The sequence below is a fragment of the Anastrepha ludens genome, chromosome 6 (assembly GCF_028408465.1).
Source record: "Anastrepha ludens isolate Willacy chromosome 6, idAnaLude1.1, whole genome shotgun sequence".
NCBI classification, from domain to species: Eukaryota; Metazoa; Arthropoda; class Insecta; order Diptera; family Tephritidae; genus Anastrepha; species Anastrepha ludens.
The window spans coordinates 95032973-95177151 of NC_071502.1; the positions used below are offsets into that span (position 1 = coordinate 95032973).

General features: G+C 35.7%; 2 protein-coding genes, 9 non-coding genes and 1 pseudogene across 11 annotated transcripts; 6 read left to right on the top strand and 6 right to left on the bottom strand.

The window, feature by feature from the left end:
- The first annotated feature begins 8947 nt into the window (after positions 1-8947).
- Positions 8948-9020, top strand: Trnav-uac (transfer RNA valine (anticodon UAC)). The gene has a single exon. It is a non-coding gene; the product is annotated as a tRNA-Val (tRNA).
- A 4351-nt stretch (positions 9021-13371) lies between these two features.
- Trnav-uac (transfer RNA valine (anticodon UAC)) lies at positions 13372-13444 on the top strand. Its single transcript has one exon. It is a non-coding gene; the product is annotated as a tRNA-Val (tRNA).
- Positions 13445-13697: 253 nt separating this feature from the next.
- On the bottom strand, positions 13698-13770 carry Trnav-uac (transfer RNA valine (anticodon UAC)). Its single transcript has one exon. It is a non-coding gene; the product is annotated as a tRNA-Val (tRNA).
- Positions 13771-14025: 255 nt separating this feature from the next.
- Trnal-uag (transfer RNA leucine (anticodon UAG)) lies at positions 14026-14105 on the top strand. The gene has a single exon. It is a non-coding gene; the product is annotated as a tRNA-Leu (tRNA).
- A 979-nt stretch (positions 14106-15084) lies between these two features.
- LOC128868989 (small nucleolar RNA U3) lies at positions 15085-15298 on the top strand. Its single transcript, XR_008455195.1, has one exon. It is a non-coding gene; the product is annotated as a small nucleolar RNA U3 (small nucleolar RNA).
- Positions 15299-21550: 6252 nt separating this feature from the next.
- Positions 21551-21764, bottom strand: LOC128868987 (small nucleolar RNA U3). The gene has a single exon (XR_008455193.1). It is a non-coding gene; the product is annotated as a small nucleolar RNA U3 (small nucleolar RNA).
- A 1931-nt stretch (positions 21765-23695) lies between these two features.
- On the bottom strand, positions 23696-23865 carry LOC128868973 (U2 spliceosomal RNA; annotated as a pseudogene).
- An 8237-nt stretch (positions 23866-32102) lies between these two features.
- Positions 32103-32184, bottom strand: Trnal-aag (transfer RNA leucine (anticodon AAG)). Its single transcript has one exon. It is a non-coding gene; the product is annotated as a tRNA-Leu (tRNA).
- A 5064-nt stretch (positions 32185-37248) lies between these two features.
- Positions 37249-37328, bottom strand: Trnal-uag (transfer RNA leucine (anticodon UAG)). The gene has a single exon. It is a non-coding gene; the product is annotated as a tRNA-Leu (tRNA).
- A 14352-nt stretch (positions 37329-51680) lies between these two features.
- LOC128867181 (skin secretory protein xP2-like) lies at positions 51681-68076 on the top strand. The gene is made up of 2 exons (XM_054108277.1): positions 51681-51932; positions 67359-68076. The coding sequence occupies exons 1-2, from the start codon at positions 51681-51683 to the stop codon at positions 68028-68030; spliced, it is 924 nt and encodes a 307-aa protein (XP_053964252.1). The 3' UTR covers positions 68031-68076.
- On the bottom strand, positions 53402-53483 carry Trnal-aag (transfer RNA leucine (anticodon AAG)). The gene has a single exon. It is a non-coding gene; the product is annotated as a tRNA-Leu (tRNA).
- A 45901-nt stretch (positions 68077-113977) lies between the features above and the next one.
- Positions 113978-132178, top strand: LOC128866848 (uncharacterized). The gene is made up of 4 exons (XM_054107861.1): positions 113978-114061; positions 115336-115814; positions 122019-122516; positions 131658-132178. Exons 1-4 carry the CDS (start codon positions 114059-114061, stop codon positions 132115-132117), a joined length of 1440 nt encoding a protein of 479 aa, XP_053963836.1. The 5' UTR covers positions 113978-114058; the 3' UTR covers positions 132118-132178.
- Positions 132179-144179: the final 12001 nt, after the last annotated feature.

Genomic DNA, 144179 nt, shown 5'->3' on the forward strand with positions numbered 1-144179 from the left:
CGAAAGACCAAACTGACACTCTACAAAACGCTCATCATGCCCGTCCTGCTTTATGGCGTAGAAGCATGGACGATATCAACAGCAGATGAGAAAGTTTTGGGAGCCTTCCAAAGAAAAACTCTACGTTAGATCTTTGGCCTGCTCTGCGTTGGTGAGGAGTACCGCGTACGGTGGAACAGCGAGCTGCTTGAGCTATGTTATATAGGAACATGTTAAGCGTGTAATAATGCAGCGGCTATGCTGGCTTGGCCATGTCGCCCGTATGAATGAAGACGCAGGCGAATCTACGATATGGTGACCCAAAGAGGAAGGAATAAGTGCTGCAGGACCTTTCAGCACTCAAGATATCCAACTGGCACCAGCGAGCGCAGGACAGAAACAGCTGGTGCGCTACTTTTGATTAGGTTAAAACCGACAAGCGACAAAAAACATCTTTGCTACACTTTTATCCTTTTACCATCAACAGAGACAAATGTGTTTTAATCATCTCCTGACTTTCAGATAAACTTCAGTCCCTCCCAAGCTTACCCTACTTGCACAAAAAATGTCTCAGATTGGACCGTCATTCACCATCTCACCAATCCGTGCCATCTCACCAATCCAAATTTGCTATGCTGACGCTCCATGAGATGTGAACTCTTTAATACCTTGTTAGTCTTTTGAATAGCTTTTTGGGATCGCAGAGGACCAAAATTTAGCAAATAATTGTTTTTGAATATTGTAATTGATTCAAAAATTGTATTATTTCAGAGCCTAAGTTTGTATAAATACCACAGCATAGATAAAAAGTGCCAGACCGGAAAATGAATAACGGTTCTCAGACTAATCAAAATAAAGTAGAAACCAAGAAGCAATGAACAGGTGGAGGGGCAAATCTGCATGTGTCTGCAGCGACAGCAAAGCTCATGGCTATAGACAGCCCTCCAACCACTTCAAAAGTAGTTGAGTCTTGTAAACCCAGGCTAAACTATATCGGTAGACATAACTTCCTGATGCTAACATGGGTGGCGGGGCACGTGGGTATGGCGGGTAACAGGATTACTGACTCTTTTGCTAGTTTGGGCTCTGAGGCAAACTGCTTTGGCACGGAGCTTGTTCTGACACTCCCTTCTGCAGCCAACAAACCACGGTTAGCAAACGGGATACTTCAACCCACAAGCGTGTTTGGCAAGCTGAGAGAGGCTGCAGATGGAGAAAACTGATGTTACTTGTCACGTCCGAACGACTGTTGCAGATTCTCCTGTCATTAAGCAGAAGCGACTGTAGGCAGCTGGTGGGACTGATGACGGGCCACTTTCTATGGGCGAAGCACATAAAAAAGGTAGGCATCTCAGACAGTGCATTCCGCGCAGCATGTGGAGAGGAGGATGAGACGGTGGACCACTTTCTGCGCGTCTGCCCGTCCTTCGCTCGAATCAGGTTTGAAGTCTTTGGCGCTGATATGTTAAGAAGCGACCACCTTGGCTCCTTCGCACTATAAGATCTACTCAGATTTCTTCGGAAGTCGGGTAGATTTAAAGAAAATTAAAAAGGGCACACGAATGCACTACAATGGACTTAAGTTGTCTGAGTGATGATGCCCACTCGAAGAAATTGGATCTACGACGCTAGACTAGCAGTTCAACAGCACTCTCAAAAATACTATGTATCCAAATTTTATGTTGTTAAGAAAAAAAATCAAGTCGAAAGTAATCTGCTAACTGGGCTGGTCGTAAATAAGTATTTTTCAATATTCATATATACTTATGCACGAATAACACATAGATATACACCCAGTACATATAAATACATACAAATGACCATAAAAAACATATCGCATTACACCTGTGAATTCACTGAAGCATCACACCGTCAGACATGAACGCCAGCGAGCTGCCAATAGAGGACACCAGCAGAAGCAATCAGGCCAACTAGAGTGGTGAAGCACCGTGCGGGATGTGGCGTGTGGAATGTGGGATGCGGAAAATTGCTTAAAATCAGTGTTGGCTGTCAGCAAAGCAAAAAAACAAAAACGAAAAATCACAGACGCAATGCTGGAATGCGTTTTGGAAAAAAAAAATTGAGCGTTAAACAGCAAAAATGCACAATAAGGGCAATTAATGTTGCGTGAGAATGGCCAAAAGCCAGAAGTGCCAAAGGCAGCAGGGCAGCAAGATAGACAGTTAAAGAGAAAGCCTGGCTATCAGCTGGAAAACAGGAAATAAACGTTAAGTAGATGAGAATGGCATGGGCAGGGCGCTCACTTGGTGACCAAACACATGGCTTGGCAGTTAAGGCAGGTGAGCCCAGTAGACCAGCTGTTTGATGGTCAGCCAGTTGGAAAACCAGCGAGCTTAGTGGTCTCCTCCACACAAGGACAGGCATTTAAATCGTCTGTGAACAAGTAAAAGTGCGCCCGGTTGTTGGCGAATTCCTGCAAAGTCACACCAACTATGGCTATTTGGAAGTGAAATGTTCTAAATTTAATTAAATTTAAACAAAAGAATTGCAGAAATATTTTGCAGTCATACATACAATTATCTGACTGCAATACGGCCATTTATGCCAGTTCAGAGTTGGCTGGTGGGTATGGAACTTTCGGTGCGCAGGCGGCTGCTACGTTCAGCCAACTCGAATTGTCTAAGGAAAATGCACACTAAATTGTCGTGTATCGATATGTCCAGTAAAGGGGATAGTAAAAAGGAAGAATTGGAAATAAAGTAAGTGGAGCGCAGTGTCATTGACAGTGGGCTGTTTGAGGATATTAAAATGAAAACAGAACCATTTAAGCCACCGTTGAACACCTTTTTATAACTTTCGTTTGGGCACCCAGGTCCGGTCTTTTTTCATGCTGTTCGAGGATCCATTTTAAAAGGTTATATCCATAAATCGATAGACAATTAAATCTTTGGAAACTACCTGGAAGCTATGAAACGACGGGACGACTGGAGACTAACGGCAGTCATAACTGGCTTTTGGTCTATCGGAGAACAAGCAGCCAAAATGGGTATCTCTCACAATACATACTGTCGCAGTTACAAACAACCGGAGAAAAAGCAGACAATCTTCCATTTCCTCTGTGAATGCCCTGCCCTATGGAAGGGCAGAATGTTAACCCTGGGCCAACCGCTGTTCGAGAATCTCGAACAACTGTCTGGCTTAGACGTCAACAATCTAATAAGGTTCCTTAACCGCACAGACTGGATATAGTCATGCTGTAAATAACCGTTAAACAAGTTGGTAACGAGGATGTGGCAACAAAATGGTGCGGAAGCGCTAGTTGGATTCTGGAAGAATCACCACTTTAACCAACAAACCAACCTGGAAGCTCAAGTTGTTAGCTATAATAGAAATATCTTAAATTCACATCCACAGTCGCCTGGCCAGACTCGGGTGCCTAACGGAGAGCTAAAGTTAGATATCTTACCAGAGTAAGTAGCCTCCCCCTTTGCCGTTATGTTGTAGCTAAGAACGTGACTGGTTTCTGATATTGTAGCGTAAAGTTTTCTGCAATGCGATGCTCTTTTTTGTAAAATTTTCAGCACTCCCGGTAAAAACCATCCTTCAACTCGTCTCATCCTCCAACACATCTTGCACAATGGCCTGCGATCTCCTTTATGCCCGTAAGAGAATCTTTGAGCACATTTCCCCTAACCTTTTTTCCGTCGATATTTCCATCAATAAGAGAGATGTTGCTAGTTGCACTCGAGTGCTCGTAAAATACTTCTTATCACCTCAAGGGAGCAATGAACAAAATGCAGAATATAGAAACAAAGCCCAGTGACCCGCTTCGGTAGTGGTTTCGGAAAAGCTCCACACTAAACATAAGCTGAATTCTCTAAGAGAATGTAGTTTTTTTCTAAGAACCAGTCGATCGGCTGCTCAATAATGTAATATTATTTAAAGAGATAAACATTTATTCTGATACCCAAGCGGAAATTTTAGTATTTCTGAGCGCACTTCAGAGCTGAATCACACTTCGAGCTTCCTTTTGATCTCATCTGAATACTTTGCTACCAAATCTGACAGCTCATAAAGACTTTGCTGGGAGCTGCACAGCTCCTAGAGTTTAATTCACATCAGAAACTATTCCTCATTATTTTGGGCTCTCAATTTTTTAACTGCTTCTGAGGCGTCCAGACTTCGTAAGACTTTTTCTAAATCTCCTACAATCAGCTTGTCAGTAACCAAAGGCATTAAGGAATGTTTAACACACCAAAGGAGCAAGATTGAATCGAGCTTTGACATCGCTCGACGCGTTCAAGTCTCCTGGTCCCTGGCACTGTGAAAATTAAGCACTATTATTAGACCAAGATTTATGGGTATCTTCATAAAGTAACTGGGATAAAATACTGTATCCTAAATGCTTGAAGAGTGGCAAGAGGAATTGGATTTATAGCCAGGTTAGTTGTATCGCAAAAACTGCGGACCCATAAGACTCATCTCGAAAGGCTACCAGATTCGTATAGTAATGCACGGGCGACATCCAGCCCAATATCAAGTAATCAGCAGCTATACGAAGGAAAAATCCACAGAGGTGGATATGAATTGTGCCGTACTACAGATAGAAAAAATTCTGGAAAAGGTAATATGTAATCGGTGCCTTCCTTGGTATGTAAGAAATTTTTAACAACACTTCTACGGATATCCTATAGAAGAGTCTTACTGCTATCAGCTTAGGTCCTGCCATACGTATTGTCCGATCCTGAAGAAAGGCAAATAGGATTAGGTTAGGCCCCTTGCGAGTGGCCCAATAGACAAAATTTAAAATTTGTCCTTTGTGCTACCATACAAGGGGAAAGGGAGCGGAAAAGGAGAAGGGAAGGAACCAAACTGGTGGAAGAAAGGGAAGAAGGAGCTTGGGAGTAAAGGATGACGACCAACAGTGGCGATTTATGTTTGTATTAACGGCTTCATTGATGAATTTCACCAGATGTGTGATATTTAAACCCGCAATATCCGTGTAGTGTAGCGAAAGAGTGAGTTCCCAGATGTCTAAACCCTTGCCCGAGAAGAGCAGTGCAGCTAAGCAGAAGGCGCTGGAACGATTTGACCTCATCCTCGAGACAGCTTCTGCAGAAAAGATTTCAAGCAATCCCAAGCATCAGCGCATAGAAACCTAACGGACAATGTCCAGTAAGCATACCCACCAAATTCGAGAGTTGCGGTTTTATTAGCCTTAGAAGCTCCCTCGAGCACCCCCAATATCCGTGGCCAAAAGGATCTCGCGACTTTGCACGTTTGCGTACTAGCCCAGCGCTCGCTGAGTTGACGCAAATAGGGTACACCGCATGGAGATATTCTTCCTCTGTATATGGCTAATAAAATTTCTCTACAAATGAGAGATTTAAGAACTTATAAGAGTTTAAGCACGCAGAGGGTAAGCCGCGACCCTCGGGTCACTGTAATAGGCAAAGGTTTTGTCATGACTTTCCATGACCACAATTGGAGCAGTCCAAACAACTAAAAACAAAATAATTATACGTACATCTCCACATCACCAAAAGCAACAACAACAACAAAACTTTTATGTGGACGCAATGAACTAACCAACCGAATAGTTTACCAACAAAAAAAAACTCAAGAAATGCATTTTCATTTGCAGAAGTCACCGCCACCATCACCGCTTAACGGAGCAGACAATGAGGCAACGCTACGACAATCAACCTGCCTTCCATTTCATCAATTGAAATGCAATGCAACAACGACCGAAGGGACGGTTTGGTATCGCATAAAATGTCATAGTCGTTGGACAGTTTTGCTTTTGCACTCATCCCACTTCTCGTTCTTGGTGGTGCGAGATCTGAGCTTGTCAGCCCTAACATTTCATACCTACAAAGCCAGAGCACGCCCCCCTATCACCTATCGAACCATCCAGCCATGCAACAACTACACAACTATTCGTCTCTTTGTCATCAAGGCTCGCTGGTCCATTGAATTGTTTTCTACGTACAAATGACGGCTGAATGAATGATTGAATAGCAGCATAACTGTGCGAAATTGATGGAGTTTGCAAAATAGTTTCGTTGTCATTCCGCGTGGTTTTACTGTTCACTTGCAGTTGGATAGCTTTTTCGTGCCTGCCTTGGTTGTTTTGCCTCTACTACTCTATTTTTTACCTTATTTCCGTTGTTGTTATTGTTGCTTTAAACTCATTCGTTCACTCAAGCATTCATTCATTCATCTATGCGGCTCAGCAACTTTCAATTATTGTTTGCTCGAAAATTTGCAAATTCCATTCGTTGAACAACGCGGCAATGTTGTCGCATTCGGAAATTGCCTAAGCCTAAAATCAGAAAACAATTTACCTGCATATTTTGAAGTGTGGCTCACTGGGGGACTCTCGGAGGTTTAAAGGCATCCACTTTGTGTTCTGCATTTAATCGAATTAGTTGGTTAACTGTTCCCTTCCGTTTTTGGCTAAAAGCAAATAACAAAGAAAGCTACAGTACCTCAATTCAAGGGCAGATGAGAAGAAGTAATAGAGGAAAGGTGGCAATTTGAATGAGAAAGTATTTGGAATTTCTTGGAAATGATTTTTCGGAAAAAATAAGCCAAACAAAAGTTGTATATGAACCAAACAAATGGGCTTTAATTGTTAGAACTCTAAAATACAGCGGCCAAGATAAAAAATGGAGGCGCTCAGCACCAAAATATGTCACAGGATCCTTAAAGCGGTCGCATAACCGATATGCCAGGCAAAAGTCGTCGCATGGTGCAAGTCAGTGTAGTAAAATCACAAATGACATCCAAGTTATTCAGCTCAGATCAAAAATACGATATTTTTTGTGATCGATCGCAGCTAAAACTTGAATGCTTACGAGTTATCGCGAGTTGACAGTTAAACAGCAAATAAAAAGTATTTACGATCTCTCTCGCCCGAAACCATTACGCGCGAGCACACATTGGCTGCCGCGTCGCCGATTCATCGATCTTTCGCAATTGTTTGTAGGTAGTGACTGAATTACGTGATCGATCGCTGGCAGAGATGGATCTTGAATCTTTGGGCGAAAGTTTTTTGAGCGATCGCCCTCGTTCATGATCGATTTTTCCACACAGGGCTTGAAATATCCAAAGCCTATCCTACAGTAGGTAGATTACTTACATTTTTCAAAAAAATAAAAAATTCTCGAAAAAAACACGTTTTTGGAAAAAAAATTTGTTTTCGAAAACGCTTTTTTGAACATAAGAATATCGTTTTCGTGTAAAAGTATACAAAGAACAAGTTTTTCGATAAAACACGTTTGATTTTCGAAAAAAAAATCGATTTCGAAAAAAATTCGAAAATGCTTCTTTGAACATAAGAGTATCGTTTTCGTGTAAAAATGTAAAAAGAACATATTTTTCGAAAAAACACATTTCTCCAAAAAAAATTCTCGAAAAACATGTTTTTGGAAAAAAAATTAGTTTTCGAAAAAAATTCGATTTCGAAAAAATTCAAAAATGTTCTTTTGAACATAAGAATATCGTTTTAGTGCAAAAATATACAAAGAACAAGTTTTTCGAAAAAACACGTTTTGGTACAACTTGATTTTCGAAAAAAATTCGAAAATGCTTCTTTGAACATAAGAATATCGTTTTCGTGTTGCACAATCCGAAATTAGTATTATACACATTTTGCAGAGATTGGGTTTTTGGTAAAACTTGATTTTCGAAAAAAAAATCGATTTCAAAAAAATTGGATAATGCTTTTTTTGAACATAAGAATATCGTTATCGAAAAAACACATTTGCCAAAAAAAAAATTCTCGAAAAAACACGTTTTTGGAAAAAAAATTAATTTTGGAAAAAAATCGATTTCGACAAACTTCGATGTTCTTTTGAACATAGAATTTCGTTTTCGTGTAAAAATATACAAAGAACAAGTTTTTCGAAAAAACACGTTTTGGTACAACTTGATTTTCGAAAAAAAATCGATTTCGAAAAAATGCGAAAATTCTTCTTTGAACATAAGAATATCTTTTTCGTGTTGCACAATCCGAAATTAGTGTTATACACATTTTGAAGAGATTGGGTTTTTGGTAAAACTTGATTTTGGAAAAAAAATCGATTTCGAAAAAAATTGGAAAATGCTTTTTTGAGCATAAGAATATCGCTTTCGTGTAAAAATGTAAAAAGAACATGTTTTTCGCAAAAACACATTTTTCCAAAAAAAAAAATTCTCGAAAAAACACGTTTTTGGAAAAAAAATTAATTTTGGAAAAAAATCGATTTCGAAAAAAATTCGAAAATGCTTCTTTGAACATAAGAATATCGTTTTCGTGTTGCGCAATCCGAAATTAGTATTATACACATTTTGAAGAGATTGGGTAGTCCACAATTAATTTTTGGAAAAGGTTTTTGTAGAACAAATTTTAAATCTGTTTTCTAAACTAGTTTATAAAAATCAAATGGTTAGTATTGGCAGTGATAATTCGGCGTTTTTTAATGCTTATTAACCCTTACTTGATGACGTGGGGTCAAGTGGACCCTGCCGGTCACGTATATTGCGCTAATATTTTACTCTACATATGAAAGTAATAAGCAAATAAATGATGGAAGATTTCTAGTAAAAATGGTGTTGCCGGTTCTTATGCCGGCGCCTTAATAATTAGTTGCCTAGAGCTGCTTGTATGGTAATGTATGTACATATGTATATGTGTGTATGTATGTATATGTCTGTATGTATTATAAAAATATTTCTAAACCATTACCAGTTTTCTAAAGCAAGTCACTCATACCTAATTACGATTGGTGATCGAGTTTGTGTTTTTATGTCGAGAAAATATAAAAAAAATAAATTTATGTAGAGAAAAATATAAAAATTTGTGCCATGTGCCGTCAAAGTACATTCTTCAAATGACGTGGTGCTTTTTGGTTAATTTTTAAATGAAATTGCCTACCGCTCTCTCTTGCGATCATATGCGTATGTATGGGTTGTCGATTCACGCCACACCCGAAATGATCACTTCGGCCACAAAAACTTATGTGGTTCCATAGTGTAGCGGTTATCACGTCTGCTTTACACGCAGAAGGTCTCCAGTTCGATCCTGGATGGAACCATTTGGTTAATACTTTTTGTTGAGGAAAATATTATTTTTTCAGCACATACAAGGTGGCGCGAAATTAATCAAGATTTCCATCACTTGAATGGAAAATCAATCCTCTGGCAACAGCCACCCGAAATTCTAAGTTGGTAAGCTGTTCTACTCTCGACGTTAGGGAATATAAAATGAAAGAGTTTGTCAAACTTGCGTCCACCAAGCAGTAGAATATCCGCAACCACCAGCGTTTACTTCTCCTTCCGCCAGCATAGGTCCCCTTCACTTGGTCAAAACGGTCGACACCGCCCATTCTTTTGGTGTATTCTTTCACAACCATAGGACAACTTACAGCTTCCCTGGTGCCATTTTTTTGCGTTCTTTGTACAGTTGTTACTTCCACATTAGGATGAAATGCAGTTGTCAACAATAAAACCTCTTTAGTATCTTGCCACACAGTAAATGCTACATCTTGTTTAGTTCTCCACTTGAATTCACCTTTTTTCAACTTTAGGCTTTTATTTCTGCCGTTTCTTTTTGTGTTATTTTTTATTATGTTAGGTAAAATTGCTCTATTTCTTCTTACTGTTCCAGTGGCATAAATACTTTTTTCATACAAGTACTGCATGAGAAAAAAATCGCAAAAAAAAGTTATCGAATGTAGCATGAGACTTGAAATCTTCTTGTGCTAATTTACTAGACAATTTCTTTACGACATTAGCCCCTATTCCCTCTTCTGTTCCTTGTCCTGTTTTACCTGTATAAATTTCATAGTTATACAAGTACCCTGTGCTACTATCACAACAGCACCACACTTTATAGCCCCTTTTTATGGGCTTTAGCGGCATGTACTGCTTCAAACTGGACCTTCCCTTGAATAGTATCATGCTCTCATCGATACTTTGGGAAGAGGAATTGAAGGCATTGTTTTGAAATGATTGACTAAGTAAAGATTTAAGAGGACGAATTTTATACAATTTATCAACATTTACATCTTCTCTACTTGGTTGTTGACTATTATCGTTCAAATGCAAGGTCTCTAAAATTTTCTTGACGCGTTTTACTGGCATAACTTCAGCTATTTCATTCACACGAAATCCAGGATCCGATGACCAATATAAATCGATATGTGGAAGAATATGATAACCCATTATAATTAGAATGCCTAAAAAAGCACTAATTTCCTGTGTGTCAACAGGCTGCCAATTTTTTATATTTTGCTGCTCCGCATACAAGTTTGTCTGAGTAACAATCAAATCGAAGACTCCATCACTAAAAAACTTTTTGAAATGCGCTACTGGACGTGCTCTCCTATTCAATAAACACCGAGGTTTTACTGTCACCTTATCAAATTCATCGGGATCTGGCCTGGATGTTCAGAAAACCTTCCCCCATGACTCAACTTCCCATTCAGATTCATCAGTCAATTCTTGTTCTAAGGGTGATGATGACTGTACTATCAAAGGCTCTTCTGGCTGCGAATTATCTAATTATGAACATAGTGCTATTGTAGATGTACCTGACTTGGAAAAACTGTTAGGTGTAGAATTCAAATGAGTGGGAGAATTTTGTAAAAGGTCACTTGCATCATCAGGTGCTCGCAGTAACCGTTGTATTGTATTCACGCTGAACTGTTCTGCCTCATCAGACTCAAATCCGTCTTCTGAACCATCATCGGGCATGTGCAACATCTGCTCAATATCATTTTCATTCAAATAGCGCGGCATTTTTCATGAAAATCTGAGAAAAGAAATAACTAGTTCAACAAATGTATATAACACGCCACGGGCAGCGGGAATATTTTTCCCACCGAGTAAAAAGTCTTCTCACATCTAAATGCGATAGTAACTTGTAAGGTATAGCAAACAACTTGTAGAATAAACATAAATACATAATAAAAAAACAGTTTCTTACCTCCTTTCAAATAAAAAATATGAAGATTCACGGAGTAACAAATTTTCTTTCAAAATTACCGGAATTTTTGACAGCTAGTGGCGTCAAGAAATAATATGTCACACAAACGTCATTTATTTTTTTATAATAATAAACCAGACCTTCTTAGTTGCCAGTGCAACAAATTAGAACTCCTTTGATAACTTACATAAAAAGATAAACAAAGTTTTTGTTGGTGGTAAATATATCGCCTCTGCCTTAAAAAGGGTTAAGAGTTTAACATCCTTAATTCAGAAAACAATCGAAAGTATATTCTCCTATCGATACCTCTTAGATGCAAACTCTAATCGCTTGAACCCTTCACGATTGGTCTACATTAAAACAAAAACGATATCGAAATCGACCTTGCAGTAACTAGTTTTCGTAGGTAAAATACTTAACAGATTGAAGGAAAGTGCGCTATGAGAACACTTGGACTTCAAGAAAACTTTCCTCGCTATCGTTACTATCTACGGATCTACCGCGAGAGTTTTGAGTGGGCGGCAAGAAAGGTGGGCTCATAGGGGGAAAGCTCAGGTAGCATACGACTAGATTGGGTTAGGTTAGCCAGGTTACTTGTCTAAGACAAGACACTCGGTGACCATAAGACCCATTGTGATACTTGTATTCGATTTACACCCGCTAACTAAGTTGCTTAAACCACTTAGATCTTTTTAAGAAGGTAATTAGGCCCTCCAATGAGACATTTTGCAAATTTTCCAAGTATTCGAAGAAATAATCGTCAAGATCTTTGGTTGGGTTTCTTTGAAGTGTAGGACTTCATCGGAGAAGGTTTTGCACCAACTCAATTTCTTCTTCATCTTCACAGCTCCTGCAGAGCTCATTGTAAGGTATACGCATTCTACTCGCTAAGATGCCAATAGTGCAGTGACCCGGGTAGTGATAGTTCTGGGAGTTGATCTGTTGAATCCAAGCAGAAATTTTGTCCTTTTAAGATTCAGTTTTGGCCAGCGCGCTTTGCAGACTATGCAGTTAGTAATCAGAGACCACCTTCTATTGGTTTCCTCGATTACGCTCAAGTCAATCGCAGTATACAGTTCGTTTAGAGGAATGCTTATGTCTCCAAACACTCGCTGAAGTTCAAGTTCAGAGTCTTTACTTGCATACTCCTCCGCTCTTTTATTTCCCGCCACTCCAGAGTGGCCGGGAACCCAACAAAGTGTGGTGTTGTGTTGTGTTGTTGGATAAGCGCGAGAGACCTCCTGCATTCGTTAACACATCTGGAGATGATGCGCGCTGAGGTCAGTGCCCTCAACGCTGCTTGACTATCAACAAAAATGATGAGGTTTTCTGGATGTTAGTCCATTAGTCTTAAAGTAGAGCTCAGCTAGGAAGACGCTCCACCGGTTTGGGAGTCTAAAGAAGCAATTTAAGGATAATTGAACCGAATACACTCCCCATCCAGTGTCATTGTCTATCTTTGAGCCGCCAGTATAAATATGGTGACCACTGACTCAACTGATTTGAGTCTGGTCTGCAAATCCTTTCTGTCGGGTATTCGTATTTTATAGTATTTGTTCAGATCTATCTTGGGAACCAGGGTGGAACATGTAAGATCACTTCCAGCGCCACCTCAGGCGTCGATCGGAGCGCACCTGTTATACCTGCACAAGCTAATCGTTGCACTTTTGTGAGATTCTTTAGGCAGGATTGTGTGCAGCGTCTCTCAACACACGAAAGCTCCATATGTCGAAATGGGTCTAGTGATCTTATTATACGCCCAGTGGCTCATATATGGTTTCAGACCCCATTTTTGCCAAATTTCCTCTTACAGATAAAGAGGGAATTACAAACGCCGATTGCTATATATTTTTTTTTTTTTTTGACGCCCTAATTAAGTTTCCATATCTGGGCCTAAGTTGTTTTCAAGACATCGCAAAATATTGTTTAAATATATTTCTTAGCGAAACGGAAGCGTTAAGACATACGTCAAATTCCACGGGAAATATTTTCGTAGAATATTTGAATCCATCAGCTCTCACCTAAAGGCGCCGTTTTGACGGTTACTTCAAAGAACCACTCAAAAAACAATTTCGGAAAATCGTTAGTGGATTCAAATGAAAAAAAATTTATTCTAAAAAATTGTACTAGGAGACTTCCCAGGCAAAACCTTCATGACATGAACGTAGAAGTCTCTACAAATTTACTACTACTACTAAAAATTTACTACTACTTTAGTGGGCCTTACAAAACCAAATTCGAGCTAACTTTTGCTAACCCAGCGGCGAGTGTTTTATCCTTGCGAAAATATTAACAAAGTTTGGACAGGTTTTGCGCCCAATATAAAATTTTCAACTTCGCAAAAATGTAGTTAGTTCTTTTCCAATTTATTGCTATTTCTTTGTAATTTCAAATTTTTACATAATTTATGGAAAATTTAAAATTTCGAAAGTTAGGTCAATATAGTGGTGCCATTATGTGGTTCCATAGTGTAGCGGTTATCACGTCTGCTTTACACGCAGAAGGTCTCCAGTTCGATCCTGGATGGAACCAGTGGACGAATATTTTGTGTGTGTATATTTTACTTTATTATTATTATTTTTTATAGGCGATATGAACAATATAACCTTAACTTACTTACTTATTTTATTCTTTATTTGTCAAAGCAAAAAAACATACTTTCTGAGTAAGATAAAGGCTTGAGTTAAGAATTTTCGCTAGCTTAAGGAATTAATACAGATTAAAAAAGCAAAAAATTAATTAAAAAAAAACTTTATTATTTAAATTACCAAAAAATTAAATCAGCTGGTTCCATCCAGGGTCGAACTGGAGACCTTCTGCGTGTAAAGCAGACGTGATAACCGCTACACTATGGAACCACATATCAACCCCGTGGTATAAAACACAATATAACGCAGTGATAGCAAGGAATAAAATTTGCTTTCTAACATAGTTCAGATTTAAATAAATATTAACAATCGAATTGTTAATTAAATATTATTTGTTTATATTATAACTAAGGAGGCGAAAAAAAAAAGTAGTATTCAACTTTTTATAAAAAAAATTTTTAAATTTATTGTACTGCAATACTAATGAAGTGCTTTTGTATGACAACTGACCTACAACGAGACATCGGCAGCGTGGCCGAGCGGTCTAAGGCGCTGGTTTTAGGCACCAGTCCGAAAGGGCGTGGGTTCGAATCCCACCGCTGTCAATATGAATTTTTTAATTCAATTGAAAGTAGTTTTTAGTTTTAAAAAATAATTAAATATCATTAATTGAGAAACTCAGTGATTGAAAAATATACATAATGTTAAAAGAACCGAAGCGTTGGAAGTGATTTTGTATGAAGGTATATGGAGGTGAAAGGTAGTAACACTTTTAATCTCTTGTAGAAAATTGACTCACTCACTGTTTGAAACTTAATAATAAAATAACAAGTGAAAAATAATGTGTAAGCAAAAGCAGTAATGAAAAATTTTATTAAAAACATTTATTTCCATTACCAATTACAAGTTTTGTAGTTGCATAAAGCGCAGTGTGAAAACATTTTTTCGAAATTACAAAATGCTTCTTTTTTTTACGTTCTCTCACTATGCATGCCAAATATTACTATCAATTACTACCGAAGGCCATAGTGTGGACAATGTGCTAATTAAATTAGGGTTGTATTGAACATTTCCTCTAAATAGTGTTATCAATCTGCAGTCAAAGTTTAAGCGAAATATTTTTTTTCAATCACCAACAAAATGACAAGTATAACGTAAAATACATAACGAGTTGATAATTCCTTTACTTTCAAAAATCTTCTGTTGCTATGTACATATGTATGTATGTATGTTCACTTTAGCTGCTTCTCGCAACCACGTGCTGTGCTATTCAATGCATGACGTATGAATCACTTTCGCATACTTCCCATACTACAGAGCAAAAACCAAATACACTGCGCTCACTACGTCTGCATATACGCACACACAAACTGCTTGTATACTCGCGCAGGCATTCGTACCTACCCAAGTATTTAGTCAGTCAGTCACGCGATAACATGACTCAATCGTACGTTTGTTTATATTCTTTTGTTTAAACAATAATCTTTTTCTTTGCCCAATTCGCCTGGCATTTTTCCTCGTTGACTTCTCATCCACTTTATGTGGCTTGCAGTTGAAATGTTGGTTTGTTGGTTGTGTTAAGTTAAGACTATACTTCACAGGATCATTTCTGTAGTCAGTCTTCATTTACTTTCAATGCAAAATGAAAGATTTCTCACCCGCGATGAGGAGATATATCGTTTTATCTGGTAGCGTGGGGTTTATGAACATAATTTCTAATTTTGTCCTATGGCATATTTAAGATTTTGTTTCTTCGATGATCGCTCGGTTCAAACGGATAAAACGACTTCTGAGTGGTGACCAAAACTAAAAACTTTTTAATTAAATAAATTCCAAGGTGTATAAGAAAAATATTATTGTAGTATTTGTAGTTGTTCGAAGTTCTGGCATTAATTTATTAAGGAAGATTAGATATTGGTTAAGTGCTGTGTGCAGGCGATTTTGATGCCCTACTTTTTTGAGGTTAGTTGCTGCACCATATAGCGGCCATATAACCGTAGCCCCACGCAGTATGATCTTATAGAATTTTGGTTTTTCCCCGTAAGCAGCTGGGGAATATTTAGCACTTTGCACTTGTTACTACTTACTTAAAGCGTAACAACTCAGAATCTGAACATTTTCAGTAGAGACGAAAAACTGTTTCCGTAAATATTAACCTTCAACTGATGAGGTGAAATTTTTCAACGGACATACTAATATATATGGTAGTAAATTTTACACCATTTTATTTATTTTAATAAAATATAAATTTTTATATTAAAATCGCTAAATAACTATATAGGCCGATTTAAATTAATCTCAGCTACTGTAATTTAAAAGAAAAATACAAAAGTTTTTGTTGTTCAGTAAAAAATATTTATTTAATTTCAACAGCCTTTTTTACACAACGAAAATATAGAGGCACTCTTAAAAAGTTTATAAAAAAGTAAAAAAAACCGTAAGGATAAATTAAATGGCATTTTTTCACAGCCCAATATATAAACATTTTTATAAAATAATACACGCTTCGAGTCTTCAATACTTAAAAAAAATAACAATGACTATATTGGTTAAATTTGTATGTCACTCGTCATATTCAGTATTAGTACAGTTAATATACAAGCGTTTGCTATAACCCATACACATTGGTTTTTTACATTCTAGGCACGTGTGTGTGGTTTTTCTTTTTAATTTATTAGGACAAATGTAACATAGTTTGCTCGACTTAGGTTTTCCCTTTAATGCAATTACAGGCTCCGGCTAATATCCCATAAAGAGCGAGTTATCCTTTTGTTGTGTTCTCGTCTTTGTAAATGTGGAACAATCAAGTTTCTAGCAAAATCTTTTAAAAAATTGTCTCTAAAAATTTCATGGAAATTACGAGAAGATTGATTCAAAATATATGCATTAACTGCACTTACATATATCTACCAGCCTGTCAAATACAGCTACATAAAGGCCAACGTCGTGTACTCGAGTAACTAGAACACTTCTTATCGAGCTCATCGACTCCACCTTTCGTGTTGTTGTAATCGGCAATCATTTCTGGCCTATTTGTTATTGGATCAATTGCTTTGTGATGATGCATCGAAGAAACTAAAATCACTGAACGATTTTTTCTTGGAACATAAGATAAAAGTGTAATATCTTTTGTAAACCCATACATAGAACTTTCGACTGGTCTACTTTTGTTTGGTAAAAATTCTGCAGGAATTTATTTTTTATTTTTTCTTAGAGTACACAAATAAGTTAATTTTCGTTCTTTTAATAGTTTACTAATTGAATTGATGAGAACCAATTGTCTGCAGTTATATTTCTGTTACTTCCTTCTATAGAATTGCATAATCTTAATACCGATTGAGTAGGCATTGCAAGTTTTTTTTCGGAATTGGTAAGGTTTATACCATCTGAGTTTTTTCCATAATAAATGTAGGCGTTTGAAAGATAGTGTGTGCGAGCATCTGTTAAAGCCATTATTTTTATACCATGTTTTGCGGGTTTCTGTGGCATATAAACTTTAAATTTGCATCTGCCTCGAAATGGTACTAACATTTCGTCGATACAAGCGTGAGTGCCAATGGAGTAATTCTTTTTACAATTCTCAATAAATTTATAGAAAAGTTCTGAAATTGCTGCTAGTGGGTCGTGTGACAGCCTTTCTTTTCGATTAGAAGAATTATCAAAGCGTAAGCACGAAAGTATGGTGAGACATCGAAGCCTAGACATAGAAGCCCTGAATATGTCTCTGCCTGTTCCATCAGTTGCAAAAATAAGTTCTGTGGATTCTCTATTAGATTTAAAAACAGCAGAATAAAGTAATAGACTTAAAAATGCCCTCAATTCAATGTTATCCAAAGGTTTCGCTTCAATTGCATTCGTAGACTCAAATTTTGCTGCTAATTTACGGTTGGTGTGTTCAATGATTATAGTCTCGATATCTTCATCAGAAATCCGAGACCAATATTGGAAAACATTTTCGGGCTCATCTTGGCTATGTGAAGCACCCACTGAAGTTGGTAATGATATTATGCAAGGGAGTCCTACTAAAACGCTGGGGTTCTTGTGCCGACCATTTAAAACGATTTTTTCCGTAAAAAGCACCTTCAGATACCAAATTGTCGGCTTCTTCTGTAAAAGATGTTCCCATTTCTTCATCGTTATCCGTTTCTGAGTTTGAGTCACCATCAGGGCAAAAATTTGTATCGACGACCTCGTCATCAAATTCGTTTTCATCATCATAAATTTCGTCATCGTAAACCTCATCATCTTCCATTAATAGTCTGGTAATATCTTCTGTGGTCATATTTTTTGAACTTGCCATTATTTACTTATAATTGGAATTTTACCTAAGAAAATACTAAAATGTGAACAGCTAATTTATAAAAAGACTAGTGGTAAACATTTTTTTAATTAAAATATAACGCTAACGTAGAGGTGTAGTAATTTTTTTTTCTATGAATTACTTACGTTAACTAAGATGTGGTAGTAAAAAATGGTCCATGCAAATACTACATTTACGACAACGTGTGGTAAATTTTACACCGACGGTCTAATTTCTCCGCGTTACTCTTCCTTCCGATAAGCGAGATAACACTGATAATAAAAGCGTGCTAAACTATGAGGGTACTAAGAATATGAGGTTATAAAATTGAAATAGAGAGCAGTTAAGAGAGCAAAAAAAAAAAAAGAGAGTGTAAAATTTACTACCACGTCGCAAGTTAAAGGTTAATAATATATATTGCAAGGGAAAAATATGTAATTGCACGAAAATATGTATCATTAAAAACAATATAACGGTTGTTTCATTCTTACATATTTGTTTAGTAATTAGTTGCGCTAAAATAACAAATTTTTGAGTTGTTACTCTTTTCCTGAAATTTTTTTATACACTTAGTGGTGTTATTTTGAGTTGTCTCTGTTTAACTGAAAATTCTCACTAGAATTGATAAATATTATTTATAAAATACAGGAATGCCAATTTATTGATGTTTAATAAAAATTATTAACATTTATTCATTTCCAGTAATTCGAAACAAAAGTTATTGCTTATTAAAAAAAAAAATATCAATGAATTAAACTTAAATTAAGTGTCTATTAAGTTTTTATAAAGGGTTTTTCAGTAAGAGCGCTTCAACTTTTGAACTTTTTTTGAATAAAACACAAACGGTTTGACTTTTTTAACTAATTTTTTTTTATTATCAAGTTTGAACATATACATTTAAGTATGAAATTCGATTTCTTTTGCATGACCACCGCGTGCACGTTTTACGAAGTCCAAATTTCGACCACTCTTTTGCATAAATCGGCCGAAATTCCAGCAAATTCGCGTTCAATATTGGCTCTGAGCTCACAAATCGTCGCCGGCTTGTTACTGTAGACCACTGACTTCACATAACCCCAAAACGGGACGGCTTGTTAAATGGACCGTAAAATGGCCGTAATGCTCTTAAAGTAGCAGCAACAGAACGATTATTTTCATAAAAAATTTCCACGATTTGCAATCGTTGCTCAAGTGTGTAGCGTTCCATGATGAAATGCATACTAATGAAGTTTACAAATGACAAGCGAAAAATAAAAAATATTGCGTCGTTCGCCCTCCCTATCGGAAAAAAGTTGAAGCGCACCTATTGAATAACCCTATAATATGTCTCATAAAAACTCTTTGGAATAATGTTGTTTTTGACCAGGTCTCCTATATCTCGTTTTTTAACTTCTGATAAAGGCAAATTTTCCAAATAAAGAGGGCGTAGGCTGAAATAATTAAAAATTTACAAAAAATCAGTTATGTTTTCAGAACGAAAAAGGGTTAATCATCAATAGTATAAATATTCACATACAAAAATTGATTCTGAAAAATTATAACAATTACCGGGGTATAAAAGAAAAGACATTCATATACATTGACTTTTATAAACTTTGTGTCCTTATACGACGTTTTATAAAAAAAGAGTCAATGTTGTCCTTATCCACGCGCAGAACTTCAATGTTACGCCAATTAACTTTGTGGTTGGCATCATTTAGAAAAAAATTGTCTTCTTGTAGTAACTTGAGGTCGTAAAATTCATTATACGAAAATTCGTGAACTGTGTATGGTGGACCAGTCTTTTTGGCGGTTGCTATTAACGTGATATATTGATCTGGTATATATATCGGTTTGCTACCTAAATGCCTTTTTATTTGTCTTTCTTTTATACTATGTACATTATCTCCTTCATTTTGAGAGTGGGCTTGAATTAAATATTTATGTGTAATGTTTCGTAAATTGTATTTCTGAACCGCATAACAATACATTAATAGTATATATTTATTTTTTTGCTGTCCACAGCAGTTGTCGGAATAGAATGTTAAGTCTAAATCTTGAACATTGACTGACTTTTGTAGAAGATTTTCAATATATAAAAGTACGCATGTTCCTATTTCATTTAAAAACGATTGGCAGAGATCACATTGATCTTTTTTTGGCCTAAAAAATAAAATATTAAAATCTTCTGTGAATATCCTGTAGAACATAATTCTACTTCCAGGAGTTAAATTATCAGATTCTCGCAATTTTTTATAGTCCATGAATAGATCTCCAATACTTTTGCCGCTTTCTATGAACTGGCGTGTTGTTTGAGCGTGTAAGTAATCGGATTCGACTTTTGGTGTATTTTTTATAAATTCCCTTATACTGTTCTTAATTTCAGTGCCTACAGTCGGATGGTTCTTATGCTTCCCACGAAGGTCAATCTCTACAAATCCTTGTTCGCCTTTTTTTATGACTGTATCTATAACTCTGTTATTAATACTCGTATCAAGAGTTGCTTTGAAAAAGGTCTTGCATACTCTAATTTGCGTTGAGTCTATTTCCAAGAAAAAGGCGTTATTTAATTTGCGAAGACTTTCAGTGCAGGAGTACCTGTACTTGGGTTTAAATGGCTTTGTGTGGCTAGCTATAAACTCCCTTTGCCTCTGTAAGTCACCAGTGGACCAAAATTTATTAAAGATTCCAGTGCGTGAGGATTCTGATATTTTCTCCCTGCAATGGAAACGACACTTTTCTTTACACGGCGGTTGTAATTTTTTTTTCTTTTATTATTTTTTTGGAAGAAGATTGTGATGTGTACGAGAGTCCAGAGTTTCTTAAAAGTTTTTGACGGTTCTGCTTTTTGTTTTGGGAGTTGTATCTGGAACATCTTTTTTAGCAACTGTTTCCTGTGACTAAATTTCGGAAGAACTACTCGCAGTAACTTCCGACGAATAAAAATCGTCCTCTGAACTGCCGCTAAATGGATATAAAGTACTATCATCGCTTATATTGGTTGTTTCCATTAAAGCCTTTGTAGTGGCATAGTGTTCTAAGTTTGGGCACGTCATGTTATTGAAACAGCAACAACAAAAATAGGTATTTCATAAAATAACCTGCGAGGGTAATATTTATATAGTTTTAATTTCATGATAGTAATTTTGTGCAATGAATCAAACAAACAATTATGTTTGTTTGCTAACTCATCTTTTACATTGCGACACTTATAACTAACTACCCAATGTAAGCACACATTAAGAAATTTTTTTTTTTTTACAAAATGACCACAGTAACAAATTTATCATCATAATGGAAACAATACGACATAACACAGTAAATAAACTTACCTAATGACACTAAAGAGTGATAAGCCGAAATAACACGTAACTTAAAAAAAACCGTTTGGTTCTAAACAGGCACAATTCAAAATGTTACACTTTATGTGACACAAATTTGTTGAGACAAAAGAAGTCATTCTGAAAACAAAGAGAGAGTCATAACGGTTTTTTTAACGAAAGAATAGACAAACCACTGAACGATTTTTACAGCGGGTAGAGATGACCACTGTACATTGTTTTCTTGAAAAAAAAACTAAAATTTGGAAATTTTGAGTTGTACGCTTTAACGTAAGAAGTGCGAAATAATCAATCAACAATTATTGGAGCCGAGATTAATAAAAATACCCTGCGCTTTTGCATTGTACCTTGAAACATAGCAAAACTATGTCACACAAGTTCTCGTTTATACATTGGAATTTATTTAATTAAAAAGTTTTTAATTTTGGTCACCACTCAGAAGTCGTTTTATCCGTTTGAACCGAGCGATCATCGAAGAAACAAAATCTTAAATATGCCATAGGGCAAAATTAGAAATTATGTTCATAAACCTCACGCTACCAGATAAAACGATATATCTCCTCATCGCGGGTGAGAAATCTTTCATTTTGCATTGAAAGTAAATGAAGACTGACTACAGAAATGATCCTGTGAAGTATAGTCTTAACTTAACACAATCAACAAACCTACTTTTCAACTGAAAGCCACATAAAGTGGATGAGAAGTCAACGGCGAAAAATGCCAGGCGAAGAAAGCAAAGAAAAAGATTATTGTTTAAACAAAAGAATATAAACAAATGTACGATTGAGCCATATTATCGCGTTGCTGACTAAATGCCTGAGTAGGTAGAAGTATGCACATTAAGGTGGAGCGATAGTATGTATAGCGTTTTTCAATAGGGAGGGCGAACGACGCAATATTTTTTATTTTTCGCTTGTCATTTGTAAACTTCATTAGAATACATTTCATCATGGAACGCTAGACACTTGAGCAACGATTGCAAATCGTGCAAATTTTTTATGAAAATAATCGTTTTGGAATAAATCGTAATCCAGATTTTTTCCAAAAAATCATCTTCAGTGATGAAGCTCACTTTTGGCTGAATGGCTTTGTCAACAAGCAAAATATGCGTTACTGGGCAGAAAGCAATCCACACGTGATTCATGAGGCACCGCTGCATCCCGAAAAAATCACTGTTTGGTGCGGTTTACATGCCGGCGGCGTAATTGGCCCATATTTTTTCGTTGACGAGAACGATCGCCACGTTACTGTGAATGGAAATCGATACCGCGACATGATAAACGATTATTTTTGGCCGCAATTGAATGGTATGGACTTAGACGACGTGTGGTTTCAACAGGACGGGGCCACAAGCCACACAGCACACGCTACAATTGATTTGTTGAAGAGTAAGTTCGATGAGCGCATTATTTCTAGAAATGGACCGGTCGAATGGCAGCCGCGCTCGTGTGATTTGACGCCTCTAGACTATTTTTTTTGGGGTTATGTGAAGTCAGTGGTCTACAGTAACAAGCCGGCGACGATTTGTGAGCTCAGAGCCAATATTGAACGCGAAATTGCTGGAATTTCGGCCGATTTATGCAAAAGAGTGGTCGAAAATTGGGTTCAACGATTGGACTTCGTAAAACGTGCACGCGGTGATTATGCAAAAGAAATCGAATTTCATACTTAAATGTATATGTTCAACTCGATAATAAAAAAAAAAAAAAATACCAGTCTAACGGTTAGACGCGATAGAAGTGAAACCTTCCGTAAAACAAACTGAGAGAGAATAAGACGAAAGCAGCATTAGGAGCGGGATAATTAGAGGTTCATTATAATATTGCTATAAAGTTCATATTTTGTTTTCTTCATTTTATTATTATTCATCCTCAATGTTTTCAATTTCAACAAATGATACGAGTGGTTTATGATAGATAAAATATGATACAAATCGCACTTGTTACGTTAAAGCGTAACAACTCAAAATTTCCAAATTTTTGTTTTTTGCAAGAAAACAATGTACAGTGGTCATCTCTACCCACTATAAAAATCGTTCAGTGGTTTGTCTAGTCTTGCGTTAAAAAAACCGTTATGACTCTCTCTTTGTTTTCAGAATGACTTCTTTTGTCTCAACTAAAGAGTTACATTTTTAGTTGTCTCCAAGTGATTGAACAAATTTGTGTCACATAAAGTGTAACATTTTGAATTGTGCCTGTTTACAACCAAACGGTGTAACAACTCAAAAATTTGTTATTTTAGCGCAACTACTAAACAAATAAGAATGAAACAACCGTTATATTGCTTTTAATGAAATTATCGTGCAATTACATATTTTTTTCCTTGTAATATATTATTAATATTTACGGAAACAGTTTTTCGTCTCTACTGAAAATGTTCAGATTTTGAGTTGTTACGCTTTAACGTAACAAGTGCGAAATGTTTGGTTTCGATGTTGTCAAAAAAAATACCCAAACGGACCGAAGAAACAGACTTACAAATTTTTTCCATTTTCGTCTACTTGTATTCCTATAAAAATGTATGTCTCTTCCCACCACAGCTAAATGTATTAGCATATTTCTTCTTGTATTTATTCAAAATTTGGGCCGAAATCCCGGCGGTACTGCAATACCGGGCCAACCCGTGGCAGAGGTGGAGCAAGCCCCTAAAACACTCCGCCCATTTCCAAAAATCAGTTTAACATTTGTTGTCCTCCGATGGAGGATCTATCAGATGTTAAGCTGATAAGAACAGATAAAGAGGGCTTCAAGACCGTTTTCCCCGGGGGGACATTTCCCCCCCCCCCCCCCCCCCGGGGTGATATATAAAAAATAAAAAATTCCCGCACTCTTTTCGAGAGTGACGGTTCGCTAGATATAAGATATAATAACAAGAATGATAGAAACAAGAATGCGCCCATCAGAGCGTACGTGACGTCACGTTTGCTGAGTTGTGCAGTATTGCCAACCATTTGCTCTTCGCAATAAATTTAGTGCTTTTTTATACCGAAAATGCGACAATTTTCAAGTTTGGTGTTTGTTTCTTTTTGTTTTTAATTTAAGGCTAGCGAAACTTTAGGTTAAAAAAAAACTGTATTATTATACAAAAGAAGTTTAAAAAAGGCCACTCTGAGAAGATTTTAGCGCTAATGAAAATTTTTTTACTCTTATAAAATTTGATAATTTGAAAGTGCAAATTTAATTTTTGGCTCCATTTAAGGCTACGCAAAAATATTAAATGCCCCGCTCTCAACTCTTCTTAAGATTGAAAACCTTTTTACACATTTTAAAAAGCCTTTGAATTTATTGAATTCGAATTAAAACCATAGAGGTGTAATCGTTTCTTCCGGTCATCAATCCTTAGTGAGACATATGGCCTCTGGTGACGGTCAAGCATTGTTTGACAAGAACTTTATATGTGTGCGTGTCGGGTGCTTGACGCTAATATCTAAAATTTTTGATTTTTACCGACAACAAGTATGTGTGACACGACGCCACCCGACTGCACTAACACATACAAAGCGCAGTCAAGCATGCTGTATCGTCACCAGAGGCCAATAGAGCTTCAAGAGGTGTATTCATAGTAAAAATAAGCAACAAACTACCAGAAAATACTAACGCAACCATACTGACATTTTTACAAAAAGAGTACCTTATCTAGTTACATAACTTCGAATATAGCAAAAAAGTCGTTCCCTTAATAAAAGAGTCTCGCTTAACAAAAAAAACTCATAAATTAAATTGTACATAAGCATAACACATTTATTTAAAAAAAACGCACATTCTACAGACAATTTGTCACGCATACAAAGTTCTTTAAGTAACACAATAAAAATTTCGTGTTTTATTTTCTTTAAATGGGCATTTAGTGCGTTTTTATATCCAAAGCTAGGCAACTCTGCAGTAGCGAGAGAGAGATTTTACTGCTGAAAGCAGAACACCAACAACACCGGCAATCACGGGCAATGCCACCAGATGTTAAAAAAAAGTAAAGCTAAATAAAACTGAGTGAATTATTTAAATAATTATTAAAAAATGTATATTTTACAAAATTATAAACATTACTTTTAATTAGAATAGGCTAGAAAAATGTCATGTGGAATGAACTAAAACTCCGAGACAAAAAATAATAATAAAAGAAAAAAAAAAAAATGCTAAATCAAGTTACGAAAATGGTAATCTGGGCATACTGGAGCTAAAATCACGTAACTGGTTGTCAAATTCGCTGAGCGCAAACTAACGGGACCACGACGGGCGTCATCTCATTATTCTTTGCATCATATAATAAAAGATCATGCTGCTCCTTAACTAAGGTTGCAGCGATTTTATGCGATCGCTTTGATCTTAGCCATAAGGCCGAGAAGCGATAACCATACATAACCAACAAACTACCTAGTCAATACATTTTCTAATAAACCTTTTGAGAATTACACGCTCACAAAAATGAATGTACGAAATATTTATACCGATTCACTTAAACTGACTTTCAGTATCTAAACCAAAAATAGAAAAGCCAAAAAACTGTTTTCAATAAATAATCAGAAATGTCCTACAATGCAAATTTCAAAAAAAAATTTTTTTTCTTGTGATTCGAACCAAGAATTTTGAACAGGAAGCTCACATTGCTAGCCGCTCGCCTATCGCGCCATGCTGTCGGCGCTGGCCTAAAAGTTATTTAGTTCATCGCTACGTTTATATGTAATATTCGTAGCCAAGATGGTCGCTTTTTCGTTTCTCTTTTTCTCAAATCACTCCCAACGATTCTAAAGAAGTTTTCACTTCAAAAAATTAGTTAAAAAAGTCAAACCGTTTGTGTTTTATTAAAAAAAAAAGTTGAAGCGCTCTTACTGAAAAACGCTTTATATGGGCATATATGTATTTTTTGTTATGTGGTATTGGCTTAGCAAAAAGTAAAGGCAGTGCAATATAAAAATTAATAAAAATCATAAAATATTACCTTTTTAGAATAACCACCTGAATGAAACATATAATAGAGGGAAATTTAACACAGCTTTGAAAAAATTTCATATGTACATTCAGTGGCTCAATAAAGAACTCGGACAAACTTTAGTTAAAACTTTGTATAAAAAACACTGCTAAAATAAAGGCAATTTGAAACAATATTTTTCGATTTCTAAATGCTTTATTTATATAATTTAAGAAATAATAAAAATATAAGATAAGTCGTATGCACTTCTTTTACAATAACAAAAAACTTTCAAAATGAGGACAATTCACGCCAAAAAAGAACTCGGACATCTGGTATCACTTCGTAATTTCTGACAGTTTAAATGGGGGAATTCCATTTTTTAAATTATATATAGTTAATTGAGGAACGATCGACAGTTTTGGAAGTAAATTGTGTCAAGTACGCATTTTCTCTTTTCTTTTTTAACACATTTTTATTAGCTCGGGTTGTATGTATATATGAATGAATGTAACGGAATCTTTGAGCTTAATTTTCACTGGCTTCTAAAAATCTGATCGGCATGGAATTTTGCACATTTATCAAGGACCGATGACAATGCAATAATTTGATAAAAGTTTTCCATTATCCTTATTAGGATTGCCAGGATTAATATTTTGTTTTTTTTAGATCGTCTGTAGAAGAGTAAGAAAGACAGAGCTAACGCGCGGTCTGCGCATGCCTGCACTCTCCGAGTTACTCTTACTGATTTCGGGAGTCTACGACTTACTCTTTCGAATTCGAACTTGCTCGGGCACGCGGCACTGCAGTACGAATAGAAGGCTAAAACGTTTTCAGGGTAGTTGCATTCTCACTTTGTATAGTCTTTATACATGCGTAGATACTACAAGTCTCATACACGCAAATTTACTCTATTCAATGTTCATATAAGATGTAATTTTGTTAATTACAATAAAATAATCAAAACATAAATTTTGAAATTATTTTACGGAACAAAATTTTGGCAAGTAAAGAAGGAATTTATCATGACCATAATTTCATTTATAAAATTTTATCGATTAAAGTACAATTCACAACAAAAATGAACTAAAAAAACCAAACTGGAACTTTACATCTCGTTTTGATTTTGTCAATATAATCCACGGTCTCCTTTTTCTGTGCTGAGAGTATCTATTCTGTGTCAAGGCCAATGCTGGCCTTTCTTTGGACATATAGTCGGTAAAGAAGGAATTATATATAACACAATCAAATAGGACTATAAATCACTGACTAAATGAAAACAATAATTTTCCTCTCCGTTTCAGGAGTGGGGTAGCCGTTTCTCAGGCTCCCTCCACGAAATAAGTTCTTCATCCCGATTACTTCTTTATCACGACCGATAACTGCATAGCTTTAGACTCACAGTCGATAAGAAAGGAATTAAATATAACTCGAATATATCGAATCATTAATTCACTGACTGCAATGATAACAATAATTTTCATTCATAATAAAAAATAGTTAAAAAAAAAAACTAAAAAACACGCTTTTTTGCTAATCGAACTAAAAAGTAGAAAATAAAAAATAGTTTAAAAAAACTAAAAAACACGCTTTTATTGCCAATCGAACTAAAAAGTATAAAATAAATTTTAATGACAAAGAGACCTATAATGAAGTAATAGCAAATCGAACAATCAGTCATAGTCAACTACCTCAGAACAGAATTATAACAAAATTTAAGATACAAATAGAGTAATTCAAATTAGAGTTAAAAGCGTGGGATGCTTGATATAGTAAATATTACAATCATTCTATTGGCAACTACCTATGTACAGAAGGTTATGAAAGTGAAGCAAAATGCATCCCACGCTTTTAACTCTAATTTGAATTACTCTATTTGTATCTTAATTTTTGTTATAATTCTGTTCTGAGGTAGTTGACTATGACTGATCGTTCGATTTGCTATTACTTCATTATATGTAGGTCTCTTTGTCATTAAAATTTATTTTATACTTTTTAGTTCGATTGGCAATAAAAGCGTGTTTTTAGTTTTTTTAAACTATTTTTTATTGTGAAATGAGTCGACAACGTGGCCAAACTTCGGTGGAGGTGCGAAAAATAATTATTGAGCAACATAAAAATGGAAAAACCATGCGTGAAATCGGCAAACTTTTAAATCGACCGCGATCAACTGTATGTGACACCATAAAACGCTTTAAAGAAACAAAATCTGTAGAAAACAAAGTGAAAACAGGACGGCCAAAGCTTTGTACGGACGCTAACGAGCGGTGGATAGTAAACCAAGTCAGAGCAAATCCTCATTTAAGTGCTCCAAAACTTACAACACAAGTTAAAGAACATCTTGAAATTGACTGCAATCCAGAAACTTTGCGATTAGTTCTAAGAAAAAAAAACACCTCAATGGCAGAGTCGCAAGAAAAAAACCCTACATTAGTAAGGAAAATAAAAACAAACGAATTAATTTTGCAAAAATCTATAAAAATAAGGACATTGAATTCTGGAAAGATGTGATATTTTGCGACGAAAGCAAATACAACATATTCAGATCAGATGGGCAGTCGTATGTATGGAGGAAGCCAAATGAGGAGCTGAAAGAGAAAAACCTGCGTGCCACTGTTAAACACGGTGGCGGGTCAGTGTATGTCCGCCTCCGGACCCGGAAATCTTTGTTTTGTTGATGGCATATTGGATCACAAGCAATATCTTTCAATTTTAAAAAGAAATTTAATTCAAAGTGCTGAAAAATTGGGTATAAAGGAACAATTTTATTTGTACCAAGACAATGACCCCAAGCATAAGGCGCTTGATGTTCGCTTGTGGTTGATGTATAACTGCCCGAAAGTGCTCGAAACTCCACCACAGTCCCCTGATATAAACGTCATTGAGCATTTATGGGCGCATTTGGAGAATAAACTCAAAAATCACAAAATTTCAAACAAAAAGGAAGCTGCTCTTAAGGACGAATGGGCAAAAATTGATCCTTCCGTTTGCAGAAATTTGGTGGAGTCAATGCCGAAACGACTAAATGCTGTTATTAAATCCAAAGGGAGCGTGTCATTATTCTGTATTACAAAATTCTGGATGACAAAATTCTGTAAATTGCAAAAAAATTCTGTTTTTTAAAATTCTGCTTTTTTAGAATTTTGCTTTTTAAAAGTCTGCTTTCTAAAATTCTGCTTTTTCAAAATTCTGCTTTATTCAAGTTTTGTGATTTTCGTCATACAAGAGAGTCAAAGTTCTCATCTCCAGGTAATATTTGATTGCAAACATATGTACATACCAATGTATAACTGTTATCAACTATTCATAATTAATGTAGGTATGTACATATGTACGAGGGGATTCTGCTGTTTCCGTGGCGCCGCAATCTTATGGCGGATTCTTATAGAACTCGACAAAAGAAAACGAAATGAATGAGTAAAATTTTTTGATATCTCGCTTAGTTTTCGAGATATTGAATAAAAAAAAAGCTGGAAGGCCTCAATGGTTTTAACACGGAAAGGAGTTCTACGCAAAAATACGGTGAATAGCGTAGCCGAAGTTGGACTGATGAGGGTTATTTTTTTGAAGCGCGGCCGAAGGCCGCCCACGCGAAAGGAGTTCGACGCAAAAATACTGTGGATTCTATCGAATCTGAAGAAAAAATTATTATTATTATTATTATTTTTTATTTAATATCTCGAATAATAATAAAAAATAATAATAATAATAAATTAAATAATTACATTACCTCTTTAACATTGTTAACATTATATTTTAATACAGAATTTTGTAATACAGAATTTTGAAAGCAGAATTTTAGAAAGCAGAATTTTAAAAAAGCAGAATTTTAAAAAACAGAATTTTAAAACGCAGAATTTTGTTTTTAGAATTTTGTACATACAGAATTTCGACACCAAACACCCAAATCCAAAGGGTTTCCCACAAAATATTAATTTTTATTTTTATTGGATTTTAAAGTAAAATTAATTTCCATGTCCGAGTTCTTTTTTGGCGTAAATTCTCCTCATTTTGAAAGTTTTTGAAGTCAAACTTCTTTAGGCGCGTCGGGGGCCCCAAGGCAGATTGAAAATAGGCGAGTGAAACGATAAGTTCGGAGCGTTACCGAAATCCGTCAAATGGGCGGGGCCTAGGAGCAGCTGCTCCTTCCCACTCTCGCCTATTCTGAAATGTATATAGCACACAAGTAAGCATTGAAGTAGACTGGCGACATGCAGGCAACCGACAATCGACAACCGACAACGGGTATTATAGATATCCATAGCCCGTGCAAATGAGTGCTGTGTGTGAGTATCAGATAAAGCGCCGATTGAATGTGTGTAAGCGGGAAAGCAATAAGAAACTGCTGTGAAGTAAATAGATGGTAGGTATGGAGGAGACGAAGCGATACAATGAGTGCGTTTGGCAAACGAGTGACGATAGTTGAAGTAGAAGGTTGTAAAATGACATTTCAACCGTTTCGGTGATCAAAGCAAATTGATTAACGCGCCAAAAGTAGGCAAAAAATACCACTGGAAGTGCAAAGAAATGTCAGCGTCAAGTGCAACACTGCACCCAAGTGTCAAATTTGAAGCTAATAAGAACAAAAATAAATAGTACAAAATTATGTGGAGTGATATAGAAAAAAAAATACAATATGAAAACCTGAATTTAACACGAGAGAGGGGGGAGAGATCTAAACCGGGGCTCCCATGCATGGAACAACCAACTTAGAAGTTTCACTTCTACCGTGCGTGCGTCTGACAGACCCTAGTTTTTTTTTGGCGTGAATTCTCCTCATTTTGAAAGTTTTTTGTTATTGTAAAAGAAGTGCACACGACTTATCTTATGTTTTTGTTATTTCTTAAATTGTATAAATAAAGCATTTAGAAATCGAAGAATCTTGTTTCAAATTGCCTTTATTTTAGCAGTGTTTTTTATACAAAGTTTTAACTAAAGTTTGTCCGAGTTCTTTATTGAGCCACTGGTATGTATCAGAGATTTAAAGTTCCATGTCTGTAACTTATTTTTAACTGCAGTAGTAAAGTAAAATGATAAAAATTTGAATGATAAAGAATAAAAACCCGCACGACTTAACCACCCACATTGGAAGCTCGTTGCTGAAAGTCATTTAGTACCACCAAATATTGTACATCACTAAAACTAAGTAGTTACCTTAGTTGCCCAAATGTTACTAGTTACATAAAACTACATAAGATACCTTAGAAGGCTATGAAAACGCTTTGAAATGAGTCAAAACACTAACAACAGCCAAACGTGAAATTAGGTGTTTGTATGAATGAATGTATCTGCCAACAATTTAAGAAAAATTACACAAAAAATTAACTCCTCCCTAATGCATTTCTATATATGTATGTACATATACACAACTTAGGTAAGTAATGACGCAGGGCGTAACTATCAGTCAAGGCACATTAAAGGAATAGTAGCAGTAGAGCAACAACAACATGATCAATGTATTTTGGTTTTGCTTTTAATCTTCCAAAATCACGAACAAAGATTGCCAATTTAGTGAGCAAAGGAATAGAAAAAGATTAAATCAGCTGCTCCATGGATATTACCTGTTGTATGTATGTGTTTGATAGCAGCTGCGACAGAATAAATTCGTTCGACTGACAACTCGTGCAAAACGCATAGGTATGAAAAAATGAAGGTACGAGTACTGCTGCATACAAACCAATCACCTGTTTTGCACTGTACGAAAGAGTGGAGAGTTGCCCGACTTTTGTCTGTTGCGACAAGTCGGTAGAAACTAATTAGAAAAGAAAAAATAAATTACTAGAAATTTGGGCAGTGCAACGTTGTTGTTGTGCAGCATAAATAATCCCTCTACAATTACGGGTAATGCTGCTGGAGTGACACTCCTTGCCCGGTTATAAATCCGGTTCGTTCCGGCAACGTGGAAACGACTGCCTGGGAATGTGGCTGGGCAACGTCTACTTATGCATCTAGTTCGACTAGTTAATTGTGGAATTCATTTTTTTCTAAAGCATACAAATAAATAAAATAGATTTTATTGGGAGTTAAAATGATAAAAAAAAATTAAAACATATTTGTTAAATGAAAAAAAAACTTCCTGGCAGCGGTGGGATTCGAACCCACGCCTCCGAGGAGACTGGTGCCTTAAACCAGCGCCTTAGACCGCTCGGCCACGCTACCTATATTTTCACAGCTGACAAATGTGCTACTTCACTGCAAAACCATTACTGCTTGGCATTGTTTATGAACAAAGAGCATTTGTAAATAGTAAAGAATCCGTAATTAATTGTTTGAGACAGCAAATATTTGTATATATTTGTACGTGTGTTAGCAGGTAGATATGCGATAATTGAGCGTTAGCAAATAAGATACGTAAATTTGTTAATGAAAGAGAAATTCACATTTTATTTTTAAATTTTTGTTTTTTTAGAGACATAAAACTTGTTTGTTCTTTGAAATAAAATTCAAAATATTCATTGAAATTCCCAATAATCCGGCTAGTCGATTAAATATTTAAAGTTAAATTTAAAAATTTATTAATTTGAATATTTTAAGGGATAAGCTTTAAAATAAAATATTAAAAATTATTGAATAATTGATTTAAAATGTATGCATAGAATTAGCAATCATTTGTAAGTTTGTTATAATTTGTGTATGTATCACCTTTTCCAGCACAGCCGGCATCATCGCACTAACAACGCGCCAAATGTTGACTTCCGATGGTTGTGAAGGTGATTAATCATTGCTGGCCTCTCGTATATACATACATACATCAGAGCTGGCAAATTATAATATTATTTTCCACCCTCGTTGGGATTAATTTGCGTTAGAGCCGCCATCACTAATGAAAGTAGAACTAAACGGATTTGTTCTTTGAAATTTAATGGCTTTTGAATTTTACGCAATTTGCTAACCCATATTCTGATTCCAAGCCAAATGCTTTGCGTGAGTGCAAAATAAGCTCTCTACTATAAAATAAAAAAACCAAAGTAATGCAAAGAAGTAGAAAAATCTATACATCGATAGTTTGCAAGCTATAATATACATATGTACATAAAGGGTGATAAATTTAGGGGTATCGGATTTTAAATAAAATATAACAATAAATATAATAAAATAAAGCAAAGAAAGTTCAAATTGATTTAGTATTAAATATCTATAATAAATAATATAGTACTAAAAATGTAGTATGCGAAAATTAGTACTTAGTACTTTAGTTTAGTACAAACATTTTAGTACTAAAATTTAGTACACAAAAATTTGGTATCCAAGACATAGTACTTTACTTTAATTTAGCACAAACATTTTAGTACTAAAAATTTAGTTTGATGAGTAAATTCTTAGTACTAAACATTTAGTACTTAAGTTTAGCTCACACATTTTAGTACTCAATTTTAGTACACAAAAATTTGGTATCCGAAACATAGTACTTTACTTTAATTTAGCACAAACATTTTAGTACTAAAAATTTAGTACACAAAAATTTGGTATCCGAAACATAGTACTTTAATTTAGCACAAACATTTTAGTACTAAAAATTTAGCTTGATGAGTAAATTCTTAGTACTAAGCATTTAGTACTTTAGTTTAGCTCACACATTTTAGTACTAACAATTTAGTACACAAAAATTTGGTATCCGAAACATAGTACTTTAATTTAGCACAAACATTTTAGTACTAAAAATTTGGTTTGAGGAGTAAATTCTTAGTACTAAACATTTAGTACTTTAGTTCAGCTCACACATTTTAGTACTCAAAATTTAGTACACAAAAATTTGGTATCCAATATATAGTACTTTAATTTAGTACAAACATTTTAGTACTAAAAATTTAGTTTCTTGAGTTTCCTACTAATGTTATTGAAAACTGTATACCATAAATTTGACATAGACAAAATTTAGTACTAAATTTTTAGTACTAAATATTTAGTACTAAATACTTAGGAATACAAATTTAGTACTAAATACGCAGGAATAAAAAGAACAAAAATTTAGTACTAAATACTTAGGAATACTAAAAATTTGGTATCCAAAACTTAGTACTTTAATTTAGCACAAACATTTTAGTACTAAAAATTTAGCTTGATGGCTTAATTCTTAGTACTAAACATTTAGTACTTTCGTTTAGCTCACACATTTTAGTACTAAAAATGTAGTACTAAAAATTTGGTATCCAAAAGTTAATACTTTCATTTAGCACAAATATTTTAGTACTAAAAATTTAGTTTTATGAGATTGGTACCATTGTTATTAAAAAATTTGTACCATAAACTTGATACTAAACTTAAACAGTGGAGACAAAATTGAGTACTAAATACATAGGAACAAAAATTTAGTATTTAGTATTAGGAATAAAAATTTAGTACTAAATACATAGGAATACAAATTTAGTACTAAATACTTAAGAATGAAAATTTAGTGCTAAATACTTAGGCACACAAATTTAGTACTAAATATTTAAGAAAGAAAATTTAGTACTAAATACTTAGGCATACAAATTTAGTACTAAAGACTTAGGCATAAAAATTTTGTACTCAATACTTAGTGATAAAAATTTAGTACTAAATACTTAGGAATAAAAATTTAGTACTAAATACTTAAGAATGAAAATTTAGTACTAAATACTTAGGCATAAAAATTTAGTACTAAATACTTAGGAATAAAAATTTAGTACTAAATACATAGGAATAAAAATTTAGTACTAAACACCTAGGAATAAAAATTTAGTCCGAAATACTTAGGAATAAAAATTTAGTACTAAATACTTAAGAATACAAATTTAGTACTAAATGCTTAGGAATAAAAATTTAGTACTAAATACTTAGGAATACAAATTTAGTACAAAAAATCTTATGAGTCTCGTACCATTGTTATTAAATATGTTATACAATTGATACTGAACTTCAACAGAGGAGAGAAAATTTAGTTCTAAAAATGTAGTACTAAAAATAGAATACTAAAAATTTACTACAAAATATTTGGTATCCGAAACTTAGTACATAGTACCAAAACTAAAATTTAGTTTCATGAATTTAGTACAAAAAATTTGGCAAATTTAATTTAAAAATTTTGATAAAAGTGATCAATTTAGAGGAATCGGATTTTAAATTGACACAAAACACCGAAAACTCAAATTGCTTGGGCAATTTTCAATATTTTAGTGTAGAACCATTCTTGACATTTATTCTTTAAAGCCAATCCCTTTCAAATGCTGGCCGCAATTGCGTCGACACCGTGATTCCACCCTCCGTAAACACCAATTTAGAATTACTCGCTGGAGTCATTCGCTCAGTCGGTATCGCGTGAATAACTTTAGTAATGTTGGCTTCCAATGCCTCAATCGAAGCTGGTTTATCCACAAAGTATTTAGACTTTGCATACCCCCGCAAATAAAAGTCCAATGGTGTAATATCACACGATCTTGGTGGCCAATCCACTGGTCAGTGACTAGAGATAAATTGCATTTTTCTTGGAGAAACTACGGCTCAGTAAATGCATTGTTTCACAGGCTGTATGGTAAGTAGCGCAGCCTTGTTGGAACCAAATGTTGTGGAGATTACGGGCTTCAATTTCCGGCATCAAAAAGTTGTTTATCGTGGCGCGATAGCGTTCGCCATTCATTGTTACATCGGCGCCAGCCTCGTTTTTCAAGAAATATGAGCTGATGATTCCTCTGATTCCTCCAGCCCATAGGTCGCACCAAACGATTGTTTTCAATGGCTGTAATGACCGGCTTCGAGTTGCTCTTCAGACAAATACGGAAATTTTGCTAATTGATCTTCGGCGAGTTTTTCAAGAGCCCAACGACTAGAATTACTGAGCCCAACTGACTAACTTTCACGCTGTATAAAATTAAAAAAAAAAAAAAAATTCTCATCAAAATTTCCAATTTTTTAATAAATATTTTCCGGAAGATTCTGGATACGCAGCTTTGTAGGATATTCAGTTTTGATATAATAATAATATAAAGTACCTCAAAATTTGTGTTGATATCTGATTTGTTGACGCTGTAGTGCATCGAGAAAATGCGCTTCACCAGCAAGAAAAAAAATCGTAAGAAATTAAAGGAATTTGTAAGCAGCTTCGAACGCACAATGTGGGAGGGGATATGAAACTGCTTACTTGAAATTTTAAGGTCTCCAACTAAACAAAATTGAAAAAAAAGAAATAAAAAATTTCATAAATTTCAATTTTTTTTCGGAATCTTAAGAAAAAAATGCTTAAAAATTTTAATTTTTTCTTATCGTAGTCTTTAGAAAAATTTCGATATTTCGTAAAAATATCAGTTTTCTTCGTAAAAATATAATTTTTTTTCTGATAAAAAAAAATTGGAAATTTCTAAGAATTTTTTTATAAATATTCCGTTAAAAAAATTGAAATTTTTAAGAATTTTTTCCTAAAGATTCCGTTAAAAAAAATTAAAATTTTTGAAATGTTTTTTTTTATTTTTTCGTCAATTTTTCTAAAGATTCCGATAAAAAAGTAGGAAATTTTTAAGAATTTTTTTTTATATTTTTTTGGAAATTTTATACTAATTTTGAAAGTTTGAGTTATATGATTTTTGTTGTAGTATAATTTTGCAATTTGTTGCGCTGCTGTTATTGTGAACACCTGTGTATACATATTATAAAATATTTTACTTCGAAGGGCTATAAAACTGCTTACTCGAAACTTTAAGGTCACCAACTAAAAAAAATTGACAAGTAAATAAAAGAAATTCTTAAAAAATAAAATTTTTTTAATCGACATTTTTCAAAAGATTCCCATAAAAAAATTTAAATATTTAAGAATTTTTTTTTATTTGTTTGTCAATTTTTCTATATTTTTTCATATGTTTTTTTGGAAATTTCGTACTAATTTTGAACCTTTGAGTGATATGATTTTGATTGTAGTATGAACGATAATTTTATAAAAAATTTTTTTTTTTAATATATATGAAAAATAATCAAATACTGAAAACTTTGTAATTTGTTGGGCTGCTATTATTGAGAACACCTCTGTATATAATAAAATATTTTACTTGAAATTAGCAAATAACTTAGCTCTAAAAACCCTCTAAAACAAGAACCTTCTCAAGTTGTTCCTATAACGAGCAACAAATCAGAGGAATACTTAAAAATCTTTTATTTAGTTGTCCTTTTGCGTCGTTTTAGTAAAATATAACCTTTTCGTGAGCGCTCCTTAACACGTTGAGCGCTGTCATCTAAACGAGATGTTTATTTCTAAATTTAAACAAAAAATCATATTGACAGCGGTGGGATTCGAACCCACGCCCTTTCGGACTGGTGCCTAAAACCAGCGCCTTAGACCGCTCGGCCACGCTGCCTGTCACTAAGTACACGCATGAAATAAAAAATTGAATAAGTAATTGAGAATGCCTGAGCTTAGAATACGGTAATTAGCCAGAGCTAGAAGAATGTTTTGCTTCCAGACAGTTGGGCAAACATATTTTCATTCTATTGCTCATTTATTTATTTCGAATTGTGTAGGTTGCGTGCATTGCCTGTGTTTTAATAAGTTGTAGCGTCAGTAAGAAAAATAAAAGTAAGTAAGTAATATGCAGTAAGAGGAACTCTACTTATCCATTCATGCATTCATACAGATGGTTATATACAGCGTGTAATCTCTCCTAACGGGCATCTCTATTAGAAGGGCACTTCCTTTTGGGGACATTTTTCCCCATATTCAGGTTTAGCCAGCGAAATAAATTACGCTCTCTTGAGCGGGCAAAAGTTAGCTGAAGGTGGGTGTTCGCCCAAGGGAGGTTTTATTGCATAGTATACCTATATACCTATACATACATATATATTATATAAGTTTTTATAATAAGTCAAAATATACAGTCTTCCCGATCTAATGAATGTATGTTTGATTCAACTGTCCAAATGTCCGAAATTTATTTTTATTGGCAAAAATGCGCAACACCGTCAGTGAAAAATGTGATAAAAAATTAACCAGATTTTTAGCAGATTCAGACTCGCACTTTCTTATACTAAAACTTAAGAAGGTATAAAACTGCATAGCAAAACTGTTTCTAGAAATTCGAATTAAAAACCGTGGGGTTGAGACAAAGAGTTGGTGGATTTTTTCTAAAGTTGGATTTTTTTATTTTTTTTTATTTTTATTTTTTTTTGGCGGTGAGGTTGGGTTAAAAATGCCTTCGTACCATATAGTAACCCTCGCTACTACGTGTGGGGTGATTCCACTAAAAATATCCCTCCTCTTCTCTTGGATTTTTCCCTCCACCCCGGGACTGCTTCCGTATTGCTTCGAGGTATAGGGCCAAGAAGGCGTCCTAAGAAGGACACTCACTTACTATCTTTAGCATATGTTTTAATTTCGCGCTTCTTTTTTCGGATAATATCCGCGACGGCATTCCATTTTTCTTCGTCTATCATCATTTTATCGATCATTTCTTCAGGTGTAAATACACCAATAGCTCGTTGCAGACCTGTTCTCTCTACGTTCCACCTCTCGCATTTAAAGAAGGTGTGCTCTGCATTATCATTCTCAGTATCTCCATATATGCAGTTTGGTTGGCTCACTTTTCCCATTCGCCACAAATACTTGCGAAAGGACCGTAAGAAAGGATATAATTGTGTTAGACCGTGAGCTATGGTAGGTAGGAAAGATGGCAAGAGTACCCCAGGAACACTTCAAGTAGCACTTACATGCCGTTGTGATACCATAATGCGGACCACTACCTGTGAAAAGAAAAATTTTTGGGAAGAGAAAACCTGCTACAGCCAACCAGTGCTGTTGATGTAGTGGAGGAGAGAAAAGGGATCTAGGCTGGAGAATTTCTTCAAGTCATTCCCAAAGGGCACGCTAAGGAAGCTCAAGCGTCTAGCCGCCAGAGCCGGACATGTGCAGAGAAAGTGTTCAACAGTCTCTTTCTCTGCAGGACCCCCACAGCTTCTGCAATAGGGGTTGTACGGAATTCCAAGCTTCTCCGCATGAGTACCGATCACCCAGTGACCAGTGAACACCGCAATGAGTTTGAAAATTGAATGGCGGGGGATCCCCATCACCTTAAGCGTCCTGTTTCTGTCGTATTGAGGCCATAATGTTTTCGAAATAGCACACGAACCTCCATCTGTCTTGCGCTTTTTTTTAGAAAGAAATTGTGTAGTTTTCCTTTAACAGCGGTCAAGAGGACACCGATACCTGAGAAGGGGACAGCTGGAACCAGTTCTGCCAACCCCTTTCTGGCAAGCTCATCGACAATTTCATTTCCCTATATATTCCTGTGCCCAGAAACCCAGATAAGGGAAATGTTTCCTGCACGTTCGAGACGTTTGAGTTCCTCCTCACATGAGTTCATCAGAAGAGAGCTGCAAGACGGCGACGATAGGGCCTTGATTGGAGCTTGACTATCGGAAAAAACATTAATGCCTACCTCCCAACAGCGATCTTGAAGTATTTTGCTTGCCTGCAGGATCGCAAAGACCTCTGCTCGAAAAACGCTGCTCGTTTCCGGCAGGTAAAAGGAGGCCGAAATGCTGGTTGATTTAGAGAAAACCCCCGCTCCAACTCCAGATTCCATCTTGGATCCGTCAGTGAAAACAGAGGTACCTATATCCGTGCCGACTCTCCCCTCCTTCCAATCTTGCCTGCTCGGATAGATAGCCCTAGCACAACCCTCAAAATATAGTTTACGGATGGAGAGGTCAGTGCGAAAAACAGAGAAGGAAAGGGAGATCTGCTTCAAGATGCTACTATGTCCTACAGGAAGTTGTCTCCAAAGGTCAATCTCCTTCAACCAAATAACGCTCTGAGCAGCAATGGGTTTAACTTGCAGATCCACAGGAAGTACTTAAGTGCAGAATAACGTTGAGCGCAGCAGTGGGACATGTTCTACAAGCACCAGTGAGCTATACTTTTATAAAAAATTATGCATATTTAAAATTAAAAAATTAAAAATATGGAAAAGTGGTAAAAATATTTATGAATTATTCTTTTTTCTTGAGCTGTGCTTGGACATACATACATACATACATATGTACATATATGGAAACAGTTGAAGTACTACAGCAAAAAAAAAGTAACATAAATTTGTTGTTGCTTTTGCGCTCTAGAACTCAAAAAAGTTTATTGTCTTTTATTAGAAGTTAATACAAAGTTTAAGTTTAAGTTGAACACCTTTTCTAAAACCATCGGTTGGGCACTCGAGTCAGACCTTTTTTCGTTCTTCTCGAGGATTCTTTTTAAAAGGTCATATCCATAAACCGCTAGAAAATTAAATTTTACGAAGCGACCTGGAAGCGCATGCCGTTATCTATTATAGAAATATGTTAAATTCACATCCAAACTCGAAAATGTCTGGCCAGATCCTGGTGCCCAACGGAGGGTTAAACCTTCAAACTTTGGTTTGTGAGGCTAATTTTGAGACTTAATATTGTAAATTGCGAAAATCCAATCAGCAGTTGTAGTGATATTATCTAATAACTGTACCTGGGTTTATTACAACCAAGTAAAACAAAAATAATTAATAATTTTCAAGATGTGAGAGCAATTCTGGCTGTGCTGTAACTAGACAGAATAGACAAGAAAGAACCCGACTTTGGAAGGGAATAACAATAAAAATGAATACACGTATTATATTTATTTATTTAAAGAGAAACAATTATAAATAATTGCTACACTTAAATCTAAAGCACTGGCTGCCAGGGCCGCCGGCTACAAAAAATAAAAAATAAAAAAAATTTTTTTTAACATACTTAGGTAATAATATTTACTATAGAAAGATGTATAAATGTGTATATTTATAGCTGATGTGAGGATATTAGATTATATGCTTATTTTACATAGAGATACGAATTGCGATAGAATATTAACATTGGTGGCATTAATAAATTTAAAATGATCAGAAGGTTTAGTGTTAGTAAATAGAGCTGTCCTGATGTGTTGTTGCTGTGGGCAGTCGTCGAGGAGGTGAGATGCTGTGAGGTTGAGGTCGCCGCAATAGCCTAACAAAATTTTTTTATATTTTTGATTGGCAGGTTTACAGGAAAGGTCGATCGTGCATCATCGGGGTTGCAGTTTTTATAGAAATGCTCACAGTAAAAATTTTAGTTTAATGTTAATACCAATTTGGTGTTTATATATAACAATTCCAGAAAGTATAAGATTAAAACCATTCCGGTTTCAGAAAAGAGAGAGAGAAGTTAATTAAAATATTCTCTTTAAAAAACCAAGAATGAGACTAAATTATATACTTTTAAGGGTTTAAAAATAAAGCTAAAATGGTTTTGACTTTATCCGAGAATTGAAATAAATTTAATAATAATTAGAATTAAAGTTAATCCAAAATTGAATTGAATGTAGAACTTTCTTGGAATTGAAAGTAAACCCTTGAATGATATTTTAATTCCAAAAAAGGAATTGAATCCAAACCAAAATTGTAGTAGATTTAGTACATTGTTGACGAATCCTCAAAACAAAAAACAAAATAAATTTTTTTAAATAAATATTTACGTTTTATTTAAAATGACATAAACTTATATACATAAGTGAAATAATAATACATATTGAAATTTTATTCTATAATTCCACATGGCATTAGTAAAAACATTTTTGAATCTATAAAGTACACTAAATAACCTGAATTGTTCTCTGGATTAAAGAACAAATCCTAAAATGATTTTGGAGTTTAATTAAAATCAGATGGTATTTTTACGTATTAACACAATGTTACGCATACTTACAATTCCTCTAAACTTGCTATTGGTAATCTTATAAGCAGGAAAAAGACGTATTATTGACTCGACTAGTGGAATTTTTTCCTCACGCTTGGGGTGATTTCCACAACGCTGGCGTAAAAAGTTCGTAGACTCACGCACTAAGGTACGTCGGGAACTATCACTCAAAGTGTTAGGGTTTTTGTATTCCTCAAAAATACTAGAGAAATCTCCACTTCTGATGTAGTTCTCCAGATCCTGTTGAATTTTTTAACACTAAAATGTCTCTTACACTTCATTTGCTACTTACCTTATGATTTAAGCTTGAAACAGCTGATGCTTCTTTCCTTGGCGAATTTTCGTATATTTCCAATAAAAAACAGCTACAGCCTTTATATTGGCGAATAATTTCTTGGAAATCATCATTCATTCAGCTCCGTCGCGGTCTCTAAATGCTAGTGCATACTCAGTATCAATATTTAATTGTTGTACAACTGCCAAAAAACACCATTAAATTTTATAAAATCTCACCAATTGTTTCGATTACTTACTTGATGCAATTGTTTTATCCACCGAGAACTCCTCGCTTTCAGGATTGATTATTTTCGCGTGGTATTTCACTTTTAAAAACATGCTTCTAGAATAGTGGAAAAAATGACACTGAGAGTGAGTGAGTGACAGAGAGTGAGAGACTTTTTTAATACTTTCTTGGTTTTACTTCAAAGCAAATAATACTAAAGTTCAGAGTACATTAAAATTAATTGAGAGTGAGAAAATTTTTGAATACTTTTTTGGTTTTACTTTTAAACCAATAAATTTTAAATTGAATATAATTGAAACTTAAACTGAAACCAACATAGCTTGAAAAAATTAAAGAGAGCAATTTAATGTTTTTTCGGCCTTACGTTAAATCTAATAGGTATTAAATTTCAAAAACGCAAGGATCAGCACCAATTAAAGTTTTGTTTTAAACCCATTTTGGATTTAAAATAATTGCAAGAATATTTCATCGTCTTAAAATAAAACTTTTTAGAATTAAAAATCAAATTTAATTCCAAAATTGTATAAATTCAATAGAAACTGGTATTAAATATAAACCATCATTTTTTACTGTGCTGGTATTTACTCCATTCTATTTGCCATTTAACGTGCTGCTGTTTTTTGCAGAGTTTACGAATATCTGCATTTGTGAGGTAATCGAAAAGAAGAAGAGGTTCGGTGCCAGCTTCTTTGGCTCTTTTATCCGCAATCTCATTACCTCTAATGTCTGTATGTCCAGGTGCCCACATTACTTTTATGGAGCTATACTGAAGTAGATTTTGGCGGAATTTGTTTATGAGATGGCATTCGTTTGATAAGTTAAGAATGGCGTCTATTGAAGACTTACTATCTGTGCATATAATATGCTTGGCATCTTTACGAGAGGTGTACAGTACTGCTTCATGCAGAGCAGCTACTTCAGCTGTAAAAGCTGAGCAGTGTGTTGGCAGAGCACCGACGGTAATGGTGGCATCAAGTGTGTTTGTGACAGCAAACGTTGTACTGGTATCAGATTTCGATCCATCGGTGTATATAATTTCCTAGCCCTCGTTGTATGGTTGTAAGGCTTCACGAAATATTTGCTGGTATTCGTTAGAACTGGTTTTATTTTTATTGTGATTCTGAACAACGGAAATGAATGAAGATTGAGGAATCATAAAAGGTGGATTACACACTGTTTTTACTAATGTTGGTGTTGATATTATGTCCATTTCCTGTTTTGCGTGCATGGAGCAAAACAGAGTTAATTTGAGTGAATAAGAGCTGATTCCGGCAATGGAGAATTTTAGGTAATAGCATCATAGTATTGTACTCAGCCCTATTCGAGACTTCAGGTAGTCCGGCTTCGGTTAGAACTGCTCTGACTGGTGACGTTGGGAACGCACGTATACTCCTTTTGCGGCAGCATGGTATGGTGCATGTAAGAGTCTGATATGCGAATTAGCACAATTACCGTATATTGAAAGGCCATAATCGATTTTTGAAAGTATTAGTGATTTGGTGATATTAATTATATATTACGTCAGAAAATCAGCTGACTCTGTCAAATTAATTGAGAGCAGGATGTCGCCACCTCTGTATCGAATAAAGGATAGCAAGACTAGGCTAGCAACATGCAGGGAAGCACAAAAAAAAGGGGTTAGATTAGTAACTATTTTTTCACATTTGGGTTAATACTCTTGGATTTATGCTCTACCTCACTCGACATTTAAGCTGCGGCCAGAAATGGGACGTTTTTTTCTATTGACAACTGTTATTACAGTTAACTTTTTTTTTTTTGGGGGGTTAAAAATGCCTTCGCACCATATAGTAACCGTCGCTACTACGTGTGTGGTGATTCCACTAAAAATATTCCTCCTCTTCTCTTGGATTTTTCGCTCCACCCCGGGACTGCTTCCGCATTGCTTCGAGGTAGAGGGCCAAGACGGCGTCCTAAGAAGGACACTTGCTTACTCACCCTGCGTCCAGAGTAGCCTGTTGTGAAAAACCTATGTTCAATGCTCTTCAGCATAACTTTTCATTTCGTGCTTCTTTTTTCGTATAATATCCTCCACAAAATTTGCGACGGCATTTCATTTTTCTTCGTCTATCATCATTTTCTCGATAATTCCTTTAGGTGTAAATACACCAATAGCTCGTTGCAGATCTGTTCTCTCTACGTTCCACCTCTCGCATTTAAAGAAGGTGTGCTCCGCATTATCATTCGCAGTATCTCCATATATGCAGTTTGGTTGGCTCACTTTTCCCATTCACCACAAATACTTGCGAAAGGACCCATGTCCGGACAAAACTGTGTGAGGTAATAGTTAGTTAACCTCACCGTGCTTTCTTTCTACCCTCTTTTTTAGATCGGGTATTAGTTTCGCTGTCCATCTACCATACCGTGCAGAGTTCCATCTTGCCTGCCAAAGTGTGAGCGTTTGAACTCTAATATCGGAGAAGCGTGGTACTGGGATTCCTGTGCTGCTTGCCTCCCATCTCCGTTTGCGCTCTTGTGCTAGAATATCTATAGGGCTGGTTCCGCTGATAACTAACACCGCTACTTCAGATACTGTTCTGTATGACGAAGCCACTCTGAGAGCGCAGGTGCGTTGCACAGATTGCAGAGTTTTCCGCCGGCATTGCACCCTTAGCGAATCTGCCCATATTTCGCATCCGTATAAGAGAATCGAGTTCGTCGTGTCCATTAAAAGTTTTCGCTTGTTCTGCGTTGGACCTCCAAGGTGTGCCATGAGCTTACTTAACATGCCGCTTACTTTGGCAGCTCTTGTGGCAGTATAGTTTATGTGCGCCCAGTAAGTTAGCCTTGTATCTAATTGTACTCCTAGGTACTTGACCACTCTTTTTGTCGATAAAGTGGCATCGAGTACTTGTATGTCTACTTCTTATGGGATACGTCTGTTCGTTAGAAGGATTAGCTCTGTTTTCTCTGTGGCCAGCTTTAATCCATGGTCTTCTAGCCATGTCTGAACTCGTATCATCACCTGACTTAACTTCCTTTTGGCTTCGTCAGTGTTTCGGGTGATTATTACAGCTGCAATGTCATCTGCGTATCCCACTTAATGCACATCCTCAGGCATCTCTATGCGAAGGATTTCATCGTAGCTTATATTCCAGAGTTCAGTCGCCTTTATTACTCGACACGATTATTTGCGTATACTCTTATTTTATACTCCTCACTTAATGTAAAAAGGTGACGGATAGTCTATTTGCGGGGAAATTGGGTGCCAGTACGTAACATACAAAATAAATTTTGTGTGAGATTGTGGCTCTATGTTATTACTTACTCAATGCCTTAAACTAGGAAATTTTCTTTTTCAACTCATTTTATTGTAAAAATTTGTACATTCCCGCCTGAATACCCAAAACCAGTGAGCGAAAGTACTTTTCAACTTATCGGCAATGAATTTTGATTTGAAAAATTAGCTTAGTCTGAAGTTTCCAGGGCTTCAAAGGGAGCTTCTAGTGAATTTATCGTACAATTCAGATCTGACCCAAGCGATTGCCAAATCTTCAAGTACATAGTAGCAAAATTTTCTTTTACCTACAAAACTGGTCTCCAGTGGGGTTTGTGAAAGTTAGTCTTTTAAGTTTTTCCTACCGATATGCAATTTTTTTTCTTCAAACGCAGAATTTTGAAATTACCTTCAAAATGGATAAGACTCTTGCAAAATGGGATAATCGTAACTCCTAATTTCATTGTCCAAATAAAACATCGCATGCAACGAAGTATCAAACTTCTCTGGGTGGCCAATTTTTTCGCATGGTTCCAAAGTAGCTTTAAAATAAATAGATAAAGGGATGGTGTGTTTCGATTTTTTTCTGAATATTTTTCAAAACTTCGCGTTTGTGAATTTCTGATGAATGATAGTTTTACCATTCCAAAAACCACACTAAAAAGGTAAAATGTTTGCCTCAATAAGATACCCAGTGCTTAGGCTGCAGGCTTACCTTACTGAACTCGCTTATTGGTGTACCTATTCATTAGGCCGGGTCGATTTGTGGGGAGGCAAAAAAATCGCCCATTGCTCTGTGAAAATCATATTCTAGGGATCAAAATAAGAAACTTTGCCGAAGTAACCATACTTCTAAAACGATTTCTGATGTCCCCCAATTTGGGTCGAACTTTTTAGTTTCTTTTCTCATGTAAAGGCCAAAAATGGTGATATTTTGAAATGATTGTATGGGGAACCCCCCAGCGGAGTTCCAGGGGGTGTGCCACTGGCAAGGGTGGATGGGCCGTCCAAAGTTAGTGTGGGTCGGTCATACATTTGGACTCGATTGAAGCACTCTAAATGGGTCAAAGTGGGATTTTTCGTTCGACCCAAATTGGGGGACATCAGAATTCGTTTTAGAGGTATGGTTCCTTCGGCAAAGTTTCTTATTTTGATCCCTAGAATACGATTTTCACAGAGCAATGAGCGATTTTTAAACCGACCCGCCCTAGTATTCATGTATCTCTTTAAATTAAAAAAAATGGTTTTAAAGTCACTTACTCTAAATCACGTGATATTCTACGATCGTCATATTATATCGGATGAGATTAGTGATTTTGGAGTAATCTGCCCCACAATAATTCTCTCAAATATTTCAAGAGACGCCTCATCTGATATTGACATCGTTTGAGATGTTGGAAGCAAATATTTTGCTACATAAAGGGTGGGCCATGTAAAGTTTGCTTTTTGAATCAGCTATAAAAAAAACGTATCAATATTTTTTCAAACTTTTTTTTTTTATTTTGAAGATTGAACATTGCCATTTATGAATGAAAAATAATATCGTTCAAATGACTGCCACGACTGGCTTTACAGGAGGCCATTCGATCAACCCATTTTCGATTGTTTGGGCTCCAATTTCATGAATGGCAACTTCGATTTCGTGTTTTAAAGCATCAATCGTCTCTGGATGGTTCGCATAGCATTTGTCTTTAACGGCTCCCCACAAAAAATAGTCCAACGGGCTTAAATCACAGCTCCATGGTGGCCAATTGATATCGGAATTTCGGCTGATTATTCGGTTTTCAAAAACGGTAGCCAAAAGTTCGAGTGTAACTTTGGCAGTGTGACAAGTTGCACCGCCCTGTTGAAACCAAACGTCGTCCATGTCATCCTCTTCAATTTTTGGAAACAAAAATTCGCTCATTTTCGAAAAAAAATGGCCCGATGATGCCGCCTGGCCAAGAACCGCACCAAACAGTGACTCGTTGTGGATGCATTTGCTTCTCTACAGTAACGTGTGGATTTTCTGAGCACCAAATCCGACAATTTTGCTTATTGACGTAGCCACCGATGTGAAAATGAGCTTCATCAGAAAAGATGATTTTTCGGTAAAAATGCCCATCTTCGGTCAAACGATTTTCTGCCCATTGAGCGAACCGAAAACTCATTGGATGGTCATTAGGCTTCAGTTCTTGCACCAATTGAACTGTGTAAGCCTTCATACCGAGGTCTTTATGCAAAATTCTCCTCAAAGAAGTGCGTGAAATGTTCAATTCTTGAGAACGATGACGAGTTGAGGACGTTGGATGTTCACGCACATTTTCGGCTACAGCAGCAATGTTGTCGGGTGTACGCAGTGTAGGAGCACGTCCACGTGTTGTTTTATCCATTAACGATCCACTTTCACGAACACGATTAACAAATTGATCCACAAACTGTCTTGTTGGCAAATCTTTTTTTTGGAATTTTTTTTCAAATTTCTCACAGTTTGAGTAGAAGACTGACAACTTTGGAAATAGGTTTTCAATTTTTCCCAATCTTGTTCAAGCGTATAGCGTTCCATTTCGTAAATGTCAAACCTTTAAGTAAATTATGAACACATTTGACATGTCATTTGTGCTAGCATTCTCAAAAAAATAGGTGGTTCAAAAAGCAAACGCTATATGGCCCACCCTGTAGAAGAGTGTGTGTATCTTGGCTGCAAACGGGCAGTGATCTGATTCGATGTTAGGTCCTCGGATCGTAGATGTCTTTAAAAAGCTGGATAAAAGCCTTCCATCAAGCGTAGTATGGAATCGTGAAGCAGATGGCAGGGTTCAAATGCACGCTTGAAATGCAGAGTTCAACATAATGAAAGTCTATCGTCCACCTTTGACCCTATGTATAACTGGTGTTTGGCAAGGTTGCCTGATTTCTCCTAAGCTGTTCCGAATCGTGCTCAATGACGTGCTTTTAAAATCTGAGACGGATGCCGCAGAGGCGTACAATGGCACTTCAGCGAACATCTTGAAGACCTACATTGATTATGCCGATGCTCTCTGCCTATTGTCAATAAAGCATCCCGACATGCAGAAGAAGCTCGACGTTTTGGTGGAAGAATCAAACAAGTCGGGCTGAAGTTTAACAGGGAAAAAACGAAATCGCTTAAACTAAATTTTGCGGATCCAAGCAATAGCTTTAGCGTTATGAATTCCAGCATTCAAAACGTCAACAACTTCACCTACATGGGAAGTGTAATTTCTACAGACGGAGACGCAGCAGATGACATACAAAGCTGAATCGCAAAAACTCGCGGCGCGTTTGCTCAGCTGAACAAGATATGGAAAATCGGTGCTTTTGTATGGCTGTGAGACCTGGCTCTGGCAGACTTGCTCGCAAATAAGCTGGAAGTTTTTGTCGATAAAAGTTTAAGTCGCCATTTATTGCGGATTTGGTGGCCCAGAACAATCGACAACAGAGAGCTTTGGGCGAATTGTAAGCAGTTAAGCGTCCAGACTGAAATAAAGCAGAGGAAATGGAGGTGAATTGGCCATAGACTTCGAAATATGCAGAGAAGCACTCGATTGGAGCCTCCAAGGAAGTAGAAAAAAAGCGCTTGGAAGAGAACCCTCGAAAAATAACTTGAGACTGTAGGGAAATCTTTCAACGAAGTCAAGGTCATCACTTTCGGCTATTTGCTTTCTGTGTATTTAGTGTGTGTTAATTTTTTATAAAAGTTCAAAAGTACCTTTTACATTTTTTAAAAAATAATGAAAATTCTGTAAAAATTGTGTAAGAATTTCAAACTTTTTAAACAGAATTTTCTTCTATAAATTTTTGGTATGCAGTTTTATAGCCTATTAAAATCTAGTATAATAAAGTGCAAATTGCAAGTGGCTACAAAGTACCGTTGATTTAAAAAAAATTTTTTTCACTGCCATATAAAAAATGGTCGATCGTATTTACTTGGAAGGAAATGTTTGCCACTGACAGCGAAAAAGAAAAAAATGTCAAAAATCAACGGTATTTTATAATCACTTGCAACTTACACTTTATTGCACTGCAATTGAATGGGCTATGAAACTGCGTTCCAAAAAATGTTCTAGAAATTCTGACTAAATATTTAAAAATTTTGGTGAAAATTTGCCGGATTTTCATAATTTTTTGTAGAAAGTTTGGAAAAACGATTTATATTGTTTTTTTTTTATTTATAAGTTGCACTTTTATACAAAATGAATAGACACTCAATGAACAAAGGGAAAATAGCCAAAACTAGTCAAAAGGCCGCACACCTATTTTATTGTCCTCAAGTGTACGGAACTCGAAGAAATGTATGTATTTCATTTTTACTACCTTAACTGCATTTCCTCACAGTTCAGGAATACTAACAAGGAAAATAACAAAATTAAGCGATGCAAACTGCGATTACGCTGCTGCATTTCATCAGCCTCAAAAATGCATACGAAACACATTAAAAACTTTTCAGTTCAAGCGATGCTGGCAAACAACTTTTATTGAATGCGTTGAGGCGAGTTTTCTTTTGAAAGTTAGCATTAGCTGGAAAAAAATAAATAAAAAAATGGCCGTAATTTTGTTCAAGGAAATTTTATATATTTTTTCACACACATACACATCTACATGTGTTTATTTATAAGCATACGAATGCAAGGCAATGGAATTTCCGTGCGTGAAAATATTAGTTTTCAACAACAGCTTCAAGTCTGCCGCTAGTAGGAGGAAATATTCTTCTCGGGCAGGCTGCTCTATCGCCATATCGTATTAACTAAATCGTGTTGCAAATACCTGCAAACATAGCTGCAGCATCCGCCAAGGCTATTCACAACTTTTTCTCCGCCAAGTCACAATCAAGCGAAAATTTATATTATTTATTTAATGAAAGGCGGGTGCATTTCTGCGCCGGTGACTGGGGAAAGTTTTTGATGAATAACTCGTTTGAATGGCTACAACTCGAAATTCAATTTGCAGATTGAAAGGTTATGCAGAAAAAACAAAACTTGGATGAGCATTTGCAATTGCATGCAGGTTCATTGCACGTGGATTAGTGGCAGAAACTGAAGCAATTTTATGAGTTGATAAAATATATAGAATTATAAAAAAGCAGGTAAGGGCATACATATGCACGCACACATATACCTATGCATCTAATAATAATCTCGGGATCATTTAGTGTAATTTAATGGAATACATAAAAAAAAAATAAAAAAATTATAAATAAATAAATAAATAAAAAAATTAAAGAAAATTAGATTAAAAGAAATATAAAAAACTAAAATAAAATAGAATAAAAAAAATAAAATACAAAAAAAAAATTTATAAAAAAAAATTAATAAAAATTAAAATAAAATAAAAAAAATAAATAAAAAAAAATTAAGAAAAATTAAATAAAATAATAAAAAAATAAAATAAAATTAAATAAAATTAAACTAATAGAAATATAAAAAACTAAAATAAAAAAATATATAAATATTATGAAAAAAAATAAAATAAAAAAAATAAATAAAATAAAACAAAAAAAAAATAAAATTAAATAAAATTAAAAAAAAAATATAAAGAAATAAAATAAAATATAATGAAATAAAATAAAATAAAAAAATGTGAAAAGAAATAAATAAAATAAAATAAAATAGCCCGCAAGGGCATCTTTCATAGAGAGTTGACGGGCTCGACAACCCCGTGGCCCCTAGTTATGACCCTGCACGGACATCCCTCACTGAGGGATGCTGGAAGTAACGACTCCACGGCTCCGAAGTTTCAGCGCAGAAGAAAACATACCGCTAAAATGCCTAACATGCCGACTGTGTGAATGCATGTTTGAAGGACACAGTTAACCCAGAAGGAAATCTGTTAACCACCTGCCAGAAGGTTTAAAATGTAATTACCCGTTTCAAAAAACGGAGAGCCGCATTATTGAGGCATCTAATGATTCCAGCCGAGCAAGAATATTCGCTCAAGTGTCGGCAGAAGCCACGGCTGCCGGCGAGGGCTCTGCGCATCAACATCAGATAGCGGAGTCGCCAGTGGTACAACACGAAAACCCCAACACTGCGACAAGTGTTTCTCAAGTTAATTTTGGGACCACAAGAGCAGGCCGTGTTCGACAGCGTATTCAATGGACAACGGAAATGATTGAATATGTCCTGCGCTGCTACTACATTTCCACAAATTGTGAAGAACCGGAGCACATGACGACCTATCGTGAAAGAATGCTAGACCTGTTTCTAAGAAGATACAGACATCTGAATGGGAAGCTTACCGAAAATAGCCTTGCTACAAGAATATGTAAGAAAAGAAAAGCAAGAAGAAATTAAAAGTGCAATACGCAACGAGCTACGAGGAGTGGAAAGAAGCGAAGAAGAAATAACACCAGATATAACCGAAGCACGCCACCCACAGCCTGAAAATTTAGAGGAAATCACCAACGTACGACCTGAAATTAACTTGATTTCTGAAAATACTGAAAGCAATAGTCCCGAAACTATTGAAGAACGGGGGGTAAAAGACATTTTCAATTATTATCTGGCGAATTATGAAGGTATGGATCCTTAGGATCCCTATGGACCAAGGATACCCCGATTAGGCGAATCGGAAAAGTTAAACGAAGTGGTAAAAACACTTAACTCGAAAATTCTGCCAGCATATGTCGCCAATAGCACCCACATGGAATATGTTAACACTCTTATTTATGTTTCTGCCCTCACTACTGTATGATTACTGGGGAAGCACCCAAAGGTACAAACATTTAAAAGTACAACGACGCAAAAAACACCAGTAGTTCCCAAGTGGCAAAGAAGACTCGAAACACGAATTGCCGGTCTAAGAGAATCTTTACTTCATTTAAAAATGGTGCTAGATCTAAAAGATTGTGTAGGCATATATCAAGAATCATCACGCCGCTTAAACCTCAGGCTGTAGAAATTGACCAACTATCCGAGATAATTGATAGGAAAGTGCAGCAACTCGCCGCTTACTCAAAACGATTAATAAGATACCTCAAAAGTAATCAGAGACGGAGGGAAAACCAGCTTTTTCACAAAAATCAAAAATGAAATGAAATGAAATAAAGTGAAAAAACGCGACATAACACAAGACAAGATAACAAAATACAACATAGCATAGCAAAACATAGCATAACATAACAACGTAACAAAAAATTTCACATAAACATAAAAAAACTTGAAACAATTTAAATAAATATGTCAAAAAACATAAAAAATTGAAATAAGTCAATAAAGAAAGCAAAATAAAAGGCATTAAAAATAAAAAAACGCAACAGCTTCGAAGTGGAGAAAAGTATATTCAAGCAAATAAAATGAGACAAAACGAAACAACAAAATAAAAATCAAGTATATAAAATAATACAAAATAAAATAAAAAATAAATTAATTTAAAATGAAATAAAAAAATTAATACAATTAAATTAAAAAAATATGTAAATAAAAGAATATATAAAAAAATTAAGTATTATTACATAAAAAAATTAATATCATTAAATTAAAAAAATAAAGAAAAATAAAAGAAAGTAAAGAATAATAAAACAAAACAAAAAATAATACCATTCAATTAAAAAATATGTAAATAAATGAACAAATAAAATAATATAATATATATTGTAAAAAAACTTCGAAACCATTTAAAATCTACAGGGACACCCAATTTGTTTTTCAATAACCTTTTTATTAAAAAAAAGTCATTTTGATTAATTAGATCTTTTTTTAACCTCTACGAGCTCCATTACTTCTCTGTTTATATGCTGCAGCTGTCTAGTTCACAAGTATGAAAAATGATTGTCATCTGCAAAGATTAGAAATTTTCCGAAAGGGTGATTAATTTTGCGCCATCTTGCATTTCAAAATGTCATATTAAAAGCAAGTATGACATGCGTTAGTTAAATAAAAATACACAAAATAAAAACATCTTCACCAAAAATCTATTGAAAGATTGCAAAAAAGAAAAAAAATTCTTGGCAGCGGTGGGATTCGAACCCACGCCCCCGAAGAGACTGGTGCCTTAAACCAGCGCCTTAGACCGCTCGGCCACACTACCCATATGACCAGAGTTGTCCAAGTGCACATTTAGCAACATACCAAGAATGATTTGAGAATATGACTAGGGGGACACTATTAACTGTACTGCAAAAATTGCTGGCATACTTTTAGGCATGCGCAGAAATTTGGCAACATGCCCACTAAAACGGCAGGGGGAATTAGGGGAGTGGAAATATTATTTGAGGGTAGCCACAAAATACAATTCTTTCATAGCTGATGGCCTTCGTTGCTAGCGCTGCAATTTTTTGGAACTTGTATAAAAAACATGTTATTATATAAGTTACAACAAAAAATAAATAAAAATAAAATTTAAAAAGCTTACTTGCAAGGCTACCAATAAATAGCGTATGTAGAAATAATTCCGAAAAGTAAAATTTTTTCATAAATGATATTCCATGAATTACATGGAAATTTAGGAAATAATAATTTTTAAATTAATTTTAAGTGTTTTGTGGCAGATTTTATTTACTCCGAAAATATGCCGAAAAATGGTTAATTATCAAATAATGATGCGTTCCAACACGCATGCCAATTTTATGTGTGAAATAAGAGTGCGAAAATGTTTCGAAAAATTTTAAATGGTATTTTTCGCAGTAACCAAATTTTATTAAAATTTTAGATAAGAAGTCGCATATGCAACTGCTTAGCTAAAATTACGCCGCTTCACACAAGCCTTTGGGGCTTCAAGTTTTATGAGCTCTGTATGGATAGAGGAAAGAGTTTTAATAAAATTTCGTGCATTTACGTGGTCTGAAATTATACTGAACTGGGAAAATCAGATTTTAACTACTCCGAAAAAACTCCCAAAAATTTTCGAATTAGCCAGTCAAATTTATTAAATTAGCACTAATGTTGATGATAACCCTTAGTTTAAAAATTTCATAATGTATGCTGCGGAAAACGTTATCTTCAATATAATATATAATCATTTTTTTTGACATTTTCATGCTCAGAAATTCAGATAAATATGGGAAATCACATTTTAAGGACTCCGAAAAAACTCCGAAATTACTCCGAAAACTTTCACTTTACTCTTAAACGATGCGTATGACTCTAAAACTTAGCTCAACGAATAAAATTCATACAAATACAACTTTGCTCATGAAGCCGGTAGTTTAGAAACTTAATAATATATGGTGTGAAAAACGTAATCATCAATTTTTTATATAGTAATGTGTACAATGATCTATAAACTGGGAAAAACATTCTTAACAATGCACATAAGCGAAATAGAAGAGATATTTGTTATATCTGGGTACTCCGAAAGACCTATAATAATTTTTTTTTTGCATTTTCTTGCTCAGAAATGAAGCTAAATAACGAATAACTCGTTTTAAGTACGCCGAAAGAACTCCGAATTATTCCGAAAACTTTACTAACTTGCTGCATGTGCTTCTAAAACTTTGTTGAACCAGTAAAATTTATACAAACACCACATTGATGAAAACCGGTTGCTTAAAAATTTCATAATGTATGCTGCCAAAAACGTAATCTTCAATTTATTAAATGTTTAGTAATGCGTACAATGATTTTTAATTGATGAGATGATTAATGATTCCTAAAAATGCACATAAGCGAAATAGAAAAGATAGTTGTTCAACTGTTCGTATTATTTATATTTCTAATTTGAAAAACAAGTTTTATGGACACTATCTGGGCATTTCGAAAGAAATATAATAATTTCTTTTGCATTTCCATGCTCAAGAGTTAGGCTAGAAATGGAAAATCACTTTTTAAGTACTCCGAAAAAACTCCGAAATTATTCCGAAAAACTCCAAGTTGCTCTTACACGATGCATATGATACTAAAACTTAGTTTAATGAGTAAAAATCATACAATTACAACTTTTTCATGAAAGCCGGTAGTTTAGAAATTTAATACTATTTGCTAAAAGAAACAATTTATTATATTAATACGAGTACATACAATGATCTATAAGCTGCAAAAATTATTCTTAACAATGCACAAATGTGAATTAGAAATGATATTTGTTCAACTTTTTCGTATTATTTCTATTTCTAATTTGAAAAACAAGCACTCCGAAAGAACTTTAAAAATTTCTTTTGCATTTTCATGCTCAAGAGTTAGGCTAAATATGGAAAATCATTTTTTAAGTACTCCGAAAAAACTCCGAAATTATTCCGAACACTTCCAAGTTACTCTTAAACGATGCATATGATACTAGAACTTAGTTTAATGAGTAAAATTCATGCAAATACAACTTTTTCATGAAAGCCAATTTATTACATTACTACGAGTACAATGACTTATAAGCTGCAAATATGATTTCTAATTAAAATATTAAATAGATTGGGTATTTTACATAAAATATTTCTCATTTACATTTTATTTTTGCATCATTTTTTAATGCCTAAAAAAAAAAAAAAAATTACAAAACTGGTATCTGTTTATTAAACGGCATATAAGGCAAGTCTTTGGTTGTTAGAAGACAGTTTGAAAGCACTCCGAAATGGTCCTTATTAATTTTAATATGTACTATCCACACATCGCGTTATGAGAGTGACTAAACATAATTCTTAACCAACTCAGTTTGAGAAAAACATTCGCCATGAGCTAACATTAAACCTGAGAATACTAAATTAGTTTTTTCTAAGCCACTAAATCCACTAATTTAAGTTTGTTTGTTCTTCGGTTTTTTTCCTTTTATGCAAATACAATTGATTGGTGTTGAATATTAATGCTTCTGACTTGAGCTGATCGCTTTTAAAGTGTTTGAATATTCAATTGGTTATGTAATTGAAAGCATGGAAGGTGGCGAGCTCACAAGCCAATTGACCGATAAACCGGTATGGAAAATATGCTTTTAAGATAAAGTGCTAAGTGGGCTGAGAAATTCATGCAAGCATGGAAAAAATTTCTTCGTAACTATCAATGATGGTAAATATATCAGTAGCTTCCTTAAAAAATGTATCATTTTGCTTGCTTAAATTTTGTCTCAATCGCCAGACTTTAGGTTTTGTATATCTCAATTTTAATATTTTTAAATTTTATTAAATTCTTCAAGACATTCTAGTAATTTTTTCTTTTCAAATACTTTTGCAATGGTCTTTGCACATTTCTTGCTTTGACTTTGTTTCTTTAAAAGCTATACTTAATTCGCTGCATCATTGTCTCACTCACTCTCTCAATCTCCCTTCTCCTCCCCGGTTTAACGCGTGCGTTCTGGACGCATTCCGCAATGCCAGTACGTAATTTATTAAAGGCACGTACGTGACATGAAAACGCAGCTAAAGCGTAGAAAAATTTGCTTTATGTGCTTTTAAAAAAGTGTAAGTATGTAATCGTATTAAAGGTTATAAAAATTCACTTAATCCGAACTACTTTGGTAAGTGTATGGCTGTAAGTAATTACAGTTATACGACATGCAGGGCAGCAGACGAATACTGAGTTGGATGGCAAACGGAATGGATGGGAATGGATAGCGGATGGGAAAGAATAGCGGAAAAGGTATGGTGAGATAAAAATACTGTGGACGAATACCAGAATAATCTGCTCGACATAAATCGACAATTGGGCAAAAACTGATATACAAAAAGCAATAGAGTTTTCCAAACATCTATCAAATGTTTTCCAACCGTTTCCGAGTCAAAGTGCGGAGGTAGATTCAGAATTTAACGAATTTCTCTCAGCTCCGTTTCAAATGGATTTTCCGACTGTACGATTTAACTGGAAAGAAGTTAAATACGCAGCAACCAAAACTCTTAAAGCCAAAACGACGATACCTTTGAAATGAGACTTTTTTTCCATTTCAAACGTTTATTAACAAAAAATGGTTACAAATTCAAACTTCAAAATAATAGCCATCGCTAGCGACACATTTTTCCCATCTCTCAGGCAATTTGTGGATGCCGCGCCAAAAGAATTGGCCGTCTTTGGCCGCAAACCAATCATCGAGCCATTTTTATGCTTCTTTGCAAGAATTCAAGCGCTGCTCGGAAGGTGCGTGGCCCATCGATGCAAACAAATGATAATCGGAAGGCCCCAAGTCTGGTGAGTAAGCCGCATGCACCAGAGGTGCTCAATCGTACGTCTCCACCAATTCCCGGGTCGTTCGATGTGGCGGTGCATTGTCATCAATAAAATCATCAAGAAAAATTACTTTGTGACGCCGATCGGCATATTCTGGGCGTTTTCGGTGTATAGCGCTGTTCAAATCGGCCAATTGTCGTTGGTAGCGTGCACCGTCAACTGTTTCACCTGGTTTTAACAGCTCGTACCAAATCATGCCACGTTGATCCCAGAAAACACACAGCTTTGCCTTGCGGTCGAAGCGATTTGCTTTGGTCGTTGTTTTTGGCTTGTGGCCGGGCGGGCCATACGACCGTTTCCGCTTGAGATTGGAGAAATACACCCATTTTTCATCACCCGTAACGATTCGATGAAAAAAAGACTTCCTTTTGAACTGGGAGAGCAGCATTTCACAAGTGGTTTCACTATGTCCGCAAATCGTAGTTTGAAGGCACGAAATTCGAAATTTTTAAGAGCGACAAAAATGCATTACTGTATGAAACGTAACAAACAAGGAACTGAATATTGTTGACAGATGACAGGCGAAAAAACAAGACATTTGGGAAGGTTTAAAAATACTCTGAAAGTCTCATTTCATAGGTATCTACCTCATTTCATACTTATCTAGTAATGTCTTAAAAGAACTGCCCATATATGGATACAAATTTCTCACCATTATATTTAACGCGATGATCAGACAAGAGTATTTCCCAACTCAGTGGAAAGTTTCTGAAATCATCCTTATACAAAACCCAGGGAAGACACCGAGCGCAGTCTCCATTCACAGGCCAATAAGTCTATTGCCTGTTGCCTCTAAACTCTTGGAAAAAAGGTTAAATCCAATAATTGCGCAAAGAAATCTCATTCCTGCCCACCCGTGTGCAGATGATACTGATGTCATTTCCAGGAGTACCCACCATTCCCTCAATTATTCTGATTACCTACAAGAAAACCTTAACAGTGTTAGCGACTGGATAAAAAAATGGCGGGTAAAAGCTAACGAAAGCAAATCGGCGCAGATAACATTCACACTTCGAAACGGCTCATGTCTTGCCGTATCTCTTAACAGAGTTCCAATACCTCAAACAGATAATGCCAAATATTTAGGTATTCTATTAGACCTTACTTGGCGATCGCATATATTTTTAAAGCGAAAGCAACTTGGACTGCAATTCAGCACTTACACTAAACAATAAGTTGCTTATCTACAAATCTATTATGAAACCGATATGGACGTATGGAGTTCAATTATGATGGGGCTCAGCTGCAAAATCAAATCTAGACATTATACAAAGATTTCAGTGAAAGGTGCTTCGCATGTGTGCCAGTGCGCCATGGTTTGTACGAAACGAAATATTGCACCCTGACCTGAAAGTTACGACAGTTTTAGAAATAAGAAATAAACAACCTCAGCCAGAGATGCTAGCCTAACAACCTACTTGCCACTCATCCGAATAGCCGAGCAAATAACCTTTTCCTTGTTGTTATTGTTATAACAGATTGTATGAAATAAATGGAGATGTAAAAAAGAAACAAAAAGTGAATCGACGTTGTTTAAGATTTTTTTGAAACTCATCATTGATTGATATAAAGAATGAGAATTTCAAAATTTACTTCGATGTTGTTTTGAAAAAATTGTCCAGCCAAGCGCTCCTTAATACTCGCAAGGTAGTTTTAGAAATATTTCCAGTGATATATCTTGAGATTATACACAGATAGGATTTGAAAAAAATTTACTGCATTCAAAATGTATTGAAGTGTATATGGACCTAAAAATATTTATGATTTCCGTCCGAGAAGAAATATATATTTTTTGACATTCTTTCCTTTCATGTTTCTCTTGATAACTTATTGGGTTCGAATAGTTTGCTGAAGCCAAAAAAGGTAACGAGAATAAAGCATTTTTTGGGAGAGCAAGAATTATCTTCTACATTTTTTCTGCTTTATAGAAGGAGCCAAGATCAGAAAGCTGCTAGAGGCACTTAAAAAAGTGATCTTCTCCTTGGCAGATTTTTTTGAAGTGCCTTTTGGCGCACTTAAGAAGATTTTCGGAAGTCGTTGCTTTTTGTTCATTGTTTTTAGAAATCAGGTTGGCTAGAATTTAGCTTTGAGTGCTGCGAACTTTTGTTTTTTTTTTTCTTTGTTCACTCCCCTCGGGAGCATTGTGGCTCGACAAGACTCTTCCATCGTACACGGTTCTGTGAGGGTGTTTTGTGCACCATCCCATGAGATGTCGGCATCTGCTAGTTCGTGCAGCATCGACTTTCTCCAAGTGTTTGTTGGTCGATCGCGATCCGTGCTCCCTTGCGGGTTTCAGTCCAGTGCCATTCTCGTGATGCTATCTGGTGGTTTTCTCAATGTGTGACCGTCCTATCCAACGCCACTTTCTGCGTTTGATTTGCATAAAGATGGGATCCGCATTCGTTAATCTCCACAATGCGCCGTTACTGTTGGTGTTTGGCCAAAAGATGATGCGGAGGCATTTGTTAATGAAGGATTGTAGCCTCTTTGTGATGGTGTTAGAGACCAGCCATGTTTCGCTTCCGTACAACAATACTGCCTTTGCGCATGAGCCGAAGATTCGCGTCTGAAGATTTGCGAACTCCCCATTCGCCAGAATGCCGCCCTTGCTTTGTTTAGCCTGCAGTTGACATCTTCATCTGTTAGATTGGTAAAAAACGTGTCTTATTTTTACTATACTAACTTGAAGTATCAGGGTCGGCGTGTCCTAATTATCTCTACTAATCTTTCAAGAACTATTCTCAACACTGAATTATAACAGAATAAAGCCCAGTTGTAAAATTCTCGTGCCTATTTCCGTGAGCATATCATATGGCTCATACGCATGTAATAAAAGTACATACCTATATGCAGCAATTAAAAATAAAGAGCCACCTACTAAGGATCGTGTGACGCTATGTGCCGGCAAATCCGCTCAACAAAAAGCTTATTATACAAATTCACTTTGAGACTGCTCTTAAGTCAAGCCATACTATACAGAGTATACATAATTAGCATTGTGTGTTAGAAAGTAGAGAATGTGTAAGCAAGCGAAAATTTGGTAGATAATTTTAGAATTTTCGGAGATAAATTAGACTAAGGATTTAGCTTTTCCTTACATACTTCACTGCAAATATTGTCTAATACATATTGGGTGCGAGGTTGAATGCGTTAAAAAGTTTTCGGATTAATTCGGAGTATTTCGGAGTAATTCGGAATATTTCGTAAACACTCAGAGATGTAGAAACATTGCCGCCAAATCTATAATGCCAATTAAAGTTTTCGGAGTAATTCGGAGTATTTCGGAAATAACTCCGAAATGCAAAAAATTGCTGCTGATGCAATAATATCAATTAAAGCTTCAAGCGCATGTATTTTTACTTGATTTCACGCATTTCGGAGTAGTTCTGAATGCTCAAAATCACACTTGCAACGAAATATTAAAAACCTTAAATGGAATTTTAAATTCCAGTACATTTTAAAATACTACACAAGCAAACTAACAACGCTTGCAACTACATATGTAAAGCTATTTAAGAAAAATTTTCTGCATATTTATTTATTTATTAAAAATTAAATACATACCCTTTGAAACTTTTATTTTAAACCCGAGGTATTATGCATGCATATATTTATTATCAGAATTTACTGCTTTTAATATCGCATTTCAATTTAAGCGCTCAATTTGATTTCTTTCCTTTTATTATAATATTTCAATTTATCCTCAATTTCAAACCGATTAGCTCAACAAACCACCTAAACTCATTGCTCTTAAGAACTAAAGCCATCTTCTTTTATTCAAATACAAATCTTTCGTTTTACTAACGTCAACAGTAGGCGAAATTCTTCAAATGTGTTCAAAAATTAGTCTGAGAAAATCCCTAAATAATATTTGCTAATTTTCTCTCCTTCACCATTATCCCGCAAGCTTCTCCCTCTGTGAATTTCATGCAAGTCTAATTATATGCAAACATATTTGTTTGCACCTCAAAATCTTGTCCAACATCTTGCTGCCTGTTGATTAACAAATTTTGGCTCCAGTAGATTTTAAACAATCCAACAAGAATGTTGCAATGCGAAATGAGTGAGAAAAAAATGAAAATGTAACTTGTAATGAAAACAGCTTGCGGTAATCCTACAAATCCTGCACTGACACCTTTGGCTTATCTAAGTATGTACGCCACTTCCTCTCACTTCAACTTTCAACTCATTTGCATTTCAGTATATTTTAAAATCCTTTTCGGAGATTCCAACGAATTTGACTGCGGCTGGCATTTGCTTTTTCATTTTGTGTATGTTTTCTTTGCTCCTTAATTTTCGCACCTTCATTCAGTACACTTTCGTTCACTGTAGGCAAATCCTTTTTGTTTTTTGCTGTTTGCTTTTTATTACATTCTCGAAATTTTACTCAACATTTCAATGTCATTTTCATTTAATTTTTATTAATAATTTTCCTTATGATAATAAAATTTTGTTATTATTATATTTTACTTGTAGCGCCTGGCAACAAGCGCCAAGTCCTCTGTGTAAAAATTATTTTTATTTTAAAGAAAACTTCACTGGCTTTTGCCCCTTAATAAGTCGGCCCACTCTCTTTATTGGCTCGTTACTGGGTTATATTACCGCCTGGCTTTCTTACATATTTCCTTCACTTCGTTCTCCATTACTTCCTTCCGCATATCCTTTGCCCCACTCACTTCTCACTCTCCCTTGCCCCATACCTCTTAGTGCTTGCGAAATTTTATTAACAACACAACTTTAGCTTCTCCACTCCAGAACATTCCCATTTTAATTTCACTTGAAAATGGTTCCCAAGCGATTTACAGATTTAACTGTTAAGCAACTGTATTATAACTGCAGTTTTTATTATTGTTGGAAAATCCATTTTGTTGTAAACTTTTCAACCTTCAACCTTTCATCAACACATTTTTCGTTGTTGTACTGTTTGTTAAGAAAATCATTGTGAAACGAATCAAAGTTTAGCTTTTCGCTCGTAGGTTGGCAACCAAAAAATTTACTTTTAAGTAGTTTTGTGGCGAAACTTCAATTAAACCAACAAATTTGGTGGCTAATATTGTGGCCCTAGTTTTGCTGTTGATTAGGTGGGATTATTGCCAAATAAAATGGCTAGCTGTGTGTGCGAGAAAAGTGTCAAGAGGTTTTTCAATTTAAAAATGTACGATTAGTGGAGCTGTGGGGCTTACCCTATAGAATATTTTCTACAAACTTATTCGTATATTTTGAATAAGAATCATTAACTCCATAATTTTCTCGGACATTAAATACAAATTTCAAAGCTTCAATTTACTAAGATACGTAAAAAGTATTTGTTATGAATTATCATAAAAACTTCGCTGTAATAAGTTTTTATCGCAACTTATTTAGTTTCGGAGTTTTTCCGAAAAATTGAAACAAGGTTTACTATTGATTTATAACTTCAAATTGATTACGCTCGCAACTTTAAAGCTGTTGAACAACTACTACGATGATTTTCGGAGTTCTCTTAGCTCTCCGAATTACTTCGAAAAATTTAAACCAGGTTTATTATAGACTAGTAACATCAAACTGACTACTTAAGTGACACTCTTTTAATTTCGGAGTTTTTCCGAAAAATTGAAACAAGGGTTTACTATTGATTTATAACTTCAAGTTGGTCACGCTTGCAACTTTAAAGCTTTTGAACAACTACTACGATGATTTTCGGAGTTCTCTTAGCACTCCGAATTACTCCGAAAAATTGAAACCCGGTTTATTATTGATTAGTAACATCAGACTGACTACTTAAGTAACACTCTTTTAGTTTCGGAGTTTTTCCGAAAAATTGAAACAAGGGCTTACTATTGATTTATAACTTGAAGTTGGTCAAGCTTGCAACTTTAAAGCTTTTGAACAACTACTACGATGATTTTCGGAGTTCTCTTAGCACTCCGAATTACTCCGAAAAATTGAAAACCGGTTTATTATTGATTAGTAACATCAAACTGACTTGTTAAGTAACACTTGCTACTGCCGAAGTTGTTCTAGAATTCAATAAAATTTAGAAAAAAATGCATTAAAATATTTTACATATTTTATATTTTATAAATTATATATATAATATTTTATATTATATTAAACAAATTTTTGAAGTTTTAGACCATTCTTCATCTTCTACCACCTTCCAAAGTGCATAATTTTATTACCCAAAGAATTGAACAAAACCTGCAATAATTTGATATTTAGAATTCCATGTACTTACATACGTATGCATGTAAATTTAGTCTGACCTAAAACTCACTTTTTCTACATTATTAATAATTTTATTAATTTTAATCGATTTTCGGAATAGATATTTTACCATACTTAGGAGGCAACTTTACAATTTTCCTTATTGGGATGCTCTACATAGAAACTCACGCTCTGGCAATAATGACCAGAGCTCCCAATCAATCCGAAAAATTGAGGAACAAGAGTTTGATACATAAAATTACATTGACTTAAATTAAAATTCTGTTTCATTAAAAATAGTTTGTATGCCTTGATTTTCGGAGTAGATATTTTACTATATGTAAACGAAAAACGTATCCCTGTTTTGCCTTACTAACCTTTGCCCTATTTAGAAATACTCCGAATCACTCCGAAAAATTCGGAGTAGATATTTTACCGTATACAAACGAAAACTCCACCCTTGTTTTGCTGTATTAACCTTTCCACTATTTAGAAATACTCCGAAAAATTCGGAATAGACTTTTAAAGCAAATTGTGATAATGGAGGAACCATTACATGTACGGAATTAACAAATAACTGCACCAATTGCTTTCCGTGGCAAAGATCATGTACTCCGAATTACTCCGAAAATTTAAAAAAACTAGTTTCGATGTAAATATCAGAAATAGTTTGATTCGAAGTCCCCAAACACTTGATTATGTTGAACAATAGCAATGTAGGATGACATGAGTCGTACACTACAAAATCACTCCGAAAAATTCAGGCACTTGTTTCTTACACATAAAGTCATACTACTTTAAAATTACAAGCTAACTCATTAACTTGCTTCACCGAATTCTGTTTCGGAGTAAGTATTCGATGTATGAAAAAATGAGGTATTCAAAGAATTTTATGCTAAAAATTGAATTGTTTTGAAAAATCTTCAAATTAAATTTTTTCTTTATACAAACTTTTAGCGCCATGCATAGAAAAAAACTGAGATTGAAAAAAACTAATAAATTTTTGTATCAATACGAGTAAATGCAAATTTTCCACTATTATTTTGAGCCAATATTGTTTTTTTCAGTTCACAGTTTTAATGGCCTGAAATGGTATTCGAAACACGTTTCTACAATAAGAGTGATAATGACAGAGGATATTATTATATTCTTGTAAGTATATTCTTGAAAGCGCTCATTAGAAATTTACAAATAAAAGTACAAAAAGAAAAAAAAAAAAATATTACGTTAATCTGTCGCCGGCTATTTATAAGCTGCTTTTAGAGTTTTTGCTACGAGGTTTGTACAGAAATTAGCATATCTACACAATATGTGTGTAATGGGTGTCCCTTTAAGATTGACTATTTTAAATTGTGAGCCTTTTTTTCTATGTCGGTGGTGCAGACTAGTTGTTTGACGGCTTTTGTCTGTTACGGAGTTTAGTCGGGGGCAATACTTGGATGCACAACATGCAGAGATTTTGAAATACTTGTGACACTTTTGGGGGGATGTTTCGAAAATGTCTTCAACTGACGTAGTCGTAATCGTGCAATTCGGCGCATGACTTGGACCAACGTCAAGAGGCTTTCGCGCCTATAACAAAAACGTCGGAACTTTTCAAATAAGCGCTGACTGACCAATCTCATAATAGTTGATCTTAATGAGACACCCTGTGCATAATATGTAAATAAATAATTCTAGTTTATTAAATTCTAGTAAAAATTTTAGTTTTGTTTGACTTAATGGTGAACAATAAAAAACCATAAAAATCGTTTGTTCAAATTCAATAAGAAATAAGGCAAAAATGGCTGAAGAAGAGTAAAAGCCGCTGTAAGCGTAAACGGTTGAATGAACTAATATAAGTAGAAGAGCAGATCCCAAATATTTATGAATTTTAATTAGTGGCTGCTTTGGTTAGTGGCTGCTCGCATATCTGCAGAGTTCGTAAATGGCTTTTTTATGAGTATTTAGTTTTTACTTTTTAATCTTCCCATGCCCATTTTAGATTCGTATGTGTTTTTATAAATTTTGACATGAGAATATTCTGCCTTGATTATCGGCTATTTTTTTTTTTGATGATGGTTCACTAAATAATGGTTTCGTGCGTATTTTCGTCACAGTTTGTTTTCGTTTGAAATATTAAGCCTAAACCTGTTTGCTTTCGAAGTGATGCTAATTTTCGATATCATATTTCGCTGTTTATTGCTTTGCCGAAAATGCTAAATAAAAATAGGCTAAAAATTGTGCGTGGTAGGTCTATAAAAGCCGAACCCTTAGCGCAGTTACAATCAAACGTTTTCACACTGGGAACGGAGTTAGTTACACTTATTACAAAATGGTAAATAATTTCGATACAATTTTTTATAATTAAAAAACAAAAAAAAAAAAAGAACAGTGAAAATAACGCAGTGACAAACAACGAACCAAAAAAAAAAAGCTATAGTATAAAGAGTTCAGAAATGTGTGCTACAAAAATTTCGTAAAACAAGGAATATTAAGCTCAAAAGGGCTTTGAAAATTTATTCTACAATTTCGATTTTTTTTGAATTTTTCTGATATTGCTTGCATATTATTTAAAATTAACTGAAATCTACAATACAAAACCCACTAAAAGTCCAGGATTTTCGATTAGAAATTAAAATTATATTTTTCGATTAAAAATTTAAATTACTCCGAATTTCGGTAAAAGTGTTGAAAAATTTCTATTAAACTATTTAAAATTTTTTTAATTCCTCAAAAAGAAGGGACACGATTTTTAAGCTCCCAGCCAAATAAATATTTTTTTCGGTAACAATTGAAATTACTCCGAATTTCGGCTAAAGTGTTAAACAATTTTTAATAAACTATTAAATTCTATATAAAACGATTGACACAAGTTTTGAGCTTCAAGCTCAATAAATATTTTTTCGGATAAGAATTAAAATTACTCCGAAATTCGATACATGAGTTAGTTTAATTGTATTCAATAAATTATTCAACTACACACAATCCAACTTTAAAAATTTTAGAGCGCACAACTATGTAATTTCAGTTTAAAACTAAATATATTTTTTTATTCAAAGTACAATTACTCCGAATTTCTGTGAGAATATTATATTAAATATTCTTTCACAAATCAGTACGTAAAATCAAATACAAAATTTTACAGCTAACCAATTTCCGCTTTAAAGAAAAGAAAATCGTATTTCTAATAGAAAAACAATTACTCCGAATTTCTGTGCAAGTGCTAAAATATGTTTATAATTAACTACTAAATGACATCTAAGAAAAAGTCAATAATTTAAATAAAAATTATAACTCCGAATTACTCCGAAAATTTTTGAAAACATTTAGATATCATTAGGTCTTGAAAGTACAACATTTTATAGCTAAGTAATGTCTAAGGAAAAGAAAATCGTATTTCGAATAGAAAAACAATTACTCCGAATTTCTGTGCAAGTGCTCAAATATGTTTTTAATTAACTACTAAACTACATCTAAGAAAAAGTCAATGATTTAAATAAAAATTATAACTCCGAACTACTCCGAAAATTTTTTAAAACTCCGAATTACTCCGAACTATATTTCTACTCATAGCATTGAGAGGCCATAAAATATTAAAAATGTTTATTCGATTTTTCTCAAAAATACCTAACCTGTTTTTCTTTCCTCTTTACAGAAATTCTTCCTTGCCGCCTTCGCCGCTGTCCTGGCTTGCGCCAGCGCTGATGTCTCCGAGCTGGGTTACAGCTACCAGGAACCTGTGTCCTTTGTTCAACCTCAACCCGCCCCCGCTCCGGTAGCTCAGCCTGATCGCACCTATGTGCCACCAGCACCTGCACCAGCTCCAGTCTATGCGCCAGCTCCTGCCCCAGCACCAGCTCCAGTTCACTTCCATGTACCAGCTCCAGCACCAGCTCCAGCACCAGCTTCAGTCTATGCACCAGCTCCTGCCCCAGCACCAGCACCAGCTCCAGTTCACTTCCATGTACCAGCTCCAGCACCAGCACCTGAACCAGCTCCAGTTTATGTGTCAGCTCCTGCACCAGCACCAGCTCCAGTCTATGCACCAGCTCCAGCTCCAGCACCAGCTCCAGTTTATGTGTCAGCTCCTGCACCAGCTCCAGCACCGGCCCCAGTTCATGTACCTGCTCAAACCTACGTGCCAGCTCCCGCTCCCGCTCCAGCACCAGCTCCAGTTCATGTACCTGCCCAAACCTACGTGCCAGCTCCCGCTCCAGCTCCAGCACCAGCTCCAGTTGTTGCCCCCACTGAGGAAATCGAATATCACGGAGCTGATGGCTACCGTTACAAGACTGCCCGCCGTCGCGTCTACAGACGTCGTTATTAATTTGATTTCATTTGGGTTTAATCGATTCAATTGAAAACCAAGGAATACTCACCGAATAAAGAATAGTTTTTTAATAGAAAAAAGACTTTTAATTAAAATGATGAATTTGACAATACTGGAAGTCGCCTATAAATTGTTATGGTATCCCTGCAGTGATTTCCAATGCATACTTGAAGGCTCTCGATCACTGGCGCCTGCTTGTCAAACTTCTAGAGGCGATTGCCGACTGCCGATTGTTACCTCTATCCCTCATATATGGGTAGCCTTCGAAATCGTTGAGAGCAGAGTTATAGACACTTGTTTCCTTCATATGCCCTATGATAGTATGCCACCATTGCCCCCTCATCCGAAGTCAGCTATTGTTTAGGAAGCTAGCTATGTACGTCCAGGTTTGTAGATTCTTTATTAACGGCATCAAAACTGACTCCATGCCAAGATTTGTGACTTATGTATAGGTTAATGAAGATAAACTTGATTTATCTATTAAGAAGAATGTTTTAATCCTTAAAAACATGGACTTCTTTGCGTAGGATATGTACAGAAGCTCATAGTGACATGCGAGCTACTTTCAGCACATCAGTCGGCCTTCGAACTGCTTTGGGTATGAATTACTTAACTAAGTTTGTGACCATAACTGAGCTAGCAGATCGCATGGGAGGATATCGTTTATGAATTGCCCTAAGAGGTTTTACTTTGGCTCACAAGAGTTGCACCCTTCTTCGACCATCAAAAACACCATCAGAAAGGGCGAGAAGATCTAAGTATGTAGGTGGGGACTGTATACTTTTATGACATTCGCAAGTAAAGGATCTCTGAATCATCCTGTATGCAGGGGTACTCCTCCAGCTTTAGGTTGGTTGGTTGGTTTAAGGGTGACCCCGCATCGGAGTGCCACATAGACCGCAAGTTGGGTCCGTTGTGTTGCCCTAGAGCTCATTATGTTATATGATTTCCCCACCTAACCGAGATTTTTATTGTAGATTTTGGTCAAAGATATTAATTCGTTTCGAGAATTTGATGAGAGATTCGATTTTCAGGTTCGAGAGTACTGAAAGATTATCAATTGTTGGAGAGCCTAGAAGAGCTAGTCGACTTCTGGCTTGACCGGGACAACTGCACAGCAAATGTCTGCTCGATACTTCCTCATCTTCGTCCTCGCAGTATCTGCACAGGTCGTTTTGAGGAACCCCGAGCCGACCAGCTTTGCTCAGTCACTTTCTTGCTGTGTTCGGCTTTTTTCTAATACTTTCACTTTGTTTTTTTCCAAAACTCAGTATAGACTGATCAGATTCCGTTGGAAAAATGGTACGCAGCTTAGGAAACTCGACACTGATGCGAAAGTTCTTGGGTTCAATCAATACTGCCGGCAGGATATATCAAAAAGATAGAAGCGATTTTCACGAAGAGTGAATCTATACTTTCGGCAACAAATTCAGCTGTGTACGAATATATTGAATTCGCTAATTTTGAATACAAAAACAAAATTTATTCAAATTAAGAAATATTAAAATTGAGTTTTTTTGTAGCTATAAATTTTAATTTAAATAAAAAATTAAAAAAAGGTTTCAAAAGTAGAAAGAAAAAAATTGTCAATATTAGAAATATTAAAATAAAATAATAAAAAAAAATTAAATTAAATACAAAATTTTACAATTTGCATAAAAATTAGGTTAAAAAAATTTAAAATTGAAATAACAAATTTTAATTAAATCAATAAAAATTGAGAAAAATTTCGAGAAATTAAAAAGCAGTTGTAATATTAAAAAGAAATCTTAATATTGGAAATATTTCATAAAATAAATTTTAAATTAATATACAAAATTTTAATTAATATATATAAAAAAAAAAAGAAAAATTTGTATAAAAAATTTGAAATGTAAAACAAAAAATTAAAAAAATTTACTTTAAAGGTCCAAATTATATCTTAATACTGGAAATATTTTACAAATAAAATGTTAATTGAAAATAAACAGACTCAAAATTTAAATAAAAATTTAAGTTTAAGAAGAAAAAAATAAAAAATTTGAATGATAAAAAAAAATTTAAATTAAAGAACAAAATAATTTTTTTGTATTGGAAATAATAACAAAAAATAATGTTTAAATTAAAATGCAAATTTTTAAATAAAAAATTTTTAAATTTAAATAAAAATTAAATTAAAAAAATTTAAAAATAAAAATTAAGATATGTTTCGAGAAGAAAACTTTCGAGAAATTAAAAAAAAGTTTGAATATTGAAAATATTTTACAAAATAAATTTTAAATTAATGTAAAATTGTTTAATTATATCAAAGAAAAATTTGTATGAAAAAAATTTTGAAAAAAAAAAATTTTATTTAAAGAACAAAATTACAACTTAATATTGGAAATATTTTGCAAATAAAATGTTAAATGAAAATAAACAAATTCTAAATTTAAGGGGCTATTCTAGTCTAGAAATTTGAAAAAATCGAAATTTTTTTTTTTTCAAAATTCAAAATTTGTTTCAAAATATCTCCCTAAAAGGATTTTTCAAAATTCGGATTATTTTCGAAGTTACAACTATTTTAGTGACGCGACAGCTAGACTGGTTTGAGCGGACGGCTGTAACAATAGGCAGATGCAGGCGCGGGCTACCTGAGTATGAATAATTCTCCCTTTTTCTTATAAATAATATTTCCATTATATCTCGCATTATAGTACATATAGCCACATTCTAAATAGTTTGAAGGTCATTGCAACATATTATAAAAATATCTTTATTTAATTTGCCTTTAGTTTGAGTTAGTTTCATGTTAACCTCAAAGCTGTTAAGACGTACGAAAAAGTGAGAAATTCTTTCTGAACTCTTTTAATTTAAATTTCAAGTGAATATTTTATTAATGTTTTTAATATGGATAGAAAAAGTAGTAGAAACAGCAAAAATCGTCCAGACAGATCAAGAAAACGGAGGTTTATTGGAAAAAAATATACTCTGGAAGAAGATTTATCTTTTACAAGCGCATCAGCAGCAAAGTTGAAGAATTCAGAACAGTGTTTGGCTATTGGTACATAATACAGTTGTCTAGATAATTTATATTTGACTGCATCGATTGTTAATACCTGGTTATATCTAAAGCTGTGGAAGAAGAGAAAGAAATGATTTTAGGCTTAGATCCGAACGCCGACCCTACACATTTTACAGTTTCCGGTGACGGCACGTGGAAGAAAAGAGGGTTCACTTCACTTTTTGGAGTTACTTCGCTTATTAGTAAATTTAGTAAAAAAGTAATTGACACGATCGTGAAGTAAAGTTTTTGTCAAGGGTACAATTATTGGAACAATAAAAAACAAGACACTGATATCGTCTTACGAAGATTGGTACGAGGATCATCAAATTCTTGCTCAATAAATCACAAAGGAAGTGCTGGAAAAATGGAAGTAGACTCAGTGGTTGAAATGCTCGGTCGATCTGAAGAAAAGCATGGATTAAAATTCGTCAAATATATCGGTGATGGCGACTCGAAGTCTTTTAACGGTATTCTTACTATTGATCCTTTCAACGGTGAACCTGTTGTGATAAAAAAAGAATGTGTTGGGCATGTCCAGAAACGTATGGGATCGCGTTTACGGAAGGCAAAAAACGAGAACAGTGGAATCGGTGGCAAGGGCGCTGGTAAGTTGACTGATAAGTTAATCAACGAGTTGTCTTTGTATTACGGATTAGCTATCCGTCATCATCCTGATTCAGTTGAGGATATGAGACGCGAAATATGGGCAACTTACTTTCATAAAAGTTCAACTGATGAGAATCATTAGCACATGAATTGCCCACCTGGATCAGACAGTTGGTGTAAGTGGCAGAAAGCAGCGGCCGAAGGTACTCTGAATGACTTTTCTCATAAGAATCCACCTCTATCTGATAAGGTTTTAGAAGTTATAAAACCTATTTATGAAAGTTTATCAGATGATTCATTATTAGAACGTTGCTTAGGTTGCACATTTGCATCGAAACATATTCATGCTGGACCTCAAACTATTCAAATTGCTAATTATTTAGCAGTTTGTATTTTTAATGAAGGCTTCTATTCAATTTTAAATATGATGAAACTAATGGTAATGAAAATTGGTGTAGAGTTTCATGGGTTTGCTGTAAGGCGTAACGCAGTAAGGATTGAACGGTCTGAAATTCGAGCTTCCGATGCTTCAAAAGAAGAAAGAACTGCTCGTTATGAGGAGAGAACTGCTGAAAACAGTCGATATGAAGTAGAGGAAGATCCAATGTATGGAGCTGGGATAGCAGATTAACAGAACGTAAGTTATATGTACTATTCTATCAGTTACGCTGCCAGAAACTTTAACGTAAAACTTTAAACGTGTTTTTCTCGAAACTACTTCTTTCGATACGGTCGGCACGATAACTCAAGTTCTAATCAACCGATTTGCTTGAAGTTTATCATGAATATTCCTTAAATATATCTCTATGACATGACGAACGAAAAACTGGGAATTTTAATTGTTTAATATGTGTAAACAATTCGCGAAAGCTTAAAAATTAGGGAAAAATCGACCTAAATTTTTGAGTAGCCGCCATTTTATGAAAAAAAAAATTTTCTGCGTCATACGATAATGACGTTCATATTACAATAATTAAGAATTTGTCATCTTTTTCTTCAGATGACCACAAGGGTAGAAATCGTGACGACGAGGACACGGCTTTTTGTTTTCTCCTTCCACTTCAAGGACGCATAATTCCATGAAAATTTTTTATTTTTTTTAATTCATTTTGTGTGCTTTTAATATATAAATAAATAAATGATAAAAAAATGGATAGTAATATAAAAATATCAATAGCTTTTTTTTTATTCACCGTCAAAAAATGCTCGAAGTTCGGGCCTCTAAACTAGGATACCCCTTTAAATAAAAATTTAAGCTTAAGAAAAAAATAAAATAAAAAATTTTAATTAAAAAACAAAATAATTTTTTAATATTGGAAATATTAAAAAAGAGTATTTAAATTAAAATAAACATTTTTTAATTATAACTATTTTTTTTACCTTGCATTCTCTCAGAATTGTTTTAGTGCTTAGATAAGTGAAGTAAGTTTTCAAAAAAAATTTTGTTTATAAAAAAAGTTTTTTTTTAATAAAATTTTTTTCAAAATTTATTTCATTCATCTAAGTACCTTTGCAATTCCGACGAAATGTAAGAAAAAACATTTTTTTTATAAACAAAATTTTTATAAATAAAACATTTTTCCTTACATTCCGTCAGAATTGCAAAAGTCCTAAGATGTATGATATAAGTTTTGAAAAAAATTTTAATAAAAAAAACCAATAATACAATTTTTTTTATTAAACATTTTTTAGTACTTAGATAAATTCTTAAAATTAACTGAAACTACTCCAAACTGCTTTCGACTGCAAACTTTTCCATATTTCTGCAGTGAAATTATTGCACAAAAATATTCAGTCATTCAAAAATCCTGCTAATCAAAAAATGCGTATGAAAAATTATAGAAAAAACATAAATGCAAACCACATCGAAAATTTTAAACCACCGCAAATTACACAAACAACATTCGTAGGCAGATCGCTAGTTACCGCAACCAATTTTGCGAACGAGTGCGCGCCAGTGTTGGTAAACAACGAATAATATAAACACGAAATCACAAAGATAAATTCAAATAGGCGCGCAATAACTGTCAATAAACGCGAAGCTATACTCCACTCCACTCCACTCCCACACAGCAGAACCAGAAAGCCGCTTTGTTAATTACATTTTGGTCAAATATTGGCAGCTCAATTAAATGAATTAAAATTGGCCAAGCGGTAAGGAGCAGAGGTGGTGAAGAGTACGCCATTGGCTGCTGCTGCTGCTGCTGCTGTTGATGATGATAGCGGTTTGTTTTTGTTGTTGCTCACATAATATTATATAATATGTAGTTTCAACAACATGTTGTTGTTGTTGTCACATACATACATATGCACCTAGGTGGGTGCTTAGCATTTTTTTCCAGACTGCTGCGGGTAAAATGGCTAAATGTAGGCTTGAATATTTTTTCTTTTTTTTTGATAAGTTTCCAATATTTTTACCCGCTTATTCAACTGAACGGAGGTGTGAAAAATTTGACAGGCAATTAAAACTACAAGCGCGTGGAACTTGAATGGAAAACCGCAACAATCAATTGTGAAGAGAAGGAAGCACGCGGCGAGCCTCAGCCACAGCGTTAGTCAATGGTGTGGAAAACCAAACGCGTCATTGTCCAATAACCGCTTACTTCAGTTGGCCAGTTTGCACTGCTAATTTGAATACAACAGCGCACCTGCGATTTTACCAAATGGAGCGGCCCATTCCTTCTGCTTCACCAACTCACCTGCACTCGCCCTTCGCATTGTCACATTTTCGCTGTCTCACGGTGCGAACCCAAATTGTGTCCCTTAGTGGCAGGCATGAAAAATCTGTGTGATAATGAGTCTGATGGCAGCTAATTATGATTATAATCGCACATAAATATTTGAGTGGCTTATGGTGGATGTCTACACCCGCTCGCCGGGCACTTGTATTTGCATTTAAACCTTTTACTTACATAATAATCGGTAGCTCGTTTTTAGGCGCTTTCGCTTTAAGCCTTTTAGGTGTTGGAAATTAAATTAAAGTGGATAATCAGGTTTAGGTTGGTCGCATGCGAATATTGGGTATAATTGTATTGCATATTTGTATCTGTGTATGTGTGAGTGTTTTTTAGCAGGCTCCGTGTAATTCATTTAAGTCGTGCTAACGTTTTCTCTCCCGAATCCTATGCCAGTTTTGGAAATCTTCGAATAAAAGAAAAAATTGTAATAATAGAAATAAATAATAAAATAAAATAATAAATAATGGAAGATAATCAAAGAGAATGAAACGATTTTTTAGTCTATAATATCTCTACATAGCCATAACTTGTAAGGGTGACGAAAATTTGCAACTAAATTGGGTGGAGATGCTTTCCTATACAAAAACTTGCCGTTAGAAAAAAACCTGGTTTTGTGTTTTAAAATTAAATTGATCGATTGCACCACGCTCTGGCGGAAGGGGATACTCAAGAGCAGAATTAAATCAGGAAATTTAGTCTCTCCATAAAAAATATCAAAATTAAAAAAAAATTAGATAATTTTAATTTAAAAAAATGTAACAAAAAAATTGTGCAAATGTTCTTTTAAATTCACGAAATAAATAAATTCAAGCATAAAATTTTTCGTTTCCATAAAAAAATAATTTAAAAAAAAAAGTATTAAAAAAAAGTTTTTTGAAAAAAAAAAAATTGTATAAAAAATTGTATAAAAAATTGTATAAAAAATTGTGGAGGATGGTTCCATGTGTAGAAGTCCACGCAAGTGGGGAAAGTTACTGATCGCCATTCACTTGGGAGTGGCCAGGACGATTCTTCTACATATGGTTCAAGCAGCTCACAACGGCCGGGATTAGCCCACGTATCCTCTGGGTAGCTTCCGAACACCCGTTCGGGAGTGAGCTAAAGTGAGAAGGCGAAACATTCCAGGATAGCTGGTTGTGCGTTGGGTTTGGGACCCGCCACTTAGAAATCGCCCCCAATGAAAACTTTAAAAAAGCCTCGGATGAGACCTCCCTATACTGATGACGACCCCTGCAAACGAACTAAGGACTATGATTTGAGGGCATGCACCTGGAATGTCCGGTCCCTTAATGGGGAGGGTGCCTCTGCCCGCCTGGTTGATGTCCTCGTGAGAGTAAAGGCTGACATCACTGCCATCCAAGAGATGCGATGGACGGGGCAAGGAAAGAAAGCCATAGGACCTTGCGACGTCTACTACAGCTGCCATGTAAAGGAGCGCAAATTCGGTGTCGGATTTGTTGTGGGAGAGAGACTTCGTCGCCAAGTACTGTCGTTCACTCCGGTGGACGAGCGTCTCGCAACAATCCGCATCAAAGCCCGTTTTTTTAACATATCGCTAATTTGCGCCCACGCCCCGACGGAAGAGAAGGACGATGCGACCAAAGATTCTTTCTATGAGCGCCTGGAACGTTCTTATGAGCGCTGCCCCCGCCACGACATAAAAATCGTGCTTGGCGACTTCAACGCCAGGGTGGGCAAGGAGGGAATTTTTGGTCCCACAGTCGGAAAATTCAGCCTACACAACGAAACATCCGGTAACGGACAGAGGCTGATCGACTTCGCCGGGGCCCGAAACATGGTAGTCTGCAGCACCAGATTCCAGCATAAAAAGATACACCAAGCTACCTGGCTGTCCCCTGATCGAAAAACGCGAAACCAGATCGATCATGTTGTGATAGATGGAAGACACGCTTCTAGTGTATTAGATGTACGTACGATCCGAGGACCCAACATTGACTCGGATCACTACCTTGTTGCAGCCAAACTGCGCACGCGCCTCTGTGCAGCAAAAAACGTGCATCTACCTACGCAAAGAATGTTCGACCTCGAAAAGCTGCAATCACAACAGACAGCCAGAAGATTCGCCACTCGACTCTCACTCCTGCTCTCAGAGAGTACTGCCCAACAAACCGGCATCCACGAACAATGGAGCAACATTTCTCGTTCTCTACGTACCGCCGCCGAAGAAGAAATCGGATTCCGGCGAGCCCGAAAAAACAATTGGTACGACGAGGAATGTCATGCTGCCGCAGAAAGAAAGGATGCCGCCTATAGAGCCACGCTGCGATCGGGCGCAACGCGAGCCATGTGGGATCGCTACAGAGAGCTGAAAAAGGAAGAGAGACGTATTATCCGACAGAAGAAACGAGAGGCCGAAATACGTGAGTGCGAAGAGCTTGAGATGCTGGCCAACAGGAACAACGCCCGAAAATTCTACCAGAAAGTTCGGCGGCTTACAGAAGGTTTTAAGACCGGGGCGTTTTCCTGTAAGAACAAAGACGGCGAACTGGTGACTGACGTACAGAGCAATCTTAAATTATAGAGGGAACACTTCTCGAACCTATTAAACAGTGACAGCTGCGCATGTCACCGAGAAAGTGAAGATCCCGATACCCCAATCGTTGACGACGGAATTGTCGTTCCGCTACCCGATCATGACGAGGTGAGAATAGCGATAACGCGGCTAAAGAACAACAAAGCCGCGGGCGCCGACGGACTGCCGGCTGAGCTATTCAAACATGGCGGCGAGGAGCTGGTAAGGTGCATGCATCAGCTCCTATGCAAAATATGGTCGGATGAAAGCATGCCTGCCGATTGGAATTTAAGTGTGCTCTGCCCAATCCATAAGAAGGGCGATCCTGCAATTTGTGCCAATTACCGCGGGATTAGTCTTCTAAATATCGCCTATAAGGTTCTAGCGAGCGTATTGTGTGAAAGGCTGAAGCCCACCGTCAACCAACTGATTGGACCTTATCAGTGTGGCTTCAGACCTGGAAAGTCTACCATCGACCAAATATTCTCAATACGCCAAATCTTGGAAAAGACCCATGAAAGGAGAATCGACACACACCATCTTTTCGTCGACTTCAAAGCTGCATTCGACAGTACGGAAAGGAGTTACCTGTATGCCGCGATGTCTGAATTTGGTATCCCCGCAAAACTAATACGGCTATGTAAGATGACGTTGCTCAACACCAACAGCGCCGTCAGAATTGGAAAGGACCTCTCCGAGCCGTTTGATACCAAACGAGGTTTCAGACAGGGTGACTCCCTGTCGTGTGACTTCTTTAACCTGATGTTGGAGAGCATCGTGCGAGCCGCAGAACTTAATCGCTCAGGCACAATTTTTTATAAGAGCGTACAATTGCTGGCGTATGCCGATGATATTGACATCATCGGCCTTAACAACCGCGCTGTTAGTTCTGCCTTCTCCAAACTGGATAAAGAGGCAAAGCGAATGGGTCTGGTGGTGAACGAGGACAAAACGAAGTACCTCCTGTCTTCAAAGAAACAGTCGGCGCACTCGCGTATCGGCACCCACGTCACTGTTGACAGTTATAATTTTGAGGTTGTAAAAGACTTCGTCTATTTAGGAACCAGCATTAACACCGATAACAATGTCAGCCTTGAAATCCAACGTAGAATCTCTCTTGCCAACAAGTGCTACTTTGGACTAAGTAGGCAATTGAGTAGTAAAGTCCTCTCTCGACGAACAAAACTAACACTCTACAAGACTCTCATCATGCCCGTCCTAACGTATGGCGCAGAAGCTTGGACGATGACAACATCCGATGAAGCGACGCTTGGAGTGTTCGAGAGAAAGATTCTGCGTAAGATTTTTGGACCTTTGCACGTTGGCAACAGCGAATATCGCAGACGATGGAACGATGAGCTGTATGAGCTTTACGACGACATAGACATAGCGCAGCGAATAAAGATCCAGCGGCTACGTTGGCTGGGTCATGTCGTCCGAATGGATACAAACGCTCCGGCTTTGAAAGTATTCGATGCGGTACCAGCTGGTGGTAGCAGAGGAAGAGGGCGGCCTCCTCTGCGTTGGAAAGATCAGGTGGAGAAGGACTTGGCTTCACTTGGTGTGTCCAACTGGCGCCGGTTAGCACGAGAAAGAAACGACTGGCGCGCTTTGTTAAACTCGGCCAAAATCGCGTAAGCGGTTATAGCGCCAATTAAGAAGAAGAGAAGGAAAGTTCTTTTACATTCAAAAAATAAATAAATTCTAGATGCAAGTTTTTGTTTCCATAAAAAACCAATTTAAAAAAATATGTATAAAAAAAAGTTTTTACAAAACAAAAAAAATTAACAAAAAAAGGTTTTACAAAAAAAAAAAAAATTTAATAAAAAAATTTTGCGGAAGTTCTTTTACATTGAGGAAATAAATAAATTGAAGATGCAATTTTTCGTTTCCATAAAACAAAACAATTTAAAAAGAAATATTAAACAAAAAGTTTTTACAAAAAAAAAAATTTACAAAAAAGTTGTGCAAAAGTTCTTCTACATTCAATAAATAAATAAATTCAATCATAAAATTTTGTCTCTCCACCAAAAATTGGGTATCCTTTTTAAGCAAAAATTCCATACTTTCATTATAAAAATATCTATATAAAAAATCTAAAATTATAAAAAACTAAATAAAAAATTTTTTGTTAAAAATATTGTGAGAATTCTTTTTTATATTCATTCAAAGAAAACTAAATTTAACTAAAAAATAAACGATTTTTATTTATCAGAAAAATTAAAAGTTTTTTTCCAAATTAAATACCTAAATTCAATCCAGAAATTTTCTTTCCCTACAGAATGTTAGTTATTTTTTTTAAGGAAATTTTTGAAGCTTTAATTTCAGCATGATTGAAAAACAAAATAAAGAATTCGAAATTTGTAAAAAATCAAAAAAAAGAAAAACTTACTAAAACATTGCGGAATTTTTTTCAAATTTTAACGCTTTAATTAGAGCATGATTTAAAAAAAAATCCAAAAAAATTTTACTAAAAGTACTGTGGAAAGTTTTTTTCAAATTCAATAACTAAATTCAGTCATAAAATTTTCTTTCGCCACAGAAAGTTGGGTATTATTTTAAAGAAAAAAATTCTAGGATTTAATTTGAGCCTAATTTAGCAAAATCTGCAAATATTATCAAAATTGGAAAGAAATTAAAAAAAAATTTAATTCACAAACAATAAATAAAAGTTAAAAAAATGGTATACCTTTATTTATATAGAAAAAATAAAAATTATCGAAATTTCAAGAAATTAAAGAACATTCAATTAAAAAAATTGTTCACCAATGTTCCGAATTTTTTCACATTCAATAAGTAAATTCAACGTGAAACTTCGGAAAGTTATGAATTGAAAAATTTTAAAATTTGATAAGGTCGAGCCAAGGAGCACCAGGAGATTTGGGGGCTCCAAAAACACTCAGGCTAAAAAGCCCATTGTATTTGAAGCTCTGGAAAGAGGGTAGATAGCCAAGGAGGGAAGGAGAAAAGTATCAGAGAAAGAGATAGGAAAGAATAGAGAGAGAGATTGAGATAGAAGTTAGGTATTTCTTCAATAGAAAATCTCTAAGCTTTAATTTGAGCCCAATTAAGAAAAATCAAAACTATCAAAATTAGAAAAACATAAAGAAAAAACTTAAAAAAAATTTTAATAAGTAAATTCAATTATATTATAAAAGTTTGTCTCTCCGTAAAAGGTAAGGTATTATTTTTAAACAAAATTTCCAAGCTTTAATTTGAGCATAATTAAAAAAATTAAAAAAAAAAAATAAACAAAGAAATCTATATTCTCGAAAAAATGTCTACCAAAAAAAACCGATAAGTATTTTTTTATAAAAAGACGAGTCTTGAGTCAAAAATGTAAAATTAAAAAAGTATAAAAAATTAAGAATACCGAAACTAGAAAACAATTAATAAAATTTTATTCGTGAAAAATTGTTTACCAAACAAAAATTTTGAACTAAATTTTTTATATGAAAATAATAGTTTTAATTCAAAAATATAAAATGAAAAACAAAACAATTAATAAAAAAAATATTGAAGAGTTTTACGAACAAAAAAACTTTAAAAGATGTTTTTTATAATAAAAGAGTTTTGAGTCAAAAATGTGAAACTAAAAATAATAAAAAATATTGAAACTAGAAAAAAATTACAAACAAAAAAATGTATTCACAAAAAAAAATTTACCAAAAAAAAAAAAACGTTTAAATAAATTTTTTAAATTAAAAAGTGTTTTAATTCAAAAATGTGGAAAAAGCAATTAAAAAATATTTGAACTCTAAAAAAATTACCAACAAAAGATTTTGTACACGAAAAAAATTTTACCAAGAAAAAAACATATAAATTATTTTTGAAATTAAAAGTAAATTTTTATTGAAAAAAGGAAAATTGAGAATAAATAAAAAATATCGAATAAATATAATTGAAATAAATTTTTTAGATTAAAAAGAGTTTTAATTAAAAAAATTGGAAGAAACAATTAAAAAATATCAGAACTCTAAAAAAAATTTACAACAAAAGATTTTATCCACGAAAAATTTTTTCCAAGAAAAAAACTATAAATAAATTTTAAGAGTAAAAGAGAGCATAAAAAAAATAAAAAATATCAAAAAAAATTAAATTTAAATTCAAGGGAGAATCGCTAAAAAAATAATAAATATCGAAAAAATAAAATTCAAATAGATTTTTTAAATTTTTAAAATTAAAAGAGAAATAAAACAAAAATTAAAAATATCGAAAAAATAAAATCTAAATAAATATTTTAAATTAAAAAAGGAGTTTTAGTTCCAAAATGTAAAATAAAATATTTTTTTGGTATATAAATCTAGAAAAAAATAATAACAGAAGTTATCGAAATTATTTAGCAAAAAATAAAAACCTTTTAATAAGAATATCGAAACTACCAAAAAAAAAAAATTAAAAAAACAAATTAAACTCACCAAAAAAATTTTACCAAAAAAAAACTTTTTTATAAAATTTTTGAATTAAAATAGGAGTTTGATTCCAGACAGGTAAAATTCAGAAAATTATAATTTTTTTCTGACATTTATTTGTTTGCTCTTAGACCGATAATTATGCAACAACAATTCTATAATTCAAAGAATAAAAGACTTCCAAAAAAAAAGGTGCGTGTAGCGTAGTACACATAACAGAAGTGCAACTTTCAAGGCCGACAAATAAAGAGGGAGAGACCCGAGATAGAATGAGAGGGAGAGAGAGAGAGAGAGAGAGAGAGAGAGAAAGAATATGTGTCTAACTAAATTCACAACATTTGAAGAGAATACAAATAGACAAAATTTACAAAAAACGGAGAAGGCTCGACCGGTGTAGGTAAACGCCAAACACAAACCGTGGCAACAACGCGCACTACTCCGAGCGTTTATCACCCGCACAAACGCAGCAATTCCAGGACCGCAGCAACGACACAAATTACCGCAAGGCAAACCAATAAATCCGACGCCGGAATGGATAGCACTTTATAGGACGCACAAGCACTAGCTAGGAAACGGAAATAAGCGCTAAAAAGTAGGCACCAAAAAACGCCAAAAAAATTGGGACCAAAAAACCGCCCAAACAGTAGGCACCAAGGAAATATAACGCCAAAAATTAGGCACCAAAAATATATTTCCTACAAGTTTGCACTAACAAACAAGCGCCAAAAACTAGGCAGTGTTATTTCTCACAAGAAATTAGCAACCACAAGGAAAAACTCAGCACAAAATAGCCTAAAGTGTATCTACGATATATATAAGGTATAGCGCTCTCTCTCTCCTTTTCCTCTACGTTATATCTTTTTTCTCTCCTGCGGAACGAAAATGCCCAAAACGTTGCACGACCTTGAAATTTCACTCCCCATTCTCGCTCGTCCATCGACGCCTAAGAAGTTTCACTTTAAAAATAATCCAAATTTCACACCACGTCCAGGCTCACAATGGTGCTAAATTGTACTTTTCTCTAAATGTTAAAGTTCGAATAAGTTGAAGGGGCATCTACAGACTCTAGGCCCACCTATACCCGAATATATTAAAGTTAGCCAAAGGTGCACTTCGCTGCGCTTTCTTCGTATTACCTATTCGTCTATGAAACGGATTTCTGCTTGGTTTGATAGGAATTTAATATTTTTCAGTAAAATTAGTTTTTACAATCAATTAAAAGAAGCAAAAAAAAAAAATATTCGCAACACTTGAAAAAACTTTGCGCCTTATCGATTTCATCGGCACACTCACTCATTTGCTACAGAGAGTATTTTTCGGAAAAATTTATGAAATTGCAGCACTCGAAAAGAAATGTAGTACTCGTACGCCGCCATTGACACAGACTCACGCAAACACAGCTACAAACAAGCATACAGACATGCACACATCCGGTGGCTACTACTTTGGGTAACTAACTGTGCAACTGTGGTGAGTCCTTGCTGATGTATAGGTAGCAGCGTGTGTGTGTCTGCGTGTCTGATTATACGCTCTTGCGCCTAAATGTATGCGACTGGCCCATACATTTATCACAGAATTTATCGACTGGAATGAGCTTTGATGATGTGGAAATTTTTTCTCGTTAAATTCAAACTTCTTTGCTCTTATAAGCATGAGCGAATGGCATGATTGTGTGAAGCTGGTGGTGTACTCATACATATGCACATGAGATATGAGAGAAGCGTGTGAGCGCTGCAAGGTGGCAAGCAGGTAAGCAGTAATTTTTGCTTTCTTATTGATGGTAGATAGTAGTAAGACGCCTTCTTGCTTATGTGTGTGTGTATGTGTGTATGTGCATAAGTAACCTGCAGTGTGGAACTTGTTGTCCGCTGCTATAACTCTTGTCGCTGCCACGTTGCATGCTCAAAATGTAGCGGTTTGTTAGATGCTTCCAGGAGTTATGCTTACATCGATGCCATGTGGCATGAACTCGGTGTGATTTGTGTTGCTAGCACTCAGTCGTATTGGTGTGTTTGCCATACAGGCAGCTGCTTGATGGTTTTTTTTAATTTACAAGCAAATGGCATTTCTGCAGCTGCGCCGCCATCCAATACACTTCGATTATTCAGTCGCTGGTGGCATGTTGCAACATTCTCAAAACGTAAACTTTCGGTTGCATATAATGAGATTATGGCTTTCAACTGAAATTAAAAATTTAAGTTTTCCTCCTCTAGAAGTATTTGAAGAATTCAATCAGCGCAAAGTTTGCCGTGGTTTGACTGCATTGAAAATGGTTTTGTTAGGCAACTGCTAAGAATTTGAAAAGTGGCAAGCTTAACATGAATTTTTTCTCAGCACCACATTGACTATTTAATATAGTCTTAAGATATTTACATACCTACACGCCACACCTGGGGATTTGCATTTATTTCTCAGTGCATGAAACTAGATTTGCAATGCGCGCTTTGGGCGATTCAACAGCTGCAGAAAATTTATGCAAAAATGCCTTTGTAGCTCAAATTCAAATAGCGGGGAGGGGGATGGTTAGTCGGAGCGTTGTTGCTACTTCTCTCTCTGCTTAACTTTCTCTAGCTATACTCGAAGTGAATAGTAACTCGGAACTAGGTTTTTTTTACAGCTAGCGAGCAGGCCTGACCAGCGACGGGTTTAGGTAGTTTGACTGTGAATATTTCGCCTCCGGACTTAGTGCTCTCGAAATACCTAAATCGTTAAAGGTATGAAAAGTATTTATTTGTGATTTTCACTGAGTCTGGCTTGGGAAAGAAGGCGGTAAATTTTTATCCAGGACTTACAGCGTTTCGCAATGCCTACAACGAGGCGCAAAATTTACACAAATGGTGTTGCTTAAGGGGTCCCGGTGGTCTAGAGCTCGAAAATTTAGGATATTTTCAGGAATTTTGTTTACAATACAAAATTTGAAAAACGGTATTTAAATTTAAAAAATGTTTAATTCACGAAATATTAAAAAAAAAAAAATATCAAAGAAATGTGAATAATTCAATTAAATATTAAAAAAAACTTTATTCACGAAAAGATTTTTGCCCAAAAAAAAAGGTTTTAAATAAACTTTTTTAATTAAAAGAGGAGTTTTAATAAAAAAAAAAATTAAAAAAAAAACATCGAAACTAGAAAAGAATTAAAAAAAAAATTATTCACGAAAAAACTTTTACCAAAAAAACTTTGAGAAACATTTATTATATTCAAAGAGAAGTTTTAATTTGAAAACGTTAAATTAAAACTAAAAAAAATAAAAACATTGAAACTTGAAAAAAAATCAAAAAACAACAACAATTTTATTCACGCAAAATTTTTATCAAAAAAACTTTTTATATTAAAAGATTAGCTTTAATTTAAAAAAGTAAAATTAAAAGCAAAAAAATAAAAGTAAAAATATTGAAACAAGAAAAAAAATAAAAAACAACAACAATTTTTTTCACGAAAAAATTTGTATCAAAAAAACTCTGAAACAAATTTGTATATTAAAAGAGGAGTTCTAATTTAAAAATGTTAAATTAAAAACAAAAAAATTAAAAATAAAAATATTGAAACAAGAAAAAAAAACAACAACAATTTTATTCACGAAAAAAACTCTGAAAAAAATTTGTATATTAAAAGTGGAGTTTTAATTTAAAAATGTAAAATTAAAAACAAAAATATTAAGAGTAAAAATATTGAAACAAGAAAAAAAATAAAAAAACAACAACAATTTTGTTCACGAAAAAATTTGTATAAAAAAAAAACTCTGAAAAAAATTTTTATATTAAAAGAGGAGTTTTAATTTAAAAATGTAAAATTAAAAACAAAAAAATTAAAAATAAAAATATTGAAACAAGAAAAAAAATAAAAAAACAACAACAATTTTGTTCACGAAAAAATTTGTATAGAAAAAAACTCTGAAAAAAATTTTTATATTAAAAGAGGAGTTTTAATTTAAAAATGTTAAATTAAAAACAAAAAAATTAAAAATAAAAATATTGGAACTAGAAAAAAAAATAAAAAAACAACAACAATTCTATTCATGAAAAAAATTTTACCAAAAGAAACTTTGAAAAACAAAAATAAATTTATTCAAACTAGAAAAAAAAAATGAAAAAACAACAATGTTTTTATTCACGAAAAAATTTGTATCAAAAAACACTTTGAAACAAATTGTTATATTAAAAGAGGAGTTTTAATTTAAAAATGTAAGCTTAAAAACAAAAAAAATAAACAAATTAAAAATATCGAAACTATTGTGCAATACAAAAAATTTAACAAAAAGTTTTAAAAACGATTTTTAAATTTTTTAGGCTTTTTATTTAAGTTCTTTTACATACAAAAATGAAAAAAAAAAAAAAATTATATTAATAATTTTAAAAATGTCGTTGAAGTTGAACCAGAACGGTGTCCATTTTGGCTCTTCTATTTATCTGAAATACAAAAATAAAAAAAAATTATTCATCAGTATGACTGTGGCTATGTCCCGTACTAGAATAAAAAAAAAACACACGAGGTTTTGAATTTGACACTCTAAAAATCGGGGGTTTTTTAGTTTTTTATTGAAAAAAAAACGAAATAATTCAGCAACATATTAAAACTTCAGACGATTCGGTTGAATAGTTTTTTTTTCTTGACAATACCAGGCCGAAAAAAGTCGTTTCGAGATAAATGAGTTTAAAATTTGAGGTACAGGAGCCCGCGGACCGCTCTCTAACTATTCATTGGGCTGTAGAAGCTACAATATTGGGATTTTCCACATTCTTAAAAGCCAATATTTTCGAAATATAAAAAAAAACAAAAAATCGATTTTTTGAAATTTCTAGACCACTGGGTCCCCTTAAAGTGTAAAAAATATAGCAGTATAAAATATGCAATGAGAAGACTTGCATTTGCTTGGAAGCAAGCTTACTTTAGTATACAAGAGCTGAGTTGAAGCTTAGTATGGAGGAAAATTTGATCTAAATCGGGCACTCTTAAGAATGCAAATTTCGTAGCCGAAAAGAAGAGGGAAAACCGCCCAGAAAAGTGAGAGATTTAAAGCATTTCAAGTCAGCTATAGAAGTTCTCAAAAGCGGAAACAACCTCAGTCGGCTGTTGTGTTGAAACGCTTTGAATAGTCACACCCACCAAAGTCTAAACAGTTGATAGCAGCAATCAGTATCAGTAAATGGCTTCCCTATTTTTGACAATCGAAAGACGCATCGAGAAGTTGTGGATTGTGGAACGAAATGTGCGGTTGTGATTTCTATTTATCCAGGTGGAGAAAACCGATTTCAAATTTTTATGAAGTTGCAATCTTCTGCTTACAGCGTGACAAGGAGACTGCCTTAATCGAATATGAAAGAAAAATTGAAACAAAAATAACTATTCGTATGGCAGAGAAGATTTCGCGCACAAGTCTAACAAGGAATTTTAAAAATAAACTACAGTCATAGTTGTGTCCATAAATAATACAAAAAAAATGAAGCAAAAAATTAGGCTTGAAACAGCGAAAGCACGAGACACACGTTCCGAACGCGGCCGAGAGAATACAAAAGGTAGTGACATCCGCGTACCGCTATCCGGCTCTCGAGGAATTTGACAGAGTCGCCTGTGTTTTTATTGTTATTCGCGAGCGAATTTCTGCTGCAAGGCCATGCTTTTTGTTATTTTTTTAATTGTTAAGTCACCGCCAGGGGTACGCTAATGGATGTCGCACACTTGTAATCCATGATTCTTGTGTGCCAAACTGAACAAGTTGGTATTTTCTTATGAGGAAATGTTAGGTTAGATTAGGTAGTGATGGTTCCCAGAAAGTGGGCCCACTTGGACGAAAGAAGTTTGGTTCATCCTTTGTGATACCATTACAAGAGGGGTAAAAGAGGTGAAAAAAGGACGATAGGACGAAAGGGAAAGGGAAAGGGGAGGGGAGGGTTGAGGAAATATTCACGGCGCAGTAAACGATAATACAAATATTCACGGCGCAGTAAACTGTAAATAAATAAGTCTAATCTTCCTTGTCATGTCGGTCTCCTTGCCGCGGGGATGAGGCTAAAGTGGCGAGTTAACCCCATTCTATGGAGATTAACTTACCACGAACTAAGAGGGCAGCTTCATATTGGAATTGGGTATCCACTCATCCGCGGAACGGCGGAATTGGTGGCCACCCAAGTACTATGTGGAGAGTACCGTACCGACAACCTGGCAGGAGGGATAAAATGCATTTCTTTTCTTTAATGTGGAGGCTAAATAAGGATATTTCTGCACGAGGCAACCCACTTTTGGGAAATCCTCCCGTCGAGCAATCGACGGCTCGGGCATCGGATGTGCAGGCCCGAACCCCACATTCCCCTATGACCGGAACTGACACCCTGGGTTCCGGAAGAAGCGCACTACTAGTGGTGAAACATGGCACATTGGCTATGCCAATGGAGAGCCGAGTGAGTGTGAGAGATACACCGCCATCGAAACGATCTGAAGCAACTGAACAAGTTGTGGAGGATGTGGAGATGGCGGACAATCTCTCAGTAGACTCAGACGGATCTCTGGTACCGGGTAAGTCTTTGACAACGGTTAAACCTGGTGTGAATCAGGTAAGTACCGGTAAAAAGACTGAAGTTATTGGAGAGTTAAAAATAGCCGAATGGATAATCGAGAGGAGATGGAGCGGGAAACAGATTGGAGTCTTCAGTGACAGTCAGGCTGCATTGAAGGCCCTGGAGAACGCGAAGCAAACCTCAAAGATTGTTCAACAATGTAACAAGAAGCTTAATTCTGTCGCAAGACAAAACAGGCTTGTACTTATATGGGTTCCGGGACACTCCGGTGTTCAAGGAAACGAAATTGGCGACGAATTGGCCAACCGTGGATCAGCGGTGCCCCCACAGGGGCCAGAGCCAATAATCGGAATCAGTTCCGCAGGAATCAAGAACTGGATCAACGATTATGTAAGCAATCTACATAAAGAGCGATGGTCCGGCCTGGAACGCTGCAGAACTGCAAAGTGTTTTGTGACAAGTCCGAACAGAAAACTGTCAAACTTTCTACTAAAACTTAGAAGGAAAGACATTCGGTTGATGGTCGGCATAATTACAGGACACAACCCATGGGGTCAGCATATGACCACCATTGGAATCATCGAGGACCCGGTATGCCCGTCATGCTTGGAGGAGGCGGATAGCACTGAGCACTTTCTCTGTGAGTGTCCTGCCTTTCCTAGAGCGCGACTACGAGTATTGGGTTCCGATGTCATGAGAATGAGTAATATTCGTTCTCTAAAACTGGAGGATATTTACAGATTTGCCAAAGAATCTGGAAAATTCTCACAGGACTAACTATCTCTATCTCTGTCTCTATTCTTTCCTATCTCTTTCTATGATACTTTTCTCCCTCCCTCCTTGACTATCTACCCCCTTTCCAGAGCTTTAAATACAATGGGCTTTTTAGCCTGAGTGTTTTAGGAGCCACCAAATCTCCTGGTGCTCCTTGGCTCGACCTTTTCAAATTCAATTCAAGTCTAATCTTTGTCACCGAAAGAAGATTTGTTGGCATATCGCGAACAAAATGCAGTTTTAGTGACTAGTTGGGCAGCGATCACTCTTATGAGACTCTGCTGGATTTTGTGTCTGAGAGAGGCAAAGTGAGCGCTGCAGTTTATCGTTAATCGACTCTTCAAATCGGTTCGATATGGGTTTCCGCAGGAGCCAGCTTACAAGGCTGAAGAGAAAGTTCGCTGGCTTCCAAATCTCGTACCAAACTTCCAGTCACTGCCAGTGTGGCCGATGGATCTCGCTATGTAGTACCTGTAGTAGTTAAAGCTTTAAGTGCCAACAAAAAAAAAGTGAAACAGTGGAAGACTTGCAGAAAAAGCTCTCCAGGGGTAGATATATCACTTTTGTCGCATTTACATTTTAGGTGGCTACCACTCTCTATGAGTGAGTCGAGAAGCCAATTTAGGTCACGTGATTCATTGTGATGCCAGTTGTTTGGATTCAAGTTTTCTCCTCTAATTATAAATATGGTGAAACTAATTCGTCCCTCTAATATATAGATGATGAAATATTGTGAATGTTTAAAGATTTTAGGTCTGTTAGACATCCAGTTTAAATAGCGTTGTCGCATTCTGACACTTACCTCCCTGCCACAGATGGCATTTGAGGGAACACTACTCGCTTTCCAAGTGCTCCCATTAGCCAGTGATAATACAAACCACTGTAATAATGGACAGCCGGTCTAGTTCCGTGTTTACAGTTGCGATACCAGACCTGTCTGGTTGGTTGGTTGGCCTGTCTAGTTACCTCTCAAATGGGTGCTGTAGTCCATCTTCTGTTGGCTTAAGTTATGCAGATCGTTCTGAACCAAAGCGTGCTTGAGGTGAAAAGGCAGAGTTAACTGATATAAGATCAGTTCGCCTACTTACCAACTCAATGCCATTGACTGTCGACGCAAATTTACAGGAATGTCTTTATGCCCAAGCACTCAGACAACGTTTGTATTGCAGCGCTTAGACAGTTCATTTAGAACAGCTCTACATTCAACTAAGGATCCTTATTACAACAAATTAATACCATGATTCGACGTTAGGCTCTAGAATGATAGGAACCGCAGAGACAGCTACGTAACTCGATTTATTTTCTTATGTACCCGATGGAGACGCAGATTCCTCTAATTGCAATGCAACTTACTGAGAGAAGGAAAAGGTTTACAGGTTATGGGCGAAAATCGATAAAATAAGTAGCTACCAGGTATATATCTACGATAGCAATTTACGGCCGCAATTAACACCTATCAAACCCGGTATCTACATATATATATGTAGATCGGCATCTTTTCCTTACCAACCTTGAGCAATATTTGGAAAAACTGTTCGGTGCTTAAATACGTCTCGTGCTTTTGCATTTTTTTTCCCTGCGCACTCAGAATTTTTGCAATATTTTTGAATTCTCTTGTAAGTGCCACGCTAAAAACAAAAAAAGTGTTTGGTCGAGCTCCTCTTAATATTTGTGGCGTGTGTCTTGATGTCATTCCACAAATTGAGGGACCTACAGTTTTAAGTCGCCTCCCAAAGGCAAACATTTCTCATGAGGAACTTTTTGATGGCAGAAATACACTCGGAGGTTTGCCATTGCCTGTCGAGGGGCGACTGCTATTAGAAAAATCTTTTTCTTCATTTTGGTGTTTCACGGAAATTTTAATCTACGGGGTTGCCCACATTCGACGGACCCATGTGTTTTTTGGGCCCATTCCAATCGACGAAGCTTGTCCGCAGGCAACAATCTTTGCGTCAATTGAATCTTATACGGGAATAAATGCAAATCAATGCGGATAATTCGTTGTAAAGTGGTCCGAGCAATGCCGAACTGCTGAGAACGGCGATTTTGGGATGTCCTTGGCGACGTTTCAACACTGGCCCGTACAAGAGCAATTTGCCCTCTTTGGATTAGAAAGAGTATCACCAGTCGAAAACCTTTCGTACAAACGTTTAATGGTGTTCTTAGAAGGCGCACTTTTCACGTTATTTAATTTTTTATACGCACGTTGAGTTTTCACTTCTTTTGTTGAATGTAAATTTTAACAATTTGGGAGCGCTCGCGAGGCGGTATGTCATTAAGGGTTGTCAGATGGATCCTTCGAATATTGGCAGCCCTGTACGTACTCCGAATGGTAGTTGCGCACCAACGCATTCGGCTACGGCGGCCGCCATTTCTTTGCTTGCATTTCTACGGAAAACTACTTTGTGTACGCCATCGATACTCTGGCCGCTTTTTTGGAGCAAAACTCTATTCAAATAGGAATCAAATTTAGTTGTTTTTGTGTGGCGAAATAAGCTAGGCAAGCTTTGATAGCAGAATCGGTCGGGAGTAGATTTTCTGTATCAGTTTTTTTTTTAAACTGGATTTTGTTGGCAGAACTCAAAACTGAAAAAAACCTGCGCTCAGGCAGTTTGAATTTCAAAAGGCAGTTTCCAAAGGTTTTTCTTAAGCTGCCGCTCCTCGACAGGCAATGACTATTTTTCGCGTACATCTCCGCTATGAAATGCGTACTCATAAATATCTTCTGGCACCTGGCATGATTTATGTATGAATTCCGGTTTCATAGGTATTTTTATACGTGGTATTAGTTGATCTCTATTCGTCATAGAATTGTGTAAGTAAGTAACAACAAAAACAAAAATACTATATTACAACCTGACTTCTCTGGCTATCTTATGAATTGCAATTATTGTGAAATCGCGAGTAGAATTAAATGAACATTTAATGAATTGTGCCAGCTTAAATATCGATTATATTTACTTATAGAATGAAATCCCAGCTCTCTGACGTTGCTGTCAATTTGGTGTGCAGCAGTGGCTGCAAAAACAACAAACTATTTAATGCTTAAGAGGAAAATACCAGCTTTGGGCTGTCAACATTTTGACACTTCATTATTGAGCGCTTACGAGCGCACTGGTTCAGCTATGCAGGCGAGCGCGCAATGTGCCTGGGTGTGTGTTTGCTGGTAGTGATACCAGTGCATGCGTGTGTGTGTGTGTGTGTGTGTTTTGCATTGAAATTAACACATTTAATTAGTGTTTAATGACACCTGATTAACGGAACCACAGTGATTGGGTAAATAAATACAAAACACCGATACAGCACACACACACACACACACACACAAAACGAAATGTCCACGCGTTAATAGTTAAATATAAATGTGTGTGTGTGTGTGTGTGTGTGCGTATGCGCTTGGGTATAATGCCACTGTCAATTGGAGCGCTTAATTAAAATTTAAAAGTTTTCATAGCTTTTTAAGTATTTTTTGTTTTTGTTTTTCTTTTTTGCTGAACCCTTCGTTTTTTGTTTTAAAATTCACAACAAAAACAAATACGCAACGCTGAGAACTGCTGCGAAAATGCGCGTAGCTGCGAGAAAAACACTAACCGCCAGCTGTCATTAATTAAAGCTACAACAGCATCAATTACAAAAACAACAACAATGCAAACCATTACAACAACAATACACGAAAGTGAAACAAGTGAGAAAAAACCGAAAAAAGATTGGTTGAAATAAAATCAGCGCTCGCAGAAAAGTGAAACTGGCGACGGCAAAAGGCGAAAACAACAAAACTATTGCGACGGCAACAACAATAATTGACATATTGGAAAGTGAAAGCAACAACAACAAAACATTCTAGAATGGCCAGTAAAAAGCCGTGCGTTCGCTTGGCGCCAAAGCACGCAAATTACGAAAACTTTCATTGCCTGGACGCCCCAAAGTATGCAATACCGCGAGCAGTTATGCAAAATAAATAACGGTATGCAATGAGGAAAAGCGAAAAATGAGGAAATGTGGAAATCAAGTGTCGTGTCAAAATGGTATTAAAATGGAGTAAAAGTCAGGCGAGTGAAAATCCCCAACAAACATACATACACACACACACACACACACAACGCATGCATATGCCCTGTACATGGGTGAGACTCGTGTGTGCGTGCGTGCGTGTGTGTGCCTGAGCTGAGTGCACAGCAATTGACGCTATCGCTATAATTACTCGTATATCAGCAATTACAACAACAAAAATAACAAACAATTTCAGCAACAGCAACAATAACAAGTAGTGCAATTGCAATGAGTGCAATAAATAATGCAGGTTGACATGCAACACTGAGAAAAAACAAGTAAAAAGCAACAAAAATAAAAACAACAACAATAAGGGCAACACTTCAACTTCCAGTACGACCTCTGCCTGTCAATTTTTTATTTTTTTTGCTTTTATTTTAATTTTTTTGAATTCTTCCCTCTGTTTGCTTCATTTGCTCTCGCTTGAGGTCAATTTGCCAAAAGGTAAATAAATGCCGTCGATACAACGACGCTCCACAACCAACCGCTGCTACTGTCAACAAGCGCATATGAACGGTTGTTTTTGCATTCATGATTCATCTAGTTGTTGGTGTTATTACAGTCCATCCTGCTGGCACATTTATTTTTACTACATATTGGTTGTGAATTTTTCACTCTTCGTTGACTCTTACACCACACCAGCACTCGGCAGGCCGATGAGGATAGAAGCCAGTCATGTTATGCATTGACACCAGCCTGCTCTGCCTGTTCGTTACTCCGAAAATGCCTTCTCATCACACTTCATTTACCGATATTAATCGCTGCATTGTGCTGTGATCATATGGAGAGGTCAGAAAATGCGACAGTAATGGTCTGAGGAGAGTGGGTGAGGTGGCGTTGGCGTTGCGGAGGCAAGCGATACACGATGCAGTGGCTGATGGTCGTCGTTTGCGCTCTACTGATTTATTATCCAATGCGCTCATAAATAAATTAACAGGCGACGAAAAATCGAAAATCGACCGCGACAACAATAGCAATTACAACAAGTTGAGATAGGACAGCTGAGAGCATGCGAAGGGGAGTTGTAGCAGGTAAATATGACGCTCGCTGTGATGAAGGAGTGGTAATTCAGAAAAATGCATTTGGCGAAAATGTCGCTAAGTGTTGATTTCATGACAGACTTAGCAACAAGGTGCTAGATCTGGTCTATGACAGGACTTTGGTCGTAAATTTAATGGAAATAGGATTCCAACTCGTTTCTCGTTCTCACTATTCGCCAGACTTGGAACCCTCAGATCCCTCGAACTATTTTTTGTTCCCCAATTTGAAGAAATCGCTGGTGGGAAAAGATTTTATTCAAATGAGCAGGTGATTGCAGAAACGAGTGGTTATTTTTCAGACTAGGATAAATCCTATCATTCGGAAGAGATCAACAAAGTAGAATAGCGTTGGATGAAGTGCATAGGCCTAAAAGAAGGCTATGTCGAAATATAAAAAATAAGGCTTACACCAAAACCACAGCCTGCTTTAGAGGCTTCAAAAAATCGATTTTTCGTGGTTTTTTTTGGGAAGGAAAGAAATATTCGATTGAAACGAAACTTTCAGGTTTTATTGTTATATATTTCGGCAGTCTTCTCAAATTTTTTCATTAAAATATATGTCATATTATGCCTGGTACAAGCATTTTGCCGAGGCGTCTCGAGTGTGCATGTGTTGTGCGGCGGGAAAGATGCAGGTCGCAATTTCCATTTCAAACCAAAAACCCCAAAAAAATTGATTTTAGTATAGTATAGCTTCTAGTTAAATCAAGAAAATTAAACAAAAAGTGAGAAATTCAGCAATTTTTTGCGCAAATTAAAAAAAAAAAATTTTTTTGGAAAAACAAATTCACTTTAGATTGTTTAAAAGGTGGGTTAATCATAACTTTCCTAAGGTTTTTTAGGTTCAACTAGATGATAATTTAATTCCGAATACAATCAATGTTATCTCGTTTCGATAGGACGTTTAACTTTTTCCTTATCTTTCCCGCCAATTAGGAAAAACCGTAAAAAAAAACTGAGAAATCGCACTTCGAGCGATCCGGCCGCTCGTATACCTGTTCGACGCTTGCTCACAATTTCTTCTGTAACTCCGAAAATATTTTGAATTTGCTTTGGAAATTTTGAGGACACATTCTGGGATAGTTTTGGGAAGACATTTATGCAAAAAAAAAAAACGATTTTTTGAAGCCTCTAAAGCAGGCTCCTTCCTTAAGTAGTTTTTGAACTTTTCAAACGACCCTCGTTTATTGCATTAAACAACTATAACACATAGATTTATTGCCAAGTTTCAGCCATTTATTGATTCTTATTGAATTCTACATATTTTTTTTATAAAAATATAGTTTATTCTCCTACAAAAATCATATAAATCCTCGCTTCAAAACTTGTGCAGAAAAATTTTATAAAAATGTCCCACTTTTTTCCGAATTTTTTAAAAAAACTTCGCAGTACGCAATTTTATAGCTCATTGAAGGTTGAATAAATAAAATGCAAGTTTCAAGTAGCTCAAAAATCGAGCTGGTTCTTAACACTTTTTTTGGCAGACGATGTTGGGCGTTTTCTTACACATTAAATATTTGGAGTATTCATTGAAAGCAGGCGAACGAAATGTATTCTCAATAATTCTAAAATCGTTGTTGCTAGTAATTGATACGGTAATTTATACGTTGGCGAAAAATATTTATTTTATTTTTTATAAAAATCGTGTGGCAACCCTAACTTAGCTGCTGTCAGAACTAATACATCTCTAAATACGTTTCATTTGTTGGACATATTGTAGGATTGTTGGGCATTTTTGAAGTAAGCAAAAATGTGGCAGCCCTTTTCATAAAAATTAACATTTTCCCAGTCGTGCAAAGAAGATTGTAATTAAAAAAAATATTATGACAACCCTATGTCAGTCTAATTTTCCACAATTGTTATTATATTTTGAATATTTAGATAAATATTTACTTAAACACTTATACTTTAAGCCAAAAAAGGGTTCAAGCTCTTGGAAATTTTTAAGTTTTGTATTAAACAAAAATGTGGCAATCCTATTCACAAAAATTAACTGTTCCTAAAGTCTAGTTGTAGTAGTGAAACTATAAGCAGCATGCAAGAAAGCCATTTGTTCCTAGAAGATTCACATTTTTTTAAGAAAATGGATATGGCAACCATAATGTAGATGAAATCAGTATTAGCGCACATTTAAATAGTTTTTATTTACTACTACTACTGCAAAATTTTATATGAAAAGTTTTGTATACATGAAAAGTTTTATATGTTTTGTGGCAATCCTATTCACAAAAAATAACATTGACTAAAATAAAAGGTGTAGTACTCAAGAAATTTATATGTAGAAGGTTCTAATTTGTATAAAAACCGTTGGTAACCCTATTAACGCCAAAGTCACTGTGAAATATCTTTCATTCACTACGAATATTACAAAATTTTAGTCTTGAATTTGTGTATTACATTGAAATATGGCATCTCTATTCCCCAAAAATAACATTTCGTTAAGTCAATTAGTCGTCAAATTCCAATTAGCATGAAAGAAATTCATTTTAACGTAGAAGGGTGAAAGTTTTTTATAAAAAATGTAATGGCAAGCCTATTTTAAATGAATTTCAAACTAACCCTTTTTTATAATCGTCAAATTCTAAGTAGCATGCAAGACATTCATTTTAACGTAGAAGGGTGAAAGTTTTTTATAAAAAATGTAATGGCAACCCTATTTTAAATGAATTTCAAATTAATCCCTTTTTATAATATAATATATTTTAATTGTCAATGCAAGTACTGCAATGTTCTCGATTTTGGTATCTGGCTTTGTATTAAATTGAAATGTGGCAACCCTATTCGAAAAAATGAACAAAGACTAAACTAAAGTATGTAGAACGTAAGAAATGCATATGAGCGTAAAAGGTTCTAATTTCTTTATAAAAAATTGTTGGCAACCCTATTCTAGATAAAGTTGAAACTACTGCCCGTTTAAATATTTTTGATTGGCTATGGCTATTGGAAAATTTTAGTTCTTAATTTGTGGTTCTAATTTTTTTATAAAAAACTGTTGGCCACCCTATTTTATATGAAGTCACTTTGAAATATTTTTAATTTATTATGAACATTGCAAAATTTGAAATTTTATACTGGATTAAATTAAAATGCGACAACCCTATTACCAAAAAATAACATTTTGTAAAGTCAAAGTTGAACGTAGAAGATTGCAATTTTTTTATAAATGTTTTTATGGCAACACTATTTTAAATGTCGTCAAAATTAAGCCCGTTGAAATATTTTTATTGTAAATGCAAATACTGTAATATTTTGGGTTTGGACTCTGTTCTTTGTATTAAATTAAAATGTGGCAACCCTATTCGAAAAAATTAACATTGACTAAAGTATGATAAAATATGTAGAACGCAAGCAGTTCATATGGGCGTAAAAGGTTCTAATTTTTTTATAAAAAAATTGTTGGCAACCCTACTCTAGATAAAGTTGAAACTTATGCCCGCTTAAATATTTTTGATTGGCTATGGCTATTGCAAAATTTTAGTTCTTAATTTGTGTATTAAAAAAGTTGTGGCAACCCTATGCATGTAAATTAAATTTTACTAAAGTAAAATTTAAGTTCTTATTTATTCTGTTGCAAATACTTCTATCTATAAAAAACTTCAACAAATTAAATTTTTTTTCGTATAAATACAAATCCACAAGACCAATCCATTAAATGCCATTACACTGCCAGCAGAAGTTCTTAATTGATATGTAATACCCGCGTTTTCGCTACCAATGGCGCTGCGACAGGCGACATCGCAACATCGCAGCACGCCGCCCTTTCGAGCGCCCTCCCTTAGCGAAGCGTTCGCACAAATTTTAAAGTATTTGCAGGTCAAAAGTTGAATGTGACGCCAGTTTGCTGGACGCCAAGAATGAAAAGCAAATGCCAAAGAGCAAATGAAAAGAAAATGTTGACAAAAAGTAAAAGCGTAGTGAATTTAGCTGCTTCACCACCAGTGACGACACGACACACGGCACACTCGACTGCACATTTCCGTCAACTGGCTATACCAATTAGTGGAGGGTTTCTCGAAATAGCGAAATGAAAGCAAAAAACAAAACACACCAAAGCACTCAAGTGCGCGGGGGATGGGTGACAATTTTTCGCACGCAGTGCACAAAAGCAACAATGCCAACAGAAACGAAATGAGCAAAAGTACCTAAACCGCTGCAACTAACATGCCATGTATGCATGTGTGTGTGTGTGTGGCGTGTATGTGTGTGAGTGTTTGTGCTTGACAAATGTGTCGTCAGCATCTTAGCAGCAATGTGACGCCTATATTGTGGCGCTTAAGCGCCCCACCACAACTAACTACTTTGCACCCACACTTGCCACCACTCAGCTCAATTCGCAAATGAGTTTTAGCTGAAATTTTAATTACTGAAATTGGCTCATAAACAACACAAGTTTTACATGGGACTTTTAGTTTTACTCATTTACAAATTTATTGCTTCTAGGCAACTGCGTGTGTTTGCCTGTATGTGTGTAGCTCTGCTTGTGTTTATTTGGTTGTTATTGTCGTTGTCATGCTTGTTAATGGCGGCAATTGGTAAATTCAAACTTCAATGTATACTGAATTTGCGTAAATTTATTTGAGGCGTGTTCGAGTGGTTGGTTGTGTAGGTGTTTTTTTTTTTGTTGAGGTGGTACAAAGCATTGAAAGCCGAATAGTGTGGGACTTGCCTTTCGACTCACCCACTAAAAACACACCCCAGCTCCGTTAATAGTCTAACTGTCCATGTTTACGGTTAACTCACTTGGATATCAAGGGAATCAGATGGTACGTCCAGCGTCCGTTCAGGGACGAACTCCATTTTTCCTGCCATTTTTCCTTGCTTCCTTGCGTATTGTCTGCCGTTCTGAAGTAGCTTTGTTTTTGTAAACTTCAGCGTACTCTTTTGCCATTAAATTGATTGGGAGTAGTCCTGCAATAATCATAATAGCGACCATAACAGCGATATCGTCAACAAACCCTATAATTTTTTACCCGGTAAACTGAGCCATAAGAGTCCGTCATACATAATATTCCACAGCCTTGTGGAACTCCGCCAGTTATTTTATATTTCTTAACTCCCGCATCGGTATTATAGCAAAGGGTTCTGTCAGTGAAATAACTGACGATAATCCTGCGTATGTACGTTGGTACCTGGAAGCAATCAAGCGCCATCAGGATCTGGTTCCAGTTCGCGGTATTGAAGGCGTTCTTTACGTCTAGCGTTGCCATTAGGCAGTACTCCTTGCTAACGTATAACCACCGAGTTCCTTCGATTGCCTTCTGCGCAATGGTTTTAACCGTAGCTACAGCATCTGTGGTTGAGCGAGCCTTACGGAATCCGAATTGCAAGGATGATAGACCGCCTGCGTCATCAATAGCAGCCTCAAGACTATTAGCGATCAACCGTTCTGCGGTGTCGAGCACACAAAGGGGACGGTAGTCTGTAGGAACTTCCGCAGGCTTAAATACTTTTGGTATCAGCACCAGTTTCTGTAACTTCCACTGAGTTGGAAATGTGCCAAAAATGTCGGTATGACTTTGCATTGCCACTTTTAGTGCCTCGTTGCGGACTTCGTCTGGGCCCGGAGTTTTATTGTTTTTGATCCGTTTTGTGATCATCAGGAGCTCGTCTTTGTTTGTCGACTGCATGTTTTGGTCCGCCTCGCAATACCCTTCCAAATCGTAGGCTCGGAGAGTATCTTGTAGGGGGAACAATGTTTTAACTACATTACGCAGTGTGGCCGGGCGCATTGTAGGAAGTGGCTTGAAAACGTAGCCTGTAACCGAGTCCTCAGGTGTACCTATGTGTGTGTGGCCAGAGGGGGAAATTCATTAGCACTAAATTGGTGCGCTTCTAGTGGATTTTTTAACAGTGAAGTCTTAGTAGGTGTCACTGGTCCCCGTTGCGTCCATTTGCCATAGTTGGTCCTATGGGAATGTTTTGGCTTTATAACCTATACACACACACACTTATGCACATAAGTAAGTACTCCCCAAGTGATGGTTCTTACTTACTTACTTACTTAGGTGGCCATAACAAGCCGTTACCGAGTTACGGCCGATATCACTAGCTCTCTCCAGCGCCTCTGCTCCGCGCGCGCCTTCTCCAATTCTGTACACCAAGCGAGCATAGGGTTTCCCCCATCTGGACTTTCCATCGGAGCAATGGTCTTCCTCTGCGTCGGCTCCATTGGACTTCGCCCTCGAACACCTTCTTTCCCGGAGCTTCTTCATCCATACGCACGACATGCCCTTACGTTGGCAGGCGTTGGATGGCGATGCGTTGAACTACGTCAATGTCGGCGTAGAGCTCATACAGCTCGTGGTTCACTCTTGAACTGTAGTCTTCGCCAACGCGCACAGGACCGAAAATCTTACGAAGAACTTTTCTCTCGAACACCCCAAGAGCGGCTGCATCGCTTTGTGACACTACCCATGTCTCTGCGCCATAAAGCAACACGGGTATGATGAGCGTCTTGTAAAGTGTCAGTTTGGTCATGCGAGAGAGAGAGCTCGACTACTCAATTTCTTACTTAGCCCATAGTAACACCTATTAGCAAGAGTGATTCTCCGTTTGATCTCCAGGCTGATATAGTTGTTGCTGTTAACGGCGGTGCCAAGATAAATAAATTCTGGCACAACTTCGAAGGTATAGTTGTCCGCAATGACGTGCGTTCCTACACGCCGTGTGTTCCGCGTTGTAGACAGCATATACTTCGTTTTACCCTCGTTCACCGCCAGACCCAATCGTGATGATTCCTTTTCGATAGCAGAAAACGCAGCGGTGACATCTCGCTTACTCGATAATGTCAATGTCCTCGGCATACGCAAGGAGCTAGACACATTTGTAGAAAATAGTGCCATTACGATGAACACCAGCTTTTCGGAGCACCCCTTCCATCACGAAGTTGAAGAGGTTGCATGACGGTGGATCGCCTTGTGTGAAACCTCGAACTCTATTGAATGACTCGGAGAGGTTATTTCCTAGCTTGCTGGAGCTGGTTGCGTTGCTCGACGTCATTCTGCAAGCCGTATGAGCTTCGCTGGTATTTCGAATTCAGACGTGGTGGCGTACAGGCAATGCCTTATCGGGCTATCGAACGCAGCTTTATAGTCGACAAAGAGATGATGGGTGTCGACTTCCTTTTCATGGGTCTTTTCCAGGATTTGGCGTAATGTGAAGATCTGAGTGATGGCTTTTAGTCCCAAAATTATTGCACAGTTTTGAATCGGTTTCTGTTTTTTGTTTTTTGATAGAAAAATATTCACCGAAAGTTTAAATTAAAAAAAAAAAAACAAATTATGAAATTCTCAGCTGTTTACTTATCTCTCATTACTATTTTACCTATTTCTACTGTTATCTCCTCTACCACTTCCGCCACTGTAAACACACTAATTCGTATTTGGAGCGATTTTTTGAGTTTTGCACAAAATCGAAATATGCGTGGCGCCAGCTAAATGTGTCTGTTTTCAACTTCCAAATGTGCAACTACTGATTTAGGGCAACCGCATCCGTTGTGAGAAATATGCGGAGGCGAAATAGAGAGTGACTGCGTTGAAAAAAATATAAAACATTACTAAACATTGTAAACGAATGGATTCTAGCATAAATTGAGAGAAAAATCCTTTTTTCAAAAACTCAAATTATTAACTTGTTTTCACTTGTTAAAACTCAGTAAGATCTGTGACCTCAATCCGAGAGTTTGCATACACTTACGAGGAAAGTAATAGAATAGTGATGGTTAAGGCTACTTTTATTTGGTTTTTGTAATTACCATGAAATTTTTATACAAATATAGTTCATTCTACAACAAATAACACAAACAAAGTTTCAAACTGTGTACAAAATTTACAAAAATTCTTTGGGTTTTCATCGAAATTTCAAACTTTTAAAAAAATTATTAAAAAAATATATAAAAATTAAAAAAAAAAAAATAGGTACGCAGTTTTATAGCCTATTAAATTTAAGATTAATAAAGTGGTTCAAATTTTTCTTTAATTTTTGATAATTTTTTCCCTTTTGTTAAACATTTTTGCGATATAAAAATATAAGTAAATGTCGTCCATTCATTACATGGGATTCTGAATATTCTAATAAATATTTCGCATACCAAACTAAGAGTCTGCAGAGAAGGTTTGCGCTTAAGATTAAATCCTTAAATTGCAATTTAATTTTTAATCTAAAATTCCACTACCTCAGCGGTGAACTTGAAATTGTTACATACAAATTATAGCCAATTGAGAAGGCACAAATACTTGGTGGACTTGTAGTATGACTTACTTATATCCGGCTTATTTTACAATATGAAATACTTGTGAGGTGGCCAAAAGTTAGGTTAGGTTAGGTAGTGATGGTTACCCAGAGAATGGGCCCACTTGGACGAAAGAAGTTTGGTTCATTCTTTGTGATACCATTGCAAGAAGGGAAAAAGTGGTGAAGGAAAAAAGGACGAAAGGGAAAGGGATGGGGAAGGTTGAGTGTTTGTGGACTATGAACGGTGACTAGTCTGCGGTTGTGTTAACCTCTTTATGTTGCTGATGAAGTTCATCGGATTTGCCCTGCTATATCAGCCGTCGTAGAAAGAAGTGAGAACCAAGATGCTTGAAACTTAGTCCCGCGAGAGCTGGGCAGCTGAGGAGTTTCCAATAATGTCACTGGGACCAGGTATCCAAATTATCTTTTTATCGAATAATTCTGATGAAATCGAGAAAGAGACCAGGGATTCCCTGACCAGTTTCGAATGCACCATAATAGAGCCTACGGCCCTAATTGTCGCTTGGCTATCGGAGTAAATATTTACCTTCTTAACAGTTAATACGCAATTAAGTAGCCAGTCAGCTGCTTCTTTAATTGCGGCCACCTCTGCTTGGAACACACTGCAGTGATCCGGTAGCCTGAATTTGAGTTTGATGGGGAGCTCTTTGCAGAATGCGCCTCCTCCAACCCTACCGTCCAGCTTTGAGCCATCCGTAAACAGGTTAACTAGGCCCTGTCCCCAAGTGTTGCCCACGGTCTACTCCTCCCTTGGTGGAATATGGGTGGAGGAAGTTTCGCGTGGACTAACCGAGGGCATGCACTGATCCGTCGACGAGGGGTGAACTTAAAGTTTCTGAGGATGCTTGAGTTTCCATATGTGAGATTGAGCTTTATAGCCCAAGCCCCTCAGTCTGATTGCTGTACGTGCAGCGGCAATTTTGCCTGCGATGTCTATAGGTACCACATTTAACATTACATTAAGCGCCAGGGTAGGAGTAGTTCGTTCCACGTTAGCTTACTGTCCAGGATTTGACCTAGATACTTCCCCTTGTCAGAAAGCACCAGCGAAGCGCCCCCCATCGAGGGGAGTTGAGCCCTGGGTATTTTATATTTCCTCGTGAAAAGGATGAGCTCCGTCTTAAGAGGATTCGCCGATAAGCCGCAGTCTGCTGCCCACCGAACAACTACGTTCAGATATCCCTGCATTAAATCGTGCAGGGTATCTATAAACTTTCCTCTAACAATTAATGACACATCATCCGCGTAGGCAATCACCCTACAGCCCCTCTTCACCAGCTCCTCCAGCAAGTCATTGATAACAATGATCTAGAGAAATGGTGAGAGAACACCGCCTTGCGGCGTGCCCCTGCTCACCTTGCAAGAGTCGTATTCTCTGCTGGGCAAGGTCCAAAGAACTTCGACTTTATGCATCACCCGCGCCTTAAGAAGGACCCTTAATAAAGTTCGAGAGGTGCTAGTCAACTTGCCTGCTCTAAATTTTGTAGGAAAACACGTGACCGCCGCTTATTAGCATGACGCTATGGAGGACCCGGCGGTTCGGGCACGCTTCTATTCCACATACTATGAGTAGTTATAATCAAGAAAACGACTACTCTTTCCCTAAACGCACCTTCGACAGGCTCTTCAAGACTAACATCCCGTCAAGAAGAGAGTAGCAAACTGAATGACCAGAGAAAAGGGGAAATGAATCGGAGCTAGAAAATAAAGTAAGCTATGAAGTTTTTTCAAAAGAGTTAGGATTAGAATTTTCTGTACGACTTCCGGACTACTGTAGCGTCTACCAGGCAGAAGTCTTAGCCATAAAGAAGGTAGCTGTGTATCTTAACCTATGCGCCGTAACAAAAATTACGATAAATATCTTCTCGGACAGCGGCCAGCGAATCAATAGAGCCAGTTATACTAAGATCAAATGTTGCTCAGTGATGCCTAAATGATATTAGTACCGTTTCCAGGGTCACTCTTATGTGGATTCCGGAACATAGAGAAATTGAAGGAAATTGCAGAGCCGATGAGCTAGCCAGAAAGGGTACTAATCTTCCACTTTCTGAAACATTGGATTGCCTATGACAACTTTCAAAGTAATCATAAAAATAAATAATATTCTTCAGGAGGCCAATAGGTCATAGAGAGAAGAAAATACTTGTGTTACAACCAGGCTAATTTGGCCACAAATAGATAAAAGAAGATCAGAAGAGTTGCTTACCCTCTCAAGAGAGATAATTTCGAAGGTCGTGGCTCACCGGTCATTGGCAGTTAGGTAGGCACTTTTCTAGACTAGGAATATTTATCGCATGAATACTGCAGAAGTTGTAGAGACGAGGAAGAGGAAGAAACAGTAAAACACTTCCTTTGTAAATGTCCAGCCTTAGCTAGGAGTAGAGCAAGGTTGCTGGGAATATACACTTTTCATTCTCTTACGGAACTATTCGGTGTCTAGAGAGTCTAATTGGCTCCATGAACACTAACGTTAAGGTTCCCATGTGACACAGTGATATCACAACGGACCTACAACGGACTTGGCTACTCTAAGGCGATTGCCACAAAAACCTAACCTAACCCTATTTGTACTTCGTTATCAAGTACTTGCCGATCTTTCCGGACAAAAATGTCTTCTTAATCAGCACTAAAGAGAGATCTTTTAATCTCTGCTTTGCTTCCATCTATACTCCGTCGCAAAAAAATGGCCACGCAACCAAAGATAGCTCTCTCTAGCGGCATGTTGAGAATCTGTACCAGCATTTCCTACCACAAGAACATTGACCTGTATATAGTAGAAACACCTCTCTAGAAGTCTTCTAATGAATTCCATCATGCTACTCATAGCAAAAGATGTGGGGGCCTGTGTACAACTGGAATATTCAATTAAAACCCCAAAGCAGGGTGACGTTTGCGTGAATCCCCGAGCATAAGAGGTTTGAAGACAAGGGAAGGTTTAATTACCTCACCAAAGATCGGGCTCATTGTTATGTATATAGTCCAGGGTTTTTCTGTGGAACATTCAAGAGCTACAACGAAGGAAATGGAAGAGAACTTAGTTTCAAACTGTTTATTAAAGATCTAACAAACGAACCTTGGAACTCAATCGAGAGAATCTAAAAACTTCTATTGGCTCCAGTGCGGACTTTACAGGTTAAGATATCATCTTGAAGAAATGTACTGCAGATTTTGGGGATCGGCTGATGAAATACCAAGTATTTTATGCTCTTATCTATGATTATAAACCCTAAATTCATACCCCTTGCAAAGTTACTATCATCTTCATTCTAATTTGGGACACACAGCCCTCCAAATTGCTTAATTTCGCTAAATAGCTTAAGTTTGGAGGATCTTAGTTAAGAGATTTTCGGGTCGCAGTGTGAGGATATCTTATATAATAATAATAAAAGATCTAGCGGCCGACTTAGTCTGGCTAGGGTATGCGAATGTAACCGAATATTAAGAATTTGTTCCCTTAACAGTCGGTTCTATTGTACGTTACTGGAACGACCCAGATTATATCCAGTCAAGGACTGTCGCTCCAGCAGCATTTCCCGCAACACTTTTGCGTCGGCGATCTTAGCGGTGGCTTCCTCTTTGTTAGAATTGTGGGACATCAGCCTGTAATCTTGCTTCCCTACTAAACCTCTATGTAGGTCACAGAATCTTTCTTTGTACTTTTATGGCTGTTACCAATCCAACGGGATGCTTAAAGTTTTCGTTATAAAAAAAATCGACCTTTCTTTCACAACCATCAGAAACTCGCCCTGTCTTGGCTCGATGGTTCAAAGATTGAAGGTGGGATCGTCGCTGCGATTTTCTCAGATCTTCTACCTTCGAAACAACTTTGGAAATGAGGTCGCAGGTCGAGGACAAACAGATTTCAGAATATTCAGAAATAAGACTTAAACGATTTGAAGATAATCTCAAAAGAGCAGCCAATCTCTTCAGGAATTCCTGGATGACGTTGAGAGACTCGGACATCGTCTTTTTGGGACATCGAATGTTGGGTATAGCTTGTAATGATTACTGCCGAGGCTGTAGAAATGAAAACGAGAAGCAGATGCCCAGCTTTAATGGGGAAGCGAAGGATCATTTGGCAGTTTTTGATTATATTTTTCTGGACGGATTAGCTGATTTTAAATGGTTTTCTGTGTATTGAGTTCTTCGCTCTCTTCTTAACCTAATCGAATCATACTCATAAGTTAATATACGGTTAGTATCTGACCGCCGGGGGCAACTTAAATATTTAGATTAGCGATTAAAGTGGCCCTACTTCCTTTGTAGCTCTTTGCTAGAAATTATCCATTGCCCTTCAAGCTCGTTCAGCATCTTCTTAAATTAAATATTCAGCTTCGGGCAGCCAGGTATAGTTGGTGTATAGAGATCTTGAACTAAGCACAATCGAAAACTTTCTGCACTTTTATTCAAAATGCACTAAAAAGTTCAGTGGATGTGCAGAGTCCAAATTCTTTCGAATATTTTAGATATTCTTACATTTTTTTTAATTTAAACTTTTTTAACATACATACATACTAGGGCGGGTCGATTTAAAAATCGCTCATTGCTCTGTGAAAATCGTATTCTAGGGATCAAAAAAAGAAACTTTGTCGAAGGAACCATACCTCTAAACCGAATTCTGATGTCCCCCATTTCAAAATATCACCCTCTTTGGCCTTTACATGAAAAAATCAGCTAAATGGCTATGTTTTTTCTTTATTTTTATTTATTTATTATAATATTTATTATTTATTTATAATAATATCTATTTTTTCTCTTAAGAACTATATTTGGTCAGAACATATGTAAATGAAAAAATTAATTTAAGTGAGTTATAGAAAAGAAACTAAAAAGTTCGACCCAAATTGGGGGACATCAGAATTCGTGTTAGAGGTATGGTTCCTTCGGCAACGTTTCTTATTTTGATCCCTAGAATACGATTTTCACAGAGCAATGGGCGATTTTTTTGCCTCCCCACAAATCGACCCGGCCTAATACATACCCTATACATGTGCGTGCATTTTCAACTTTTTGCTTGTTAAATTTTTTCCTCGATTTTTAATAATTTTTTTTTTCAATTCAATTAGTTATTCATATTATTTCATTCGTCCACTTTTCCTATACAAACAAGAATACCCGAAACTGGCTACGCGGCTAAAATTTCTACTTTACAATCCACCAACACATATGCACGTATATACATACATACATAAATGTTTCTATGTTTCTCTTCAGAAATATTCTTTTCTTTCTTATTCACTCTGCACGTGTGTTTGCTCAAAGCTTTAAGTGTTTTTAGATTGTTTTTTGAGTTATCGTAACAGCTGTTTTTTCCAAATTCCATTGAGTATTTTTTAGTTTTACTTTATTTTCATATCTAAACAAACATATGCTCGTGTATTTGAGTGCATGTCAAGCATTTGTTTGTTATCCTGGCCATTGTTATCCCACAATACTCATGTCAGGCCACAGGGGTCAGGCGACCGACCAGTTAGCTGGTGAGTTACTCATACCTACATTAGCCTACCAATTTATTTATTTTTTCGTTGTTTTTGAGGCAGTCATGTAATCAATTGCTTTTGTGTTTACTTAAATTTGATTTGGACAATTTCATGTGTTGGTAAAAGTACGGTGGTTGTGAAAAGTGGAGGGATATGGGGATAAGTAAAATTTTTTTTAACGAAATTAAGTAAAGAATTATGTAGTAAGAAATGTAATGAGTTAAGGATATGGATATGTTTTGGATATTTTTTTGAATATATTTTTCAGATATATGATTCGAACACATTTTGGAATATATTTTTAAAATATATACTTCGAACATATCTTTCGAACATACTTTTTTAAAACAAATTCGGATACATTTTGGAATATATTGTTTGGACGTATTTTTCAGACACATTTTGAATTAGTTTTTCAAATATATCTTTCGAACATATCTTGAAACATATTTTTCGGACATATTTTGGAATATATTTTTGAAACTTGTTTTTTTTAATATTTTTTTCAGACACATTTTGGGACATATTTTTCAAATATATCTTTCAAACTTATTTTTCGGACACATTTTGGAATATGTTTCTCAGATATTACTTTCAAACATACATATATTTTCGGACACACGTTGGAATATATTTTTAAAATATATTTTCTCGAACATATTTTTCTGACACATTTTGGAATATATTTTTCAAATATAGCTTTCGAACATATTTTTCAGAAACATTTTGGAATATATTTTTGAAATTTATCTTTGAAACATACCTTTGGAACATATTTTTCTGGCACATTTTTAAATATATTTTTCAAATATAACTTTCGGACATAACTTTTGAACATATCTTTTAAACATATTTTTTGGAATATAATGCTTTTTAATTCTTTGTGATTGTAATTCATTACTTTTCCAATTTTCAAATAAAAAAAAAAAATTTTCAAAAATACACTCTTCGAACATATTTTTCGGACACATTTTGGGATATGTTTTTCAAATATGACTTTGAAAAATATCTTTCGAACATATGTTTCGGATACATTTTGGAATATATTTTTCAAATGTATACTTTTCCGACGTATTTTGGAACATATTTTTCAAATATAACTTTCGAACATAACTTTTGAACACATCTCTTAAACATATTTTTTGGAATATAATTTTCAAAAATATACATTTCGAACATATTTTTCGGACACATTTTGGGATATGGTTTTCAAATATAACTTTGGAAAATATCTTTCGAACATATTTTTCGGATACATTTTGGAATATATTTTTCAAATATATACTTTTCCGACGTATTTTGGAACAAATTTTTCAAATATAACTTTCGAACACACCTCTGAGCACATTTTTTGGGGTAATTTGGGAATATGTTTTTCGAATACAAGTTTCGGACATATGTTTCGGACATAATTTCCATGCACATTTTGGAATATGTTTTTCAGATATAATTTTCGAACATATTTTTCATGCACATTTTGGAACATGCTTTCCTGACACATTTTGGAAAATATTTTTCGAAAGATATCGAACAATTTTTCGAACATGTTTTTCGGAGACATTTTCGAACACATTTTTCAAATACTTGCATTCTCATAACCTCTGTCCACTTTTTATATTCTTCACCCTTCTGCTCATCAATATTATATTTGAAAGCAAAACTGATGTTGTCACATTCTCTAAAAGAAACTCTGCACTTTTATGTATCTATGTTGGCTATTTTGAAGGCTAAATGGTCAATGCATTTTGCCAAAATTAAAAAAAATCATAACAATAACTTATAAGCTCTAAAAACAGTCAATTAAATTTGAAAATGAAGAGAAATACAAATGTTTAATTTTTTATCTCTTTATAAATCTCTGCGTTTTAAAATATGCGTAAAATATTCAAATGTTCGGAGTTGAATTGTGTAGCATCGTTCGCTTTTGTATTATAGTTGTTGCATTTTTGCTCGATTTTTAAATATAGTCACATACAAATATATCAGTTTATTGTTTTTTTCTCGATATGAATATAATTTATACATCGACAGCTATAAAGGCGAAAAAAAGGTGAAGAGTTGAGTGATAAATAAAGGTAACTGCATGGATAAAGAAATACGTCTTCTTATAAATCTGCATTTTTAAATAAATGTTCAAATGTTTTTATTTAAGGTTTCGTTATGCCAGATATAAAATGAATAGTCTCGAAAATATACAAACTGCGGTCTAAGCGACCTTTTGTTTCGCCTTAATGTCATGCTGCTTGGATATTTGTCACCAACTGAATTTCTTCATCAGCACAAAGGAGTTACCACAGCCGTCAAAATACATCTTTGGATTATTTGCGCTTACCTACAAACCCCTACACGTCTTTCCTTATTCTTATTTCTACCTTAAATAGCAACACAAGTGAGCTCTCTTTTCCTTGGAGGCAAATTTATATCTATACAGGTAGCAAAATTCTAATCTCACCTAGTCAAATTTAACATACCCTAAATGAACAAAGTACGTTCAGGCTCTTTCATGTACTTAAATGCCTTATAGCTAAATACCTGACACTTGATGGCCTCTGGCCAGGACCGGTCACACGAACAAATTAATTCAACTTTAGCATTTCCTCATATGTAGGAAAAATCGGAAATCAGTCGTCTTCGGTGGGAACCTAGTAACAAGCATTAGCAGTAAATATTCAGAGCTTTTAACTCCAGCCCTAGAGACAGTGCCTAATTTTTCATAAATCTACCTAATCATCAAATAATAAATTTGACTAAAACTATCTCCAATCTGAAAATGTTCCCGGAACTAAAAGAGCGTATATATCCCTTCTGTGACAACTCTCCAAATAAACCTCGAAGTATCCACCAGGAGATCACTTTATCGATTTCTATGGCTTAAATTGGCTGTGGGTTGGGGATTATATGCCTTTACCTTGCATGTGTTCGTGTCAAACCACGAGGACTATTCCAGTTTTTAACATCTATATATCAGTGTTCTAAGCGTAAAGATTTGACTTAGCATTCACCAGACCTCGTAGTCCTGGATATCAGCTAAGAGGTCCCTGGCCCCAGCATATTTAATTAGTTATTTACCAGGTTTAAGTGGCGTCGAGGACAAAACGAAGTACCTCCTGTCTTCAAACAAACAGTCGGCGCACTCGCGTATCAGCACCCACGTCACTGTTGACAGTTATAATTTCGAGGTTGTAAACGACTTTCTATACTTAGGAACCAGCATTAACACCGATAACAATGTCAGCCTTGAAATCCAACGCAGAATCTTTCTTACCAACAAGTGCTACTTTGGGCTAAGTAGGCAACTGAGCAGTAAAGTCCTCTCTCGCCGAACAAAACTAACACTCTACAAGACTCGCATCATGCCCGTCCTAACGTATGGCGCAGAAGCTTGGACGATGACAACATCCGATGAAGCGACGCTTGGAGTGTTTGAGAGAAAGATTCTGCGTAAGAATTTTGGACCTTTGCACGTTGGCAATGGCGAATATCGCAGGCGATGGAACGATGAGCTGTATGAGCTTTACGACGACATAGACATAGCGCAGCGAATAAAGATCCAGCGGCTTCGTTGGCTGGGTCATGTCGTCCGAATGGATACAAACGCTTCGGCTTTGAAAGTATTCGATGCGGTACCAGCTGGTGGTAGCAGAGGAAGAGGGCGGCCTCCTCTGCGTTGGAAAGATCAGGTGGAGAAGGACTTGGCTTCACTTGGTGTGTTCAACTGGCGCCGGTTAGCACGAGAAAGAAACGACTGGCGCGCTTTGCTAAACTCGGCCAAAATCGCGTAAGCGGTTATCGCGTCAATTAAGAAAAAGAAGAAAGTGGCGTCGTTGTTCCTATGTGCGATGCGGCTGCCAAACCAACCTTCCAGGTCTATCCGAAAAGTGTACGACCTAACTCCAAGTTACCCCGTCTGTGCTTTTCTGTATCATCGGACTGGTGTAACGTTTGACTGAAGTAACCGCTTTCAACACTCTTTCCTAGCAGTCCCAGAATTCGTTTTTGGTATGGTTTGGTAGTTCGTTCATTCTGGTAATTTTGATTGTTTCCTTGATCACGGGTCCAAAAAAGTGGGAGCGACCACATCAATCTTTCATATCCGAGTAAGACCATCATTAACCTCTTAGCTCAAGTATGAATCGATAGTCTGAATGGTTCGAGGCTTTCTGATTGGAAAATACTAAGTTAGGCTTACCGAAATACCTACTCATGCTACCTCCAACGTCAATCAAAGTGGACCTCAATCAACTCGCCTTCATATTTTCCTTTCGAAAATGTCTTTAACTCACTTGCATGAATTCTGCTGCTTCAAGATTTTCAAATTGGCTTTAGCTACCAAATATTTCAGCAGTTAGACTTAGATTTGATTTAAAGTGCCGTTCGCATGACCGTCCATTCTATGCTATTTGAACGGTCCGTATATATATCCAGGCAAGTATTGTCACTTCAGTGGCATTCCCCAAGAATTCGTGAGGTATTTTATGCTTCTCGAACAACAACAACAGTTACTTCGTCAAGGCCTGATTGCCGTTGATTGCTTTCTGTTGAAGCTCGGTCTGCCTTCTGAGAGGAAAGTTTACTGAGTCATCTTCATGGCTCTTGATATCATGACATTGTAGCGATTTTCCTAAATATGGCGGATCTATAGATGAAGAGGATCAATACCATTAAGTTAGATGTGATCAAGAGCAAAGGCACTACAAAGTCTATCTTTCAAATACCAAACGATCTTTGGTTGCAATCAGTCTTGTTTTGGGATTTGGTGGCCATATAGAAATGGAAGAAAATGGTTTAATTTCAACTGATACTGCATAGCTTTTATTCAAAAGTCTGTCCTTATCTGGCTAAAGCGCACTCTATCTGCAATAAAGTGTACTAGCTCTGTCTGACTTGGAGATGGGCGAAATGAACAAAAGCTGGTAAGTGAGAAAACTGGGTAATCCCACTTGAAAAATGATATCAAGAGACCTTATTAAATTAGCTTTAAGAGCCATCTCTGTGTGAGAGGGATTTCAATAAAAAACTGGGTTTCGCAGGAAGTCCAGCCTGATAAAAAAAGGCAGCAAATGTTCTCCGCTAGGACTTTAGAAGTGTATCTCACGCTTGTCTTCAGTAGAAGACATCCTTCTTGATTGGCACGATAACCGCTTACGCGACTTTGGCTATAGTTCGTTTGTAGGTCTGCATCAGATAAGCAGTTCTCATTCGAGGGTTTGTTTTGGCTTTAATTGGGGAAGGATTTTTACGTGGCGGGTCACAAACTCAGCGCATTATCAGATATCTTGGGTTGATTCGCATTCTCCCATTAGCTCGCTATCCAGAGGGTACGTGGGCGAAGCCCAGAAGTTGTAAGCCGCTTGAACCGTATGCAGAAGAATCGTCCTGGCCACTCTCAGGAATCGGGCATTTTCCCCACTTGCGTGTACTTCTACACACGAAACCATTCTCCCATGTTGAATAAATCGTCAGCGATCTTATTCGTTCTACTTCTTGCCCCATTCGATAAGTTTAAAAAACTTAAAAAAATCAAACGATTTTCTAAGCTAATTAGAGTTCCAGGTTCAAAAAGTGCCTTGAAGTAACGAGCTCAAGAAGCATTTGAAAAAGAAACAGGAAGCAAGAACATAAAATGACCTTCTTAAATGCTAGTACCTCCTCTAACTACCAGAACTGCATTTCTTAAATATGCTTTGCCTCGTTTTCTTCCGCTGTGCAAACATTTCTTGTTCTTTTTCGAAATAGTTCTTTTTTCATAACACAGAACTGATTACCAATCAACTTTTTCCGCAATAAAATATTTAAATTAAAGCAGCTGTCAACTACTTACTTATATTTTCTAATTAAGCGCAGATTTCTCTCTACAGCGGCTATCAACGAACCGGCACCTGTTGGCTTCTGGCTTCTTCAAGGCGATACTGTATCGGAAAGTGTCGCACATTTAACTTTTAGTCATTCATTGAAGCTTTCGATGTGCATGAAAACTATGCAGCAGAAAGCAACAAAAATAGCAGCAACTACTTAAAAATTATTTGCATCCCTAACGCAACTTTTACGTGATTTGTGGATCATCAAACAAGATTACCAAGTTTTTTGCTAATGATTTTTTTATGATTCTCAATTAGGAAAACTAATGTGCGAATGTGCGAATATTGCAGTTTTTCAAGTTGATCTCGTTTTTATGATTTTTGGCTAATTTAATTTTTAATGTGGTTGTTGTTGTGAAGCGTGCTGATTAAAAATATTTTGGACCTGTTGAGGCGAACAGATTTAATGGCACCAAGACAATGCGTTGTTGTTGTTCCTACGCAAAATTTTTTGCACGATCACAAAAAAGCGAATGTTGCAATGAGGAAATCATAAAAGTAGCGCAGATGGAGAGGTAAAAGGGAGATGTAGAGGCAAAAAAAAGGCGAGAAGAGGCTTGAAGTATTTTTTTCAATTAGGGTTTTTGTTACTCTCTTTGGCGAAGATGCTTAGATTGCAGCTAATTATGAAAGCGAGTTTTTGGCAACAAAATCATATAAAAACTGCGGAGCTCTGTTGCTTAGCCAGACACAAGTCGAACAGTTTTCAACAGAACAACTCCGTTGAAAAATCTTAAAAAAATGGTAAATATTTATTTGTGAAAAAAATTTTTATTTAAAAAAGCTCAAGGAAAAGTGCTGAAAAGTTCATTTAAGAGAGTGAAAAAAGTGAAAATTTGTCCGAAGGAAAGAATTTTTGTTCAAAAATGATAATAAAAAAAATAAAAATATCAATGGCATAATTTTTAATAGTGAAGCAAGGAATAAGGAGTGGAGAATATATTTAAATATAATACCTAAATAATATTGTTAAAAAAATTGTTGTTCCATAAAACAAATGTGCGAATACTGCAATAAAACGATTTTTCAATAAAAACAATTTTGTAAACGAATAAAAGAAATAAAAATTTTTACAAATAAAATAAAAATTAATATGAAGGGTAAAATCTACACAAAAGTAAATAAAATAAAAAAAAATTTTTTCGAAGTCGAAATATTTTTTAATCTTTTTTGAAAAAAAAAAATTTAAATGAAGAAAATAAAATAAAAATTCTTAGAATGAAATAAAAGTTAATATGAAGGGTAAAATCTTCACAAACATAAATAAAATAAAACAAAATGTTTTTCGAGGTCGAAATGTTTTTTTAATCTTTTTTGAAAAAAAAAAAAAAAAATTAAATGAAGGAAATAAATTGAAATTGAGTAAAAATTTTATAAACCAAATAAAAAACCAATTTCAATGGCAAATTTTTTATAGGAAAAAAATTAAGAAAAAATATATTTTCATGATAAAATTTTTTGAAAAACTTTTCACATTTTTTTAATAAAATAATTCTAAATGAAATAAATTTTTCTCTAATTTAAAAGAAATTTAAATTTAATGAATAGTTTGAATAAAAACTTGTATAAATTATATAAAAAAAAAAATTTTAATGATAAATTTTTTATAAAAAGAAATTAAGAAAAATCTATTTTCTTGATAAACTTTTTTGAAAATCTCTTCGAATTTTTTAAAAAACTAATTTTTAAATGAAATAAATTTTTCTCAAATATTTGTTTTTAATTAAAGCAAAAACTGGAATGAATAAATTGAATAAAAACTTTTCTAAATCAAATAAAAAAACGATTTAAATGATAAATTGCTTATCGAAATAAATTAAAAAAAAAAAGTTTTCATGACAAAATTTTCCGAAAATCTTTTGACATTTTTTTAATAAAATATTTGTTTTTAAATGAAGTAATTTTTTTTAAATGAATAAATAAATTTTTAATAAACAAAACAAAAAAATTATGAGAAACTAATACTTTTAATACAAAATCAATTAGTTATTAACTAAAACCTTTTCCCGTATTTGCAGAAATTCTTCGCCATCGCCACCTTCGCCGCCATCCTGGCCTGCGCTTGCGCTGATGTCTCTGAGCTGGGCTACGCTTACAGCCAACCTGCTGCTAGCGCTCCCGTGAACTCATACATCCCACCAGCTGCCAATGCCCCCATTCCATCATTCGCCCCTGCCCCAGCACCAGTATACCACCCAGCACCTGCTCCAGTCCACCACCACCACGTTCCTGCTGCCGCTGCTCCAGCTCCAGTCTATGCCCCTGCTCCAGTCTACCACCCTGCGCCATCTGCTCCCGTGTCGTCGTACATCCCACCAGCTGCTACTGCCCCTGAGCCAGTCTTTGCTCCAGCTCCAGCTCCAGTCTATCACCCAGCACCTGCTGCCGCTGCTCCTGCCCCAGTCTATGCTCCAGCTCCAGCTCCAGCTCCAGTCTACCACCCAGAACCTGCTGCCGCTGCTCCAGCTCCAGTCTATGCTCCAGCCCCAGTCTATGCTCCAGAGCCAGTTTATCAACAAGCTGCTTCTGAGACTTACGAACAACCTGCTGAAGATGGTTACCGTTACCGCACTGTCCGTCGTCGTGTGCTCAAACACCGTCGTTTCTAAACGCAGACTTTTGTTGTACTAGAGCTTTAAAGCTTAGCAAACGAAAAGTGGACAATTGAGAGGCTTTCGTGGCGAATTCGTTTTTTTAATTCGTTTGACATTTGCTGTTAACTATATTTTCGAAAATAAATGTTTTTATTAAAAAAAGAATAGCAACCATGTCATATATTTTATCTTTTCGCAAAGGGAATGAAAGGTTTTGAAACCTTAAAATGGAAGAAAAAAATGTTTAACCCCTAACTCTGAGAAGGCAAGAGAAAAAGAACGCTTTAAAGTACGCTCTGCTTTAACAAAGCTTTTTCTTTCACCGGCACAAAACAACTTTTTCGATTCTTTCGGAATCTACTTTTACTAAAATCCAATTTGGACTAGCTGCCTTTAGATCCCTTCTTCCGAAAAATCGACTTAGCAAAATATTTTTCCAAATCCATTTTCTGGAATCGGCTACAGTTCGCGAGGCGAATTCCCTTTTCTGTCTTCTATTGGCTGAATGCCCCATAAAGGTATATTGAGCTCTGGAGAGCCTGTCGGAGTTTTAACTGGAATAGGGTGCTTATTTAATGATGTTTGTTGAATTATTGGCCAGAAATTAGTTCACAATGATAGTCTTGTGAGATGGTGCGTTACGGTTGGGCAAAATCCAAAAATCTGGCTTTTTACGATTAAATACCAAATAAAACTTTTTATCTTACGTCTGACCAATTTTTACACTCTGACAACACCTTTTCATGAATTTTTTTACACATCAGTCCCCGTTGATTTTTTTTTTGACGAGCAGTGCTCCCAATTTTTACATGGCTATACCTAAAAAATTAGTTATTGATTTGTTATAAAGAAACCATTTTCTTTTGCATTTTTCTTTATATCTCTGCAGCCAAACTTGTTATGTAGTTCTGAACTACTTTAGTTCTTGTTGACTTTTGCACTGAAGTAGTTCGTCTTCTGTCTTTTTTTAATGCTGGCAGCCAGTATTTTTAACTTGGTGATGTCTTCCGAAAGGTCAATTGTCAGCCTATAAATCAGCATTAAACCATTTAATTAACTAGTTAGCCTTTGCAACAGCCTCATACCTGTTAATGAAGTGGTTTATGGTAGACAAAAAAAGTCTAGTTCAATTTGTGACAAAAAATCACCAGTTTTGGACTAGTTGAAAAGGTAAAGAAAAATTGATAAATAAACGTTTTTTAAAAGTATTTTAGTTGTATCTAGTTAAAATATTAGATACAATTTTTTGTATCTCTAAATTTGTGCTTTGACTAAATATGATTTAAAAAAAAAAAAAAATATTCTGTAATGAAATTAAAGCAGCTTCAAATAAAAACTTTTACATAACGCTATTTGAAAATATAATTTTAATAAAAACAGTAAATATAATAGTTGAATATTTATTTTGCATATGGGTTTTTAATTGACCATTTTGTAACTAGTACCATTCGGGTCACTCTGAAACCAGTTCATGAATTATAATATCTGTTGAATATCACTTTAGAGGTAAAAAAAAAGGTTCAGAGGTCTCGAAAAAAAACCATAATCTTAAATTTTATAGCATTTTTTTTGTTCACTGGGTACCCAATTACTACAGAACGGATTTGTAATTTATTTCTTTGACATATGGTCTTAACACAGGCTACAAATTGCTCCCTTAGGTGACGCCAGCGCCAATATATTTAGAAAAATCGTCCTATTAGATTTACTTAACCCGAAAAAATATTTTTTCAAAAATAGCACCCGCTAAATGGCTCTGAATTCTTCATGAAATAAATAAATTATTGGCGCGTATACATCTGTTAGGTGCTTGACCGAGCTCTCCCTTTTATTTGTGGTGTGCGTCCTGTTGTTGTTCCACGAATGCAATGAAATAGAGTTCAAAAATAGTTTCATTTATTTATAAACCCAGTTCGTCCCTCATTGCGAATGAAATAAGCACCGATGATGCCGCCAGCGCTCTATGAACTTCGCGCACATATTTATTTTTATTATTTTTTCAAAGTAAATTTTCACTATTTGGAAGTGTTTTTCTGGCGTTAAACGTATCACTTGATGACTTACCAAACCTTAATGAACAAAAATGTCAACACAGTTTGTCATTCGCAGCTGTCAGAGCAAAGTTATCGATATCCTTACTTCTCAAGCAACTATCATACCCTTATGACGTATTCTTCAGAACTAACGGGTTTCGAGATATTCGAGTTTGAAGATCAATTTAAAGAAATATTTATTTTTTGCTTGTATGCCCCTTTTTTAAATATTAGTTCAGGTGCTCAATTTTAATAAGATTTTTTTAATAAAAATCCATAGCTAAAAAGGCATACAGCTTTGAGAATAACATATTTTTTCTTTCAATTTTCCATGAATTTGAGACTACTTTTGAACAATTTTTCTTAAGTAAGTTCTCGTCATTTTAGATATCAAAGTCCATAATTGAACGATTTTTCTTCACAAGTAGAAAAAGCTTGAAATTTCCTCTCAGTTGTACTTGGTTGTAGTTGGGACGTTTCATAATCAGGGTCCAGCATTTGAAATTTGAGCGATAACTTTCTAAAATAACTTCCGTAATGTTTCCTGTAAGAACAAAGACGGCGATCTGGTGACTGACGTACAGAGCAATCTTAAATTATGGAGGGAACACTTCTCGAACCTATTAAACAGTGACAGCTGCGCATGTCACCGAGAAAGTGAAGATCCCGATACCCCAATCGTTGACGACGGAATTGTCGTTCCGCTACCCGATCATGACGAGGTGAGAATAGCGATAACGCGGCTAAAGAACAACAAAGCCGCGGGCGCCGACGGACTGCCGGGTGAGCTATTCAAACATGGCGGCGAGGAGCTGGTAAGGTGCATGCATCAGCTCCTATGCAAAATATGGTCGGATGAAAGCATGCCTGCCGATTGGAATTTAAGTGTGCTCTGGCCAATCCATAAGAAGGGCGATCCTGCAATTTGTGCCAATTACCGCGGGATTAGTCTTCTAAATATCGCCTATAAGGTTCTAGCGAGCGTATTGTGTGAAAGTCTGAAGCCCACCGTCAACCTACTGATTGGACCTTATCAGTGTGGCTTCAGACCTGGAAAGTCTACCATCGACCAAATATTCTCAATACGCCAAATCTTGGAAAAGACCCATGAAAGGAGAATCGACACACACCATCTTTTCGTCGACTTCAAAGCTGCATTCGACAGTACGGAAAGGAGTTACCTGTATGCCGCGATGTCTGAATTTGGTATCCCCGCAAAACTAATACGCCTATGTAAGATGACGTTGCTCAACACCAACAGCGCCGTCAGAATTGGAAAGGACCTCTCCGAGCCGTTTGATACCAAACGAGGTTTCAGACAGGGTGACTCGCTGTCGTGTGACTTCTTTAACCTGATGTTGGAGAGCATCGTACGAGCCGCAGAACTTAATCGCTCAGGCACAATATTTTATAAGAGCGTACAATTGTTGGCGTATGCCGATGATATTGACATCATCGGCCTTAACAACCGCGCTGTGAGTTCTGCCTTCTCCAAACTGGATAAAGAGGCAAAGCGAATGGGTTTGGTGGTGAACGAGGACAAAACGAAGTACCTCCTGTCTTCAAACAAACAGTCGGCGCACTCGCGTATCGGCACCCACGACACTGTAGACAGTTATAATTTCGAGGTTGTAAAAGACTTCGTTTATTTAGGAACCAGCATTAACACCGATAACAATGCCAGTCTTGAAATCCAACACAGAATCTCTCTTGCCAACAAGTGCTACTTTGGACTAAGTAGGTAACTGAGCAGTAAAGTCCTCTCTCGCCGAACAAAACTAACACTCTACAAGACTCGCATCATGCCCGTCCTAACGTATGGCGTAGAAGCGTGCGATGATGACAACATCCGATGAAGCGACGCTTGGAGTGTTCAAGAGAAAGATTCTGCGTAAGATGTTTGGACCTTTGCACGTTGGCAACGGCGAGTATCGCAGGCGATGGAACGATGAGCTGTATGAGCTTTACGACGACATAGACATAGCGCAGCGAATAAAGATCCAGCGGCTACATTGGCTGGGTCATGTCGTCCGAATGGATACAAACGCTCCGGCTTTGCAGTACTAGCTGGTGATAGCAGAGGAAGAGAAAGGCCTCCTTTGCGTTGGAAAGATCAGGTGGAGAAGGACTTGACTTCACTTAGTGAGTCCAACTGGCGCCGGTTAGCACGAGAAAGAAACGACTGGCGCGCTTTGTTAAACTCGGCCAAAATCGCGTAAGCGGGTATCGCGCCAATTAGCAAGAAGAATGTTTCAGAAGTTTAGTATATGGTTAGAGACCATTCAAGAAACATGAAATGTAAATTACACTGGTGAGATAAGAGCCGGAATAGGATTTACGAAACTGTACTAAATAGTAAATTGGGTTCACAAAAAAGCTACTGTACGATGGTGGTTTGAAAAAACCGCTTAAAGTCAAAGAGATGGCACTACTGGCCTGTATCGAGCTCAGGCTTAGTTAATAACATTTCTTGGAAGAACACACCAAGTTTAGCCAGAGCGGCCTATTTCCTTGTGTTTGGCATTAGTTTGAATCGAGGAAGGCGAGTGATTTTCTTTTTCCATTACGACAACGCACCAGTTCACGCCTCTGCAGTTGCGGAGACAGGGTTCCAACTTGTTTTACATCCTCACTATTCTCCAGACTTGGCTCGCCGGATCCCTCGGACTACTATTAGGAATAACTTGAAGAAAAGGTTGGTGGGGAAAATATTTTATCCAAAGGAGTAGGTGCTTGCAGAAACGAGTGGCTATTTTTCAGACCTGGACAAATCCTATCATCCGGAAGCGATCAACAAACTAGTACTGCCTTGGACGAAGTGTACAAGCCTCGTAAAGCCAGTCGTGGAAGTCATTTGAGTGACTTTCCAATATTAGATTAGATTTGTGGGGGTTGGACAAATCCAAGCACCCAGTCAGGAGACCATTGTCTTACGACTTTTTAAGAAAGAAAATTCATTCAAAAACATTCATGCGCTACAGCAGAAATAAATTTGAAGTGCTAAATGGATCACCCTGTATAACGTAAGCATTGTTTTTTGCTTCGTAATTTATTTTTGTTAAGTTCTTGCTTCTGCAATTCGTAAACGAAATTAACTGTTTCCATATAAAGCCACGCAGCATCAGCCGATTTCATATAAGGAAATAAATTTATGGGCGCAGGTGTGAAGCAAATACGATAATCTTTGCGCGATCTTCACCAAAGGTATGTATTAATAGATGCGTTTTCGTATCACAGTGAGTATCGCAAAAATATTTTTTATTATCCAATTCTGTCAAAACACGAGCTTTAACAAAAGTCACCTAACATCAGACGGCTTAGGTCAGTTACCTTGCCACTGAAGAGCGCTAATTTTTAGCAAACATTTAATGATTCGCATTATTCAATGCAATGATTCGTATACTGACAAACATACACACACACACTCATGCATATGTCTTTTAGATTTTAATTCGATTTGTCTCAAATATCATCCAATAGTAAACATTTTGCGGCTCAAGTGCCTTGGGCTGTCCTCGTTCATCTTAATTAGAGATTTTGAAGCTTTAAACAAAAAGTGTGTTTGAAATCTACTTTCGGTTTCTCTTCTTACGCATTTTGTGGCGCTTTTTGGTAGTTAAGCAATTTTTTGTTGTTATACAAAATGTTTGATTGCAATAACGAAGCGGATTGCGCTGGAAAATGATATAAAAACTGCAAGACGACACCGATTAAACAGACACAAGTCGAACAGATTGCAATAGAGCAAGTAATCAAAGCAAACAAAGCTGGAAAAAATGGTAAGTATTTTGCTCGGAACAAACAAATTTCTTCTTCTTCTTCTTAATTGGCGCTATAATTTCCGCAAAAGGATAAACGAACGGAAAATCAAAATTTACTGAAAAGGAAACTAACGAAATTTCTATTTTTTCACTCTACTTTGCAGAAATTCTTCGCAATTGCCACGTTTGTCGCCGTCTTGGGCTGCGCCAGCGCTGACGTCTCTGAGCTGGGCTACAGCTATCAACAACCTGCTGCTAGTGTACCCACGCATTCCTATATTCCGCCAGCAGCTAATGCACCTGAACCGGCCTACGCGCCTGCTCCAGCACCAGTCTACCACCCCGCACCAGCTGCTCCAGCACCAGTCTACCAACCAGCTCCTGCGCGATCTGCGCCTGCATCTTCCTACATTCCACCAGCACCAGCTGCTGCCGCTCCGGAACCAGTTTATGCTCCTGCTCCGGCACCAGCACCAGCAGTCCCTGCGCCAGTCTACCAGCCAGCGCCTGCACCATCAGCTCCCGTCTCATCTTACATTCCACCTGCACCTGCTGCTGCGGCTCCTGAACCAGTCTACGCTCCTGCTCCTGCACCCGTCTATCAACCAGCTTCTGCTGCTCCAGCACCCGTCTATCAATCAGCTCCTGCTGCTCCAGCAGCCGTATATCACCCGGCTCCTGCCCCATCTGCTCCCGTCTCTTCTTACATTCCACCTGCCCCACAACCCGCTGCATCAGAGACCTATGAGCAACCCGCTGAAGATGGCTACAGATACCGCACTGTCCGTCGTCGTGTCTACAAACAGCGTCGTTTCTAAGCTGCAGGCATTGAAAACTACTTGAGAGGCTTTCATGCCGAATCTCGCTTTGTTAATTTGTTCGATTTGAGTTGTTTATTTTTACTATAATTACTTTTCCTTCTGTTGTTTACCAAAATAAATTCTAAAAAATAAAATCTAAAAAAGTAGTCTTTATAATTTCCAAAGAAGATTGAGCAGTGCGAGTGACGCACTAAAACGGCAGGGCAGGTAGCTAGAGATATGGGATATTGGACGGTCAGCGCGTGAGGAGCGCGATCGCAACCCGAATGAGTTTTTGTACCGTTTTCTAACTGTGTATGAAATAGATGGACATCACAACCCATTAGAGGACCAGGGCTCACTAGAGACCAAGGCTTTAGTTCAAACAGTGGAATACTCGTAGTGACTCGTGACCGAAGGACACCAAGGGACTCTATCGACCAATAAGGTCATGCAGACAACTTTTTGGTGTGCCCGCGGTCCCTTTTACATCGATTTTCTTCAAAAGGAGTCGATGGCGATGTGTCGAGCAGGGTTAGGGTCGAATGAAGACGTTACCGATGAAGCAAATGTGAGGTTTGAGCGCATCACTATCATAACGGTCGATTAAATTTGAGGGAATTAAAAAGTGTAAGAAATTTTTAATGGTTTTGACGAGCTAAAAGGGGACAATGCTGAAAAGTAAAGCGTTTTTGAGACTAGTTTTGAGTAGGATACTCCTTTCTAGAAATTTGTTTTGATTTGTGAACTTTAAGCCAGCTTTGTGGTCGGCCGTGCTAGTTCCCATGTCTAAACGTACTTCCCCGTTATTTAAATTGAATAAAATTTATTAACAGGGAGAAATTAAAATTTTATTTAGCAAAAAAAAAAAAATAATTAAAATTTAAAATTAAAATTTTATTTTTAATTTGGTTTTTTGTTTTTAATAAATTTTATTTTTATTTATTTTATTTTATTGTTATTTCCTATTCGTATCATTCCCCGTTACTTCAATTGCATCAGATTCATTAACAGAGACAAATTGAAATTACGTTTTTAATTTCATTTTTTTATAAATTTAATTTTTATTTATTTTATTATTATTTCATATTATTATATTGTAATATTTTAATCTTTGTATATATATATATATACATTTGTTGCTATTGCAGTTTTTAGTTGTAATATTTATTTAAATTTTAATTATTTAATTTCTAAATTGTATTTTTATCTCCTTTTTGGAATCTTTTTATACCTTGAAGTTTGTCTTTTAGGATTTTAAAATTTTTATTTCTATTTACATTTTTGGAGTAAAACTTCTAAGGCGTCGATGGACGAGCGAGAATAGAGAGTAAAAATTCAAGGTCATGCAACGTTTTGGGCATTTTCGTTCCGCGAGAGAGAAAAAAGATATAACGTGGAGAAAAAGGGGAGAGAGAGACCTATACCTTATATATATCTTAGATACACTTTAGGCTATTTTTCCTGAGTTTTTCCTTGTAAGTATAGAATAGATAAAGTTTGTGTGGAATACAAAAGATTTTCTGGAAAGAACGAGTCCTCAAGTCGTCCGGTAACATCTGCCGTTCATTGTGCGATTCGCTCCACTCGGCCGGCTTAGACGTCACGTCACGAAACAGCGGGTATCTCCAGATACAGCGAGTATCTTCAAAAATAATTCGCATTTTGAAAAATCCGTTGAAGGGCATATTTTTGAAGTTCTAAACTTTGAAAATATGCAAAAAAATAGATTTTTTCAAATTTCTAGACCAGAATACCCCCTAAATACTTCTTATTTAAATGTTTATTTCTTATAAAATTTCTTTTTTTTCAATTTAAGTTTTAAACAATATTTTTTTATTTCATTTAAAATTTAAAGTTTCAAGTTGAGTTTTTTTTCATTTCAATATTAAATTCATTTTAATCTGACTTCCTTCTTTCTGCGGATTTTTTGGTTTAAAATTCTAATTTTTGATTTTGGTTTTTCTATTTGAAAACTTTTGTTAAATTTTTTTTTAATTCCCATTTCATATAGTAATTTTTTAATTCCAACTTTTTTCTAGTTGTACTGTAAAATTACACTCCTTTTCTTAATTTATATATGGGCATTTCTCCAATTTCGAATGCGACATTCGTACGCATTCAAAGTGAAAAAAAACATATATATTACCAAAACATTATTTTATTTTGACAAATAGCACTTGATTAGCACTATGATTGGTGCTAAGGTTGATTTTGGGAAATTGTTCGTTTTCAAGATAATTACAAAAAACCAAGCCATTCGCACGCGACAAAAACAGAAGTCGCTTTCAAAGCAAAAAAATCAAACACTTTTTTCAGCGAAACCTGAAGAAATATATTAATGCGACTAAGTTTTAAATGTTATGCATTGATGTATCTTAATAATGCTTTTTATTTTATTCAAAAATATTAAGTAGTTTATTTTTTATTTAACTTTAATCACTGTCGCACGCGACACGCGACATTTTGTTTCATCATACTTTTTATGTTTTTTTTTTTTACTTTTTATGTAATTAGACACGCAAAAGATGATTATAAATGATTTTTAATATATTCAATATATTTATTTTCACAACCAAAATTATAAACTTAACAAAATATCTTCAATAAAGAAAAACAAAAATAAGTATATTAATCTTATATACTATGTAAAAACAAAGAACGGAAACTAACTTAACTGAGAATAGTATTACTAATGTCAAATAAAGTTCTTTTAATGGAATATGCAGTCCTAGCTGCTTATAACTGTTGGCCATTGCAACAAAACGAATGCAACTGGGATATACCTGGAATAGTTTTCATTTCCTTCCATTTTTCGTCCAACTTATAATGAAGAGGCAAATTTTCAATTTGAGCAGATGGCATAAAATACATTTTAATTCCATTTGTGTTGTTTTGTGCACATTGATAAAACGATAGTGCATCTGGTAAAACAACGTTTTTAGATTTTGTTATTTGCCACACTTTTCTTTTAATGACGGCTCCAACTCCATCAACGGCTCCCTTTCCGTGAGAACAGGCATTACTGGTCATTAACATAAAGCGCTTAGCTACTAATTTGCCTTCAATTATAATGGCGTCTTTCTTTCCCGAAGCTTGCACACTAATATTATCATTCTGATAAAAAGCATTGATGGCATTAATTTGGCTTTCTGGTACGGTTCTGTTGGATTGGTTAACGTTTTTCTTTTCTTCAAACTGCTTATATTTTTTTACCAGGACTTCAAGAACTTTTAGCCTTTTGTGCATGTCTTTTGGCATCGCTTTTTCCACTTTTTTAACAGCTTTCGCCAAGGTTTGTCTACATTCGTAAGATGCGTTTTGGCTTTGACGTGCATATGACATTCCATTTTCTAAGAGTTTTTGGCACCTCTCTCGTTGTCGTATGCGATTATATTTCCGTTTTTCTTGAATTATATCTTCTTTGCCTTCAGTCAGTGCTCTCCACGTCTGTCTAGCTTTCTTCCTTGTTTCTTAATTTATAGTTTTGTAATTTTGTTTCATCATCCTTTAACCTTTCTCTCCACCGTTTACAGTTCGCCTTATTTTTTTCGCCGCCGTTTTTACTCATCTACATTCAAAAATTTTATATTTTGTATTTACATATACTAATAAAGATATTTTCGAACGAAAATTTATTTTGAATCTGTACATTTTACACTTACGATGTCGCACGCTACAAGCTTTAAATAAGTAAAAAGAGCAAAGCGCTGATTATTTTCCAGCAAAGTTTTCTTTATTTAATTAGCAATAAAAATATCTATTTGCTACTAATATTTGATGCAAATTGTACAAATACCTTCGACTCACTGATAACAAATGTACTTTTTCAATGTCGCACGCGACATCGAGTTATACGGTAAATCAAAGAAAAAATTTACCGTAATTGGCAATCCCATCGTTCCTTTTACATTTTTCTTACATTCTTTACATATAAACCGAGATTTAAAAACGCAAATATCACGGCATAATATATCTCATCAAGATCATTAATCAAAACAAAACATGCAACAGAAATGTTTAAAACGGAACTTTTGCACTGGTTCGACTTTGCATTCGAATATTTCAAAATGTGGTATGTACAAATGTAAAATTTTTTACATTAGTTACATTTGATAGATTCCCTATAAAAATATTTTAAAACAACATAATTTTATAGACTTTGAATTTTTTGGCTTCGGCTGACATTTCTCTGGAAATGCCCATATATTTTTTTCAATTCAACTAATTTCAATTTTTTTTAATTCATATTATTTGCCGTGCTTCCGTATTATACCGGTAAACGGTCGTAGGCCTGATGGTCAAAGCGTTCTAATTTCTGCCATTTTAGTTTTTCAATTGCCCAAAGCTTCCCATGCAATTAACATAAGTACAATTTACCAACAAACATACATACACACATGCACCTACACACGCCTCTAATAAGCAATACAACAATAGTACGAACGCAACATGAAACATGATAGACCTGCTGAAGCAAACAAAAAAAAAACAAAACACAAACAACGAAGAGTGAATACAACCAACAACAACATACTCGTATGTTTCAAACCCATCTGCTAACTGCCGAAGCTGCTGCCGGCACTGCGGATACAGTACCGAACACGACACCACAACATAACACTAAATTAGTTTCGGACCCATAAAATCGACGGCGGACTCCTAATTTATCGCCTCATTAAGTGCGAGCAGCTTCCAATTGTTTCACGCGTTCGGCAACGACGACGACGACGACGACGACGACGACTCAGCTACAGCCACCAGCCAACCACCAACAACGAACAACCAGAGTACCGGAGCAATTTACGCCAACTAATGCACGAATGCGTTGGACTAGCGGTGCGTGAGAGGCACTGTTGTGAGGAGAGGGTAGGGGAATTGTCATGGCGTGTATGTAGTAATCGCTTGTTGCTGTAGCCGAGTGTCGACTGCCGTTGGTCGTTGCGTTGATTGCTTTCGATTTGCATAAACTCTAAATCGGTTTTAAATTTATTTGTCCAAAACTCACACGTCCCACCAACATCTCCACCAGCAGCACCGCGCCGTCTGTGCGTGCGCTTTTTTTGTTTTAATTTGTTTTTGCATTTTAAATTCAAATTTTGTTTATTTTTCGCGGTTTTGTACTTCTCCGCTTTAAATTATGTACATTTGCAGCTTGGATTGGCCTCAAGTTAGTAGCCTCCTCTCGTTGCCTTTGGTCATAGATGCCTTTTTAAATAAAATTGATTAGATGTGTGATTTACAGTCACGAGAAGACACCCTCTCGAGCTTATTGAAATTTTGCACTTGATGACAGTTTAATTTAATTTTGAAAATTTTGGTAATATACGTAAGACTTGCCGCCCTCTGATTTATTGAAGAGCGATGAATTTCCTATGATGAGAGGGCTGATAAAATAATAAATAATTTGGCTAATTGTGGTTTGATTTATGATTTTTTTGAATTAGGCTTAAAACTTTTATTTAAATAGAATTTGAACACTTTTCGATTTTAAATTTTAATACTATTTGAGTTTTTGGCTGAGCTCAGGGCTTAGATTTCAAAATAAGTTTGCGCTTGAGCTAACTTTTCGTTTGAGTTTCAGTTAGAATGAATTTTAAATTTGAACTATGTTTGAGTTCGAGTTTGCGTCCGAGTCTGAATCTCAGTTATTGCATTTCTGTTTTCTAATTTTGAATTTCTTGTAGAGATTTGGTTTTGGTCCCAATTCGTGGCCGAATTGGCTTCCACGTGTAAATTTCAGCTTTCAACTTTGACATTTGTTTTTATCTGTTGAAGGTTACGAAGCTGCATAATTTTTATTTGTAGTGATTTCTATAGTTTCTCCTACTGCTTGCATTTAATTTTTTATTAACTCTCAGCTACCTTTTCACGTTCTTTTTCCCAATATGAAACCTTCGCTTGGTGTTGCTCGTGACTTCTTCACTTTGATATTCAATTTTCAGTTTGCAATGGTCATTAATCAATTGCTGTTTCCCCTTCCTCGTCTTAAAAATTTGCTGCATGCTTTGTGTTTGTTTTTTAATTTTATTTATTATCTCCACAGTATTCGCAGCTGTGCTTAAAACAAAAGCAGCTTCCAGTATTTTAGTGTTGAAAACTTTAATTACTGATTATATCATTGAAGACCTTCAAGAGTTAACTGGAGGCGGTTTCAAGAACTCTAAAGGGGTACCAGGCTGGAGGCTGTGCTAGGTTAGGGCGTTTAGACGGGATGCTCTTTAACGTTGTCTAGAAAAGATTTTTTCAGACTTATTCTTAAGGCATATTGTAGAGAATCCGAGCGGAACTCCAATATAGATCTTGCCTATATTGTTAATTTCTGCGAAGTGCGTGACATTCGCACAGGGAGGGGTTAACGGAGTCTATGTTTGCTTCATCTTCTACAGAAATCCTGGCCTGGCGGCCATATAAACGATAGCCCAGCGGCCGTGAGTAGTGGTATATTCTCTTTCGACAACTTCTGGAACTTTTGTATTCTTTTTCATTGAGTATTGGCCAAAGCCAGCGTAGTATTTCAAAAGTAATGCAGAAGAAGGTGCTGAAATGATACCACCTCGTCCTCCCGACAGCTTCTGCAGAAAGGACTTGAAGCAATGCAAAGCCTCACCGCATGGACCCCTAACGGACAATGTCTGGATACCTACCGAATTTGAGAGCTGCGGCTTTGTTAGCCTTAGAAGTTACCACGAGCCTCCCCGATCTACACGTGGCTAGAACGATCTCGCGATTTTGCACATTTGCGCCTTAGCTTAGCACTCGCGGCGTTGACCCGAATACTCTCGTTTTGCGATGAAATCTTCTCTATGGTCTCCCATCTGGCCAGTTCATTGGCAAAAGCTCTCTATGCCACTGTGACCGGGAAACCAAATGAGCCTAATATCGCAGTATTCCGATGTAATCGGGAGAGAAGTCAGGCATTCCAAGACTAACAACGAACCCAAGGCGCTAATTGTAGTTTGGCTATCGGTGTAGATATTTTCATCCTTTACAGTAATTACAGAAGCAAGCACTCAATCCACTGCTTCCTTAATTGCAGCTACTTCCGCTTGGAAGATACTGCAGTGGTCCGAAAGGCTAAATTTTAGCTTGATGGCTAGCTCCTCGCAGAATACTCCACCACCAACTTTTCCGTTCAAATTCGAGCCATCCGTAAACATGTTTGCTATGCTCTGCCATTTATCCGGCAGTTTGCAAGCTTGTCTCAATTAGAGCTGAACCCGCCAAATGTCACTGCTTGAATGGTCTGCAAATATTGGAACCTCGTCATCTCTTCCCTCGATATCAGATCCCTAGTCACTTTTATCAATGAAGGGAGTGTTAAAGTTTTTGTCTACAAGCAACCTTCCTGCTCTGAAAATTAAACCTCCTAGGTTCCACTTATATTCTGATTAAGATATATGTAGATGTGACATTTGTCGGCCATTCGTATCTTAGTGGACGTTCTAGTACTGAAAGCACTCTTGGTTGCTGGTTATTTCAAATAGATGCATGGATTTAGGTAGAATTCGTAGTATTTAAGACAGGGAAAGCATCACCAGAGCCGTGGAACGCACTGCTCTTCTTAGTGTAAACAAGTCGTAAATTTTGAAAAAATATTGCGGTCGAAACTCTGGTCAGATGACATCCATTATCACTAATTCTTCCGGTGGAAATTATTCTGAGAATGAAGAGATGCAAAGATATTGAAATCCAACGTCGAATCTCTTGGACTAAGCAGGCAATTGTGTAGTAATTTCCTCTCTCGACGAACAGAACTAACACTGTATAATGCTCTCATCATGCCCGTCCTACAGCGCAGAAGCTTGAACAATGACAACATCCAATGAGGCGTCCCTTGGAGAATTAGGGATTTTGCGGAGGATTTTTGGACCTTTGTATGTTGGTGACGGCGAGTATCGAAGGCGATGGAACGATAGGCGAATAAAAATCCAGCGGCTACGTTGGCTGGATCACGTCCGGCTCTGAAAGTATTCGTTGCAGTGTCAGCTAGTGGTAGCAGAGGAAGGGGAAGGCCTCCTCTACCTTGGAAAGATCAGGAGAAGGACTTGGCTTCACTTGGTGTGTCCAACTGGCGCCGGTTTCCATGAGAACGTAACGACTGACGCGCTCTGTTAAACTCGGCCAAAATCGCGTAGGCGGTTATCGCGTCAATCAAGGAGAAGAAGAAAGAGATGGAATCATGTCAACGTTTTCGTCGTACCTCTCCAGATTTCAGAGGAGTTACTTCCTTGATTTGTCTGTAAATATTTCTACTGTGGAAATCCTGAATTAACTTCAGCTAAATCACAGAACAAATAAGAGTTTACATTTCGAAGAAATTCAGTCAGCTCGTCTTCAAGTACAAGTTCAGAAAGGTGCTAAGTAGAGGCGACAACGAAGGTTCGATATCTCCAAAAGCATTGGGTTGGCACTTCGAAGGTCTGAAGAGCAGCTGGGTTTTTGAGTCTGGTTGGTAGACAAGGGCAGGGAACGATGGACTGCTGGACAGCTGGAGTATGACACTGAGTATGCAGTCGCTGGTGTAGGTGGAATGCTGTAAAGAAAAAAATATAATATTTATTTAATACAAACTTGCATATGTGTGCGTGTGCTTTGGTTGTTTAATTGGCGTAGATGATATGCTTATTGCTGATCCGTTTCCATTTCATACGTACACAAATATTTTCATTGCAAAATTCTCATCTCAAACCTGTTGCTACTAAAAACTACCTGATTGCAAGCAGATTTTACTGTTAGTGCATTGAACTGCCATTACTCATCTGCTCACTTCCACCTTAGCAAACGAAAATTTTAAGCTTAGTTTATTTGATCTTTTTTATTTTTTTGTTTTATTTTTTGTTTTATTTCTTTTTCATTAATAATTATAATTATTTGAGTTAATTGAGTATTTTGCATTGTTTGGCGAAATCATATATAAAGCGCAGTGTTTGAGGCATTAAACAAACACAAACCGAGTGGCCTGCAGTAGCACAACTACAAAACTAGAAATAAAAACTAATTGAAAATGGTAAATATGAAATTAAAATAATAAAAATGGCTTACTTTTAACAAACAGGATAAACGGATACAAAGTAAAAATAAAATTCTCCTTTTCTATAGAAACTCTTTGCCGCTGCCACTGTCGCCGCCATTTTGGCCTTCGCCTGCGCTGATGTGTCAGAGTTGGGTTATGCCTATAACCAGCCAGCCGCTAGCGCACCTTCAAGTTCCTACATTCCACCAGCTGCCAATGTTCCTCAACCTGCCTATGCACCAGCTCCTGCGCCAGCCTATCACCCGGCTCCTGCTCCAGTCTATCACCCAGCTCCTGCCCCATCTGCCCCAGTATCATCTTATATTCCACCTGCACCCGCTGCCGCCGCTCCTGAACCAGTCTATGCTCCTGCTCCAGCTCCAGTCTATCAACCAGCTCCTGCTGCTCCAGCACCCGTTTATCATCCAGCTCCAGCACCCGTATATCACCCGGCTCCTGCCCCATCTGCTCCCGTCTCTTCTTACATCCCACCTGCCCCACAGCCCGCTGCTTCTGAGGTCTACGAGCAACCCGCTCAAGATGGTTACAGATACCGCACTGTTCACCGCCGCGTCCACAAACAGCGTCGCTTCTAAGTTTGAAAGTGTTTTGAAATGAACAACAACAACTATGCCCTGACTATGATTCCTCATGAGATTATGCCAAAATAAATTGAGTTTTTTATCGAAAAAATGTGATTCTGAATTTTTTGGACTCATTGAAAATTATCTACTCAACCATGTATTGAGAAATGTTTCTTTAACCCTTTAACGATCATGCAAAGCATTAGGCAAATTATTAAATAGTTAGTAAGTTTTGTAGAAGTACTGAATTAAAATCTGTGTTTAAAGTGGACAAAAAAAGGCGAATTAAACGTGGCGACCTTTTTTTTCAAAATTCTTTGCTGATTACGAGTAGAAGTTCTGGTTTTGAAAGCTTAAAAAGGCGGCGAAAAAATGTACAACATTTTCGCGAATGCTTCAGAATATTTTTACTCTGTTGTTGTTGGGCATTACAAATGTTTAAATATTGTCCCCATTTTCTACCTTTCAGCGCTAACCGTTTTCAAAAATCTCGTTTTAAGAGGTTTGAGGTTTTAAAGCTTCGGTGCATGCAAATTCAATGGTTTGAGTGACTTACAAATTAATTCGCAATTCCACTGCCTCGTAATAGTCCTTTCGTAGCCTCGAAGAACTCATATTTTTGAAGCAGTCCCTTTTGGACGTACTTGAGGAGCAGCGCAGGTATGCTCGCGCCACTCTCAGTTCAACAAATTTGTAGTTCTCTACTACTGGCGTCCCACGGATGCATGAGGAAGGGCACGTTTTTAGGGCATAACTTGGAAAATACTTTAAATTTATTTATAAAGGTTTATACTGACATATTCTTAAGAACTTGCACTAACATTTTGCACTACAAATTTTTAATTTTCTACAAACAATTTTTTTTAAATTTTTTATAAAAAATTTTGTAAACAAAAATTTGCTTTTGAAATTTTTCAGAAAAAAAATTTTGCACAAATAATTTTCCATAAAATTTTGCACAAAAAATTTTTTTTTGAACTTTTTATGAAAAAGTTTGTAAACAAAAGTTATTTTTTTTGATTTTTTATAAAAAATTTTGTAAGCAAAAATTTGGTTTTGAAAAGTTTTGCACAAAAAATTTCCCATAAAAAATTTTGCACAAAAATTTTTTTTTTTAATTTTTTATAAAAAAAGTTTGTAAACAAAAATTATTTTTTGAGGCATTAAACAAACACAAGCCCAGTGGCCTGCAGTAGCACAACTACAAAACAAGAAATAAAAACTAATTGAAAATGGTAAATATGAAATTATAATAAATAAAAATAAATTTTTTTTTTTTAAATTTTCCATAAAAAAGTTTTGCTCAAAAAAATTTTTTTTAGATTTTCTATAAAAAGTTTTTGCCCAAAAAAAAATTTTTTTTAAATTTTCCATAAAAAAGTTTTGCACAACAAAATTTTTTTTTTAATTTTCTATAAAAAGTTTTTGCCCAAAAAAATTTTTTTTTAAATTTTTCATAAAAAATTGTTGTTGCAAGACACATCTTACTTTTATCTTTTTAAATATGAATGGGTGCCATATGAACAATGAACAGATAAAGAAAGTACACGGCTGCAACAAATTAATCACCCTATCGGAAGATATGTGACATTTGAGAGCTAAACAGCTGCAATATACAAACAGACAAGCAATGAAGGGCGCAAATTCAAAATAGAGATTTCCATCACTCCAAAATCCCTTTTTTTTATTTAGTAAAATAGTTATTCAAAAATAAAATTGGATGATTAATTTTGCGCCACCTAGTATATTACTCCGTGGTTGATACATCTCATCATAGCGTCACAGTTCGGGCTGAACCATTACTGCAGTTACATTTCGCCTCCACGTCAGTCGTTGATTAGCTTTTCGTTTGATATCAGATATGTCCATTGCTCCAAAGGCGCCTTCATTGTCATCTCTCCATCGTTTTTTCGACCGGCCTCTTTTTCTGTCGCCCTGTGGATTTGCTTCAAGGATTTGTTTCGTAAAATGTGACCGCACCATCGAATCCTTTGCGCTTTGATATACCTGATTACATCTGCACGCCTGATAAATGTGTCCCACTAGTCGTTGCACCGTATACGGTAAGTACCGTCTTCAAGTCGTACAGGTGCATATATTTTTCTTAGAATCTTTCCATATATTTTTCTTAGAATCTTCCAAATTGTTGTTGCATTCGCAGCAATTTTTTTATGCTGAGATGAGGTTGCTAGCCTGAAGCCCAGCTCCCTTTTGGGAATTCTCAGCTTCCGCTGAAGTTTCTTTTTTTCTTTAGAGGTATTCAATCTCTGGTCGGGGTGAGCAGCATCACCACGCGCAGGCGGAACTAGTAAGATTGGGAGTGATAGGTGAGTGACTTCATTTCGTTAGATCTGTCGTCGAGTTACACTTGGCTCCTCTTTGTGATGCTCCGTGGTTGATATTAAATGACATTAATGAACAAAATGTATTCAGATCACTGACGCCGATGCTACAATGCCCGCCGATTGAGAAGCCTCGCTGCGATCTTCCTAGAAGAATTGCGTGTGCATCCGCCATTTTAAATGATTAAAAAAAAATCTTTTTTTGTATTATTTTAATATATAAATAAACTGTATGCCAATTTTGAAAAAAATATATTGACTTCTTCATTTTAAATAATTTTAATGAAAATCAGGGAAAATATGGCCGTTTACAGGCATCTGCCCGCTTAAAGTCAAAAGAAAGAGTCAAAAAATGGTTTTTCATCTCTGAACGTCCACCATTTTATCGATTTTTTTTTTAAGATCGTAGATCACACGCTAAAGAGATACATACTCAACAATAACCTTTTCGTCTTTTTGATTTCAGACTCTTGTAAGTTCGGAATCCGTGTCGCTAACGACATACCATTTTTTGGAAGACGATTTTTTGAAGGCTGACAACTTTTTGAGCGAACCTTGTATGGACAAAAAAAATTGTATTCTTTAACAATGAAAAAAAAAAAACAAATATTGAAGACAAAAATAAGAAATCCTTGTTTTTCCGTTTTACAAGCCTTTAAATAAACACTCAAAAAACACCATTTCAAATGAGGGGAGGGCCTTGGTTGGTCGGTTACCTCGTTACCGAATTGTTTACCAGTTATTTACAGCATGACTATATCCAGTCTGTGCGGTTTAGGAACCTTATCAGGTTGTTGACGTCCAAGCCCGACTCAGCTTCGAGACTCTCGAACAGCAGTTTGCCCAGGGTTAACATTCTGTCCTTCCATAGGGCAGGGCATTTGCAGAGGAAATGGACGTTTTTTTCCTTTTTCTCCGGTTGTTTACAACTGTGACAGTATGTGTTGTGGGGGATGCCCATTTTGGCTGCTTGTTCTCCGACAGACTAAAAGCCAGTTACGACTGCCGTTAGTCTACAGGCGTCCGGTCGTTTCATGTTTATCAATGTTGTTAAGGTTGTAGGTGCGCCATAACGTCCTGCTGATTTTGCATTTCGTCTGGTCTCTCCATCTACAATCTGCGATTCGGAGGTATTTTAGGGAAATTGCGCTCTTGACTTCACCTAATGGTGTGAATACTGGTACTGCAAGAGCGCTATTCATGGCAGATCCCCCTCTTGCCAGTTCATCCGCTTTTTCATTACCTTCAATGCTCCGATGTCCCGGGACCCAGATTAAGGTAACTTTATGGTTTTTGCTCAAGGTGGTAAGGCTAGTGCTGCTTTGTTCCACCACTTTAGAGGTTGTTGTAGCTGAACCCATTACCTGGATTGCAGCTTGGCTATCCGAAAGAATAGCGATATTGCCGTTAAAAGAGGGATCTGCGATCAGTAGCCTACAAGCTTCCCCAATTGCCAGCACTGAAAAAAATACACTGCTGGTATTGGGGAGACTCACAGATCTTTCAATTTTAAGTCTATGAGAATAGGCGAGGGTCTTAATGCATTTTCATTTATTTCAGCTTAACAATTTAATATTAACAATTATTTTATTTTAATCTTAATTTATTTATTTATAATTTATTTATATCTTAATTTATCTATTTATTCTTCAATTTCTTGTGTTAAGTGGTTTTCGCCCCCATGCCCTTCGCACTCACAGCCGCCATGTGACGCACAAGCACGCAAAGCGGACGCCTAAGGCAGCTAATAATATTTTTTTTTAGTTTTTTCCTACTCATCTATCCATTTTTTACTTCATTCGCCGTAATAATAGCTAATTTGTTTTATTTCCCATGAATAAGCGCTGGCTTTCAACGCTTGCCATTTTAACCGTGACTTCGAGGACCAAAAAAAAATAAAATAAAAAAAAAAAAACTAAAAAACAAATAAGAAAAAAATTGCACGTGTTTTTAATTTTTTCTTTATTCTTTTATTTCAAATCTATTTGCCATTCACGCACGCTTTACGCTCTTTTAGGCCAGTTATCCATCGTTTTTTCTGCATCATCAATTTCTTTTTCTTTCCGCATAAATTCGCAGACGGCTAAAAATACATTTTTCGAATTTTCGACAGCTAACAAGTCAATTTTAATGAAATAAATGACCAGTTTGTATATTTTATATGGGTTTAATTAACAACAGTGTTTAATTAATGCAATAAAAGCAAAAGTGAATTGCAGTGAATTGCTTTCCGCGCTCTCAGTGCCGTGTTAGTTAAGCTTTGAGGGCGAATCAGTTTTTATGATTTTATGGAAAATTAAATTTGTGAGGCAAAGTGTAGCTGGAAACTAAATCTACGAAATCAACCGGATTTGGGCGAATGCTTGGCAATTAAAGAGTTTATAGAACAAGTTTGTGTTTTTGATTGCTCTAGAAAATCACTGAAGAACTTAAAATTTTACTAACTTTACTCAAATATATTGAATTTATTTCGGTTTTAGTTAGAATACGCGGCTACAGCCTGTTTTACTCATTTACATGCCATTTGCCAATTATCAACTTTTTATTGTCATTTATTAGTTTTTATGATTGTTGCTCCATTTACCATTTCCATTCGGACATATATAAGTTTATTGCCTTTTAGAATATTTTACTTATATTTTGGCCTCAGTATTTGTTTCAGGCTTATTGGCTGTTAATGGAAGTGATGAATATCCAATAAAATGTCGAAAAGTGTTCCGCAAACTTGCTGGTGATAAATTTTAATTATAATATACAATAAATTTGTATAATAAAATCCTCGCCAGTTTTCAATAAAAATGTAGCGCATTCTTTAACGAAAGCCACATGAAATAAGTTTCCTAACCTAGTATGAAACTTTGAAAAATTCATCAAATTACCATCATGCAAATGGGTTTTATATGGGAACAGGGCCGTAGAGAGCATATTCGGGCCACGGGGGGGAATTACAAATCCGGGCCCTTTCCAATTATGTCTAATTCATATAATTCGAATTACTCTCGAGTCCGGGCCCCTCTGAGAACTCTGGTCCAATCGGGCCTGTATGTGAGAAAATGCAGAATACCATAAGCAAAAAAAAAAATTGTAAAAATCAGCAGGATTTTTAAAGTGCTTCAAACCTTCACTGCGTTGTGTAAAAAAGAAGTTTTATACAAACTTTTATAAAAAAATTTAAAATTTTGTTAGAAATTTTGATGCAATTGTTTTTAAAATTTTTTGAATTTCTTTGAGATTTTTTAAAATTCTTTGAAATTTTCTGCATTTAGAATTAAAGAATTAGCTATATTTGTATTGAAAATTAGTTTAAATTAAATACAAAACAATAGATAAATATCAAAATTTATAATCACAAAGGGCGATTCTGTGGGTGTTTTTTCCTAAACGGGTGCATATTCTGCGTTAGGTATTTGGCAAATTTTTTTCCGCCATTTTGCGAGGTGCGCATTGACTTTGTTCGAATTAGATATATTTATATTAATACCAACTCCCAATGCTAAATAGTTTCTTATGAGACGATTTTTTGTGTATTTTTTCTTATTTTATTTTATTTCTTTACTTTACTGACTCAAATTCTTACTTAGACACTCGAAAATCTTGCGCATAAAATATCAAGAAAATTATTCATAGAAGTGGGCAATATGAAACTCATACTCCCTAGTCCCTCATTACTAATGAGATTGTTCCGACTTACCGTAACACACAGGTATTCGAGCGATTATACGTTCCGATGAAAAGATGATTTTGTACACAGAAACCGCTGAAGTGAAGGAATCGTAAACTGTATGAGAATGAAATATGAAGAACTAGCTTAAGACCTAATTAATCCGAATACTAAAATATGGATTTAAGTATTTGTTGTGGTAGCAAAATAAATGGGTGATTTCCTATTTGTTGAAAGGCGCAAATGGCAAGGGATATGAGTTCCTTTGTTTTTGAAATTGGTGCCAGATCATCTCAGAGAAGAAATACTAGTAAGCTAATTAGTCGCTCTAGTCACTCACGAGGATCTGAAAAGGTATTTCGAATTCAAACTTCAATGAAAAGAACTTCAAATCAAATTCCACCCACAGCTTTTGACCAAAATTTTATAATTTTGAGATTTATTCAATGTTTAATATTTCGGTACAAATTTGTTTCTTTGAAAGTATTTTTTAAAAATGTTTTTTTGGAAAATTGGTTTGGAAAAAAATATTTGTGGGGAAAACAGTTTTTTGGGAAAAAAAAATTTTTGGTTTTCCAAAATCTTTTTTTTTAATTGTTTTTTTCTAAATTTTTTCTTCCAAAAGTTTTTTTCCCAAACATTTATTCCAACATTTTTTTTCTTCTAAAATTTTGTTTTTCCAAAATTTGTTTATCCAAAATCTTTTTTTTAATTTTTTTCCAATTTTTTTTCCTACTTGTTTTTTTCCAAAATTTGTTTTTCAAAATTTTGTTTCGAAAATTTGTTTTAAAATTTTTTTTTCCATAATTTGTTTTTCCAAATATTTGTCTTCCAAAACTTTTATTCCAGCATTTTTGTTTCCAAAAGTTGTTTTCCAAAATGTTTTTTCAACATTTTTTTTCTTCCAAGTTTTATTTTTTCAACTTTTTTTTCCAAAATTTATATTAGTTTTCCAAAACTTTTTTTTTTAAATTTGTTTTTTTCTAATTTATTTTTCGAACCATTTTTTCTCCTAAAAAATTAAGAAACAATATATAAAAATATTAAAGAAACAGAAAACATTTCACTTAACAAAACTATAATAAAATTTGCAGCATCGAAAAAATTTCTAAATTATAATTTTGTTTTTCCAAAATTTGTTTATCCAAAATCTTTTTTTTAATTTTTTTCCAATTTTTTTTCCTACTTGTTTTTTTCCAAAATTTGTTTTTCAAAATTTTGGTTCGAAAATTTGTTTTAAAATTTTTTTTTCCATAATTTGTTTTTCCAAATATTTGTCTTCCAAATCTTTTATTCCAGCATTTTTTTTCCAAAATGTTTTTCCAACATTTTCTTTCTTCCAAATTTAATTTTTTCAACTTTTTTTTTTCCAAAATTTAGTTTTCCAAAAGCTTTTTTTTTAAATTTGTTTTTTTCTAATTTTTTTTTAAACCATTTTTTCTGCTAAAAAATGAAGAAACAATCTATAAAAATATTAAAGAAACAGAAGATATTTCACTTTAAAAAACTATAATAAAATTTGCAACATCGAAACAATTTCTAAATTATAATTTTTTTTCAATTCTTAGGTTCCTTTAAATTTTACTCTAATTCACAAATAACGCAATTTTTATAGGAATCGACATGGAATCGCTCCCTTCTAAATGCTCTTCACTTATCAGCAATCGCACTTAATTTTGCTAAGCATTTCTCATTTGCCATTTAATTCAACCCCCGCAAGCGTTAGGTCCCCAAGCAAGCAACAACTTTCTAAATTATTTTCTTGTTTCCTAAGTAATTTAAATGCATTTTTATGTTCGCATTCCATTCACTGTAATTCACCACAAAATTTATGTCATTCATAATTCAGTCAAAAAAGTCACAAAGGCCAAGTCGAGGCAGCCGAGGAAGCCAAGGACCGGAGCAACACCAAATAGCGGTTCATATACAGTTGCATGTGTGCATGGGGGTACATAACTATGCGTGTATGGGTAGCTTTGCTATTTATAGTCTACTTTTCGGCTAGTGAATAGTTCTTTGTCCTCAGAGTGGTGAGTGCTAGCGATTGAATGCCCTTAATTTATACATCCTTGCTGAGCATTCTGACTGAGCGTCTTCCTTTTGCTTAACGGTTCTACTTGTTTAACGGTTCTACATACACAGCTTTGTACTTTTCTATTTACTTAGCGACCTTACGCCTTAACTATTTTCAAACCATTTTCCCATTTTGTGTTTGTGTGTGTGCTTGTGTTTGTTTTCCTTTCCACTGTCCATTATACATTTAAGTTGAAAAATATTTTCTTATTATGCTGCCACATAATGGTTGCGAATCGTATTGATATTTGCTCCGGCTTCATTTTATGCATACGCGTATGTTTGTGTGTGTGTGCGTTTGACTTGTGCGTGTAGCTACAAATCCAATTACCCTCAAAATAATAAACTCCGGGCCTTGCAAATATTCATACACACACACACACATACGCACACACTCAAATAAACAAATTGACTTAGTGCCCGAGCAAGTCAGCGTATTTTTCTGCTGGCGAATGCGACAAGAAAAGGACCTCTTTGTTCAGCTAAGTGTTTATACAAGCGTCAATACACAATCACATATTTTCACATTTGTATGTTTGTATGTATGTGCGACATTCGCATGCATATTTCCCTGCATCAACAGTTGATGGCTTCTTGGGTCGCCATGGGGAATTTCCTAATACAGCAGCGAAAAGGACAACGTGGATAAGCTTTTGCTGTGGCTTTGCTAAGGGTGGCCAAGATAGTCTGACGCTTAGGCGAATTTGACCGGAGACAGTCTTCTTACACATCTCCACTGCGGCGTGTTGCTGCATTTCTCTCAAATATATTCATCCACCAGCTAGACTTCCCATCAATACGCGCTGCACCCTGTTAGTTGTCTCTTGGCAAAATTGCGCTTTTGTTTTCTTACAGCTCAACTCATTATTTTCTATTTACTTTACAGCAAAATTATGATTACAAATACAAATAGAAATATAAAAATAATATCAAGCATAAGAGAAAACCAAAACAAAAATACGGACAAAGGCTAAAGCAAAGCTTCCAAAAGGAAGCTGTAAATTGCATTTGGCGACGCCGCACACGAAGGAGCTGCTTGTTAGCCAGGCATCTATGCGACCAAAGCAGCTCGAGCAGGGATTGGGGTCTCGTGTATAAAAAAACGTAGCGCAATAAAAAATGCGAGAATGCGAATGTCCTGCGAGTTGTTTGCGCCGAATGTCATCAGCATAAAACAACCGCACTGACAGGCAAATGGTCAATTTGCTCACACTCTGTGGTACATAAAGTTGGAGCAATCAAAAAGCAAAACAAAAAAAAAAAACACAAAAAATGAAGTAGAGGCGGAATTTTGTGGAATTAGCTGCTAGTTGGTGTAGGCTATTGTTGTTTTTATTTTCCTTAGAATTCCTTTTAAAGTAAAGCTGCGTGGAATAAGCAGAATAAAAGTCATTCTCAATGCGAAATATCATTAAAATATTCATAAAATCATCACAAGAGTTTTCGAAATTATGAAAAATATTTTTCATAAATTTCATTTTTTTTTTAAACAAATTTTCTTCAAACTCATTTTGATATCAACCTATGCGTTATGGTAAGTGAAAAAATTGCATTGCATAAGAATCGAACCTCGCTTATGCACATAGTTGTATGTCTTTACAAGGCATCCATACCAAATAGGCAAACATTAGCTTGAACCAGGCTTTCTTGCGCACTCACCTTAGGCTTTGCGAGGTTTTCGTCCTCCGCAACCCCCAGTAAAATTGTCTACTTAAGACGTTTGTGGAACAATTAGCAGACCACCTTTTTAATGTATTTTCACTGTGTCAGTTTTGAGGAAGGGTCAAAAATGTCCATTTAGGAGGAAGGAGAGGGTTAAAGTGCACACACGACACTCAATGTGTTAAGTAGAGGCTAAGGCCAGGATAGCCGTTCATGCCCTTCATTAGAAGATTCATTATGCAAAATGAGAAGATATCAGTAGAAGACTCAGATCTGTAACGTTTAAGCACTTGGAAACTTATCATTGGCCTTATTGAAAAAAATAATGTCTCTTGTACGACTAAGATTACCACAAGTTCGGAAATTTTTTGAAATGGTTTCGATAGTATTAAAGTACTTCCAGAAAAAAGTCTAGTTTAAAAGAAAAAACGATCTAAAATATGTATGGCTTACATATCTTTATGTTTACTAAAAAACAATCAAGGGATCCCGGTGGTGTAGAGCTCGAAAAATTAGGGGCATTTTCAGTATTTTTTTTAATATATAATAAAAAAAATGATATTTAAATTTTATTGGCTATTTTTTAACTTCTTTTACATACTTAAAAAAAATATTTTTTTAAAATTTAAAAAATTAAAAAAACTTTTTTTAAGTTTTTGTCAAATTAAAATTTTTTTCCAAAAATTTTTGTCAACTTTAAATTTAAAAAAAAAAAAAATTTTTTTTTTAATTTTTTTAAATTTTTTCAATAATAATAAAAAAAATTTTTTGATTTGAATAATTTAAAAAATGGTGCTGAAGTTGACCCTCCCGAAAAATTGAATCTGAAACACAAAAACAAAAAAAAAATTAGTAATGTCCCGTATTCGAATAAAAAAAAAATTTACAAAATGGCGCGGTTTTGAAAAACAAAAATTTTAAAAGATACACATTTTTAAAAGAAACATAAATATTTAAGAAAAATGTGTAAGAAAAATATAAATTTTTTAGAAAAGTATTAAATTTTAAACAAAGTTTAAACAAAAATCGATTTTTTGAAATTTTTAGAACCCCGGATCCCGTTAAAAGAAATAAAGTTTTATATTTATTACAAAAAAAATTTTTGTTTAAATACGTAAATTTTGAAGAAGAACATAAATTTTTAAGAAAAACATAAATTTTTAAGAATAGCATAAATTTTTAAGAATAACATAAAATTTTAAGAAAAATATAAATTAAACAAAAAATATAAATTTGTAAGAGAAATATTAATTTTTGAGCAAAATATAAATTTTTAAACAAATTTAAAACAAAAAATCGAATTTTTGAAATTTTTAGAACACCGGATCCCGTTAAAAGAAATATAGTTTTATTTTTGTTACAAAAAAAATTTTTTTTTGAAGAAATAACTTCTCAAGAATAACTAAAATTTTTAGGAAAAACATAAATTTTTAAGTAAAATATAAATTTTTTTTAAACAAAAAAAGTAGTGACTCTGATCGACCTCACTTTCTCTTGCTCCACTCTGCCTAGGTGGCCTTCAGGTTGTCCTTGGAGGGCTTCAGCCTACCATTAGGTTAGACCGAGCTGGGCATTGTGGAAACGGGCAGACCGCGTACCGTAAACAGAATCTGGTTTTCTCCTAAGGTGTGGTAACCCAGTGATAGCTTTTTCTCCAGCTTTTAAGCCCTTTCATAGGGTCGTGAAGTTAACCAAGGGATCGACGGACTTAATTCCCGAACTTAGACAACTTTTAACGTCTTCCCTAGTGACATCACTTTCAATGGTGATTCTTCTTGTTCGGTCTGGCACCGGTCTTTTTCACAAATCTGACATCACCTATAGTATAGAGACTAAATGTGCATTCTTTGTATTACATTTTTTCTCTTCCTCTTGAAGTCAATAAACGAGAACACGTCGAATCAAGGCTTTGCCTTTTACTAGATACCATTGCGGATCAATAAGTCCGTGACTTTTTGTATTTCTTACCTCTTTACTGAAAAAGAAATACTGCTCCTGTCAACAGGCATCTGTCAGTTGACTCCTGTCAAAATTTGAACGAGCTGCGTCAGTTAGTTTGTGTTTTACAGCTACCTTTATCAGACTACCCAGTAATTCACAGTCGACCACAAACGCAATCGTGTAACAACTTCACAGGAAGGTTTGGCGTTATTTAATCGCAATATGGAGGAGTTTTTGCGCCGTTTTGTAACCATGGCCGAAACATGGATCCATCACCACACACCAGAGACCAAACAACAGTCGAAACAGTGGGTTTCTAAGGGTGAGTCGGCTTAATAACACACGAAATTCAGTTTTTTCCATTTTCTCCTCAAATTACTGGGTAGTCTGATAAA

Excerpts from the sequence above, each read along its gene's own strand:
- LOC128867181 (XM_054108277.1), top strand. The coding sequence starts at position 51,681 with ATGGGAAGCTTACCGAAAATAGCCTTGCTACAAGAATATGTAAGAAAA. Across the intron at positions 51,933-67,358 it reads AAACTATTGAAGAACGGGGG|AAATTCTTCCTTGCCGCCTT; the intron begins GTAAAAGACATT and ends TCCTCTTTACAG.
- LOC128866848 (XM_054107861.1), top strand. Across the intron at positions 115,815-122,018 it reads GCTCCAGCCCCAGTCTATGC|CGCGCCTGCTCCAGCACCAG; the intron begins TCCAGAGCCAGT and ends TGAACCGGCCTA. Across the intron at positions 122,517-131,657 it reads CGTGTCTACAAACAGCGTCG|TGATGTGTCAGAGTTGGGTT; the intron begins TTTCTAAGCTGC and ends CTTCGCCTGCGC.